Below are 111705 nucleotides of genomic sequence, written 5' to 3'. Positions count from 1 at the left end.
GAAATGGAAACCTAGTGGACAATGTTAGAATAAAATTTGTTAAGACATAGATGGAGGAAAGTGGATATGAATTTACTTTGCAGTTGACACATGTTCTAGAGCAGCTGTGAAGATTGTTTGGGAGATCACAGAAGAGAAACCTGTTCCATAAGTTTTCCGGCTTGATTCAACCTTCATTTGAGATGAATCTGGTTAAGGGTGCTCTGGAGAAAGGAAATAATAATTACCAATTCAGTTTCCTACTTCTGTTTCTTTTCCATATCCTCTTTCACTGTGAACCTGATATCACTACTTAGAAGAGAAACTAGCAGTTCTATTTTCAATATAACATCTGGTCAAGTATTTCTCTGCACACTGCACTGGGACTTAGCACCCAGCTGTGCCTTGGGTGAGTTCTGTGTTTACTGAGCAGATTAAAAAGATCATAATTTAGAACAGCCAGTGATGTGAATCCAGGAAGGGCTCTTATTCCCCACAGCATGGCATTGAGCCTGAGTACCATACCAAACCTGCTGTCGTCAAGATAAGTTTTGTGAGCTTGTAGGACAGAAATTCCACTCTTCTGTTAAGTATGTGAGGGCTGTAGGCACTGCTCTGGTGAGGAGGCACCTAAAATCTTCTGTAGGTTCAGTGTGTGAATATGTAGGATCCTTTAAAAATATAAGGAAAAGTTGGTATCTCCTTATTAAGTGCTTAAAAAAAGTTGTGTAGTGAATGTTAAACATTACTCTTGAACCATTAATTGCTAATGACAAGGAATTTGTCATTTGTCATGATTCCAGACAACAAAGCCAATAAGGCTTTGTAACCTGTCTCTTAATACACAATGCAGATTGTCAAAATAGACCCAGTGAGTGTACTTAGAACTTTCCACCACTTCAAAGGGCCAGTATTTCTTGGTTGGTGTATATTTTACCCTGCTTCTTAAAAGTAGTTACTATGTTAAATTAAATGCAACATGAAGCAGTAATAATCTAATAGTCTGCAGCTCCTAATGAAGGCATAGAAGAATGAATTGCTTGCTTGTGCTCTCTTGGTTGGTTAAAGGTGTTTGTCACCAATAACAGTGTACAGTGATAGGCATCAAGTATGTCAGATCATAGCTGAATCAAGCAAGCCATCAAGATCTTATAACATGTGTACAGTAGAAAATTTATAAAAATATGACTTCTGCTGCTTCTTGACTTTTAAAATACGCAGAAATTAATCAGACTGCAAGCATTACCTGCTGTCATAGTTGATCTTAGTAGAAAAAAAGCTTTCTGGGGCATGTTCCAGCCAAATACTGATATTCAAGCTTATGAATATGAACTCTGCTGCTTTAGAACCTGTGGTTCCCACTGATGGATCTATGTAGAAAGCCTGGCTTCAAAGATGGAGTTTGTTTTGTTTGAGTTTGGAGGATTTGGGGTGAAGTTCTTAATGTAGCCAAGATGTTGTGAGAAGCAGCCAAAATAATTACGAATCTTAGTCACACTAGTATGCCAAAATTGCCAAGGCAGTGATTTAATGCTTCCAGACTAATAAGAATAAGATAATAAGAGTGCTAACCATGCTCCCCTTCCATAGTTTCCATTGCTAATCTCTAGTTCACATAAGGTATGTTTATGTATCCTAGGAGAGTCTCTCTTTTGTGTTTGTCTTTTTATGAAGTGGAAGTTGGAATAACTTGCAGGTTAATGCAATGCACGATTCAGGCAACTAACTTCATCTACTCTTAAAACAGAGCTGCTCTTCATTGTCTTTGCACTGCAGAAATAGTAATGGCTGGCTGATGACCTTCTGGGCAAGAACTATGGCATTTTTATCACTAGGATCTTCCCAAATACAAGGTAATTTAAGTCATGTTTACCCATAGACCCATTTTGACTTAAGCTTTGAGCCTGCTTTTTTCAGATAAATTAATGTTTTTCACTGTTTCCACTGAATAGGTTACACTCTCAGTTGGCTAAATAAATGGTCAGTGAGGAACTCACTGTGTGAGAGTTCAGAAATGGAATTAAACCTTTCTTTGGTTTGCAAGAGAGTATTTTTCAGCTAGGACTTACAGTTTACTGTGAGATTTACAGGACTCACTGCCCCCTTCCCCACTTATTTGGGATGGGGGAGGAAGCTTGTTTAGAAGTAGGTTCCCTCTCCTTTCAGGCAATCAGCCTGCAGAGAAACATTTCATTTCATGACCCATCACATCAGATTTACAATTGGAACCATACAGATTTTTGTACTGTGGCCACCTCCAGCATGTAAAGAGGTGGTGTGGAGTGCTACATGCTAATTTAACATAATTTCCTAAGAAATTAACTGGATGGCAAATAGTGCTGACGGTATTTATAATAATATATTAATATGTTTTTTTGGAAGCAATGTGGCCCCTGCTTCTGTTTGGATTTGTAATTTAGCATGAATCATAATCAGAAGTCACAACTGTGCTGGTGAAAAGAATGGATATTAATATTGGAAGTGCCAGGGCAGATTTTGTATATCAAAAGCTGACAAAAAAGACAATTTGCAGAAGTTTCAGTAAGTGCATCATTAAGTCATCCTTGGCTCCTTCTCAGTTGTTTTTTTGTTTTTTTGTTTTTCTTTTTTAAACGATGCTTCTCTAAGCAAAAATATAAACATGTGAAGCACTGAAGGTGACTTTATTGGAAGAACTAGATTTTTTCCTCACTAAAGCAATATATTTTTTCTGAAGATGTCCAACTGATTAATGCCAGACTGCATGGAATTACTGAGTGAAATCCTCAAGCTGTTTTAGTTTTTGTAGCACAACTTGGTTGTCAATGTTTTTGTGTATATGAAAATATTTAGCAGCTTTGTTGACCAGATAGATGATGGTATGTGAATTTCACATTTTATATAAAGGCCCTTGGTTTCATATTTGCAGTTAGGTGTTTAACATTCAGTTGAAACAGCGGTCAAGTGATTGCCTTCATAATTTCTGTAATGTCATGAGAAGGGAGAGCCTTGTGTCATGCTCCACTCCACCAGCTCTGAATATTTGGTTTTCCTGAAGTCATTTTTGGACCAGGAAGCTGTCAAACCTGGAATTGCCTGTAGTCCTGCTGGCCTCAGCAGCTCCCCCCATGGCTCACAAAGGGACTTAGATCAGCTCTCCTGGTGACAAAAGCAAGTTCCATCCTCATAGTGAAACCCCCTTATTATGTTTGGCATGAGCAGCACTGAGAAATGTACATACTGTATAAGTTCCCTTCTTGAAGTACTACCAGTACTTTGGTTAAGCCACTGTAAAATTACTGGTATGCATTTGTTCATAGTTTAGAAAATACTGTTTCCATTACAGTAAACCAATATAAACATCAGCAATATTGCTATCAAACAAATTAGTTCTCATATGAAATGTATGGTAAGTAAATTTGTTGTGTAGCTGAATACAGTGTTATTTAATGGAACTTGGTTTGGTGCCAAGCAAACATATGGATCTTTAAATGCGTTTCCCTTGGGGCTGTGTTGAAATCATTCGCCAATAACATGGGCCGAATTCCCTTCCAGATTTGCAGGCTGGCTGCCCTTATTATTTGAGATTTGAAATCCAGTTAATGGTGCAACAATTTCTATTTTGTCAGTTTGGGGTGGTTTTTTTTAAGTTTGCTTCACTGAAGTTTTTCTTCTCTCACTCCCTCCCAACAACCTTCCTTTCACCGTGGAAAAGTTTTATTTTATCTTCAAAAGCCACAAAGGTTCTTGATTCCTTTGGGGATTCTTGTCTTCATTTCTCTTCTAGTTCTTTCCTTTTACCAGGGAAAATTGATATAAGGGGAGATAAAGAAAGACAGAGTAATACAGGTAAATATTCTTGTCTTTGCATCTTTACAATAATTAAAATTATTACTTTAGGAATATATGTATTTTGGAAAATTATTTTTTCAGAAAATACTGGCTTTTCTTTTTTTTAGTTGTGATAGTCTCTGTTCTTTAACAGGAAGTGGTATTGACAAAGCTGCTTCAGACATCATATTTTTAACCACAGGACTTTAATGGGCTGCCACAACAGGTTACATTACACTTGCAGCAGAAGTTATAGCATCGATCCTCGTCTATGATCTTGCTATTGTGTGTACTTCCTTTTCTTGCTGGATGTAGTAGTATTTGAAATCAGTGTCATTCCCTTCTTGTAGTGAAACTCGTGTCAAAACTTAGTACAGTGTTCCTCCATAGCAGTCACTATTAAAGTAGGTTTTAAAAATTACTGTAATTACCTCAAGTAATTTAAATTTCACTCACTGCACTTTCTTTAAAACCTTTCCTTTGTACTTAATCAAATGCTGAAGTGGTGCTAAGAAGGATGGGCTTCATTGACTTTGTCAAATTCCCTCCAGTGCTACAACCACAAGTGAGTGTGTTATAATGATTTACTTGGACATCTGCATGTGCCAATGTCACTTGTAGTCAAAACCATGTTTTGGCTTACTGAGACAACTAAATGCCACAAATTGTGTTCCTAGATTTGTGCCCAACATAATCTCCAGAGCTTTGAACACATTCAGCTTCTGGCTGGCCGGCCAGACCTGGTCAGGTTAACTGTCAGGTCTGCTGACACACAGAACTTTCAGGCATTCAAAAGCAGCTTAATTTCCGGCTCCAGGCACTGGATGGAGACCACCTTGGAAGGACTTGGTTTTAGGAGAGCAGCAGGAAAATAAAGTGCTCTTTCAATAAATAATTAGGAGGACATGTTAATGCTATACAGAACAGAGGAGAGTTGTCAGTGCCAGTTCCTTCTGTAAATTGATGGAGCTCATTTAGGACCAGTTGAACTGTGCCAAAATGCATCAGACAATGTCCTTACATGAGTGGAGTTACTGGGGGCTTGACCTCATGTCATCTGAGGATCTGCTTCTCCAGGATAGTACAGATGATGTCAAAAAGTTCAGTAGTATGCTTTTAATTATTATTTTCTTAGAAGCCTCAAAAAATGTAGGTGAAATGGTGACATAATGCTGACAGCTGGAGAGGGGGCACTTGTGTTCAAATTCATATAGCCACTACTGGCAAGCTAAAAGATGTTCTAACTCCCTCAAAAACAGTTAGGGGCTAATTATAGACCCCCTGATGTAATGAGAAAATTCTGACCCACCATTATAGTCCTAATCATAGTTGTAAGTCTGGTAAATCAAAGTCTGTTTTTCTTACTTTTTGCATACAGATTCCATTTCAGAATAACATTTTGCGTTATTTCAAGGAAGTTGCAGGGCTCTGAGAGTGATTAAAGTTAGTCATCAGCAGCATGACTTGCAACCCTCCCAAAGGCTGCTTATAATAGTATTGCTTCATTTTCTTACTTGTCTTGAAAATTCCTTAGCTGGAGGTGAGATGTGGTCTAGGGAACCTCAAATGTTAGACTGAAAAATCAGAGCTTTGTGCAGCTACTACAGCCTGCCATCTATTTTGTTAAAATCTTGGTGGGAAGGGGAAAATGAGGAGTGGGGGCAGCCTGGGGGCATTGAGTCCTGTGTGGAGCATGGAGCAGTGTCTGTACTACAGCACTGTGCTCTGTGGGGCACTGTCCAGAGCAGGATCCATAACAGAGGAATCTGTGCAGCTCTGTGACTTCACTGTGTAAATCCAAGCTCAGTCATCATGTGTTTGATGGCACATGGACTTTGTGCAGTGTTTTTATCAGGTAAATGCACCAAGTCTGGCACCTTACACTTAAGCCCATGTTTTTGCAAGAGTGCTTTGGTCTCAGACCAGTTGACTGAAACTGTTTCAAGGCAAACCCAAAGTTTCAGTGTAGTCTGTACCGGCAAAGATCATTTAAGCTGAATTATTCAGCTGCTCACCCTAGGTCAGTTTGGTCCTATCTGGGAAGAGTTATCTAGTCCCTTCCCAAAGTGTTTTCTGCTTGGAGCCCAGGTCTCTGCATGGCTGTTTTGTGTGAGCAGTGTTTTGGACTCAGAGTAGAACTAAGAGTGGAAGGGCAGGAGCCAAACATTCAAGGAGTTTCTTCTGCCTGAAGGGGCAGGATTGGCACATGGATGACCAGGGTATCACATGTGAGGTCAGCATCAGAGTAACGTTAGCCTGTTAACATACTTTGAGTTTGAGCGGCTGCAAGTAGGTGGTGATCTTGCCCATTCACTCAGAGATAAGCTGGGCTTTCCTTGCACAGCCCAGATGCAGAAACAAAACCTCTAGGTTTTGTGTTTGGATTGATGTTGCAACCTGAGACCTGAGGTACACTGAGAGGTAAGTTGTCATAGTAATATGCATGGATGAAAAACAGGATCCCAGAGGTTTTGACCTTCTTGGAAGACAAATGACATGTACTGTTGTTTTGTTTTGTGGGTTGGTTTGGGGGTTTTTGTTGTTTTGTTTGTTTGTTTGTTTGTTTTATAGGATCAAAAGCAATGAATAGTGTGGGGAGCCAGAATAGTGTTGGCAGTTTGAAGTTGGCAGTCAGTGTCTTGGGAATCATATATCAGACATACCAGGCATGATGGAATCTAATGAGACATGCTTGGAGGGAGTGAGGGAGGACAACTGAGATGGTGAATAACCTTCAGAGGAAAGGCTCTGGGGGACATAACCACATTTCAGAGAAGATGTAATACTTAAGGGGCAAGAGGGGCAATAGAAAATGTCAGAAGCTTTTGAGAGGGCCAGGAGGTTATGATCTTCTCCCCAGCCACCACTTGGAGATAAGCTTCTCTTTAGGAAAGAATCAGAAATATTTAAAATGTATGTGATGTGCATTAAATAAAGTGCATTTTCAGCTGATCCCTCAGCCAAATTTTAAACATGGTCAGAAGCTTTTCAAAGTTTTGTAATCTTTCAAATTATAAATCAGTGTTTTTACACTGTGTTAAACTCCCAGCCTTTGTGATAAAACACCAGACAAAAGATGAGAAGCCAACAAATATTTCTTGCTAATAATTTCAGAAGTTCTTCATTCTTTCCCAAAAGACTAAAAAAATTGATTCCCAAATTCCATTCAACTGGTATGGATAACTGCTGCTTTGGATATAGAGGGTATAATTCTTTGGGGAAAGGTTGGGAAGTTGCTGGTAAAAAGACACTTGAAAGTATGTTAGTTTAGCAAAGTGAAACAAAAGATACACTGTAAAAAAAAAAAGAAACTGCTCTGTTTAGTAGCTCTGTCCCAAATAAAATGCAGAAAGTAAGCCAGCTACATTATGGACTAAATGCAGAGCTAAAAACTTGTGTCATTCTATTGCAAATGTCATGATTTTGTGATGTATTTCATAAAGCTCATTTAAAGGCATGACTGTGAGAAGTTTTACTTATTGGCATTTCAAGTTTAGTCTGAATTGCATGAAAATTGAAAATATGCTCTAAAAACTCTAGAAATCCAAAGCAAAGGAAAAAAAAAAAAAGAAAAACACAAATTATCTTCAGTAGAAAAGATAATTTGGGAATTTTTTAATCTGGTCATAAAACCTTGGGGTATGTATCTGAGTGCTATATGTGAGTAACCTGTATTTGAGCGCTACATTTCTCCACCAACTTCAAAGTGATTATCCAGCCTCAAGAGGAATATTTGCTAAGTAATATGACGAGGTCAATATGAGGGTGGTTACACTGCATGACTTCACTGCCATGTGAACTTACCAATGTAACTTAAAACTTCATTCTTGCAGATAAACCTTTTTTTTCCTACACTTTTTGAGCTGAACCTGGAAAGCATGTTATCACCATCCTCCTTTCAATTTTTTTTTTCTGTTTTTCATATTAGACAAATGGTTGTCACTTATTCCTTGATATTCAGTTCCTAGATGAAATCTAATTTCTTCAGCCTTGCCTTATGTCATGTTTAGTAGGTCTATATAATTTTTATTGCTCAATGTTTAACTGGGTTAGAGTCCTCTGGATGCAATAGCAAAGTTGCACAGAATAACTACTGCCCACTTCTTAGGAATGTTGTTCACATTTTTAATGCAAACCAAAAAGAGTTTTGCCCTCTTGCAGCATATTGATTGTGAATTGTATGTGGTTTGTCATATAGTATAACTCCAAATCCCCCAAGATCATCTATAGTTTGTGATAGTACAAAAAGTAACAAAAAAGTGCCTTTTTTAAAGTGAGTTGGCTTAAAAATAACCAAATCCGATTTAACTCTCTACTAAAAAAAAAAAAAAAAAAAAAAAAAAAAAAAAAAGGGGGGACTGGGGGACAGGGAGGATAATTACTTTTTTTGGGTGGACAGCTTTTATTTCTAGCTTCATACCAAAGTAAATTTTTATGGCTGAGTTATAAACCCCTGAAAATTGCAGTTCATAATGGAAACATTGGCAGATGCTGAACCGCACTGCTGTAAAGTAGTATGAAGCTTGAAGTTTTTCCACTTTTAGACCTGGAATAAAACTAAATTACAACACTTTCCATACAGGCATTTGATTTTTCCCCCAGTAAATTCTGGTGGATCTGTCCAGTGTTTCCTGACTTCCTATGTTGCCACTGGACTTTTTCCTATTGAATCTGCAATTGGTTTCATTCATTTGGTAGATTTACCAATGGGGATGCTCAAAGTGTTGTTTTCTGTGGCAGAGGGTGTTGGGGAATGCTGGCTTGAGGAAAGTTACACTGAAGATTTATGGAAGAAATTTACAGCAAATGGGGTTGGAATGAGTGTTACGGGACTCACAAAACATGTGAAGTGATAAGGGTTCTTAGAATATTGTTCTGCGGAATAGAAATGTTCTGTCAAACTCCATCCAAATCCGTTGACCAAGTGGATGAAAAAGCACTTCAAGATGGGAATATCAGAAATAGGGGTTTTTTCCCAAGGCAGAAGAAACAGAGCAGCAATGTGATTTTTCACAGCATTGCAAAATGCTAGAGTATTCCAAAGAGGATGTGAAAGCAAAAGGCAGAATGGAAGTCAGCAAGTGGACAGGGATTTTTTCTGAAATTATTCCTGGAGCCATTTCTCATACTCGCACAGGCTGCAGGAAGCTGAATATCAACATGTGGGTTATTTATAGCCATTTGTAAATGATCTGTTTAGCTACTTAAGACTTGCAACATCACTCGTTTGGTCCCATAGTATTCCTGTTACAAATTATGGGGCCAGGGCATTAGCAAATAACGTAGACTTGCTTTTCTGGTTTGGGTCCTTCCTTGAAGATGAAATGTTTTGTTTATTACTATTGCTTTTACTGCATTCCAATGGATTTGTGGTGCTTTCTGGCATGAACAACTCAGGGACATGGTATATTCCTAGCTGGTTTGTATTTGGCTATTTTATATGGCCAGTTTTGCCTTCAACACTGTAACAACTCCCCAGGCTCTTAGGGCAGTTGGAACTTATGGAGTTCTCCTTGACTAGCAGGTAAACTTCCTTGGACTGTGATGGGAATAACTTTATATCAAGACGCAAGAGAGAGGTGCCTGAAAATTAGCCTTAAGGTCATAAAGACCCTTTTAAAAGGATCCAGATCAGGAGATAAACACTCCTGTACAGACGTGGCTGAAAGTTGTACCTACCTTTTGCCAGAAGTTCCAGTAGGTCTTTACTGGATGGAAGTGTAGGAGAGCTCCCTAATCATCTGCAGGGAAAGTTCTTTAGACCTCACTGAGGAGCTGAGCTATTCCAGCTGACTTTGTAGGTGAATTCCAGTAGCTGCATTTGAAAGGTTGTGTAGTGTTGAGACCCCAGTAAGGATGGACTGGAGCAAGCCAAAAAAGAGCTGTTACAATGGTTAGAAGGCTAGAGCATGAGAGGTTCTAGGAATTCCTGATGGAACCTGTTTCGCTTAGTTATAGGTGGTTGAGGGGATCCAGTTGCCATCTTCCATTATCCAAGGGAGTTTCTGGAGATTTTTTCAGACTCTCTGAAAGACACCACAGCAGACAGACAAGAGTCAATGTTCGTGATTTGTAACAAAGGAAATTTATTTGGATGCAAGGAATGTATTCTTCATCAAGAGAGTGGCAAAGCACGATGAAAAATCATTCCCTCCTTGGGGCTTTTCAAACCTCAACCAGACCAGACCTCACACTGAAGAAGGTATTGCTCTGAGGAAGCTGGAACAGGTGACCTCCTTAGGTCCTTTCCGACGTATTTTTTTCCTATGAACCTGAATTCATTTTACCAAAGGGGGCATCAGTATGGAAGAAAAAGAAGTAGCAGAAGGAGGATTTGTGAAACAGGCATGTATGTATATGACCAAATGAGAAAAACAGGCTTCTAACTATTTACTTTTAGCAGTTCAGTTTTCCTTTGGAAAATAAAATCAGGAATAGTCTGAAAGAGAGAAATACAGTTAAATCAGAAGAGCTTAATATTTTTAGCTCCTGTTTTTCAGAAGAGAACCATTATTTAGAAGAGTATATTTCCATTGCAAAGCAGAGAGTGATTTTAATGTTTTCTTAATATGCAGTGAAAACTACAAAGGCTACACTCTGCAAGCTTTTGTGTAAATGTGTATGGATTAAATATAAATAAAGTGATGTATGCATTTTCAGTCAATGAACATAATTTTACATTTTAAAAATTGTGAGCATGGAGATGTCAAATAGGATGTTTTGGTAAATAGAACTCTCAAAAGATTATATAGCATTATGAAAAGCTAAGGTCGATTTTTTTGTTTGCTTCAGCTGAAGGACAGTTGTGGAGGGCAAGAAACATGGAGATCTGGGCTTTTACTAATACCTCCTCACTACAGCAATCAGCCTTGTCACTTTGCATTGGTTTTACTCTAAAGGTTGCCAGAGAGATCACCTGTCCTATAAAACAGTCAGATTTGACCAGATTAATAAATAACCAAGGACACAGTAATAGTTGCTCAATTGTGCTCATGGTAGAGCCCATCTTGTACAGAAAGCCAGGAAGCATATTTGGGAGCAGAAACCAGGTCTTCTCTGGGCTGGTCCAACTCACTTTCCTCTGGCCTGCTCTGTGTATTTGTTGTTAATACAAAAAACCAAAATCAACAAAAAGCAGATGACCTTGTGTTATAGGATCCTGATTGTTTTTGAACACCAATAAAGACACTATGTAAGATTAGCTTTTGATTTGTAGCTGTTTAGATTTGGGAGAGACTGAGAGATGCTAATGTCCCTTCTGGCATTTGTAGATATTTTGTTTTCTGAAGATTTGTGGATTTTACATAGCATAAGACCAAGCAATTACAGAGCTGTGACAGGCAGAATTGCTGCTGAGGTACAGAATGAGCCTTTAGGCTCCAAGCAAATTTCTTACTTTGCAAATCAATGTCTGCTCTCTCCAGTGACTCCTTTTGCATAAAGGGTCATCACTTTAGATGGAAGATTCTGTAAAAATAGACACAGCAGGGTTGCATGTGTGAATGGATGAAAGAAGACTTCAAACTGGGATTTCTTTTCTGCTCAGGTAAGGCTTCTTTCTGCACCATAGATGTCCTCACAAGACAAGCAAACATAGTCTCTGTTACTGAGCCAAAAGGAGCAGATAAATCTGACAAATTTTGCTCTTCTGCTATTTTTCTCTTCTTGGTTTATGAAAGGTCACAGTGTGAACCGCTTCAGTGCCTTCCACTGTTTTCTTTTACATTTTACAGTGCTTGCATGATCTCAGTGAGGGAGCACATTTATTGTGCATACCATTTAGTTTAGATTCAACTGCAGCACATGATTACAGTGGCTTAGAGGAAAAAAACTGGAAAATAAGTCCCTGATGTAAAACTGGTAACTGAGCCAAAACAGTAGTGCCAGTTATTTCAATGCCTCACATAGTGATTTACGAATTCACTGCAAAAACGTTTAATGATTTATTGGGACAACTGTTCATATTAAGCAGCTCTGTCAAAACCTTGCATGCAAACTTCTTTTGATGTTAATTTTTCCTTTTAATATTTTACAGAGAGGCATTAGAAGGTGACAGTAGTGAAAGCTTATGTTTGCATCATACTTTTCAGTGCCACCCATGAATTTATCCCATTTACCCTGTCAGTCTCCACTGTATTATTTTATTTGGGAAAATATATGCAATGTCTCATGCAAGAATGGATACCTACAGGATTGATCTGAACCCTATAAATATTTAGTAGGCTGATCCGTAACCCTTTTTTTTTTTCACGCACGTATTGCACATGCATGCACCTACTGCCTACGTGGCTCTTTTAGGCTGCAGAGGACCGTGAGAAGTAGTTTGTAGCTGGCATCACTGCTTGTCTTTCAGCCTTTGCCTACTCTTTCCTAATTTGCACAGATTAAATCCATAGGATTTACAAAATTTACAAAAAGGCCATGGCTGAATGGAGGAGGATGGAGTGTTGCAAGTAAGGAAAAAGAAATTTATAGGAAATGTCTGTTAACCTCTTCACTTATGGCAGCTGTCACACAGGTAAGTTCATTTTATTTCAGGCAGGCACTCACTTAGACTTATAGTAGTTTCTATCACAAGCCTCTTGTCCACAAAAAGTACTTTCAAACAGTGCTTACCCTGATGGTAAATACAGAAGCCCTGTCAACCTTTCAAACTGTGTACAAGGCACCAAATACCTTTCCACAGGAGAACATTACAGCTGTTGTCTTCCTACTGAACTTGCAACAAGGAATGACTAGATGTCACCTGCAGGAAGTTTTAAAGGTAAACTGAATGAATGAAAGCCCCAGGTTATTTATTTATGTTCAGTTTAGAGCCTGAGAGAGTCAATAGGTCAGATTTTTTTTGATCAAATGAAGTCCCATCCCACAACCTTATCTATGTTCTGGCAAGGTGAAGCAGAGCAAAGTGCCAGCACAAAGCAGACTGTGAGAGCTGTCTAAGGGCTGTAGGAGAAAGTTGGAAGTAAAGACCTGTTCCTCAGACAGTGCAAAAGCTTGGTCTTTTTACTCCTTGCTGGCTGTTTATGAGCAATAAGCCAGATACCATTATAAATATTTTGGGAGATATTCTTATGTTTTTGTAAGTGTTCAGTGTGGTTTGGTTGGTAACAACTCTAGAAAAGTTCCTTTTATTCGCACTACTGCATGTGTCTAGGGCTCAAGTATCTCAGTCCTGTTGCATATCTATTTTGAAAAGCCATATTTTTTATAGCTTACATACAGAGTCTCCAATGCACATTTATGTGCTACAATGAGGTCATTTTTCTGGATAATTGGGAAAGTCAAGTAATTGCTAGCAAAAGTAAACATTTCTTTTCACATCCATGAAGCAAGTCTTAGAGCTGTTAGATACCTACACTTTTGAAATTAAACAGTGCTTTACATCAATGTGAAATCCATCTTGAGCTATGCTCTGATGTCATCTGGCAATACCAGGGCATGTGTAGGCCAATTCAATGCCCTTCGTTCATGATGGGGATCCTCATTGTGATTTCACTTTTCCCTTAGACAGCATAAGGTGATCTATAAAAGGTGATCTATAATCCCCTTTGTTGCATTTATTCCAGACCAAACAGAACAAACTTGGTGTGTGTCTAGGTTTCCTTATTTTATGTGGTGCCAGGTCATCATTTTCCATTTCAGCTCTGGTGGCCATTGCAGCTTCTCTACTGATACACCCAGCTTAGTCTGGGATCCTTTAGTACCTTCTTCCATTGAATTTCCCATACATTTTTTTCTTGGTTGATCAGTCTTGGGACAGGATGTAACTATAAGAGCAAGATTTGTACTTCCATGTCACAAATGTTAATTCTGAAATTACTGCTTCTAATGCAGCATCACAATCTTAGTCACTTTTCTGCTTCCACCTACTCTCTGCAGTTTTTGCTACCTTATGTCATTCACTAAACTCTTTGACTCAAGCTCCACCAGACAAGACTTATCTTTTGTTATCTCACAGTCTGGCGATCCAAACTCTGACTGGAATGTCAGTTAATTATTTTAGCTGTGATCATTCCCAGTAATTAGTAGTATGGATCCCATTCACTGAGAAAGGAATGAATTTAGGTAGCATACAGCCAAATGCCATTTTGATGAGGGAAGGACAAAGTTTATGATCTAAAAAAAGGATCGGATTTCAAATTTTGTTGCAATGAAGTGGGTGCACTACATAGGAGAAAGGGAAATAATATGGTTGTAGAGGTTGAGATGTTGCATACAGGGGAGCCCTCAGTTACAGCACGAAGACTAAGAACAAATAAAAATGGGGGGCTTTGACAGAGTGGAAAAATAAGAAACACAGGATGACTTACTGCAAAGGCCAGTGAAGAAGAACCATGGCAGCTGGGCTTGAGTTCATTCTTGACAACAGGGAGCAAAAATCAAGAGAAGAAACAGAAAACAAGTTCTGGAAGTGGATCCTCAGCAGTGGGCACTGATAAAATCTGCCCTCTGATGTGTGCTTAGATACCCTGAAAAGTTTCATAAGATACTTAATATGTCCATTAGCTCCTTAATTTCTTTCACTAGTTCTGAGTATTTCTTAGGTTAATATTCAGTGGATTTTACTTCATCCTGGATGTAATAGACAGTTGTTGATTTGTGTCCTTGATACAGCTTCAATTACTTAATCCAAAGGAAGAAAATTCTGGGAACCTCACAGAATTTTCAGTCTCTGTGGATCTCTCTACTGGTAATAGAAATCAGTCACTTTCATTTTGTCTTTCTGAAGTACCAGCAATACCTTCTCTAAACTAAATAAGCTTTTGTTGCCCTGGGAACCAGCTAGTTGCACACATTGCTTTCTAACTCCTTTGAAATCCATATGTTCCCTCAAAATCATTAATTAGATTTGCCACTGTACCTTACCATAATTCTGTAACTACTTGGTATGATGCCAAAAAAACCTTCTAGCACATTGGTTCTGCATGTTTTTGAAACAGACTTACATACAAGTGGTGCAAATTAAGGATAAGTTGAGCAAAAAATATTTCAAATAGGAACTAGAAAACATCATTATAAACACTTTTTTTTTTTTTTTTAAAGTTGTAGAAAAGCAGGGATTATAAATGCCTCGATTTTCCATGTAATTTTTCTTTCTCCCACATAGGGCACCCATCTGTACTGAATATTTTGTGTGCTCTCTCTAGCTGCATCATTTGCTTACTGCTGGAATCTCACTTTTTTAATTGCTTTGGGTCAGCATGAAGCAACTGTTTGTTCTCTTTGTCATTGGTCTTACAAATATAAGCTAGAGTCATGGTTTAAGCATAGGACTTCTCCAGCAATTAATTGCAATAGCCATGTAACCAAACAGATGTACATAGGTGAAATCTTTTACCAGCATTAAGCAAGAGTGGGGTAGTTCTCAGACTTGGGTGTTTTCTTTCATCTCTGCAAGTGCTGAAGGCCAGGTTGGTGGTTTTAAGCAACCTGGTCTAGTGGAAGGCTGATCCTGCCCATGGCAAGAGGGTTGGAACTATATGATATTTAAGGTCCCTTCAAAGCCAAACCATTCTACAATTCATTTCTTGGCCAAAACCAATTTTGATCTATTGATTACTGTGGAACAGTATTTTAAAACAAAAACACACTCATCCACTTACAACAACCCTTCAAAACATTAAGGTCTGTGGAACATCATCTTTCTTGATTAGGTTAAAGTAGTCACAGTCCCTTCTATCATTAAGCTCTGGTGCAACACAGACATTTAAAAGAAAGTATTGGCAACCACAGAAGCCTCACCATAAACTGTACAACAGTGTTGGTCCACAGATTGAATTTGCATCCCATTGTTTTCCCCTCATTCCAGAAGTGATCAGGACCTGTGCTTTAAAAATGGTGAGGGAGGATATAACTTTAATTTGTCATATGTCCTTTTACCTCATTTCACCAAGAGGCAAGCTTAGCCACATTTGATTTTGACTTTCATTTCTCTTCCATTTTTAAACTGTGATAGCCTGCTTTGTCTTAGAGTTTATGATTGAAAGTCTGTGCTTTGTGTTTCCCTCGAGGACCACAAAGGAATATTTAGCAGGTATTTCAACACCTTGGTTGAAGATGTGAAGTTTTGAAACTTAAGAAAACTTTTCTATATTGAAATGCCTCTCTCCAGGAAAATAATGGAGGTATAGAGTAGCTATACCATGGCTCCTGGCTCCATGGCTCCTGGGGTTTTTTTTTTTGCAGTAAATTCAGAAAGAGGGAGACAAAGGGCAAAATTCTTTTTTAAAAAAATTACAAATTATCAAGAAATATAATTCTATTTTTAAGCCTCATCTGAGATGGAGATTAACAAAGATGAAGATAAACCAAACCAAATAAGGATGATTTAAAACTCTTTTTCATAGTCACAATTGCAACTGCAAGTGAGTATTTTTGATTTCTACATGTGTAAAATTGTGTTCATTTTCGATTTGTTAATTGACACCTAATCAAACCTGACTTATACACTGACCGAGAAGTTTTCATAAAACCTGTGTTCATGAACACCAGAGAGCCAAATAGAAAACTTGGGGAGGTTTTTTGTTTGGGCTTTTTGTTTGTTTGTTTGTTTTTGTTTTTGTTTTGTTGTTTTTTTTCTGGTTACATGTTAGGGGTGTTTTTATCATACATCTATTAAAAGAATGTTAATAAAGGATTACAGGACTTGAGGGTGCATATTTAACTGAGGGACATTATGTGAATATTTTTCCAAAAGAAATGAGAGAATAGATTGTCTTCCAGATGCGGTTCTACCTAATTTCAGACCCCTCAAAATGTTTTTAAAGCCCTAGAATAAACCAAAAATTGAAATCTTGCTAGCTCTCTCATTATAGAGTAGAATTGGTCTCTCAATTACAGGCTTTGAAGAAAAGCCATATCCTGACTCAGAGCAGGCAGTTCACTGATCAGAACATGAGTGATTTTCCCATGTTCTCTGGGTAACCCCCAGCCATGCAGGCTGCCTGCAGAAGCAGCTGCCTCATGGGCTTTGTAACCACATTTGTGAACTTCTCCAGCTGCAGAGGTCTTCAAATGGCAGCAAAGTCAGTGCCTAATCAGGTAGTGTATTCCATGACCTTGAAGCTGGGTTCCATTTTCCTGCCCTCTTGATAGGTGAGCAGCTGTATTTTTTACACACAATTTAGACCCCAAAGAGGACAAGAATGATTGAGCTAACATCCAAGTACTTCACAATATCACAATGATAAATTTTCAAATGCAAGATTTTCTTTGAGAAATGCCCATTCCTGTCACTTTTTGAAATACTATGTATTTTTACATTCCATTTTACATTGCTACCCACATTTCATGACTAATTCATCAGCAAGGTTCAATTAAAATTTTATCTCAGCTTTTAGAGGAAAATAATGTCTCAAAAACTTAGCTAAAGAATGAAGCAACACGCATTGCTTCCTGTGTAGAGAAAAGGTAGAGGAACTTGGATTATTTATATGAATCTTATTTTTTACTTAATACCTTTCTTGATTGTTTTAATATCTTCTTGGAATATATTTGCCTTTTAACTAATTTTTTGTCCTTAATTTCACCTGCTAACCTAAGAGGAGAGCTGATGCAGAAGGGTTTTTTTAGTATTGCTGTGCAACTACCTTCAGATGAATCTCTGAACTTGTTCCAAACAATGCTGCTGTTGGAGCATTGCAGAATCAGGAGGCAAAACTTGCCTTCCAGCTTCTGACCCCCTAGCTAAATTACAGGTAAGACTGAAAAAAGGCATTAAATTGCCTATAATGGGAGTAGTTATTTAGCTAAATACAGGTCTGGTTAGGACTATGTCCCTTTCCTATACAATGTATTATCAAGAAAGTAGGGATTCATAATTCTAAAATTTCCTAGATTGTAAGGAGCTGGATGCTATTGATACCCTTGTTGATAAACTTTTCTGGAAAGTTTTCAACCTTATTTGCTTCACAAGATGCCAAAAATAGAAAAAGCACCACCACCACTGTGAAGGTTTCTGGTGAGTTGGCATCAATATTTCACTCCAGAGCTCTGGAAAGGTTAATTAAATTACAGCACACATGTTGTGGGAGGGGAGGGTAAACCCTGCTTTATCCAGCACAGAAAAATTAGAATGATGACTGATCTGTGTGAGACAGTCATGGGGATTAAGGGGAAAGGAAAGACTTACTTAGAGGATATTCCTGGCCCATGAACAAAGGAGCTTGAACAATTCATGAATAAACGAAGCTTTCGGAAGAAGCTTAAGTACAGGGTCTGGAACAGTCTTTTGGTCAGGAGAAATGGGTGAAACACTGACCTACTTTCAGTGGGAACATGGTTACTTAGAAAAGGAGCTCAGTTATTGAGTGGCCCAAAAGCCCAGGAGGTCCCTCCCCAGTCTGTGGTCGGTATTACAGAGAGCAGAACAACAGCAGTGTCAAAACAGGGGTGGTGCTGCCTACTGTATTCTTCAATGTTCTCATTGCTTTTCACATGTATCTTTATTCTTCGATTAAACAAACAAAAAACAAATTAACAAAATCACTGCACTTTATTATTTTACAGTCAAAACTATTGAACAGAAGTACAATGAACAAAACTATTTGTTGAAAGAAGGAAGAAAAAAGATAGGAAAGCTGTCTTTCTTTTCCCTGTGCATATTTGTTAACTTGCCAAGAGCCTGTGTTGTTGGCCAAGTGCTCTCAATTTTTAGTAAGCTGTAATTAGAAAAAAAAAGTCAAAGATATTTGCATGACCTATGTTTTTGTTTTTTGTTTTTTTTTTTTTTTTTGCAGAGTGTGAAATGAAAACTTTCTACACTATGATTAGTAAAATTGTATTTGCATTGTGAATGATGATCGTTTCCATCTAGTATTGCAGATGCATTCTGTCTGATGATCCTAATCCTCTTTCTCATTGGATAAAGAGCAAGGATCACAAACTCAGTTATCTGCAAAATGCTAATTTATACCCTTCAAAGCAGTTTTAGCCAAAACCAAGTATGATTTGGGCATAAACAAGGACTAATAAGCAGAGAGTTTTGTCTGTAGCAGTAAGGTCATTCAGGGGAGATCAGAAGTACAGTAGATTAGCGTCCCCATTGTGTGGCTGCCTCCTTCCTGGGAAAACCTCTGGTCAAGGCAATAAAGCAGCTTCAGTCCCATGGCTGTTCTGCTGAAGGCTGTGTCAGGGCACATATATCAGCTTTCCAAAGCAGCAACGACACATTAGCTCATTAGTAGCTTCACACAAAACAGATCTGCAGTCCCTCTGTAAATAGGACATAGCTGCCTTTGTGCAGGCGGGATTTTGACAAAGCACTGCAGTGTGTTGCTTAAGCTCCAAGGAGGAGTGAGACAGTGACAAAGAAGAGACAATAAAGCATGTCATAGATCCAGTTGGATTATTGCCATAAATCTTTTTCCCTGATTAAATCTTTCTAAAACATCCATAATGTCTCAAGACAGGCAGCCGTAAGTTTAATTCAATGATTTAAAGAAAAGAAATTTGAAGATACCACGTCTCACTTCTCTGATTCCCTTAGGTCCTAGAGGCTGAAATCACATAAGATTTATGTGAGGCTGAGGTTTCTGTCACTGTCTTTTTTTTCACAAAACAGAATTTTTATCCAGTCAATATAAAATGAAGATTAAAATATTTTTCAGCCCAAAATTTCACCCTGCTAGGTGAATTTCACAGAAGCTAGGAAATTTTGGTGGAGGAAGGGAACAGAATATTTTGTATCTCAAAATATTTTGAGATGTTTTATGTGGAGAGCCAGTTGATCCAAATTTCATGGATTAAATTTTATGTTCAATCACTAACAGAGACAGAGACAGAGAAAACTAACTGATGAAACTTTCTGTCAGAGAAATGATCTTATATGGTTAGACACTTTTGAAAAACCTGCTCCAACATGCCTGCATCCTTAAAAAAGCACCTTAAAACATTAAAATTTAATTCTAATATGTTCTTCTAATATGTTCAAAATCTAGTTCCCACAGACACTACATATATTTCCATGAAAATATAGCGTTGATTTTCTGTAGGATCAGAAAATTGCGACCTTCCATACAGAACGTGTTTTGTTTCAATGGGAGTACATTTGCTGCAAGCATGTATTTAATGCCTCACATAAATGTTGGAGCTGTTACAAAGTCTGATAAAAAAGGAAAGCAACATCACCTTCATGCAAATCTGACAGCCTTGGCAGGAGTTTAACTCTATAATGCTTGTGGTAAAAGAAAAATCCATTTAGGTAATACAGATTCTAAAACACCCACCTCATGGAGTACTCTCAAGAACTCTAAGAACTCTCAAAAAGTAAAGGCTGAAACTGTTTGGGTAATGCAGAGCTATGGATTTTCTTACAATGTAAAATTTTTAAAAAACAGCATTCATTTTCTTTGGTGGGTTCTCTCTTCTCAGCAGCACCTTTCAAGGACAGTGAATCAAAGGAATAGTTTACTGGGAGCAGGTACAATATTGACAAACAATGGATTAATGCAAAACAAAAACTGCATTCTTCCTACAGAAACTGCAATTTCATGTTCTTTCTGAAGACATTACAGAAAAATAGTGACATTTGAAAATTTTCAGCCCCCAACTAATGTGAATTAATTCCTAATCTCATGGGACTGGATTTAAGCATTAGAATGTACTGTAAAGGCTCTGAACCTAATTTTTTATTTATTTATTGCATGCCATGGGGTATTTTGAAAGTAAGTGGTGAGTGCAATGGAAAACAATGTGAAGTGACCACAGCCAGTCATCCAAACCCCAGAACCTTTGCCCATTGACTTCTATCCCTGTTGCCAGTTCCTGTGAGTAGGAATGTCCCACTTTAGTAATTTCCTGAGCATTTGTCTGGTCTGCAAGGCAAGCTCAGTGTCTCGGTTTAGCCACTCATTTCAGACCTTTCCATTCATTTAGAGATGATACATGAACTCTTTTTAACAAGACTTTCTCAGTTTGAACTCTTCATAGTGTCTTTGATTGTGAGAGGGGTCTATACTATTAAAACTTTAATGTGAATCATGTAGTACTAATGACAAAACATGATTAACACCTTCTACCTCACAAGTGGTAGCTTTCATCTCACCTTTACTCAAAATTGTTTTGCCTCATTTTTTATATCATCATTAATCTGCTGAATTTCAAAGCATTTGCATGAGGTAGGTGATAATATTAATAATTTGCAGACAAGGAAAATAAGGTACAGATGCATCTCCTCCTGGGAAATATCAGTAACTCAGCTACCAGAGCTGCTGTTATCAAGGGAGGTTTTACAAAATTTCCTGAGAGAATAAAAATATTGAGGGAGTTATCAGTGAGTCATAGGAGGAATCAGGTTTTTAAACCAGGAGCTTTGTTACAGCTCCATGTACTAACCTTAGGCAGAGCTACCACCATAATTTATTTGCTCAAATCAAATTATGATTCTTTTCCAAAATAAATATCATATGGCTTTTCTTCAAGTGCTGCAGTAATCATTTTACTTCTTCCTACACAGAAATGTTAAAAAAGTACACAATCACTTCTTATATGAAGCAAGATTTCATCCAAGAAACCATGTTTACTATTATTTTTTTTCTTTTTCTTTTGTAATTCAGATATTGATTTTCCAATGGTACAATAGCTAAACTGAAGCTTTCAAATATAGTTACAGTGAGTTGGGCAATAACAAACTCTTTGATTCTGCTGTTTTGGTTGGGGTTATATTTGTATGCTTTTAATAGCACATTACAAATTCTCTTTCAGAAAATAGCTGTAGAATTTTAAGTACATTTTTATGTTTATGTAGAAAATACTAATTTTTTTCAGATATTGTAGATCTCAGAACTAGTGATGAGTAATTCTCAGAGGATTTTTTTAATATGTGAATGTAAAAGATTTTTTAATCTTAAAAAATATTTTCATTTTTAATCTCTTATGCCTAACATGAAGTAGTCACTATGTCTGTCACCCCTTTAAATCTCCTTTTAAGTCAGATGCCCTTAAGCCAGGAACAGGTTTGTTAAGACTATATCTATAATTGAGGTAAAAAGAGACAGTATTTTTATTTTGTAATTTCCCTTGCCTAAAATACCTTTAAATTAATTTTACATGATGTAATAGCATCTTTGGTCCTGAACCTAGATAAAAACAAATTGTGAAAAATAACTTGAGGTTGCAGAAATTGTTAAAACAGGATCTGATCTGCCTCCCCTTATGTATCACCAGCATTCAGAATGGAACTGGAACATAATCATCACCTTATTATCATTGTCATGCCATAATTTCCTAGAGGTGTCTCAGGTGTTTTTACAGAAGTTGTTGCCAGTTGATTCAGAGTGATGTTGGACAATATGAGACAACGTACCCATGACTCTTTATTAAGATGTAATTACAGAGGAAAACCCTGATTCATCTTCTGGTGCAGACAGGAATAGTTCAGGAACAGGCAGACATGAGGAGTGAAAGTAACAGACTGGTGGGAACTTACAAAGGACAGAAGAAAAACCCCACAACTGAACTGTAGTGACTTCTCTTCATCCTACCATCCTACCATCCTACTCTTTCAAACAAATCTGAATGTAAGAGAAAAAGGTCCTCTCTTCGTCTTCTATTCCCCATTAAGAAAATGTTACCACTTTCAGGAAAGTACAAATTAATCCCTAAAAGCTCCTGCCTGAGCGCAGAAGTTGGAATATGTGCTGGGAGCTGTAATTTGTTCATCACAGCCCAGTTCCCTTCCATAAATCAGGATCTGCAACTGGATTATATCACCCATAAAGCCATTTGCCAGAGGTTCCAGGGTGAACCTCTCTCCCCTCATCCTGAGTGGTGACCTTGCCGAGAGCAGTCTGGTAGTAAATAAACACAGAACATGGGTTGTTCAGCTGACTGTCCAGCTTTCTGCTGAAAGGCAGGGACAAATGTCAAAGCTGGACACTGGAGAAAGGGAGGTCAGAACAAGAAGACAGAGGTAAGAGTTCAGTGTATTTTCACAGTAGTCAGGGAAGAGAATGAAGAAAGATTTAGAAAGCAAAAAAAGACTTGGTGTCTTCTCTGAAAACAGAGAAACACACTTAAAATGGGTTTTTGAGTGTTCACCATGATGTTGTCTGTACTGCTTGTTAGACTTACGGAGCTTCTTAAATCTTCCACATGATCATCCAAGGATTGTGGCAATAACAATCTGTTTCAAACATGTCCTAAAACTGAATTTTTATTTGCCTGATTGAGAAACTGTTTTGCCTCTGCCTGCTCCCACTGAGGTGCATACCAGACCTGCACAGCAACATAAGAAATGAGAGCTTGGTTTGAAGCCCAGGTCTCAAGCCCAAAGTCCATCTACAAAGAGCCTATAAAGATCATTAGTCATGGCTGACCTCTTCATTTAACACCACAGATCAGCAACTGATACAAAACCCGAACAATCATGTACTGGGAAATTGGAAGTGTGTCTCCTCAGTGCTGCCATGACAGGTTTTTGTTCCTGTGATCAGAATGATTTGAAGAAGGTTGATTGCAGTCCAAAGCAAGGCATTAAAAAAGCAGCTAATCATGACTGGCAGTAATGTGCAGAACCTTGGTGACAAAGGAAGCCCTGAAGAATAAAAAGTAAAGGACAAGGTGGCAAGTCATCCAGTAAAGTGCAGACTGCTATGACACCAGTGACACATCTCCCTCTCCCAGCAGTGACTGCAAAGGCAAGCCATTCTCCTCCCAGCAGTACAGTGTGTCTCGACCAGGGCAACCACAAGCCAGGAAAGTCATCCTCTGCAGGAAGAGTGTCTGTCTGGTCTCAGCAGGTCCCCTGTCATCTCTCTGAGGTGATGATTCTGTCTGAACTCTAATATGGGGGGGGGGGGGGGGGGCAAGTAAATAATTCTTAATTTTTCTTCTTAAACAATTTTTCACAAAATAGGTCAGGTTGGAAGGCATCACAGTGGGTCACTGAGTGGGTCACTGGGCCAACCTCCCTGCTCAAACAGGGTCATCCCAAAGCACATTGCACAGGATTTTGTCCAGACAGTTCCTGAATATGTCCAGTGAGGACTTGCCTATTGAATTAAATGTCTATGCATTTATGGTTTACTTCTTCTCCCTAGCTATATTATTTTGCTAAAATAATCTTCATCATGGCAATTATTCTTATGAAGACAATAGGAGGTTATTGTTATAATAAGTCCTAGATAGTGATGGTAGGTGTAGTTAGAGAGCTGGGAATTAAAAGATCACTATGTGAGAAAGTATTTCTTTTATTAAAGATTGTTTTTTTGATATGATTAGCAGGAGTTAAATAATCTGTTTATTTGACAGCATATTTTAAAAGACCTTAGAGAGCAGATCACTGAATGACTTGGATGGAGGCCACCTCTTGTGCCTGAGGCAGATGGATGGATGGGAGGAAATGCATTTAAGACAAGTTTCCTGCGCCTCCATTCAGGAGGGAGTAAGGACGCCCCCAATGGACACAGCTTTCAACCCCTGAAGCATACTTTTGCCTAAGCAGGACAAGGCTGAACACGAATCAGGAGGGTAATTTGAGATTCAGGTCTCTGAAACAAATGTATGAATAACTTTTCTTATTCATTGACCTCTTCTTTTTCCATAGTTTCAAATTCACTTTCTTTGTTTGTTTGCTTATTAAAAGGAGGTGGTATTTGAAATGAAAAGCAGTTTTGCTTATCAAATAATAAAACACTTTCATTCAAAAAATGCAGGAAAGTAATACATCAACTTCAGAAAAAAAAATCAGCAAGACAAATTTCATAAAGCCAAGACGAATTAGTGGAGCACCATCATATTCATCCTCTGCTTTTATTTCTCAAAGGAGCTCTCCCATAATTTGGCATCCAACACTAATGAAAAATTAAAGACTGTTTATTTCCCAACAGGAGCAAAGTGCCCTAATTTTTAAGCACCTAAAAATACAGGTAAAAAACCTTTCACTCAGTTTATTGTGTGTTCATTCCTTCCCATCTTCTGTTCCTTCAGAGAAGGGACCACAACTCCACCACAATCACTATGTGCTAGTCTAGAGGTGAATCCTGATTCCTGCCTAACCTCACTTACCAAGGATGGGTTTGCTTGGCCTCTGGAGATGAGTCCATCCATTTTCTGTATTTGAGTCCTCCACAGGGAATATCTGACCTCATCCAACTGTTTATTCTCCTTCTTTATAAACCAAATACTTCATTCCGTTGGTGGGGGTTTCTCCTGCTGCTTCTTGCTGCAGATAGTTGTCAACTATATGCCATAAAAACAGAGGCAACCCATATGCTACCAGTCACTGACCTGGAATTCCAAAAGGCACATATCCCTTTGAATGAAAGTCAGTCACTGGAAAACTGCCTGGTTTTTTTCATATCCGGGATTTCCTTTGCCACAGAAATCACTCGGTCTGGTAAGGAGTCCATCCAGGAAATCTTCACATGGTACTGCACAACCTGATACTCCTCACATGTGTGGCCTTCACAAGCACGTGCCTTTTCTTGCTTTATTAAGGGCAACCAATTTGGAATTTTCATTAATCAGTTCTTTGCTGCCTACCAGGGACTGTATTTTATTTAATACACCTTATGTAATATCCTATTTATTGGAAAAGGATTCCAGGTGTCTACTAATGCAGTCTACACAGTTATGTGCTAGCCAATAGCTGCTACTAAACTCTGGGTCAGAAGAAATTAAACTCTCTGGCACTCACTGGGGTTTGTCTCATTCACTATGTCATGGTCCTTCTTTGCATTGTTCTTAACTAGTTTTATATCCACCCCCCTGTTCTCCACTACTCCAAGTAACTGCAACTGCAAACCTGTGAGGGATCTGTTTACATATATCTTTTAAATGCTCCTCTTCAAAGTATCACAGAGTCATGTATTGTTGCAGTGCTTTTTGGAAATGCACACTAATGACCTGAGAAACCAAAACAACCCTCAAAACAGTTGAGGAGAATTCACAGGAATTCCTTCATGCAAAGCTGGGCACCCTAAAAGAAAAATGCTTTAGAGTTCAAGCCATTGTTTATTTTGGAGCATGTTTCTCTCTTTGCTCTCAGTGGTGACCTAGGAATGAGCTCACCATTGGAAGCAAATCTGTCTTCTGTTTCCACTCCTAAAGGATTACCTACTCTCTGAAGCTTATGGGGTTATTGATGGCCTTACACCAAAATTATGATTTGGAATTCTGTGAAAAAAATAAATACGCATAAATTCACATGTGCGTGACACTGACAGATTTAAAGGGAAAAAAACTATTGAAATATTACAATAAAAAAAAGATTAAATTTGTAATAAATACATGGCTTCCTATATTTGCAAATATTCTTCTTTGAGATTGAAAATGTCTGATCCAGCATGAGTGTGCAGGAGAACAGCAAAACCCTGTTGTTTTGTAATGTGCATATGATCTGTGTAGCACTTGGCGGCATCTCAGACAGATCCAACTAACAAACAGCCTCGTGCTGCCTTTGTGTGGGGTTGTTTTAAATGCTTTCCTGCAAGCTGGTCCTGCAAGCTGGTGCTGCTGTCAGCTGATCCGTGCTTCAGCTGCAAGGCTGCGGACAAACCAAGCACAAGTTGCTCTGCCCACTGCTCTGTGCCACTCTGCAGGAGATGATGAACATCAAACACCAGAATGCACTGACGCCACTTTTGATGACAGTTTGGGATACCGAAGGCAGCAGTGTCTGCCAGCAGGGCCAGCATTTGGAGGAGGCACATGTGAAGGCATATGACAGACACCTAAGGTGTCATTGCCAAAGATGCCCTCATTTTGATTTCATTCCAACACCTGTTGTTCTGATCTTGTGAGGGCACACTCCTTTGAATCTCATGACACCCAGGATCAGACAGGTCCAGAATCCTCTCTCCAAATGCATCAGGATCTTTGCATTTCAGCCCCTGCCCAGTGCCAGTGGTGGAGGGAGGAGTTCAAGAGCTGGTGACTGACAACTGTCCCATCAGCCTACAAAGTTGGAATCTTTTTTTAAGCTAAAAAGGGTTTGTTTTACTTTTCCTGTAGCAGCAGTTTACCTATCAAACTGAGTGCTGCCAGAAAGGCAGATACAGTAGTAACAGACATGGTATGACACCACAAGCAGAACCAACAGAGAACCCACAAAGAATAAGCTCTAGCGTCTCTATTTGGTGAAACGTCTTAGAATCTGCTTTGCAGTCATTTGTTCTGAAATTCCTGGGGAATTACCTGACAGCTGATTTCTTAAGCTTGCTTTGTTTTCTCCTCATATATACCTCTCCTTCTCCCTTTCCTGCCCTTTTGTCCATCCTTCACATGTTTCAGAGGGAAGGATTATAAAAAAGTCACCCTATACCCCAAATCTACAGATGCAGGAAAGACATCTCTTAAGTAATTCCTTCTCTTTTTTCACTGATGTATTCTCTCAAGAGTGATAATCATCTTTTTTGAAATGCAGGTCTAAGACGGAAGGAATTTTTATCTGGAAGAGTAATATAAATTAGCTTTGACTGCCAGTTTCCACTGATTATTACTTTCCAGGCGGAATTCCTACAAATTCTTGAGGCATGACCTCCGATGAAAAAATAAACCCCTTTAAAACTTGTTTGAGCAATTCCAGATAACTTTCACAAGAGATTTAATTTTAGAGCATTAACACAGTCTTGGTTGGAAAGATAAAACTACAATGCAGTTATTTGGTAGGAGTCATTACTGAACAGTGAAGTCATTTGAGCTTATTTTACTGTGCTTATCTTTTTGCTCTCTTTTTTCCCCTCTCAAACTAATTTTATTATGTATTACTCAGTGTACTCTGGATTCACCCTCATAAAAGGATAAAGTATCTCAGCAGATATCCAGGCTTAAGCAGTCAGTTTGAGAGTAAACTCACAAGCCTTAGTTATCTACACCAAAGAGCCAGTGAACAGGGTATCATCTATGTATTCTTAGTTAGTGTTCATTAGCTTGTAAATCTTGAATTTGTGAGGCTTAAGCAAAGATAAAGGCTGCCACAGACAGAAAAGAGCTGTTTGAAATATCACTGCCAAGCACTTACTAATGGCAAAAGCATCTTTAAATTAGATTTCACCTCTCCTAAGCAAATAAATTAAAGAAAATTTGCACTGTCTAATAGAGAAATCCACTCTTCTGCACATCTATTTGATCTGCAGATGCATGAAAAGGTGAAAAACACATTTTAGAAGACACTGTCTTATGCTGCAATCATTTCCATACCCATTTTGAAGTTTTAGGGCTAGGGCCCCTAGTTCTTTATTTGCAGTGTGCAGACACTGCAGGGAGGTGCCCTGAATTTTGGAACTAGATGATCTTTAAGGTCCCTTCCAGCCAAAACCATTCTCTGATTCTGTGACTCTGGAGTCAAGCACACTTCTGCTCAAAGAGCTGTTCATTGTCTGTGTGGTCCTGCAAAAGCACCTGCTCTGTACAGTGAGTCCCCTATTGGAACTTGAAATGAGCCTTGGAGTGCTGGAGCTGCCACCCTGCCCAAACAAGGGTTCCCAGTCCCAGCTGCTGCCAGGGCAGCACACCTGCCTCAGGGCCTAAGGGAGGAGGCAACACGAACCAAACAGGTTGGGGCTTCGAGGGAAACAATTTCTCTGTCCTCACCTGTGACTTCAACCCTGCCAACTGCATTACAGCTGGCTGGGACCTTCCATAGCACAGCAGAACGATCAGGCACAGCTTTCCACCCATCCTGAGCAGGAACAAGCAGCTAGCTCCACTCCCAGGGACAAGTCCAGCTGTGCACTCATCTGTACCTGAGGCAACGCCTTTTTTTTTTTTTTTTTTTTTATTTTTTTACTCAGGTTGTGTCTGCTGAAGTGCTTCTCTTCCCACACAAGCACTGAGAGCTGGTGCTCCCCAAGGCCTGCTGAGAGATCACCCTGGCTGCCTGCACACAAGCACTTGCCCAGTGTCAATGTGCTGCTCTGTCTCATGTCTCTGTGAGAGTAGGCACTGCCTGAGGAGAGGGAGCTTCATAGGTCACTAGAAGCTTCTTTTATGTGTGAGGACCAGCTTACAATAAAGCCTAACCATTCCTTCCTGACAGCTGCTTACAACACTCTACTTCAGAAATTCACTGCCCTGCATGAAAAAAAAATTATCATTTTTTGGCTAGAAAAATAACAAGTTTTTTTGGCAACTTGTTTTCATTTGGAAAAACTCCCTATTCTCCTGCAGAAACATCAAATTTAGTCCCCCTTCATCTCCTAAGTTTTGTTGTTTTCCAGTCCCTTCTTTTCCACTAGCTCACACTGTTCATCTCACTGACAAAAGAGAAGAACAGAGCAGGGGAGGAAGGCAGCCCAGAATCTAACAGCGAAAAAAATCCTTTCTCTATTTTTATGCAAATGTTTTTAGTCATCAATCTTACAGCTTTACTTTTCTGCTTCTATCTATGCCAGATCAGAAGCATTTTGCACCTTGATCTTCTCTTGTTGGTGCTTTCCTGTCAGCAAGTGTTGCATTATTTCTTTCCAAAACTCCATCTATATAAAGCTTCTTTTTTCTTTTCAGCACATCTCCAGCAGAAGGAATTCAGATAGTTGAACTGGTAGCAAGGTGATTGTGGCTGAACAAGAGGGAAGTGGATTTACACTCAATGATTACGTGGAGCAGTATTTGCATCCAGCAATATCTTGACATGCACAAAGGAGGGTGTCAGGTGATTATATCCGTACACTTTTTCCCAATCAAGGAGGCCCCAGCTGCCTTAGCCATATCAGCTGTTTTCTCCACAACTTAGCTTTATGGACCAGTTTATTTATCATGAGTAGCGTGCAAGTGCACGATTGATAGTGTTGTTAAACAAGACTCATGCATCTACCTGAAATAAATGCACTTAAAGAGCACAAATTTCAGGGGGCGAAAGCCAAAACTTTCTCAGCTGTTTCATGAGTATCTTCATATAGCACCCATTGGAATAGGTCCATACCTTGCTTGACCAGATTCGTTAACCAGAGCTGGACTAGAGCTCACTCCTCTGAGAAATGTAGGGTTTTGTTTTTAATAAAACATATGGGCCAAATTAGTATGTAAATAAATGAATGACTTTCAAGAATCCCAGATAACACTTGCTGAGCAATGGGTCAGGCCAGATTTAATCTAAAAATCTTTCTGCTGCGTATAAATGGTTATGTCATAGCATTTGTCTTTAATTACTAAACTGTTTCCAAAGGCTTGACTCATGACATGTTCCTCAGTTAACCACAAAAACTTGTACTACAAGATTTGCCATACAGATCCTTTTTTTTTTTTTTTTCCTACAGCATTGTTAAGCCCTGGCTTCTGAAAAAGGAATGTAACAATCTCCCAGAGATAGACACTTGATCTTTACAGTAGTGAGAGCTCTTTTTTTAAAATGAATTTTCCATATAAAGGAAACAAGGCACTTTTGACTCATAAGGAAAACTACAACATCGTTAATATGGACAGGAAAAAACCCCACAGGAGTGAAAGCCTTTAAAATACAACTATTTATATATCTCTGTATAAATCCATATAGGAAGGATCACTTTTATAAAATTATGTACAAAGTTTTCTGTAACAAATGGTACCATTTTCTAAATGCCATGATGACCAACCTTTGGCAACAGCAGATATTTTGAGAAAGGCTGTGTCTCTTTGTTCCTAGTTGTGTAAAATTTCTTGGTATCCATGAGCCATTTCCTATGTATGACCTAAGGATGAGGTCATTAGAATGAAGTGCACCAGCCATTCTGTGAATTGAAAGTCTAATCTGGGAACCTAAAGAGTGCTTGATAAAGGAAAAAAAGTGGGATTTTTGGTTTTGTTATAATGAAAGTGTTGATCTGATCACCCAGATGTAAAAAGGACATTTTATGACTGAGCTGGTGGCTTTATACTTCCCAGAATAAGTCAGAGGAGAAAGGTATAATCAGAACCAGTTTACACAGGTAAAATGCAAATTCAAAATAACGTTTACCTTCATCTCTAAGTCAAGTCTGAAATAGGGAAAAAGTGTGTACCAAGTTGATGCTATTCAGAGCAGAGGAGAAATAGGCTTCTTCCATCTTTCAAATGGAAATATAGGAGTTTAGAACCTGTTAGGAAAAAACACATTCTGCTGGTACATTGATATGGGGCTACAAGTTGCCACCACAGGAGCTGTTCAACTCCTGCACTTTAAATTTTGGAAAAGCTGCGGGTAGAAGTCCACCACCTGCTCAGCACCCTCAAGACCTTCTCCGTCTCTTCAGTTCCTTTGACTACTGGCCTTGCCTGCTCCCTCATGGGCACGAATTCCCACACAACACACATAATCCATGGCAACCAACTCTCTTGCCAGAACACACAAGAGGAGACATGCACTGAAATTCTTCAGTTCAAATCATTGAGTAGAAACATTGAGAGAAATGCAGGTTGAACTGACACCAAAACAAGTAACACCTTGTAGGTTGAGGGAGGTGATTTTCCCACTCTGCTCTGCACTGGTGCAGCCTCACCTTGAGTATGTGTGCAGTTTTGGGCACCACCATACAAGAAAGATATTAAACCATTAAAGAACATCCAAAGGTAATTCTTTTCACTTCTTAATCTTCCTGTTTCCAGAACACCTTTGGTTTCTTTTCCCCACCCCAGGGGACAGTTCACCATCTATAACTACTAGACCTTCCTGGGTGATATTCTTGCCTGGCCAGACATTCCTGGTTAAACTGGTTTTCTTTCTTTAAATTGCCTATCCCACCTCTTCTACTCCCAGTCAGTTATACCAATCTGTAACTGTCTCCTCAGTGTATCAGGCAATTCACTTCTGCTTGCAGGCTTATGGTGTTTCTCTAATGTGAGTCTCAATACCATCTTCTTACCGAAGTTCTGTGCGACTCCACACTGCGGTCACTGGAGCTGGGATGCGCTGGCTAGTTGCTGCTGGTGTGACTGCAGGGGGTCACAAGACGGGCCACTCCCAGGCTCTCTTTCCGAGAACACCTGGGTAGTGGTGTTGTCTGCGGCGTGGGTGACGCAGGCGGGTGTCAGTCACGAGGATCTAAAATAAAAGAGTGAGAGAGCGAACACTTGTACGCGAGCCAAGGAAGCTTTATTCCCCAACAGGATTGGGGTCAAGTGCCTCAGCGGGAGCAGGGACAAGTGTCAGGGAAAAAGGGGTCTGGCTAGCTCTTATAAAGGGAGTGGGTGTAGGAGGGTGGAGACGTGAGGGAACAAATAGATAAAAGCAAGGAGAGGACTATAAGAAACAATAGAAGAAATAAAGATTACACAGGGGAGGGAGGAAGCCTCTGGGACAAATCATAGTGGGTGTAGGGGATGTTTGACATAGAAGTTTCCCGAAAAAATGGGGGGTGGTTACAATGATGGACAGTAACAGTAGGCAGCACTTTGGGCATTGACACAACCATACAAGGAAATAGGGGGAGGAGCAAGGGATCACTCACTTTGAAGGGCAAGCCAGTGGCGGGAAAAGTACGGGGTAAATAACTTGGAAGGTACCATCATGAGGGAGTTACATAGGGGGAACCAAGGACTAAACCATTTTTCAAGCTAACAGAATATAACTGATTATCATAACAGAACTAACAACAATGACTTTAAAAATGCACAACGCCACAGTTCTGCTTTTTGAGATGTTGCTTTTATTTGTTTTTCTTGTATTCTTATGCTCCCACCACCTTCTCCTACATTTTGCATCTTTTAACTGAGCAGATGAGGGTGGATTTGTTTGCCAGCAGTGATAGCTCATATTCTGCTTGAATTTCTATTGTGTATTTGCTTTTCAACCAGCTTCTAATGATCCTAAAATGTAAATGGGAAGTTTGGCTTTTGAAAGATAAAGGCACAGCCTTTTGATATTGTAGTTTGTGGCGTAAAATATGGTTTGTGTAGAATATAAGGTAGTAATATACTTTCAATGTTAAGATCCTTGAGATGATGGTCAAATGTGAGTTGTAAGGTCCTGGGATCAGACTTTAAATTTTTGTGAAATGTCTGTAAATCATTCTAAGCCTACAGGCTAACAAACACGCCCTACCACAGCAGAGGATTCACATAATGCTTTCCTGACGCTCTGTCCTCTAACTGCCTTCCCACCTGGCAGACCCTGCCAAGGGAAGCACTGCCCTGTTTGAAAGTAAGTGTTTCTAATTGGTGTTGCAGTTCCTTTGGTGGGGCTCCCTGGGGAGTCCCCAGAGGGCCTCTTAGGCTATGAGATCGCTGGTAGCAGCCAGCCGACAAGGAGACTCCGCACGGCTTCTGAGGGTGCTAATTAGATGAGGGTTTATTGGGGGTCCCACCCCAAGAAGCGACATGGTTTCTGAGGGAGAAGGGGGGAAGGGAGGGGGAGAGAGGGAGAGCCTAGGGCGAAAGGGGCCATGAGAAGGTCTTGTCTCCCTTGCACAGTTTAAGAGGGAGATTCAAGGTGGGTGCAGAATAAGACTTGGGCCAATGGGATTACAGATACATGAGACTTCAGGGCAGGATCACAGGCTTGGAATAAACCGTACATTTTGGAGGGGTGAGACAGAGCATACCATTTAACTAAAATGTAACACCACAAGTTGGATTTTTAAAGATTAAGGACACTTACTATTAGGAGCATGTCTTACACTGTGAGAACTTTTTTTGCCTTCCTGGAAGCTTAAAAGGGCTCACACCCTCCAGCTAGAAAACTGTTCCTTCTTGAAGGTTAAAGCTTTCCCTGAGAGCATTCTCTAACTTTAATTGAAATTAAATTGCATTGCATGCTTTGCATGCTTTAATTATCTCTTTAACAAAAGCAAAGCAGAACAATTAATAGCTTCCATAGAAGGGGAGATTAACTGATTTGTTTGTTTGTTTGTTTGTTTGTTTAAAATTGTTACTGAAGCATATGAATGATCTTTCCCTACCTTGAACAGACTAAATAATAGAAAGTCCAGTGAGGAGAGTTTAAATATTTCACTCATTTTAATGCTCTCTAAAATTTGTTTTAGTGAAACTGCCAAGCACTCAACTTTATTTTTGTAATACTTTCTGGAGTCTTGCACCACTGTAACCTACAGAGAAAGGGACACTTCACAAACAATATTTATCTATTCGTTATGGAAAAGCACTTTCTACCTCTGGGTAGTAATGCAACTAAGTCATGCAATACTAGGAAAAATATGCTGTCTGCACTGAAGCTGTCTCTCCAGAAAAGGAGGGTTCCTTGGGCTGCCCTTCTCCAGCAGCAGAATGCTGCTGTACTTCAGAACTTGAGGATCAGGCTGTAAGAAAGATTTGGTTGGTATCAAATCTTGCCTTGGTTTTAATGAAATGCTTTGACTAAGTTGTGCTTCCTTATTCTTCATTCACTCTCAGGTGGTTGCAGAATAGAAGGGCAATATTCTGACCCTAATCTGAGATATAAATTAAATACATTTAGGTTGCTGAGCATCTACTGTAACTTGTGAACTGATTTTTTTTTATTCATTGTGTATGTGAGCTGAGCAAACCTGGCCCGGGTTCAAGTGAAATTTGGCAAGGGTCAGTGTCCTCCTGTCCTCTAGGATTTTCACAAGAATGTGATTCCACATTTTATGTGGCTATTTACTGGTGATTGGAATGTTTAAATAAATAACAAATTGAGTCACTTAGCCCTGAATCAACAAATGCAGTGTCCCAAAAGGAATTCCCCACAATTTATAGTCGTATCTTGCTGAAGATTCATACCCAACGGATTTAAAGATGTTCAAAGTTGAAGAGTGGTAAGATGGCAGGAAAAGTCCTCTCCCAGCAATTCATAGAGCAGCACATATCACTCCCATTGCCTGAAACCTTTAGAGGGGCTTTAACCCAGGGCAGCTCCACCTGGACTGGGAGACATATATGTGCTGGTAACAAGAACCTGAACTTGTGGCTGGGGTTTTCAGAAATTCGCTTGCCTCTCTCTTACTTTTGTCTAGTAAGAGGATGCATTTATAATTTTAAAAAAACAAACCCCAACAAAACAAAACAAAAATAAAATAAAACAAAAAAAAAAGCGCAAAAAATCTTCTCCTCTATGTAGCACACTGGCTCATTAGTAATAGGTTAGTCACAGGTTTAAAAAAAGTGTTACAAAACATTTGGTCTGTTTAAAAAAACCAAACAAACAAAAAAACAAACATTGGAGTGGTGGAACCCAGAAAGTTTAGGGGAGAAGCATATATCACAATTCTGCTAAAAAGTACACAACAACTAACAATTTAAAATATTGCTCAATCTTTGTTCTTCATATCATAACTGATCAACTTGTTCATCTTGGACAAGGATTCATAGGTTTCTTCCTCCGCTTACCTACTTTTTTGAAAAAGGACAAGCTGCTTCTGGCTGAGGTATATGAACCTTATCCCACTGGACTTTGGAAAGGTCATCTGCTTTTCTTTGAGTCTTAAAAAAAATAAAAATATAAAAGGTACTTTCATTTCTGTGATTTAAGTTCACGAGCATTTATCATCATGTCGAGTCAGTTTGTCTTTGAGAAGAAGCGTTCCAGAAAAAAAAAAAAAGGCTGACTTATGGATTAGGACACAATGAACTTTTCCTGCTGCCAGAGTTAGCCACAAGGCAGTTCAAATGCCATCCCTTCCATGGTGACTTGCCCAGCTGTCAGTCAGTATGTGGATATAATTGGAATCCACCAGAAAAATACATTTTCTGGAAAAACTGAGAATTTTTATAGGAATAAACAAATTCAAATATTTAAATTCAGTGTACTGCAGCTGAAACACTAGTTTGTATCCCTAGTTTGAACCTCAGGTCCCATGAAACACTGTCACTTCTAATGAAAAAACAAGATTGGAAAGAGGGTGTTAAGATCTCTCTCATGAAAACTGAGAATTTACATTGCAAAGCAAATTTGTCTACTGATCTGAAACGAAGGATGGTTAAAGTTTCCTCGGGTGTAACCTAGCTGGATTTTTAAGGTGGTAGTAGCTGCTTTGTGGCTGGAAGGACAATTCAAAAGCTTTGGCCTACAATACTGTAAATTAAAGCAGTAATTGCAGTGCAGCATCTGCTGAGCAGTCAAGGTAAACCTGCCTGAACTACAATGTGAGAGAAAGAAGAACACTTTGGTCACTTACAACCTTTTTGCTTCTATTGTAAAGCTTTCACAGCTCCCAGGAAAATGCATGCTATGTCTGTGACAAATCTTACCCTCACCATGATACTACCTCTGTGTTCAAGAAACATCTGTTCCATGGGTGCAATTCCTTATCATTGTCACTACTCTTTCCCTTTCTCTTTTAAAACCTCTTTACTCCTTCTTGTTATTTATACTCTCATACAACCTTCTATGTTGCCCTTCAATTTTTCTTTCTTATACTTGTGAAGCAATCCTCTGTAGTTTAAACTGAACTTGTTACCCCTTTCTGGCTGAAAGGATTTATTAAGAATTACTCTAGATTATGTCAACCAACTTTAATAAAAATGGCTTTTGATTTCATATCAGTTCAGATGCTGACTAGTCCTTGTGGTTTTCTGGCTTTTATTGGATGTGACATAAATATCTACACTGTGATCCTTGCCAGAATTTGTTTTCCCTTTTGTACAAAATGAAGAATACAATAACTTTGCCAGTAGATTTTGTGATCAGCAAAGTATTTGCACAGCCCAGTTTATTTTGCTAAACAAAAAAGGTGGGGCTTGAATGATTCAGGGAATGAATTGCACCCTCCTAGCTCTCCTGCAAGCCCAATCACAGTGAGCTGAATGGTATCAGTCTTACCTGGAGGGCCCATTGCAGAGGAGGGAAGGTTGCAAATGTACACAGCAAGATTTTCCTTGAAAATTTATTTCAAACACAGGACTTGAGGGTTCTCACTAGTGCTCATTAAAAAATCACCAGGCCTATGAGTCCCCTCCTAATACACAGTCATGAAATATGACTTTGGCAGAGACAGCACTTTCTTTTCCCACAGAAAAGGGGGGAAAAGATTTTTTTATTGCACTGCTGGGGCGCACGTCACTCTCCAGGGAAGCGCTCTGGAGCAAGAGGGGTGTGATGCAATGTTAATAAATGACCACCATGTTAATAAATGACAAGCAGCAAATGCTATGATGGAGTGAAATATCACAATTAGGCCAGAGTGCAAGTGAAGGGTCATGCTGTGCCTCTGGGCCCCGCCAGATCTGGATAAGCAGCTGTGGCGGCTGAGCAGGGGCAGTGTGAGATTTGCATTTTTAGCACCATCACAAAGATGGGCAGCTGCTGAGATGGCAGCACCCCTGGGGCTCACTATACCTGTTGCTGGTAGGTGTGAGGAGCCATGAAGGTGGGATGCTCATCACCTCTGACTTCCCTTGTTCTATGTGGGCTGTGTGGATGGCTGGTCGTGACCTAGCAGTTCTCTGGTTTGTGTTCTCAGGACTTTGAATGGGCCAAGCGGAGGGAAAGGAAACTGTGCCTTTCTGTCTCTTTCCTCTCTAGAAAAACCCTTGTAGAAAACCAAGTCATCCTCCTTGCTGTCTGTCTGCATTTGGCTTTGAGGTCACCTGTGGCTTGTAGGGTAGCCAAAAAGAGAAACTCCCCCAGGAAGACAAGGAAAAGGCTTCAGGTTCACCAACCAAAACATCATGCAGCTGGCCAGGTTTGGGGCAAATTACTCACCTTCCTGAGGAGGAAGGAAATATTGAGATACAAATTGGTCACTAGCCCCAAAACAGCCCAGTTTCGCTGCTCTTTTTCTGGGACATGTGGCAAGACCACAGTCTTGGCTCTGTTGGTCTTCCCTAGAGTGAAGGCCAAAGGCAGCTTTTTATTATGAGGACACTTGTTCAGGCTTTTGCAGTGGAAAATTTTGCAAACCAGTGCAGTGAGAAGATGGAGATCTGTCCTGCAAAGCAGTTATCACTGCCATCCTCATCTGACTGTTAAATAGCTGCAGCTTCTAACAGTTGCATTTGAAAATATCTATTGCTAATAATTGCAGTAAGTAATCTACTGCACTTCTTGCCAGAGTCGTGCATCTGGAACTAAAAATATTTTCTGTCCCAGCCTTTGAACCCAAGATGACAGCACATGGTAACCCAGCAGAACTAAAGTGACTCATCACCACACTGTTGAGGCTGACCCTTTTCCACCCACCCATGAAAACAGAATTAATCTATCTGGACCAAGTCACACAATTTTTTCTTTCATTTATAGAAAACAGAAACTGTGATTTTTATTTTTTTTTTCTCTGAAGATCATAACTGTTTTTCGTGGTTAAACTCTGTGAAACAGAGATAACCATGATCCTGTCTTGTATGTCACTTTAGAATTTAGCATCATGATTTCCCACTTCTAGCGCAATAGAATAGGTGATCAGATATGAAGAACTGTCATCCTGATATACAGTCAAAAAATGCAATGTAAAAAACCCTGGCTTCTCTTAACTTTTACCTCTGAAGTCTGGAGAAAAATGCTTTTTTACAGATTATCTAAAAAAGGTCATTTTCTCCCCCTGTGTAAAAAATGCAGTACTGTGGTATACTATTCATTGTATACAATAGACTTTTTTTATACACTCTTAAGCTTTTGTTTTGGACTGGGTTATTGTTGCAGGCCAAGTCTCAGGTCTCTTCAGCCCACCTTCTGATCCTGCTTCTTTGGAAAAGCAGCCCATTCTGTAGCTAGCACAACCAGCCATCCACCCTGAGGAGCCAAAGTTCACCAGGCTCTGGTGCCACTTCCCTGTTTCTAGAAGAATCACTGCAACCCCTGTTTGTGTTCAGCCTCTTCATCTGTCATCTCACAAACTCGAGCCACACGTGAAACAAGGTGGGCCATTACCAGCTGCTGCAGAGCCAAGCATGGAGAGTAAGCATTACACATGTTTTCCTTCAGGCTTTCTCAACAAATTTCAGAGGCACTTGAAAGGGTGTCCACTTGTGTGAGTTAAGAGACAGCAGGATGGGACTGGACACTGCCCACAAGCAGCTTGGGCACAGCTGTATCACAGAATGGTCACTCCTGAGCACTGCAACCCTTGAAGTCACGTGCTGAGGGTTTTGTTTATAAAGCGAATTCCGTAGGTACAAGTCATCAGAAGAAGAAAAAGCCCCATGGACAATATTATATAATCCAGACAAATATACTAATAGGGGATTTTCCAATGGAAGAAAACTTACATCATGCCTGAGGAAGTAAAAATAAACCTGGCTCTTGTATTTGTTCTAAACACAAGAAGAGCCTTGATGAACTACTAGTTACATTTCTCTGGCTAATTATTAGTCATGCAGAGCATTGTGATGTTGGTTTTAAATTTATTCCATAACTGCATTCTAACCTCAGTATTAAAGTACCCTAGGCTTTCAAAATCAGTTTCTTTCTAAGGCTCACTGTTTCCAGAGAACAGTACACTTTCCTAATTATTGCTGATGTTTTAGCCATTATTTAACCTCCTATGACCTTATTCAGTGAAGAAAATAGCACTGGGATTTGAAAATGAACAAGTTACTTGTGAAGTAAAATAAATCACAAAGTAAGGTTTATATAGCAACCTCCCCAAACGCCAGATACATTTAAAAAGATTTCTTATAATTGGAAAAACAATTACTTTCACTGTATTTTACATCTGAAGATCACGATTGAAAGAAGATGTGTTTTGTTGTCAATGGCCTGTTCCATTTAAACAGTGCACTAAGAGGAAAAGTTATGCACCATGTTTATGGCAGATGAAAAAATATATAAAAGAGGAAATGTGGAAAAGGAGATGAAGTGTGGCCAAAAAGACATACCGTGGCCTTAAGAACAAAGCAAATATGTAAGATACAAAACTAGGTCTGTTATCTGCAAACAAAGCCTTTCTTTTGGAGAAAAAAATAGAAGACCTGTATCACCATTTTGTATTACATTCAATAAAAATGAAATATTAAGCAGACCAGGGGATTCCAGTGATTCACAGCATGTCACTTTTTATCCATGAGACGCATGATGAGGTGTTCATGACTTTCCATTGCTGAACAGTAGAATTATCCAGGGAGGAAAGTGTGTTTGGTTTTGGCAAAACCTCACTGGCTACTTTTTTGCAGAACCTTACAATTAGGTTCATCTGAGCAGACTCAGGTTAGTGGCAGAGAGGTGTTACTTGGATGAAAATCAAGTCTTGTTGACTTATGAACCAGAGAGAGCCAAAACCAGGTTGGGTTCACTTTGGGTGCCAAGTTACAGCTTGTATGTGCTGATCTTACACCCAAGATAAGTCACAACAGCTTAGACCAATTGTCTATGAATCCCAGAGAGTGAGATAAGAATGAGGGAAGTGCAGATGTTCCTTCTCCTTCACACATCTTTTGCTGGGGCTGAGCAGTGGATCATTTAGAAATTGGCAGTCTTCATTGCAGCTGTCTAAGTTTTGCCATTCCCTTTCCCTCCACCCCCACCTCCTTCTCTTTCCAAGTAGCAAATGTAGCATATCAGGGAAACAGCTGACCTGCAAAGTCCACGTCAGGTACACGGGCTTTCTACTGGGGCTGCTCATTCCTCTGCCTCCTTCATCTTTGCCAAATGAAATAATTCCTGGCACATCTGAATTCCTCTTCCAGTGCTGAGTCTTGGCATTGCTCGCCTCTTAACCACTTCTTTCAGCTGTGAGAGAATCAGCCTAGCTTCTGAAATTCTCAGACTTGCCCCAGGTTTTTTTTATAAAGGGGCTGCTCTTGCAACTGCTATTTCCAGGCAAGCAGAGGTAGCAAAGCCTAATTCCCTGAGTTCACCCTAGGTCCTGGGCTAGCTTAGAAATGGAAGCAGAGAATTCAGTCCCATCGTGCTCATCTATTACCAGCGGGCAGCAAGAAGAAGTGAATGCAACTGTAGGGCTCCTCACAAACATTCCATCTCAGCAGCCCTGACCAGAAACCTGGAGAAGCCACCTCAGCTCTCAGGCTTCCTCAGAGGAAGACAGCCTCCGCAGGCTGAGCATGAGCCAACCACACAGCTTTAAGGAGACTGGCCTTCTGTGGAAGGAGATGGACAAAGAGGCAACTGCCAGAAAATCATTAATGCCCCTCAGCAGTTTCCTGGGCACATTTGTGTTGGGGCTCCCTTTCTCAGCTGCACTTTGCACGTGGCTTTACTTCCAGGTGACCTGGTCCACTGGAAGTAAAAAGCTGGAGGTCTCTGTACAGCTTACTTAGATTAGGCTGCTGGATAGAGAGGTGTCATCCCACTGGACTTCCTCTCAATGTGAATTCTGAACATCGTTTTTCTTTCCTTTCCTAGCAAAGGTGGTTCTGTTGGTACAGGTGGAGGCAGTGTGCATGCTCTGATGTAAAGGGAGAACAGTGTGGGCTGTAGCACCTGTCAGCTGACATTAAGCATAAGACAAGAAGTTTTCCATCTTCTTTAAACTTAGCCTGTACTCATTAGGCTACCTCTCCTCTTAGAAAAAAAATACATTAACATGGAAGGTTTTCAAATATCAAATGGAAACACTGATGTGGTAAACACTACGCCACTCACCACAGTTTTTTTCCAGAGCAGAACTGGCTGTTAATATCCCCATGCTTTGGCAGATTTTCAAAGCAAGCCGAAGAGAGAGTTAAGGGCCTTCCCTGGGACTCCTGACACCAAGTTGTGGACAGGTCGATTCCAAGCTGAAGGGAATCCCATCATGGGTCGTAATGCAAAAGTCAAATTTAAAAAGCAGCCACTTAGTAGGAAGGGGCTCAATGGGGACATTTGGTTTTGGAAGAGTGAACTGCAAAATTTAAAAAATAACCTTGCACTTTGGTGCTTAGAACTGACAACCCGTGTATAATATCCTACCAGCAGAATATGAAAGGAAAAATTCTTCTTTGGATGGAATGTGTGGGAAGTTTATGCCTCTGACTTTGCCTCTGAATCTTGAATATTCATTCCCCCTGACCTTTCTACATCATGCATGTTCCATAATCTGGAATCTGCTTCCACATCAATCTAACTTTGAACAAAAAATAATTTGATAATTTTTTTTTTAAGTAAGGCTATTAACTTACAGTTTGGATTTTCTTCATAAAAGAAGAATTCACGAGTTATTTTTTTCAGGTTGACCTTTGGCTCTGGGAAATGATGCCTATAACCTTCCTGCCAACTTACTGATGTAAAAGGGGAAAAAGTGTGGAGGGTGAGGGGGGTGGAGTGTAATACTACTGTCCTAGGAATTGCATCCAGCTGGCCTCCACGAACACAGTCAGCCATGGGGGTAGAGTGGAATGAAAATAAAAAAACAACCAAATTAAACATAAAATACTTAATTTAAGAAGGTGTTGTGCACCTACAGCTTTTCTGCATTTGAGCTGAGTATTCTACATATTTAGAAGTTAGTCCCAGGAGGGGAATTGTTCTGTGTCAATAATATTACAGGACAGCTATTTCTGATTCACTGGGTCATCCCCTCAAATTTTTCATGTCATTCTAAAATTCTTTTAGGTTGGACTATAAGGGTTGATTTCTTTAACCTTTCTTTCTTAATCATGTCTTCCCTATCACCTGTGTCAGAGGAGATTAAGATTGGGTATTAGGAAAAGGTACTTCACCCAGAGGGTTGGGCACTGGAACAGTCTCTCCAGGGAAGTGGTCATAGCACCAAGCCTGACAGAGTTCAAGTATTTGGGTAATTCTCTCAGGCACATGGTGCAATTATTGGGGTGTTCTGTGCAAGGCCAGGAGTGGGGTTTTATGATCCTTGTGTGTGCCTCCCAACACAGCAAATTCTGTGATTCTATAAAACCCCCTTTCTCTCTTCCCTTCTTGTTCTCCCCTTATTTGTTTCAGCTACTGGTCTGATACTTGTGGGGAAAGTAAAATCTCAAAGTCTTGGGGTCCTGATTTATAATTTATATATTGTCCTTCACAATATATAAATGAAACAACTCTGTGGCTTCAGCTCATTTTTTTTTATATGTGGTATATTGTGGTATATATTGTGGCAAAGGTCTGCATACAACCCATTATATCAATCCAGGCTGGAGAATGAGCAGATTGGAATCATTCAAATGAGCAGCCTTGGGGAGAAGGACTTGGGGGTGCAGGTGGATAAGAGGATGGACATCAGTGAGGAATGTGTGCTTGCAGCCCAGGAAACCAATTGTGTGCTGGGATGCTTTAAAGAATCATGGCCAGCAAGTCAAGGGAGGTAACTCTGCCCCTCCACTCCACTGTGGTGAGACCACAGCTCCAGTGCTGTTTCCAGCTTGGGGTCCTCACACAGCAAGGACACAGACCTATTGGAGAGTCCAGAGGAGGCCAACAAGAGGATCAGAGGGATGAAGCACTTTTCCTATGAGGCTGAGAGAAGTGGGACTGTTCAGCCTAGGAAAGAGAAAGGTTTAGGGTGGTCTAATTGCAGCCTTCCAGTCCCTGAAGAAAGCCTACAAGAAAGATGGACAGAGACCATTTATAAGGGCATGTAGTGACACAGGACAAGGGAGAATGGCTTCAAACTGAAAGAGACTAGATTAGGTAATAGGAAAAAATTCTTTACTGTGCGGGAGGTAAAGCACTGGAACAGGTTGCACAGAGAAGTTTTGGATGCCCCATCCCAGCTAGGATGCATGGGGCTCTGAGCCACCTGGTATAGTGGAAGGTGTCCCTGCTCAAGGCAGGGGGGCTGGAACAACATGAGTTTTAAGGTCCCTTCCAACCCAAACCATCCTATGATTCTATTATTAGCTCAGTTGAGGGCACCAAGTTCATTTCATATGTCCTACACTAGGACAGCCATCACTGGGAATTAAGTCTCTTTTTTTGAGCTGGTCATCTAGATGTGAAAACCGTTCTTGTCTAACTTCACTTACCAGAACTCCTCTCTGAAGTATCCAGCAGTATCATTTCTGCCTTGGCATCAGGTGGCAGGCACTGAGAGCCTAATCTGGGCAGAGAAAATCAAACAGCAGATGAGGCATGTTTCTGCTGACTCAGATCATAGCAGCAGGCAGCCCGGGAGTTTCCAGCCCTGCTTGCATGCCCTACAGCTCTGTTAGAGGTGGATTTGATTTTAAGAAGGAGCCAGGGGCATGCAAAGCTGGCTACTTTCAAAGGGGCTGGGTTTGCAGAAGGGAAAAGTGCACATGGATACCGTGTGCTTCTCAGTACAGCTGCAAGGCTGCCACCCTAAGGCCAGAGGGATGCACTAAAGCATTGTTTTCCTTCTACAGGCTCACACAATTTGCCAGCATGCCTTGATCTTAGCAGGATCATGGGTCTGACCAGCTTCTGCATTCATTCCCACAGCTGCCAGCCTTGCTGTTGCATTTTAGCAAAGAGAAAATGGCAGTAGCATTTGAAGGGGATCCAATGGCTGTAAGAAATATGCTCCAAGGATTTACTGACTACCCAAAGTTTGAGTTCACTAATATGACCCAACCCAAGCTTTAAAAAATTCTTGGATATGTATTGGTAGAGTTATGAGATTGAAATAAAATCATCAAATGTAAAGATAATGAGTGATTCTTTAATTTTATTTGCCTTCTGATATTGCTGCATCACAGCTGATTTCGCAGGTTTTATTTCACAGCTGTGTTTTCTCATCAGCTTTTCAGGACCCTTAAGAAAGAAACATGAAAATACTGAGCAACAGGAAAAAAAATCTGGACTCACAGACTCAAAGGACGTGAATCACATTGACCCTGATGACCTCAAAAAAGGCAAGAGCCAGAATGCTCGGCTGTTCCCTCTTCCAGATGCTCAGGTCTTGGTTGAAAACAAAGTATTTGTCATGTGAAAAATCACTGAGACCTGTGGGTGAGGAGTGGATTCTGAGCCTCACGTTCAGAATGAGATCCATCTGCCATTGCCCACTGCCTGTTGCAGCTGAGGGATGGATGCAGTGCCCAGTGGGATGTGCAGCTTGGGCAAAGCAGGACCTGCCCCTCTGGAAGGAACCAGGATCAGGTAAGCCATGGTAGATATCAGGATGCATGAACATGTCGCCTCTTACTTAGAGCTGGGTAGACATAGAGTCTGTTTGGTTGGAATGCTGGATATGTGTTTTGTCAAATCTCTGTTAAAGGAGAAAAATTTTTCCATAAGCTCTGATTTTAGGTCTCATTTGACATTTGCAGAAGGCAAAGGATGATCTCCCACGGACTTTGGCCCTAAAGCTTATTTGCTTCATAGCATGCTGTCCACTATATTTTATCAGTTTGCCCTGAGTAGGAATGAAAGGGCCTGTGCTAGATCCCATCTTAGTCCTTTTGGTGCTATTTTGTTCTGCACAAGTCTGACCAAAACTGAAATCTGAATTTTTAATGTTATATAAACTTTTATTAACTAAGCTCCTTTTGAGGGCCCTGCTTCCTAAAACAGCCCAGGAAGAATGAAGATAAAATTATTATTTCAGGAGTGAGATGAGAGGAGAGATTTTTCTCTTTCAAGTTTGGTTTCCTGGCATTCCGTGAAAGCATACCCTCACATCTTCAAGTTTTATTTAGCATATATTATTTTCCCTGAGGGGGTCTCATCAAACCATTATTTTGAATGACTGAAGTCTTTATTTTGCTTCTTAGACCAGAGATGTAATATTCTTTCTTATTTTGCTTTCTCTCATGCCAGCCCTTTAAGCAAAATGCTGAGCAGTTGGACTGTAACTGCAATTTAACCTAACACTTACCTGTGCTGCTGTTCACACTGTACGAGGTAATTTCCAAAGGTCAGAGCAGCTGGATTCCATTACAGAAATGCAGAGAACTCAAAATAGCTTGTGTAAATATATATTTTTTGAGGAATTCAAGCAGCTGCCTTTGACACCCCTGGGCCCTTATTGCTTCAGAATACTTTGGTATCAGCCTGGGGTCAAAAATTACTAAATTGCTCCTCCTCCTCCCCCACATAAGAAATTTCCTTTGGATAAACATTAAGAAATAGTCAAAAGCAGAGATATTTCTGCTTTTGCATTCTTAATCATAAGCTTTATTGCAATAAGCACTAAATCAAGAAAACTTTCTTCCATATGTGTTCAAGAACCATTTCCACTCTTTTTTTCTACACATATGACATTTGTTTTACAATGCTGCAGTTTACAAATCAAATAGTTTCTCACAGAGATAGTATGTTTTTATTCCTTTGTCCTTTTTCAAACAGTCCAAATGTCTGTGGTTTTGTCATTAAAAGTCCAATTGGCAGATATATATGGAAACTTTATGTTTTCCAGCTGGGCAACTACCACTTACACATGCTCATTATTATTCATATTATCATTATAGTAACCATGGACGATAATTCATGTGGCTTACTCAGTCAATATTCGGTAATCTACATCAGATACTGTCCTGAAACTGCTGGAACTGAATTCTTCTTTAGCTGTGAGGACATTTTGATATGCATCTGAGCCTCCTGACTTGACCTTTCCTTTAGAATAAAACTAGGGGTACCTCTGACCCTGAATTCTGGAATTTGCTAGTGGGTTTTGGAATATATTCTTGTTGAGAAGGAATGCCAGATGTTTGTTTCTCCCACAGTAGCTTTACCCACCTGTAATTTTACTGACTTGAAATAATTTTTGACCACCTTGTTGACAGAGGAAGGGTACGATCTCAACCCCAGTGTGAATGTTTTAAATCATGCTGGTTTTCCAGTGGAGTTTTCAATTGCTGTGAAAAATTCTAAGTCCCCAAAGCTTTATTTTCCCCTCTCTCTGTAGCTGTGAATGGCCACACAAAGAGTGCTTGCTCTTGGACAGACATGTTATGTGCCATGCCGTAAATCACTGAATGAATGAGTCTGTCAGAGAGGATGAGCAGACTCTAAGCCATAACCATCCTAGTGGGTGGTACCATTATCCTGGGCTAATTTATTGTAAAGCTTCAGCTGACAGGAGCAGATTTCTGTGGTCTGACATAGAATAGTTTATGAAGGATGCCAGAATTTTTCTATTTAGTTACTTCTGTAGTACTCATATCATGACCCTATGCTATATGAAAAACACGATCATGCAATTTGTGAGGCATAACAACCTTAAGGTTCTGGGATTTGTGGCTATTTTTACTTTTTTTATTTACCATTGTAGAAAGAAAGGAGATGGATGAATGGACACCTAGAGAGGGTTTTATTATTGGAATAGTAAAAGCAACACTAAGTGCCATGAGGCAACATGAAAGCAAACTCTTCTGTCCCATGTGTGCACAGATGTCTCCGTCTCTCTGGGAGCCTCTCAGGAACCCCAGCCAGCCCTGGCAGACGACGGGGGGAAGCCAAGAAGCGGCCAGCAGTGGGGGGACACTCTCTGGTGCCCCGAGGGTACTGAGGGCAGCTAGGCTAGTCACCTTTGCATCAGAAGAGACACTGGAGACATCGGTAGAGGATAAAAGGTCGACTCTGGGCAGGGGGCCAGTCCAAGGTTTATTCGGAGCTCCTGAGGGAGCCCCACACCTCAGTGATGCACCTTGCTCAGAGTAAAACAAAAGGAATTTCAAGGTTACATTTAAAGGGGGGGGGGAGGAAATCGAAGGTAGATACATTTGCTGACCAATAAAGACCCTTCAGAGATGAAACCTTAGGGAATAGACATTTGGGATAACATATAGGATAATACTTGGAAGGCTGACTCCTGGCCTCGGATTAATCACTTTATGACTTGGACCGAAAGTTCTAGATAGAGGGGATGGGATGCTGAGTGACTGACAGAGAGCCAGGGTGGGGATTTGGGGATGACCTCAACAAATGAAAATGATTACACGGGTAGAGGGAGGGGGGTACAAAAAGGGGTATGCCATTTGGGAAAAATAAAGGAATACAAAAACAAAACTATTACAAAGTATTACAAAGTAATATACAAAGTATAAAAGTATTACAAAGTATTACAAAGTATTACAAAGTATAAAAGTGTTGTACACTACAACACACAGGCCCCAGTTGCATTGGCTTTTGTAGAGATAAATACATTGGCTGGAATCAGCTGCTATGTAGGAGAAAATGGTGTGGATGCAGATGCATTTTTCCCTTGTTTGCAGTCTGGGAGGCAAGCATATACATTCAGCTGTTCTCCTGTTCCCCCCCAGGAACTAGGGTCATCCAAGCTGAGAATACTGCCTTTTTAGATATCTCAGGGCAAAAATAAACCCTGTGGAAACAGTGGGGAGTGAAGAGAGTCCATCTTCCATCAGCTCTGAGGGCCAGCAGCAGGGCTGTTCAAGGAGCTTTCCTGGGTGGTATTTGCATCCCATCTGCAGCCCACCTTGACTTTAAGGACAATGTTTTGAAGAATTCCTGGGGTTAACAATGAGGCTTGCATCTCTTTAAGCATTTTACTTCCAGTTCAATGTGTTACCCTCCGTTAGGTCAATCTACTGTGGATGGTGTTCTCAACTAAGAAAAATGTAAAAGGCATGATTTTGATGGAGTTCCTGGCAAATCCTTTGATTACATTCCCTGACACTCAGCAGATGTCTGCAACCCACATGGCAAACATCCATAGAGGCAGTAGCTCACTCTAGCCCTTGGTATGTAGAAGTGATATATGGTATCTAAAAGAAATAATCTATTATGTATGCAACATTCCCATTTTTTCTGGATAATTTTTCAGCCAATAATTGAAGAACTTAATTTACATTTTATTATAAATCTTACCCAAATGCTTTAAACTCATTACTGGGAACCTTTGGACTTTGAGGAACCATAAAATTAATAAGACATGACTTTTAAACTCGCGTTTAAAGATAAAATTGAAAATTAAACCATTGTTCATTGCAGTTGTGCATTTCAAGCCATGAATGTAACAGGGAAAGTAGAAAGGAAAAATAATTGGAAACATTTGAGTGTTTTCAGTAATTTGAATTCAAAACTGCATTTGCAAGCATTTTTGTTTCTTTTAAATGAGCATTGCCTGAAGTCCGATTTCTGTGCAGTATCCATTAAAAACTCCAGCTGCAAACATGATTATCAGATCTGCTCTGGACGTGTGTTCTTGTTGCTGTTGTGCCTCACAGGGAACCATAAGATAGCTGGCTGCTGGCAACTGCTGGCATTTTTACTGGTGCTCCAGTAATGTTCAAACCATAACTGTCACACAGCCAATTCCTAAAATTTGGCTCCCTCTCCCAGAGGAAAGCAACATCATCAGTGAAATGCATCTATATGTGTCTCTATTTACACCTGATAGTGAACAACAACAACTTCAGATATAGAGATTTCAGCCTCTGTTATCAGAAATAAACCTTATTATGTGTTAATGGCTTCGAGCTCTATGCTAATAAATAGCTCTTGATCATTATATATGATATCTGCTGCAAGCAGTGAGCAATGTTGTGGTAAGAGAAAAAAGATCAAGGATGAAAACTGAGTTGATATTCATTAATTCATATTTGAAGGTATTTTTGTTGTTCTCATTCTGAGGATGTAAAATATGGTGTGCCTAGCTAGAAATATACTCTTAGGAGAGACGTAGAGCCAAGCTGCTTGACTATGAATTGTGATCATTCTTTCTTCAATGTTGTACACATACAGTATCATGGCACTTTATTACTAGCGTTATTATTACTGTTATTCAGCAGATATAGTAATATTTTCCTTTCAGTGTGAGAGTGAGTACCCTTCGCTATGTAGTACCTTTTGGTTTTTCATTTGGATTCACACCAGAATTGCCCTAACATTATGGAAAGAATTCACAAGTGTTCCATTTACTCTGCATAACACCCAAAACTTTGAGATGCTTAAATGTTCATGTGTTAGGTTTAGAGACAAAATGTCAATTTTCTAAGTATACTTTTTGGTTTACTGCAGTTGAAAGGTATTTATACAAAATTATCAGGGTATTTACATTCATTGCATATAACATATCTTGGCCATACACTATCAGAAGTCCCCAGTATGTTAATCCATTACACTAAGTAAGACCTTGTTTAACAGCGAGGAGAAGAAGAGTGTTATGAGGTCCCATTTATGATGGTTATAGTTGTACATGAAGATCTGGGAATCAGTAATAGAAAAACAACTGTTTGTTCCCTCTCACATCTCACAGAGAGTGTTTCTAGTGCACTTTTTCTGCTGCTGACATGCAGAGACAGCTCTTCCTGATATGCAAAGGAATAAATCCAGCTTGTCACAAGAGTTGCCTGTTTTGTGGGTAACGTCTTGCTGCTGATTGTATTTATTAAAACCAGGTACTATGGAAATAAATTCATCACTCTGCCTGTCACAGCCTCATTGAAGAAAAATCTCTACTTTACACACATCTTGCTTCTTGATGATTTTTTCCCTTGAGTTTCAAAATGTTGTGAAAGTATTACACCAGATGTGTGAGGAGTTTGGTCACTACCAGCTGTTGCTCTTGATGAGCATTTGAAAATCATGTAGGCATTCTAATCTTTGCTGGAAGTCCACAAGGAATTCTTTATAATTCTTTGTTGCACAGTTTTTTTCAAAATTTAACAGATCCTCATGGAATAATATTTAGGCTTTTTTTGTTGTGTAATGTTGTAGCATTTGTTTTCATTCCCATATTAGAAAAACTCTAGCTTGACCTTTTATCCTAGAGTTATTTGTTGTACAACATTCTGCATCAGTTCAAAGTACAGTGGGATAAACTCATTTCAAGGGGGCAAATAGTTCACATGTGTTATTTGGATATGTAGCACATGCTGACACCCTATTCATTATTAACAGAGAACAGTAATTAGGTGCTTGACAGCATTGGCAAAGCCTCACAGAAGCATGGAAGTTGTATGTGAGAAAGACCACCATGCCCTTTTCATGTTCCTCATTAAACAGCAGTAATGAAAACTTCCCAAAAGGGATTGTTTCATCTCTCAACAGCAGAGCTCTGCACTGGTTGTATGGCACTAAATAACTGTCCTGGTCCTGCAATGCTGAAGTCAATGGCCAGTTGATTTCAGAGGAGGCAGAACAACAGATGATGGATTCCATGTTTTTCCATGCTCCTTTGGTTTAGTAAGCACTGAGTGAGATGGAGTCCTAGGAAGAAATCCCCAGATCTCTGTGCAGGATTCACCCCTGAATCTGACCCTGCAGAGAGATCTCTGCACCAGAGCTAGAGCACAAGTATGAGGTGGCTGGTCTTACTCTACAAATAGTAATGAAGCCACAATTTTGAACAGGGAAGCAGCCAGGCTCACTAGACTCTTTTGCAGGTGAATTCCTTACAAGAAAGAAAATGTATGAGGTCACTTGTTAGCAAGTACTTCCATTTCTACCTGCATTGCACCACAGACTTCTTACACCAGGAGCTGTGTTTCTGATTGTATTATTTGTGTGAATGGCTGCAATGTTTTCATTCACACACAGCCTGGTAGGTGTTATGAATTCTGGCACAGCTAATTGATAAAGCAAGTAAAGGTCATTGAGATTGCATCTTATAGATCTGCGATATGGCCAGCACCATATTGTTTTTTTCTTTTGCCTGTACCATCTTTATATCTTCCTTACCTTTTAGTATGGAACAAAGTTGCAAGTAGATTCCTGTTTTCTAGACATGAAAAACTCCAGATTTCCTCCTGGCACCTACTGAACCTAACATTTTAGTAAGAGCCTCAGACTGCTTTCTCTCCTCTTTGATTCCTGTAATTTGGAAGTTCTTCCAAGGCTGGAAGCTATTCTAATCCTAATATGTAAGCATGTGCTTATCCTGATAAAAACTGAGAAATAAGGATGCGGATCTCAGCCTGAATGACACTGCTGATGTTCCACTCCACCCCTGCATGTTACAGTGCACTTTTAAGTGGATCAAAGTAGATATAAAAACGCTGTAGGATGGGGTTTGGGCAGTTCAGAATCCAGTACAAAGGTCCTGGCAAAGACCCAGCAGCTTCAGCCACTTTGTCTTTGCTCACGTCCAGTGTAACAGCTGTGGTCTGCAAGACTGTTCAGTGAGTGCTAACAAGGGATCCCGGGGATCCCTGACTGTGGAGTTTGTACATGCTGGGAACAGGGATGACATTTTGTTAAGGTTCCAATATGAGAAACAGTGCTGTGGGACTTCCTACTGGAGATGAGCTCTCCAAGCAAAGCTCTCTTTGAGGCAGACCAGCTGGACCAGCATCTGTTATCCCTTTCCCTATGAGCTTCTCTAGTGGGAAAGAGTGAAGCCTGATGATGAATGAGGTAGATTGGGAATCAGGTCGCCTGAGGACTCTTCCAACAGCAGGATGGATGTGGCATGTGAGCTGTTAACAGGTGCTCTCTGAACTGGAGATACAGATGTGTTTATGAGGTCTCTGAGCTCTGCTTCTCTCTGACACATGTATTTAATTTCCTGTACAGTGCTCACCTTAAGCGTAAAGGTTGTATCTGTGTTGTTATGGGAAACACACTTGACAGCACCTGGCAGACCACATTCCCCCACCAACAGTGCTCTTGTGTCCTGGTAGCTCCCTACTCAGATGCGGCAGCCATGGCTTTTTCAAAATCCTAGGGACACACCACCTCTTCAGCTTCCCCTAATGCTGGGCTCTGTCTCTGCTGGCCCAGGAGTGCCACATGCAAGGACTCCCTTGCAACTCTCAGCACACAAGCTTGCTCCCATGAGCTGCTGCTTCTCCAAAAGCAGAGCCTGAGCATGGAAGTTGAGGCAGGCAAATAGCAGAAATCTGCCTAATAACTAGTCACATGTAAAACTTAGATAATGCTGGTCAACCTCAGTGTGATTTTTGCCCATCATTAATTATTTGAATATGGTATACTGGCTTTCACCTTCAGCTCCAGAAGAGGAGCTGTGGAGTGGAGAAAAGTGGAGGAGAGAGAATGGAGATACTATATAAGAGCTCTTGCTTTTGCATATGTCATCCTGCACCCACTCACTTCACTTGCCACTGTCTTTGTGTTTCTGAACCAAAACAAAAAGTGAGATGAAGGTAACTCCACAGAAGGAGGAAAATCGTGTTCTGGACTGCTCACAAGCAAGTGTATTTCTGAAAATAATTTCAAAATCACGTGGAGCTTCTTGAGTTCACATGGCTACTCCTCAGAAGAGCTGAATTCACGACAGCCACTCTGTACAACGATTTCCAGTAGCTTATAGAGACAAACTTACATCCTCATCACTGCTCAGTCCTTACATACAATTTCTGCCTGACCCAGAATCTACCTTTGTCATGGTTTGACCCGGAAGTAAGGTTTTGGGAAGTTATGGTCAAATTAACATCAGCTCTTCCCAGGACTAGACCTGGTCTGCTTTGCCCTTCATGTTTCAACACTGCAGAGGTTTTTCCCACATGGTTTCTTTATTCGCAGTTACGTGACAGACAGAGGTTATACCAAAAGAGCACCGTGGTGTCTAGTCAGAGCAACAGGCAGTGACCTGAGCTGCAGAGTCTGGATGACTTCAGTCAGATGACACCCTGCTCCTCAATATCTATTGTTTATCCATCCTTTTTTCAAGCTTTTCCTTACTTCAGCCTCACAGCTACTGAGGTCAGAAATCATAATCAAGAGGTTTCTGTAAGTGTCTGACAGCCCTAAATGACCTTGTGATATAAGTGGAAACCAAAATCTTTCTCTCCAGAAAACAATGAAAACTCAACTCAGGATCAGAGCAGCCCACCAGGCTTGCAGTTGTTATTGGAGGGTAAAACACAGAGGCAGAGTGGCTACATCCTTAAATGCAGGGATTGTGCCTCTACCACTGCATGTGCATCCCTGGTAGATGGACCAGTGAAGATTTGCTAGTTCTCCACCCTGAAAAAAAGGTAGTTTTTGCTTCTGAACACAGTAATATGGAAAAGTACTTATAAAATATTTTTAAATAATAATTTTTTATTCTCAAATTTACAATTCAGAATTGGCACATTTATCAAACAAAGTGAGTTCAGTGACATGGTTCAGTATGCAGAGACCGTTATGTCTTCCATCCAAATATCTTCTGAGCCACTTCAGTCTTTATCTTAATTGTTTGTGGAAAGACTGGAAAGTAGGTGAATTGCTTTGAAATGGAAATTTAAAAAAAAACAACTGGATTTGTTTTGTATAATTGAGCTTAACCTTTTTCTGCTTTTTCCAATACTGTCAGGAAAATCTGAAATGCCAGTCTTTTAAATAATTACATCATTGCCATAAAAATCATTCAAACCGTCTTCAATTTATTTGGTTGGCTTAGCTATGCTTCAATTCAGATATTGAAAACTGAAGCTCTACAAAAAGCAATGCCAGATAACAAACCACAGGCCTTTAGAATGACAATTGGCTTAAAACTAATTTTTTTTTAAATACCTTGCTGTATGATGTACTAACTCAACCCTGCTGAGGTCTTCAAATCTAAAATCTTTTCCAAAATCTAATACGGAGTACTAGGCCTGCAATGAGTTATTTGTATATTGAAAACATTATATCTAAAGGGAATCAGAAAGAAAATGACCAAGACAACACTAGAGGGGATAGAAAAAGAAAATGTGTCTTTCCTCACTGCTCAACATTAAAAAAAAAAAAAAAAAAAAAATACTGTTATTCAACCATGCCACTGGGAGTCTTATTTTTTTTTCTAGCTGGTATTATTTGGTGACCCCACACTGGTAATACGGCAGATAGAAAATAAGAGAACTCTTTAAAAAATACCTGGTCTATGCCCCTTAGGAAGCTAGCCCCTCTCTAACTGAATAAATGCTACTAGGCCAAGAAGTTAACTAATAAAAGTACATTTTTTATTCTAGAATTTCAAAGAAAAAAGACTGTATGGTGTCATATGGGTTCATATATGTTTACAGCAGAAGTAGCGGTTAGGTCATCCTCTCTAGCTTGCACATCACATATCCTATAATTTCTCTTTCTTTACAAAGCCAGGAGTTTGCATCTGACTGCAGGATGCCTTTCAAGAGAGCAATCAGTGCTGGTACAGAGAACACCAAAAGAGGGAGAAAACAGCCTGTCCCTTCTTCTTTGTTCTATTATTTAATCAGCTTCACTCTTAAAAACAAAAAATTTGTTTCATGTCTAATTCGGACTTACTTAGCTTTAATTTCCAGCATAGGTGCTTGCTAAACTTGTCTCTATTAGGTTAACAGAACTTTTAATGCTTTCTTGCCTTCTCTCTCTGTGAGAGTACTTACATTCTGTGATGAAATATTTTCTCATCAGTAGGCTCCTATTTTTTTTCTGGTTCTTTTTGCCACCAGACTTAGCCCCATTGCATGTCAAAGGATTTTAATATTCTTTTTATTGTATTTGTGGGGTGCCCAGATGAAGGAAGTAATGATGAATCTGACTCCATGTTCTCAGAAAGTTAATTTATTATTTTATTATACTATATTATATTAAAGAATACTAAATTATGCTATACTAAAGAATACAGAAAGGATACTTACAGAATGCTAAAAAGATAATAATGAAAACTTATGACTCTTTCCAGAGTCCCAACACAGCTTGGCCCAGTTTGGCCATTGAGTCAAAACAACCCACAGCAGTTTCATTGGTTTTCAACCAATGAAACAATCACCTGTTGGATAAGCAATCTCCAAGCACATTTCAAAGGAGCAAAACACAGGAGAAGCAAATGAGGTAATTATTGTTTTCTTTTTTTCTCTGAGGCTTCTCAGCATCCCAGGAGAAAAATCCAGGGCAAAGGGATTTTTCAGAAAATATGAATGTGACACCTTTTCACTAAAACAGTCTGTTACTAAAATGCACTCAGCTACATCGAAGGGCTGTCTAATTAAGGAATATTAATTACACACCAGTTACAATATAACATGCTCTGAATAAATCTGCTAGAGGATCTAAAACTTCATCTTTGCATTTTTGAAGGCAATGCTCTGCCACTTGAGTTAATGGAATATTTTGCTGGGTCAGCCTGGAGGAAGGGCTGTATACCTTTACCTCCATCTCATCTGTTGCTCTTCACTCCCTTGAAAGGGGAATTCTCAGTGGGACCTTCCTCGAAACACTAACAATCTCCAAAACCTTCTCGGGAACATGATACGACCATCACTCAACACCAGTCTAGAAGCTGCGCAATAAATGTTTGCAAGCCTGCAACAAACTCTGCTTCTAAAAGTGTGCTTCAGGCTGTTCTAGCACAGGGCAGAGGAGATGACAGGGGAGAGGGCTGTGCTCAGTCCTGGGGAGTGACCCCATCAGCACTGACTGCATGTACCTGCAGCACCCTGGTGCCCATGCAGGTCACCCTTGTCTCACTTTTCTCTACTGTCCCAGTCCTGAAGGGCTCACAGAGCACTGCCAGAACATTCTTCAGCTGAAGTGTGGAGGTACTCCAATTCTTTTCTTTTTTGTGATGAACTTTAAACAGAGTTTGTTTCAGAGGCATGAGTAAATGCTATGGATCCTAAGAGCCCATAGGAATCCTTCCAGGTTGCTTCCAAGGGTTCTTTTGAGTATATAGGATGTCTGTAATGAAGTCATCCTAAACACACTACTGGCCTGTGAGCTGACACTGCTCAAACTCAGCTGATGTCAGCAGCTCAGTAGAGGAATCTTTCTCTGAAGAGCTCTGGTAAGGCTCTTCATCAGCTTTAAGGTTTAGTTACATATTTCCCCTTGTAGAATCAGCATTTCTGTGATGACTGAGGCTCTTCTTACCATGAGTCAAAATTTAATATTTAGTTATTGGTAATTCACTATTTAGTTATCAGTGATATGCTGGTTCCGAAGCAAAAAGGTCTTATAAAAAAAAGAAAACTCTTAAATATTACAAAAAAAAAAAAAAAAAAGAAAAAAAACCCCAAAAAAAACCACAATAAATATCCAAAACCAAATACCACCCTTCCCAAACCAAAAGCCTGTAAATGAGTAGAGGTCTAGAGTTCTCTCACCACTTGCTCTCTCACCAGACCATTGTGGCCACCACAGCCTAAGTTTCTTTCCATACAAAAATCCCAACCTCAGCTGAACTCTGCCTTCCTCTCATATAGTGATATACAAAGATTTAAATAAGGCTGATTCATTTATAATACTTAAAATCCTGAATATTTCAAAGAAGCAGCCATTTAAGGGATCCTCTTGGGGTCCATTAAAATATGGAAATATTATGACTATTTTGTAAATGGGGATCTAAAGCACTATGAGTTAAAGTGATGACAACTGATGCTCATAGAGAAGTATTTTAGAGCAGATTTTGTTAATCCTAGTCTAGCATCTCAAGCAAGAGAGCATCATTCTTGACTTGCTGCTTGGTGCTGAGATCCAAGTTGGTCTTTTTCATAACCATGTTCACATCCTTAAAAAAGGCATAGCAATAAAATGTAGTTTCACAGTATTTATCCCTTATGCTGAGGCCAGCACATCTGAACTGATTTTAATTTGTTGAAAAATTAAAAATATAATCTTTCTTCTATTCAGAAAAATGAAGCTTTGAAACTGAGACAGAAACTTGATCTTTTGAGCACAGCTATAATGCTTAGAAAAACATACCATACATGACTCAGTACAGTTTATCTCTGTATTCAGAGGTATGCACCAGTCAAAGTCAAATGACTCTGCTTCACATTCATGCATGATAAGTTTCCCTTCAGTAACCATGCTAAATAAGTTTAAGAAATGAGACTGCTGAGCCTGGTTTTTAGTTTGCAAAAATACCCAAGAAGTCACTGAGTGTGCTTTTCAAGAAATTTAAAATAGAGTTCACCCAGAAATGGCAATATCATTTATCAATTAGTATTACTATAAGAGAATTTTTATGTTAAATGAGCAATAAAGATCTACAGAATTGCAAAGGCCAAAGTTCAATATATATTCTCTTTAGAACTAATAACATTCATGGAAATGTGCTTTCCAAGCAAAAGTATTTTGTTCTGAGTTTTTGGCAAATTTCTTTTTCTAATCATTACTGTGCCTACTAACAGCTGTAATCCTTTAACGTGTATCCTGAGACGTAAATTCTCGAAATGGATTTAGGCACATAAGCTTCCAACATGTCACTCAAAATGTAGATCTGCCCATTTCAATGGATTGTTTTTCTCAGTAAATATCCTAAATGTTTAATATGCTCCAAGTACACATATTGTAATGTAAGCCACCCCTAGGAGGTGGAAGCAGCAACCACATTGGTTTTCTGCCTTTTTCTGGGGGCTTGCTCATGACGTCCAGTGTCACCTTTACATTAGGTAGAGGATGAACCTGATCACCCATCCCAGGTAGGGACACAGTGCACTTGGCTTTTTGGGAAGCAGAAGACAATGGCAGGTACCCCTACCTTCACTCTGTCCAGTAGCCAGGTGCAGTGACAATCTGATACACCTCGATCTTTTTTTAGTGTTCATTTTCTTAAAGTTTTCTTAAGTTTTCTTAAGTTTTAGCATTCATTTTCTTAAATCCTGAGGAAAGAGAGACAACTAAATCCCAATGGAATACTGAGTTTCATTTCATAATTTTGTAAATCTTTATGTATTGTTAAAAAGTAAGACTGACTGTTATACCCTCCTTGTTGACTGCAGATGCTCTTTCCTCGCCATTTTTCCCATTTCAAACCATTATCATGGGAAAATTGCCTGTATCAATATTAAGCCAGCAAGAAGAGGTAAATTTTTATCTCAAAAAAGGCTTTGAAGTGGTTCATCAAGAGGTACCTTAACTGGTTTTGTCAACAGAGGGGAGGTGGTTATGGAGGAAAGGCAAATGTTATAGGGGGATTTTGGGGGTCTGATTGTGTACTTGGGAGCAAAGCTGCCAATTCAGGCAGTCAGTGCATCCAGGGAAGGGTGGTGTCAGTGGCACTTCACTTCTGAGCATTTGCTCAGAAGTGACAGAGGTTTCCTGATTTTTGCAGAGCTTGTGTTTACCTGTCTTAGGGTGTATCTGCATGAGTAAGTACAGACATTTATATGCTTATCCTGCCTAAGCTCCACAAAAGCTTGTGGAAGACACAGAGTCATTTCATGTGATCTTAAGACTTCCCCCACGTCTCAAAAGCCTGATTTTGGTGAAGGACAACTGGGTGTGTTTTCATTTGGTAGTAAGGGATGAGGAATGAGGTGCTCAGAGTATGCAATAGCCGATTTAAAATATATTACACAAACTTTCCTTCCCTTAGAGAAAACCTCTCATTTACTGTGACCACAGAGCTGACAAGGAGAGGGCTTGCAGCCTCATTTACCTTGTTGTAGGTTTTGTGTGCATTCCTATCCTGAGCCTCAGGGGTGGAAGTGGGCCTAGAATGCTTGTAATCCCTTCGCATCTTCCTCATAATGTCCTTGGTTGAAAGCCTCTTCTGTGCAGGAAGCCAGCATGGGTCTGTGCACAACTTAAATCCCACTTAAATTGCTATGGCTTAGAGTTCCACTAAAATAGCTCCTAGGTCTCCCCCACTCCATATGGGGATGAATTCCACACTTAAAGAATTCTTTAGCCTTTGCTCCCTTTAATACTATTTTGCTTGCTGGCAGGGTAAATTAGCCCCTTCTAAGGACAATAGGATGGCATTTAGCCAGCACTGGTACCCACGCTTGCTTCCCATTTTAACATTAAAAGCAATTTTAATTAAAATTTGTATGATTGAATGCAATAAAAACCTGCTATGCTCTCGAGAGGACAAATCAGTGCTGTGATTCACTTCACTTACCGTAAGATGAATTACACGTGACCATGACTACTAGGAAGAAGAACTTACCAGCAATTGAAGTGTTGCCTGTTACACTTTGGAAATAATTAATGCTGGAGGTAATTTGAGCTTGGCTGGATTCAGTGGAGAAGCTAAAGCATATTATTGTCAGAGCACACAGAGTTTCAATCTTGCCCTGTTGCTACCCTTGCACAGCGTCATGTAGCATATAGGAAATGTAAAACAAAAGCCTGCATTCACATGAATATTTGTGTGAATGAGTCAACTAAGTATCACTTGTTCATTATTTTTCTGATATACAGATGGTTAATGGTCATCGTCAGTTGTCCTTTCCTCATGAGATGATCTCTGCAATTAGTAGACCAATCAAACTAAGAACAGTAAGGATATGGATTTCTTTTTCCATAGGTAAATGAATCCAGGATTGTATTAATATATCTTTAATATTTGAGATTTCCTTGATAATACTTCTTTCTGTATGCATGGTAATTCACAAAAGTAGTTTGATTTTCTAATGCAAACACACTCTTTTGAGCGCCTGTATGAACAAATACTTCTTATATACGTTAGAACAGTCTCATTAGAAACATTGTTACAAATTGGTCTTCTTCTATAAACGTATTAGTAACTCAGTCACATACTGATGTCCTGTGGCTCAGCTGACCAGCATCAAACCACAGTTAATAAAAGTTAGAAACAGTTGGAAACAGTTGCCTAATCAGGTTCAAAAGTGTCTGGCAAAGCTCTGGAGATCGTACCAGGGAGCTTTACATGGTATAGGAAACACAGGAAGGAAGAGAAACTTTGGTGTGGGGGAGAACACATGAAAATCCCTCCATGCTGCTAGTCCTGCCTGAGCTTCAGCAGCTGGTCCCTGCGTAGCACTCCATCACTGGGGCAGCTCCACTTCCAAAACACCAACGAGCGCAGCACAAATGGAATAAAAGAGAGGAAACCCAGCTGTCACCATGAAGTGATCAGAGCACACCAGGCCTTTCACACACTTGACCTTCCCCAGTGTTATTTTTAATGTTGGTTGAGGTTTTTTGGGTTTTTTTTTTCCCCCTTCCCTTGGCCATTGAATATGTATTAACTGTTATACAACACTTACCAAGTTTGTTATGTAAAATTCTAGAGATAAAACCTCAATCCAGGGCCCCCCTCTAAAGAATTTTGAACTTCCTGAGGGCTCTGGGAGCATATCCAAGGATTTTTTTATTGTTCCCAGAAGTTATATAGAGATTATTTGTCATTTGGAGAATGTGTGTGAGTGTGTACTGGGGGGCCCTGCTGAGCACACTATTGTGTTGCTTTGCTGGGGAGAAGGTGGAATTCAAGGGTGACCTAAAACAGATATTGATAAAAGAGGGAAAGTAAAAAACCAAAAAAAGAAAAAAGAAAGGGAGAAAACCCTTGAGGTCAGCTAAGGATTACCAACATCATTATCTTTTTTATGAGGGTGCCTTCAATATTACTCATCTGCAATAAGCTCCCATAGACCTTATGGGATTTCTTTTATTTTTGGGTATTAAGAGTACAGCAGCAAGGAGCTGACACTTGTTTTCCATATCAAGCAAAGTTTTATAAGTAATTTTTTCTGGCTATCACCTCAGTTCACATTTTACACCAAACAGTAATTCTATTTTATCAACACTTTCAGATACTTTATAGAGTTCCTCCTTTTAAAAAAATCAGATATTTAAGGGTCTCTTGCTGACCAGCCTCATCTTGGACATTGAACCTATAGATTCACAGGTGCAGATATCTGCTGGAGCACTTAATGGCTCTAAAGAGTGAAATCTTGGCCACGCCAAAATCAGTGGGAGTTTTTGTAGTGTGACCAGCATTTCACCCTGTGCATTCTATATTTACCTCATTGTCAGGTGCACCCACTAGCACTCTGTGTTGACCCAAAAGGTCCACTGGCTTTCATAATCACCCCTGTCTGGTATTCCCAGAAGAGCTGGTAATTTAATAACATTTTCCTTTCTGGTGATTCTGCCTTTTTTTTTTTTTTTTTTTTTTTTTTTTTCATCTGGCAAACACTAATTTTTTATCTTATTGCTGGCCTGGATTGTGAGCAACTGAAGTGGAGCCAAGGTGTATAATTCTGAAATATCAGCATATTGTCACAACATCCCAGAGAACTCAGGCTTTCTAACCACCTCTTCGGATAATGGAATGACTATTTTGGGGACAACATGCTGAAATATTGCTGGAGTCAGTATAATAACAGACATTCCAAGGCTTTAATAACCACATTGGTAGCAAGTGGCAATTTGTATTTGCTGTGATATATTTAGAATCTGGAAGAGTATTATGAAACAAATTCCTATTTCAAGATATTTGGACAGAGCAGCCTGTTAAATCTTTAAATCTGCCACTGTTTCCTGAACTTACTGTGATTTATTGCTGCATATTTAAACAAAAGACATTCAGTTTTACTGAAAGTGAATCAGATCCTGGTTGCTGGACTAAAGTCAGCCGTCCCAGGGTGACTCTTGAGATGTTAGATAAGCAGCTTTTTGGAGGGCAAGAAGAAACAACGAGAAAATATTGGAGGTCAAAAAGTTATAAATGCTCATTTGAGGATATTTACACTTTTGTGTGTCTGCAGGAGGGCTGCTGTGTCACATCAGGACAAACATGACAAAACCTCTATCAGTTCAAGTCACAGCAGCATTTAGGGTGTTTTGAGGGATCTGTTTCATCTGAGGAGTGCTCTGAGAAACCATTGGCAACTGGGCACATGCAGAGTGATACTCAGGACATCTCATCAGGAACTCATCCATGATTTCTGGTTCAAATCGCATGTGGCCCTATTATCCAATGTGGTGTAGGACTGCAGTGGGGCTCACAGCAGCAGCCTGCCCTCCAAAAGTTGAGTAAAGAAGATGGTCTATGCTCCTCTTGTCATGGAAAAGTCCAGTTCCAGAGACAGCATGTCAAGACTCGCTTTGAGTTCTCAAAGGAGTAACATTGAAACTCTACTCTTGCAAATGGCAAAAGGCAATCATAGCAGTTATGGCACTCATTTGAAGTTCCACCTTTGTCTTCTACCAGCTTCTAATACAGATGATGAGAGTTTTTCACTTTTTACCTGAGAGTTTTTATTTTGTTTCACCACATTAATATTTTTAATATTTCTCATGTGAGACTATATGAAATGGTCCAAATACTCTTGCTAGAATATTCTTTTTTTCTGTAGTTGGTAGAACTTCCTCATCAGAGAACTGTCTTTTGATTTTTCTTCATCAGCTTTTAACTGATTCCCCCTTTTCTCATGTTTTTGGTGCACAGGTTGAAGTTACACGTGCTACAATACTTATCACAAGTTTTTGCGCAGTATGCTGGGGTAGCAAAACCACTTGCTTCTGGAGCTGATGTCTCACATGCCAGTTCTTTCAGTGCTCAGGGGAGGGGATTAGTCATCTGTCCTTATCCAAATGCATTAAGCTTTTGGCATTGTTTTTCCTCTACCTCAGCATGATCCTTCTCTATCCCCTTGTTTCTGGTAGCCATCTGGCAGTGCTCTACCCACCTCTTCTCTGTGAGTTTCCATATCCTGAAGTCACAAGCTCCAGAAAGTGTTGAGTTCCAGTGTGCTAAGCCTCCTCTGTGCTGATATTTGGGAATTCTGAAGCCCAGTTGACTTCATCCATTGGGTATATTAATGTCCTGAAGTTTCCCTTCCTGAAATAAAGAAATCTCGGTTATGAGTCTGTTTGTTTCACTGTGTAATTTAAGCTGACTCAACTTGTGATCAGTTTGATCCAGGGTTATTTTCTATGAACCATGCTTTCATAATGTCACAACTGCTTGCAAAAACAGAGTGGCTTTTGTGCTCATCTTTTGACTTATGCTGTATTTTCATAATAGCTCAAGCATTAGGGATGGAACCCGTGAGTCTCTCCTTTGCTGTGGTTCCTTGTAATGTATAGCTGGGGCTCATGCAATGCATTCTGCACAGCAGAGCAGGGGAGGTTCAACTCTCACAGCGGGCATCTGTCTGCTGCCTGGCAGGCACAGCCACAGAAAGAATGCTACTTCAGTTCTTCCCTGAAAGAGATAGCTTTCAAGTGGCAGCTAGATGCTTGTCTTGGCTACTTGATATCTAGGCTTTCACCCAACAGCTGACACCAGCTAGAGCATGGAAACTGCAGATTCAAATATCAATGCGTTCTTCCAAAAAGCTTGTTAGATCTGTCACTCACTTTTTCTCACTGGTCTGACAGAGCCTACTTGTTGACTCGGCAAGTCATAAAGAAAGGCCCACTTATTTTCTCTAACCATTATATACTGAATGCTTAATGTTGTTCAGTCATATTCGTGCAATTAAAAAAAAACCAAATTGGAATGGTCCTTCATCATGCCTGGCAGAGCATATTATCGCAGTAGGAGTCACCAACCAGTGCATGTAAATTGCCATTTTTGACTGAGCAGGAAAGTTTTCCAAATTTGAAGAAAATCTGCACCTAGTTTTTCTGTCCTCTGAATAAATCATTATATCCAAATTTTCTGTTTTGCTATACTTTGGCAAGTAACAAGTTCCTTTTTCTTATTGGGCCTCTATGATTGCATCTATGGCTAACAATTCAAGCAACAAGAGGCAAGGCTTCTGAATGCTGCTTTCCTGTATGAAAGGTTGTTATACTGCTCCATAGCACAATAGAGTCATCTCTAACCAGCTTTTTGGCCCAAGTTATTGAGCCATCTCCCCAAATGATATTTGGAGGGGTGCTTTTCTCCCTCCTATTTGCCCATCAGGACTAAAATATATTTTGGAATTTGGAATATGCCAGATTTATCCAGATTTGGTGACCAGTATGCCTTTTTGGCAACCAGTTCACAAATATGTACAGTTAGGATGCTGGGACCAGTGCTGGGAAGGAACTGGAGTGTAATTCTGAAAAACAAGGCTTAGGTATTCATTATATCCTACAAATATTATTGAAAATGTATAATTTGTAATAATTAAAGAGCTTATTACTATGAATATGAGCAACTCCATCACTTGAACCATTCATATTATGAACCTGAAGATGGACCTGAAGAAAGAGTAGATCTAGACATGTTTTGTATATGAAATATACAAAAAGTATATGAAATATACTTTTCAATGAGTTTTCAACATATAAGTGATCTATTTCAATTTCACAGCACTGTAAACTGCTTCATAACTTTGCCCTGTTATAAAATGATTTGTGAACTCAGGGTAACAATGGGGATCTCTGATTGGCTGGCAGTGATGTCATACGTGTGTCAATATTTCTCATTAAAAGCACAGGTATGACCTTTTTACCTTGGAGTTTCCATACCATAATAGCTATAAGGCACTCCTGGTTAATAGATTTCTGAGGGATTATTGCACTCTTTGAGTAGCTGAAGTCACTTGGCTTTTGGCTGGTGCCTCATGCTGCACCTGAGGTATGTGATAATCCCTGAGAAATGCACTGCTTGTGGAATCTCAGGGCTTAATTATAAACATTAACTGAAGTCAGCTACACATTAACTAGTTTACCCAGATGTTTCTGTACCTGATGGGTGGATGTTATGGCTGATGAAAAGAAATCATGCAAAAAAGAGTTCTCTTCTGATGGCTTCATCTGTCATGGAAAAAGGGAAGGAGAGCAAGGCAATAGCACTACTCACAAACAAGAAAATGGAGACTTCTTGACTGCAGGAGGATGCACAAGAAAATTAATTCTTATTTCTTTTATAGGGGAGAAAATCTCTGTTTGAAATCCTGAGGGTCACCACTGTTCTGTCCTCCACATTGCACTCCACCTGGAGCTCCCTTCAATGCAGACCATGGCCATGCAGCTGCCTTCTGTGCACTGCTAGGGCTGGGATGCTTTGGAAGCAACTTCTTGGCAATGATCTTCTGTGATCCAACAGAGACAATCTTTCCCCCATCAAGGAAAATACATCCCTTCAGAACTTAACCCTATTTTTCTGACTTGTTTTTTCTTCCCTCAGTGTTTTTAAGTACTAAAACTGCTCTAAGAGGTCTGTGATATATTTTTGATAGGTTGGCATTTATAAACGCTAATTTTCTTAACTGGTTCCTTTAATTCAAACAGTAATGAAGAACAATGGGAATAACCCTCCTCTTATGTGTTTTGGGGTTTTTTTACAATATTTTCCTTTACAATATTTACCCAGGCTGTAAAATTCAGGCTAATTTTAGTTTCTCCTAGAAATAAATAGAAATAAACTCCTAGAAAAAATATTCACAGCAGGGAACATCTTGGACAGGGAAGAAAACTTATAGTAGCCTTTCAACTCCAGTCCAAACACTTAGCTGAAGTTATTTGCAAACCCACTCTAAACTCCACACTAAGTAATTGATAGCTGCCCTAATGTAATGATATCTGCAGCAGTACAATAAGATTCATGCCCAAAAAGTACAGGCAAACATTAACCTAACATCTGCATCTCTTACAAATAACTTGCAAAAATTAGGAGTAAAGGTTTTGCAGATTTCCAAGAATCCCTTGACATTAAGGAAAACCTCAATGGCCCTACTAGGGCACTTTTCCAGATGTTTTGCCTGGGAAGCATGATACATCTGTGAGAGGAACTGAGGTGTAGTTATTTGGTTTCAATCAGTATTTGTTTTCATGCCTAATTGAATGTTAGTTATAGGGTTGTTATCAATGCTTCCATAATATTAATAAAGTCATAGTTAAATTGGCTGCATTTGAACATTTCTGAATAGTAAGTGTTTGTGCTTCTGAGTATAAGGCAAATTAATTTTTGCTTTTTTTTTAATTGAGCTTGAAAACAAGTATTCCCCTATAAGCATTTCAATGTATAATTGCCCTTACACTTTTGTAAACACACATAAAAGATTTGGAGGAAGATTTTTAATTCAATAAACCACTTGCTGAATTGTATTAAATTTTATTTCTATGGGTAAACCTTAAAGGTGATTTACAAATGACAGCTTTGATGTGATTTGCTCTGTGTCTCAGTCGTTCCAGCAAATTCATGCATATAAGGACAATGTAAAGCTGTGTATTTTAGTGGAGTTGTCCTGCTGATGCACTTTTACTTCTCAGTATAAGAAGATGTGCTGCGTGATATCAAGAGAGACCATGGTTTGCAGAGAAGATGCTGCAGAGCTTATTTCTTTCATACATGGAGAAAGTGCTGCATATGAAGGCAATCGTGCTAACTCCCTCCATCTTTGGCACTAGCTGCAGTGAGGGGAAGGAATGGATGGCACTAAAAAAGAATGAAAGAAAAGGCATCTTCCTATTTCTCAATCTGCCAGCAAACACAGGATTTCTAACCTCACCAACTGGATAGAGGTTACATGGACTGTGTAATTATCTTAATGGCAAGACATCACTTTTTTACTGCATATTCTTAGGTCCTTTTAGGCTACATCTGTGTATGGACCCCATGGGCAGGCAAATGAGTCTCCCCTTTCTGGTCTTTGTATTTGAACTTGGGCACTGACACATACTCGGAGAAATTGCTGTGCAGCAAGTTTTTCTCCCTCAGCTGTTCATCTCCCATCAAAATCTATTAGTGGGATGACCACATTTCCTTTTCTTCTGGACTTGCGGTTTTTGTGAGTTTTTTCGGTCTACTGTTCTACTGTGGTCTTCCTCTGAGGATTTGGCAAAAAAGGAACTGTTAAAGGAAGAATCAGGTATGTCTCTTTGATCCCAAACTCTCAGGTCCCATGTAGGACAGGTGAGGAGAGATAGGGTACATTCCTAGGGATGGGCAGGGTCTCTGCTTTGTTACTGAAGCCCTGGTTCTCCTTTTTCAAGCAGCACTACCTCACGTGGGCTGCATTAGCAAGCTTCCTACAATGTATCCTTTTAGCAGGAAATCACACTCAAGTACTCAAGTTCTTTTTAATTTTTACGGAACATAATGATCATAATTTGAAGGAAAAAGTCATGCCCTGTTTTGTTATCCATTCTGTGTCCTCTTTCCTCCTGCCCATGGAATACACTGCCAACATTCTGCACATAATAAGATGCTTTAGCTGTCTCAGGATCTCAGTGAAGAGCACTTGGCTGCAGCTGAATCCTGACAGGGATTGTGTATTGCTGGTGAGAAAAATCAATGCTTTAAAATACAACACTCAGCCTTCTCCATATTGTTCTAAACTTCCTGGTCTCCTGGCATGCCAGGGTACCAACAATAGTAAAAATAACTTCTTTCTTCTGTATGCAGTAGGACACCTCCTTTTTCCTTCCCAGCCAGGAGCACTGACTAAAGCAAATTACTCTTCCACTTTGCTGTTTTTTGTGGGTTTTTTTAATCTGTCAAGAACATAAGGAATGATGTGTCAGGCCAGCCCATGGGCCCAGCCAGCTCAATGTACTGTCTCCAAGAGTGATGGATAATAGGATGTTCAAGAAAAGGTCACAGAACAGGCAGGCATACCAGGACATCTATAATTCGTAGTGCCTCAGGACAATCTTTAAAAAATGTGTGGCTCAGGGACTTGCTGAGCTGTTTCTAACTTCACTGTAACTTTTTCACGAGGAGGACACAATAACCATGGTATTTACAATGGAGACGAAGCATGGATTTTTACAGTGGCATAATGTTGATTAATGTTTTCTATTCTTTTCTTAATTAGTCCTGACCTTTTATTTGTTTTTCATATTGTTCTGTTTGGGTTTTTTTTAACATCATATGTTGAGGTAGAGTTTTGTAGATTTTTTTAAGGAATTGTTTGTTCCAAGGAATACTTTTTCTATGTACTTTGCTTTACATTTCTCTAACCTGAATTTCATCTGCTTCTTTATCTGCTGGACACTGTTATTAATGCACTTTCAAAACTGTATCTTCCATACATTTCTATAAATATTATTGACTTAATCCTTGCAATGTTTATGTCAGTTAAATGTGTAGTAAGAAATCTGTAAAGAACTAGACTCTGTTTTACCAAAATTGTCCTTGAAGTCATGTTGTACATGGACAAGGCAGCAGTAAGACTTTTGGCAGGCATCACTGGAATATTTTTAGAATTCAAGTGATTATCTTACTTTTATAATTGGGAATCAGAGACAGAGCATTAGGCAGAATTTGAGCAATTGAATATTATCCTAGGAATTCATTCCTTTACTTTGATGTTTGGAAAAGGTCTTTTATGGGCCAGTTAGCAAAGTGTGATATTCTTACAGCAAGGCACTGAAGAAATCACTGTAAGGCTATAAGTGAACACTTGAACACACTGCCACTTTATAGTCTTCAGAATCTTCTCATTATTTGGAAAGAACAACTAAGTAAATAAGTAAATAAATAAATCAGCCAACACATCCATGAAATCATAGCAACAGTTTTTTTTTCAAATTAAGTTCTTTGTTCTATAATTCTGGTTTTGGCTTTCATTCATTTCCCAGCCAGCTGCAGCATTTCATCTTCTAAAGAGCACAACTGTCATCTGAGAGCTGAGTGCCATTGTGCTAATGACTCCATAAACAACCCCATCAAGTCCTGTATGATAAATTTCCCCCTGATTAGTTAAACAGAAATTGCATCATGCCAGTGGAAGGAGTTTTTGTTGACACAGCATCTCTGGAGACACTGGTATATTTTCTTTTACTCTGTGAATGCTCAGCAAGTGGAGTAGTAAGAATGACAGAAAATCAGTCGGTATTATTCAGTCCTCATGATCTTTCTTATCTTTAGTTTTTGTCATTTATATATATTTTTTCTTTTAAAAGAAAACTTCTATTACACAACCAGATTCTCTCTTGTAAAAATTAAATTGAGTTGAGTCTTTGAAGGGCAGAATGTGAAAATATTGTTAGATCCAATCACAATACGCTTTTTTTAGTCCATGATCCATTAGAGTTACTTCTCTGTTTCAAAAAAAAAAAAGAAAGAAAAATTGTGCTCATTTTATATATTGAGGCTATTTTATTTTTAGTTCTTGAGTTTTACAGTCAATGCACTGGTGAGTCACTTCTGTGCATTATTTTTATGCCTTTGTAGTAGTACTATTTCCATGAGCATATTCGTTTTATTGTGGAGTTTCCACTTAGGGCTGTTAACAAATCTTTCCACAGAAGCCAGTCTTTGATAGATTTCTATTGTTAAAGAAATATTACTGGCTATGATGGGCATGGCAATAAATGTAGGAGAGACCTGGCTTGTGGTTATTACTCCTGTATCCACTTTCCTGTCACAACCGGAGGACAGGGCTAATTGTGTCTTCCCTTCCCCGCAGCCTCCACGCTTCTCTTTGGCCATAGATTTTCAGGGAGACACAAGTGACACACAGAGGGGTGTAATCAGCTCAGACAGAAAATATGGACCCTTGGATAGACTGTCAGATAGGATGATGTGTTCCAGATAAACAGCAATTTACTGTAACGAGAATATGAATCCGGTGTGTGGCGTCTTGGGATCCAAAATAGTAATGGTTTTTCCATTACAAGTTTGGAACATTTCTGGTGTTACCTAACTGCTGCAAGGAAAGCCCACGTATGTGAGCATCTGATCAACTGGATTTTACAGTCCTGTGTCATAGAGGGCTCTAATTACCGTGCTTTGAATATTAGGGAACTCAACACACTTTTAATCAATCCCATGGGTTCTGCTATTTCCATTACTTAGTCTCAATTCCTGTTTGAAAATTGGTGCTGAGAATTTGTTTCACATACTCAGTGAATCCCTAAGTGCACTGCTCCTGAAAGCAGAAACTCACACTAAATCTCAGTAGTTTATATACATTCTAAATGAAAACAGCAGACCAGTGGGATGACTATGAGAAATTGTGACATAAAGCTGATTCAAAACCCATTCAGACTCTCACTTCAGCTGAGGGCTAAAGACCTTTTATTTATGTTCAAGTGTGTTATTTATGAAGAAGCAGACAGAGTCTATACATAACCCTCCACAAGGAGGAGTCAAGATGGTTTGAACATCTTCCAGTCCAACTCCCCTTCTGATCAATAGCCCTCTGTTATCATATGAAGCTATACTGTTAAAATATGTGCAAGCAGAGCTTAAATAATTGTAACTACTGTCTCCTAAGCAAAAGGAAAGCTTTGGTAACTGACAATTAAGCAATTGGAGATTAAAGCATAGGTAGAACTGCTAGAACACTGGCTATGACTTGAGAGGAGGAAAAGAAAAGGGAGGGATGCAAGAAGATTTGATGTCAGTGTGAAGCACCCTTGCATTTTCTGAACTGTTTACAATTAAATATGTTGAGTTTTTGTTCCCGTGTGATGATGATCCCCAGCTGCATCCAGGGACTTAGTCATTTTGGGAAATTGCAATAATACTACAAAGTGGGACAGCAGATTAGGGGTGGATTCAGCAAAGCAAATAACTTTTTGATATGGTCTTCCTTAATACAAAGTATGATTTGAGTTTTGGAATAACTGTTCTTGGGTGATGTGCTCATTATATGGTATAACATTTGGAGGTAGCTTTTTTCTTACTCCAACAGGAACAGGAAAGTTTTATTTCATATTTTTATTTTGTGCCAATTCTTGAAGTAGTTATTCCTCAGCAACTGGGAGTAGTTCATTAATTTTTGACTGCTTACTGACTCACGTAGAAAGTTCTAAGACCATCAGCCAGTTTCTAGAACCACTTCCAAAACTCAGGATATATTAGGAGAAAAATATCCAGGCATGTTCACGGCTTGTATGCTTGAAACCACATCTCAGCTGCTTAGAAGAAGGCTGTAAGATGTTTACCTCTGAGTGAAAAGATCTTAATGAAACAACACTAAAGGAGAAAACAAAGGGACATTGCTTTCAAATCCACAACCTCTCTGCTAAGGGTAACAGTTTTTACTAATGTCTTTCCATCTATTAAAACTTATCCATTAATACCCCCGCAAATCCCCACCAAACCTCTTCAGAGTGACTATTAGAAAGCAATCAGAGGCACATTGGGTTAACATTTCTTAGATTTGGCAAGTGAAAAAATGCATGGTGATGGAATTGTATGGGAATATTTGGGCAGTATACAAGCAGTTGCTGCTGCTGCCTTCCAAATTCTTCCATTCCAATGAGGGATTAGTTGACTTCTAGAATGGCAGATTTGATGATCAAAATCTTGTAGGACCAGATTCAAGAAAGAAGAAACCAGAAAGACCAGAAGCTTTCCTCTGGGTGATACTATTCCAATGCTCTGGTGGTCAGTCTGGATGAGGCTCTGAGGAAGCTGGCCTAGTTGAAGATGTCCCTGCTCATAACAGGGAGGTTGGACTAAAAGACTTTTAGCAGTCCCTTCCAACACAATATATTTTATGATTCTGTGACCCTATGACTCTGTGGTTCTATGATTCCAAGTTTGTCCCCCAGTCACAGTTTATACCTATTTGCCATTTCAGGCTGCAGAGAACAAGGGTGGATGTGTCAGCCCAAAGCAGTAACCTAAATTTTCCTCAGGGAGTTTAAAGTTAAATTTCCATTTGACTTCTCTGAAGTATGAATATCAAATGAAAGTGTGGGTGTCTTATTTGGAGAAAAGTTAGAAATTGTTGACCTGTTTGCAATAGATAAAGGTTTTTGGAGTAAATTACATGGAGAGAAGTGAACAAGATTCCTACTGTCAGAAGCCCTACATGTTTTGTTCTTATTGAGATGCTTTTATGTATGAAATAGAATTGATGGACAGTTTTATTACTGCTGGTGTGTTTTCTTTGGAGTACTTTTATATATGACTTGCAGAAGAGGCAAAGTACATTTAAATGCTGTCATCCATTTTAGAGCTTGCTGTCTCATTTCCTACTTCCTGAGTAAAAGCCTTAGTTGATTGACAGCAATTAAATTTGCAGAAGTTCTTATCTGAAATGAGTGTTTTGCGGTTGATTGCCATAAAATAAATAGATTATTTCTGGGAAGTATATGGTCTTGGGTATCTGGGCCTATTTCCTTCTGAAGGATGAATCCAGTACTGATATCTATCATTCTTGGCTCTGAAGTACTGTTCTTCCTTTATTTTATGAAGATGAATATTCTTCAGTGCACTCAATTTAGACACATAATATTTGTGAAGCCATAGCCACCAGTGGATCTATTTGCCAAAATTAAGGATAATGAAGAGTAACAAGATTAATTTGTAGAATTTCTGATTCAGAAATTTTCTCATTAAAACCATCTTTGATCATCCTTGGTTTTAAGTTCTAACTCACAGCTCATTAAAAGGAAAAGAAAGGATTTCACTGAGCTTTGTGCTTGGTATTTATTGGTCTTTAAGTGGGAAACAGAGGTCCTCAGGAAGCAAGTAACGAAGCCAGGGAAAACATCTCTGTTTATTTGTATTTATCAGCTGATCATTTTCACTTTCTCATTGCAATGCAGCTGATATTTTTCCTATGAATATCAAGAAGTTTGCTTTTGAAAAAGAAAATGCTGGAATATATTCCATAAACATAATGTAAGTTCTTGTCTAAAGTTACATTTTATAGGAAATTTTACTGGTCTTATATCCATTAGCCAAAAATCTCAGGTGCTTAAGTCTGTGGAAAAATAAGCTACTGTCTGTTGAAGTTTCAATAAAACAGTCAAAAACGTTGATGTTAAAGAAAAACTTACAAGCAAAACTAATATTTTAAAGACTCAAAGGATTTTTTCCTTTTTTTTTTTTTTTTTTTTGGTTTCTATTAGACACATTAGAATTCTTCAAGCATTTATTTCTTTCAAGATCCTAGATATTTTATATATTAATTCTCACTTTGAAGTTCAACAAAAACCTCGATTCAGAAATTTATCCTTTTTCTATTTGTTTTAAAGATAAGATTTTTTCCTTGTTTGTTTCTTTTTTCCCTAATATTGTCTCTAAATATGTGCGACATAAATGGTGGTACCCTAGCCCCCCCCCAAAAAGCCTATTGAGACAGATAGATAGATAGATAGATAGATAGATAGATAGATAAAACCAAAATAAAATCAAATACTTTCAGGGATTAAATAAGGAAAATATTACAGATCACTGCTTTGGTGTTTCTAGAACATGTAACTGCTGAATGTTGATATCTGATCACTGAGAACATCAAAAAATATCTTTAAAACTCCTTGTTTTATTTAATTACAGTTCAACTCACTTAAACCTAAGAATAGTAACAAAAATGGATACTGATACCAATAATTTAGGTATCATTCATGGGTTGTGGAGTCAGTTTTTAGGATGCTATAAATAACCACTGCTTGCAAAAGGCAGTCTACAAAAACAGCTGTAAAATGGCTAGCACATAAGCCTTCTGTATTATCATTCAGATCTCTTACACTGAAATTAGTAGAGAAAAATAAGAGTTTTGGCAAACTCTTCCCTCTTGTAACAGGAAAGTCTTGTTTTCTTCCAATGCCCTTGGCAGAAAACAGAAATCAAACAATAACACAGGTTCTCTTCCCAAGTAGCACATTCCTGCTGTGGCATTTCTGAGGGAGAGGGAGGGACAAAACACAAAAAAAAATCCATTTTTTTGTCATTGCTTTTCCATGACTTCACATCAGGCTGTCAGCACTCAAGGCTCAACAGCCCCGATGCCATTTTACAGAGATCTCCATCCTTGCCACGTATTGAGGGCACGTATTGGCCTTTACATGTTGTAACATGAGTTGTCTCAAGCCATTACACCATTACAGATACAACCTTTTCCTGTGTTCCCCAAAAACATTACTCCTAAGGCTGAGCATCTCTCCTCTTGCTTGGTGCCACAGATCTTTTGCACAAGGGTTTTGGACATATTTTGCCATGCTGGGATGTTGTCAGTTTTTGGTTTAATCAGGTAAAAACTTTTGCCTTTGACTGCTTTCCCCAGTAGATCTTGCTGAACCAATGTTTTACTAAACCATATTTATAACCTGCACCTAAAACGTGATGTTCACATTTGTGTTGCTAAAAGAGCATGAAAGTTAATATATGCATTTATCTTTTGCAAATAATGGAAGTTTTTAAAAGCTGATAGAACAAGACTTATTTATACCAGCAAACTTGGTTTTTTGTCCTGGTTCCCATATCACTACAACTCCCTTATCTTTATGTAACTTAGAGTCAAATATTTTCACTGGGAATTATAAAATCTAAAATTATTTAAATTACACATGTAAAATAAAGGAAACGTAATTTAATGAGTTCCATGTTTGGGACTTATAAATGTGTTTCTTCGTGTAAGAGCCGATCAAAAGACTACTGAAATTAATAGAAAGAGTCCCAGAGATTTCTATAGATTTCAGATCAGTCCCTTGTTAAGGTTTAATTCCACACAGTTTAACTCAGATAAATGACATGTGGAACTGGTTGAGAGTGGGTTTTATTCCCTATGAAAAATTTCAGGCAAGAAAACATATGAAAGAAATGTATTTCCATTTGCAGTGAAAGCACCTACTAGCCCCAAAGTTACTGTTTTTTCTGTGTCTTTGGCAGCAAGGAAAATAGTTCTGGTGTTTCTAGCTATCTATCATATAATGTTTGATTATAAAGCCATCTTAGAAAGTCCTAAAATTGTCATGATAAATTTGTTAACATACTTAGATGAAAATATTCAAGTATAGCATTTCTTCTTAAAATTACTATCTCAATTTTAGTGCTCCTAGGTGTTAATTTAAACGCAATACTTTTTTTCATGCTTTTCCTTCTTGTTTCCGTATGATTTCCATACTGATGCACTCTGTGTAAGTTCTGCCAGTTTTCCAGGTTAGTAGGCATGGTTCCTTATACCATGAATATGGTATTCATGGTATAATGAATTTCTTCCAGAATGAGAATGATGAGAATTTCTTCCAGATCTCAGTTGTGTAGCTCATGATGAGAATTTCTTCCAGATCTCAGTTGTGTAGCTCATGTTTTATTGCAAAATCAGAATAAACCCACAAATCTCTACCTTTTAAATTTCTTGTCTCTCTGATGATGTCAAAGATTTATAATTTCATTTGTAAGACCAAACACTGCATGTAAGTACAGGAAATTTCTGTAGGTAAGCAAGATAGATGACCAAGATGTTCTTTGGTGCTTCGTGTTTTTAGAACTTAATGGGGGAAAGTCCTATCAGCCACAGGACAGTGTTCAAGAGCAGTTCACCATTATAAAGTATTAATATAAAATTAATAAAATGAAGCACAGGATGCCTTATTTAGAAACACATGGGTATCTCTTGTTATTCATGCCTGTTTCAACTCAGCCAGGTCTGGATATTAAGCTGGGTTCTTCCCTTGTTACCTTCCAAAACACTTAAAATCATGGACCAAAGAACTCCTTCAGCTATGCCATCACTGACAGAAGTTCAGTGGCTGTGATGTAGATCTGACTCATAAATACAATGGTACAATAGATAAGGTACAAGGATTTGGAATGTAAAAAGCAGTAATATTATATTATGTTATATCACAGCAATATAACATAATTTAGCTCCTTGCTTCAGCTCTGAAAATAAGGAACATGTAGAAAATATTTCTCTGTTGGTTCTTAGTCTCAGGTACTGGTAAGCTTACTAATTATAATGGAAGAAAGGGAACCATTTTCTGGTAAGCAATTATCAAGTGTTGAGAGCCATTAATAAGGAGAAATATCTGAGCTCCGGATCTTTTACTGATATCTCAGACCAGAAAGGTGAAAGACATAGAATTAAATCCCGACTTTTAGTCATGCTTTAGTAGTGCTTGTCAGTGTTTTCTTAGAGGAAATGCCTGTGCAGTAACTAAGTGTGATACTCAGTGTTTTGGTGCTTTCCATCTTACTGATATCCCTCCTACTGCACTCAAACAAACAGGACTTCTGGTGGCTGTAGGAATAGACTCCATGATCCCAATGACATGATTTCAAATGCTCAGAGACACTGACGACTAAGTTTATGCTTAGGTTCTGATCTGGTTTTATATTACCACAAAACTGGCTTCCCTGAAGTTGTTTGGGAGGGAAAGTTGGGAGGGTTGAGAGGCTCGCCCAATTGAACCATTTGCAGACTGACCAATTTGTACCAAAACGAGGGTGTTCAAAGTTTTTGCTCGCATTTGCAAAGGGTTGTGTATGTTTCCACTGGGTCATGAAGGAGTCTGACTTTGGAGAGTCAGACTATTTTAAATTAAGGACAAGTATTCTAAAATACCGAGAATATTCAAAATTGAACTCCTCTACCTTCTAGACAAGAAGAAAAATAATGACATCCAATAGCATTTTACTTCCTCAAACAGTGCCCATGTTTGTTACATTCCTCAGCTTACCTGCCCAGGCAAAGCAGAAAATATTCAGGGTACAGACCACCACTCAGCATGGTTCAAACTGCAGATGTGTTCCATTTGCAAATGATTGAATTTTCATGTAAACACCTCCATTTGCATGTTCTGCCCACTAGGCTTGCTAACAGAAGGCTAGAGATCCCAGTTTCCTATCAAGAAGATCCGCATAGCTATTTGGGAGTTTGTTAAAAATATTGGTTAGAATATTTAATCAGAATATCAATAAGAAATGGCACTTATTTTCCAAACAGTATAAATGAATATTACATATATTTATAGGGCATACTTATGTATTTCTTTTTAAAAATGGGAAAGAATTCTTCAAGTCCTGTATCCTGTCTATAAATGCATATCTATATGGTATAAATGGGTATGTATATCTGCATTTTCAAACCCTTACTCTTATTTAGAATCATTTTTGATTCTTGGCAGGATAGAATTAATCATAAAAAGGTTGTGATGCATATGTTAATGAGCTTACTCTTTTAGTTCAGCCTTCAAAATCTATCTCTCTTTAGCTTAGATTCTGGTTACTTTCTGTAACTCCTTATTTCAAAATCAAAGCTTTCTTTATTTATTCTTTGTCTGGCATTTTTCTGACCCAGAAACGTCAGTATTTCCTTTCTGCTGTTCATACTCTCGAGGGTATTGCTGTTGCAGCAACACAAGGGAACCTGAGTGAGGGACTGACTTCCATCGTGCCAGGTACCTCCTGCACACAGAACAAAAGCTGGCTCCCCCTCCAGGTCTTTAAGCTTGTTAAGTGCTTTGGGCTAAAAAGATTTGAGTGGATATAAAATATTACAGCTCATTTACAAAATTTGTTTAAAAAGATAATCAGGTTCTAAAGGGAGCTGATTCAACAATTGTGCATAATAATATCTTAGATTTTACTGTGGTCCCCGGTGACTTTATAATGATATATGCAACGCTTAATCCTCACTTATACTAAAGCCAGTTTGCATTGATTTTACAATGAAAAGCTTAAAGTAAATGCAAAAATGGGCCCAGGGGATGCATTCTGTTACTGCTGCTATGGTCAATGATAGGGTTGAAAAGAGCTGGATGCTTGGAGCAATTAATTCTCCTCAGGCACAGGAAAGGGCCCAAAAGAGACCAAAGAATCCATCTCCTACTCATGATCCCTGCAAGTGTTGCCACCCTCTCTCTTCTTCTCACCATCTTTTCCTGTCTGCTGTGATGCTCTCTAACTGTCATTCTGTGCTTGCTTTAAAGTTTCCACATGGAAAGACATACTCATCTGTCTAAACTGAACTATATAGAATTATCCAATTTATGAAAATCTGGAGACTCCAGGAGATTTTCTGGAATTCTTTTCTAGCAAAGCTTTAATAGTTGCGCATGAAGTCATAGCCATCCAAGGGCTCTCAGGCTGGATTGTGCTTAGCTTAGTTGTTAATATCAAGAAGATAATAATTTAATACAATTATTAACCTAGTGGTTCATCTACTCTGCTCTCTCATTTCCTGAAGGAGCCTGTGGTTACATGGAGAAGTTGCCATGATTTTTCTCGAGTATATCATACTAACTTCCCTCACACTGGGGTTTATAAATTTTTGAGCCTGAGATTGTATGCTGGTGTTTTTCACTGTATTCAATGCTTCTTTGACTCAATAATTTGTCTAATGTTTTTTGAACTTATGTAAAATTTTGGTAGCTACAGCATTCTGTTGCAAAGAGTTTCATCACTTAACAGCCACGTGCAGAGTGCACAAATAATTGTGGCTTTTTACTTATTTCAGAACCTGCCATCTGACCAGTTCCTTGGGTTCCTTTAGCTCCTGTGCTCTGAGAGATGATGTACCACTGGCCCCTCCTCACTACCACCATGAAGATCCTCCTCATATCCCCCCATCCCACTAAACCCCTGTTGCTGCAGCCCAGCTCTCCAGCTGACAGTGAAGTTACTGAGACCAAACCATCTCACAGAGACATGACAACTTCTGTTAGGACTGAGTCACTTTGGCAGAAGCAAGATACATGACCAAGACAACTTTTGGTAATAACTTACAGTTATAACTTTTCATGTGTTTTACGTTTAAAGAAAATTTAGTGTACCAAAGCTATCAATCACATTAACTTAAGTAGGTAATTAGGGTTAAAATACCCAAACAAAACCAAACCAAACCAAACCTAACCAAACCAAACCAAACCAAAACAAACCAAACCAAAACAAAACAAAACAAAACAGAGCAAAACAAACCAAAAACTCTACATAACCATTAGTTTATCAATATTTTAAAGAGCATTTACATCATCAGCAAGGATTTGCAAGACTGCTGCTTAGGTTGAACCTCTGCTGCTGTTTCAAATCAAGTGAAACAGCTGTGGTTAGTGCCATGGCTTTCACAAGCAGGATCACAAGACACAGATGGAGCCTGGCCACTTAGCCACCCAAAATATTATCTGTTTGGGACTCTCCACCCCTAAGTGTAGAATAGCTTGAGCATTAGGTATTTTTAACTTGTTATAACTTGTGAGCAACTGGCTACACTGGCAACTGCAAAGAGCCTGGGATTGTATCACAGCCTAATAAAAGCCTCAATAAAAGTTTCAAACTAGTTCACACATCTGCAATCTGATGGGGGGCATTACCTAATGTGTGCTGTTTCTGTTGTGCTCCCCAGTATCCCCTTGGTTGTCACAGGGGAAAATGTGTCGCTATGATGTCCCCCAGGCAATTCATGGCTTTCTCTGAGCCATCACCACCATCTTCAGATAAACCTCATGAGAATTTATTAGAGGGATATAGGTAATTCTCTGAAGGGCCTATAATTCTCACTTCTCAAGGTTCTTTGAAAGTATTATAACCTACCTCCAGTCCATGGATACCTTCAAAGTGAGATAAAAATACATGTCTGGTATTTTTATAACATGCATAAAAGTAATCAAGGCAGTCCTTTGGGTCCATGCAGTGTTTTAAAATGTTTGTCCTTCCAAGTGCTATGGTTTCACCACACAATCTACAGAAATAAAGTCCATCGTTATTTTCCAGTATTTGAAATGGAGACATTTAAACCTGCTGACATCCAAGAGGGTGGGGAGCTCTTAGTAGCTCTGAATATCAGTATATAATGAAGTAGATTGAGCTAACAGTGTTGGCAACACTTTCTTCTCATATGTAAAGGTGTTCTATGTCCAGTGGGATTTATAGTGGGACTGCACAGCATTTTATGGAAAGATAAGGTGTGTCTTTAGTTTTTGCCCAACAGAGGCAGATTTTCAATGGTCAAAGGCTATAAGAGGGAATTCAAAGATGCAATTTTTTGTTTTAAATGTAGCGATACAGCTCCTTCACTCAGCCCTTAGGCTCACACCTCAACACATTGCAGGTGCTTCCCAGGCACCATATTTCCAGCATGGCAAAAGGACCATGAAAAGCTGCACTATAAAACCACCCTGATGCCGTTCATTTACAGAGATTCCTATATTTAGAGACACATTTTAAAGTGTGTACAAGCTGCCTTCCTTTCCATTTTCTTTCCACTCAAAGGAAGTCATTACAGTAAAATGCTGAGGGGCCAGGGGGAAGCAATGTCTGGCAGGGGCTGGTCGAAATTTCCTTTGAACTCTGATGAAGAACATTTCCACTCTGTTTATTACTAAATCCACTGGCCATAGATGATCCAAGGCTCATAAACTCAGGTATGATGGAATTTTCTAGGGAACTGTCAGAGAGAGAGAGAGAGAGAGGGAGAGAGAGAGAGAGAGAAAGAGGATCTGCATGTGGTGCAAGTGTATACATGCATGTTTGTGTGTGCTATTTCTCTTTCAGCCTGGCGATGAGAAAAATAGTGATCGAATGGACAATAATTGTTCTGTGCTCTCAGTAAAGTAATGGTACATGGTAGATATTCTCTCAATGAGGAGAAGAATGCTCATTAAAATATCAACATCACCTCTCTTTTCCCCTAGTTTTTCTGGTCTCTCTGGAAGTACCTCCTTTGTACTTTAAAGCCATTTTATGGATTACAACAGACTTTTCAGCAAATGTATTTCAGACAGAAAATTTGTCTGGCATCACAAAGTAAACCCAACCTGCCAAATTCAGGAGGAGGGAGAAGCCCTAATGCTTTTCTCTTTTCTTTTCTTTCTCTCTTCAGCTGCTTTAATTCACTACCTCGCGTATGAATTCTGTTTATCTTCTCTTGAGTTCCCGGGCCATGTAAGTTTCAATCCTATGTGAAAATTATTATTTTCAGTCCATCTTTATGTCAGTGGGAACTGAAAGATCCAATTGAGCAGGACTGAAAGAAATGGCTGATGGTAATCCAAAACTCTGATCCTGAAAACTCCTGCTCAGTTGCTACTTCTATGTAGAGATCTTTTAGCTTCAGTAGCACAACATTTTCTATGAAAAGCCTCTGACATCAGTCCAAAGAGGGAAATGTCAAGCTACTGGTAATGCCACTCCCTGTGGCAGGAGAGAAATCACAGTTCCCAAGGGGGTTTTGATGATATTTTATCCCCTGGCTGCTAAAAGCAAAGCAAACTATGAAGCAGAAATTGGCACCTGGGTCTCTTTTTCCCACTGAGTATCACAGAGAAGCAGATACAGGAGAATCTCTCCAGCCTCACAGGAGCAGGGACCCAGTAGCCTCAAGGTGCTGGTAGATGCCAACTGCAGTAACTTCAGACAAAAGTGGGAGCTGAGTGCAGCTCTCCTGTATTCCCGGGAATACTGTAGCTCCTGGATATTATTTTAAGAACAAAGCAAGACTCTACTTTGCCTTGGAAAGGGCAAACAGCATTCCTTTCAGAAAAGGACACAGTTAATCCCCCGTTGACACAAAAGCTTCAGAGAAAAGCTGAGTTCAGTCCAGGTCCTCTCCTCAGTGTCTTATTTGTACAAATAAGAAGGAAATTTCCTGGTCAACATGCAGATTGTTTTGGAGTGTTTCTTTGGAGCAGAATGGAATGGTCACTGAAGGGCAAGGCACAATCAAAACCTCCTGGAAGTTACTCACTGACAAGAATTTGAAGCTGATGCTCCAGGAAATGTTATTTAGATCTGCTTGGTACAAACACTTAAGAAAAAAAGGGTCATTTAAAGGGACTTAAATACATGTCTTTGCTTAAAATCTAGCTAAGGGCTGCTGAACCAAAACCTAAACCCTCTGGTCATCAAAAGTCCATACTTAATGTGACTGAAAAATAAAAATGCTTGTCAATTGCTTTGTTTGTAAGCCTCAACCACTGCAGAGTAAATACCAGCAAAAGTTTGACAAGCTTTTTTGTCAGCTTTGATGTCAGTTTACAAAAGAAAATTTATGAAAAAATAAAAGATAAACTCTTATCTGCTTTGTTAAGTCTTTATAATCCCCTGTTTGTGCTTACATGGTCTCTTGAAAATAGAAGAACCATTCAGAAAAGTGATTTACTCAAGCAGCTCTTTCCAAAGGTAAAGAAATAATAAATTAACACAAACCAAATAAGTTTAACACTTGCAGTTGCTCTTGTCAACAGAACAGACTACAAAGAAACAGGGAGAGTTTATTCACAATAGTGCTTTTGCTTAGATGTGTATTTCCCTATTGTTTGTATGTTAAATCCTTTTCTTTGTTTTTTGTGGAATAAAACAGCATATAACATGGCTGAACACAAGATTTTATTATTACTGTAATTATGTCATCTATTACCATCATCTTAGCATCCAGTTAGGATTGGGACGTGCTTGGCATGGTTCAAACATAAACTAATGAACAAGTCTCTCATTTAAACAACATATGCTGTCCACATATTGGTAAGATACAGGAGACAGGACTGGAACTCAGCTGAGATGACAGAGAGGGAAAGAGTGACGGCTGAAGGAATAGCCAAATATAATAAATACCTATTAAAATCAATAACAGCTTTTCCATCGGCTTAAGTAACTTTTGGACCAAATCCTAAGTGTACCATTTGAAGGATTTATAGGTTTCTTTTAATAGACATGAACAAAAGTCTTTTTTATTAAATTATGTCTTTGCTGCTGTGGCTTATGGAAACGGCATGCATATCTCCTAGCAGTGTAACAGACCTCAGCTCTGACAACACTTGTGCATTTGTTCAGCTCCACATGGTGAATAGGCTTAGTGTATGAAATTAAGCATGTGCACAGGGCTGAGGCTTTTCTTAATTGTACGATAATTTTATCTGGAGATGTACCAAATTCAGACCCTCTTTGCTCTGACATTTGTTTTAATTTTCAATCCTAAATCTCTCTTTCTGGTCCCTTGAACTTTCATTTGTGTGTGGAGAACACCGTGGGGAGCTGCACCCACACAGATCAGCAAGATGGAGTCTCACAGTGAAGCAGCGCAGTGTGGGGGCCTCTTGTTCTTAGGCCTCACAACTGTATGGATGATGAAGGACCACCAAAAAAAGAAAGCTGAGTCTGCTGAGTGCTTTGGAAGAATGGCTATGCTCTGGAGAGTTTTGTCAACCTTGAATCTCAAGTAAGCAGACACATTCCTTGAGAAGCTTAAACTTGAGATAAAAATCATTTTTCAAAACCAGTTCAATTGTGTTCCCCTATTGGACAGGTTTAGATCACTGTGCACCCATCGTGTGGATTTTCCAACTTTCCTTTTCAGTCACCAGACTCAGTGGGCTGAATGGACAATCTGTGTGCAGGGTCATGTACACAACATGCAGGTGATAAAGTACTTCAAAATACTGTTTTGTGGTACAGTGAAGTTCATCTGTCACTGCTCTCTCAAAGGGATGGTGTTCCCCCAGCACCACCTCCTGCTCCAGCATTTGCCGTAAACGACAATCTATTTATTTTATAAAAAATATTCTCTGAATATTTTTGCTCTTCAGAAACAAGAGATTTAGCTGAAAAGGTTCCTGAAGCTGCTGAAGGAAAGACTCAGGTTTTGTTCTACAAAGCTGATATCACCAGATCCTACAGCTATTTTATTTCTGTTTGCCACCTTAGCTCTAGAATGTCTACAAGCTCTGTGAAGTAATGCTTCTTCCATGTTAATCTAAAAGATAAACCCAGAAGATATTGCAGACTCACTGACAATCAGCATATTCAGAAATCTTAATTCTCTATGCATTGCTGTCCTTTGCATTCACCTGGCTTCCTCCTTTAAGTTATTCACATCTTCAAGTGTAAGGCCTCCCTGTGAAAAGCAAGGATTGTTCCAGATGAATTTAAATTAATAGAAGGAAGTAGGACAACAGAATAGAGGTGTAATGTGCCTTGTGGGGAGAAAAACAAGCAAATAAAATAAAAAAGAAAAAGAAGGGATCTGGTGTAGAGTGTTCTTGTTAACCTCTGCCAGAAAATTGAAGACACTACAATTTAGAAGAAGACTAGAAAACAATCCAATAGTGAAATTCTTTCAGGGCTCACAAGCATGTAGTTATGTCCTTATTTTTTCAAATTTCAAATTATTGTACATATCTAAAGTCCAGCCAGGAATAAATGTAGGTGTGCCAAAATACTGTGAGGAAGATTCATTTCAAATGTTTCTGGACTTAACAGAAGCTGGAGGTGGAAAGAAACTCACAAGAAATCCATATTGCTTGAGGTTTATTGACAAATTTGTAAATCCCAGATGTTTAAATGATTTATGTAAGCTGCAAATATTTGAAGGCTTATCCAAAATCAATTCCAAGATTTTAAAAATTTTTCTCTCACTTGGCTTAATGGACCACTGAACATGAAGTGATTAATTAAGCCTGTTTGCCCTTTAAATATAGAACAGCTGATGAGGACAGTGGGAGAGCCAGGCAGGGATGGGATGCTTGCTCAGATCTGCTCTTCGACTGGAGACCCACACAACCCATGCAGTACAGAAACACAAATCTGGGCATAGGTGGGACACCTACATCCCCAGCTTCCACTGATTTTATTCTCAAAATGGGAACCTGCGTTGAAGTTGAGCTCCAGGGTGGCAGCTGGGTCTGTAACCTTCCTGCTCTCTTATCCTTTGCCCACAGTCAGGAGCCATGGCACAGATCCTACAGCCACAGTAGCTGTTCTCTGGGTGATACTCTCAAAGTGGTAGCGCAGCAGGAGAAAAAATCAAGTATGCTTTAAAAATTACTATCAAGTTTACCTCTTTCAAATGTGGAAAACCTTATTCTTCTGGCATTAAGATGGAACAATTTAAAGAACAAAATGCACTCAATATTTTCACGGAGTACTTCCATCAGACCTTGAGGGAAGTTTATAAATCAACAGGAACCACTTAAGTGCAGCATTTTCATGGATCCAGAGGAATTCTAAGCAAATAGCAGATTTGTAAGAATGAAAAGTCACTTCTATTATACACAAAACCTAATGTCCAAAGGAGTGTAAAAGATGCTTAAGTTTTAATATTTTATGCAGCCTTAGCTCTCAGTAGTAATTGCAAGCCATTAAAAAGAATGTTAAGCCATAGCTGTTAGCACTGGCACAGCCCCAAGTAAACACTGAACCCTCATGGAAGGGGGTTAATTGGTACAAGAAGAGGTAATTTACTAAGGAACACTGAAACCCTGTATACACCCAAAGATCAGAATGAACTGCAAATGTCCTGTGCGAATATTGAGTCTGATAATCAGATTTTTTCCTACACTACACTTTAGAGTCTCAACCTTTGCAGAAAACTGAAAAACTGACTTTTTTTTTTCTATGTGGCTCCAATAAACCTTTACCTGGTGCCCATCAGTCTGCCCCTTTCCCACCCCAATCTCCCCTAAAAAGTCTGTCACTTGCTGGGAAGAAAAGCCAATATGACAACCAGACCAAGGCTGTGGGACTCATGTTACTGTCTTTCACTAAGTTTGGCACAATGTAAGTAAGGCTAGAGCCTTACTAGTCTTGCATAGGTCCATTTAACTTTTTCAGGATTGATAAGCTCATCTTCTTCTGAATCTTCTGAAAAAAAGACTTCTCTCCACAAGTTTTCTGACCCCTTAAGGCACAGTAAGGCAAATGGAAGTGGATAGCAGTCAGTTCTTCTCACCCCACTGTCTCATGAACTCCTATTTTTTAAATGGTGGCTCAAAAACCCCACAGTTTAGTTGTTTAGAGATCAGGAGTAGAGTTCTCCCTTTCAGATCTCTATGTGCCACTGTAAATCTGGGGTGCATCCTCCTTCCAACAAGCCTGGGAAACATTGTGCATGTTACCAGTGATCCTTTAAGAAAAGTCTGCAGACCTGGAAAGTCTGCAGACTCCAAAGCCAGACCCAGTCTCCCAGCTGAAAGAAATGGCATCAACTTCTTATGTTTCCCTCTCCCTGACACAACCTCTTCCTTGGTCTGCAGTGCAGATGTCTCCTGCATATTTGCTGTTTCAGTTTTACAAGAAAGGTGCACAGAGCACATGGCAGACAAGCGCTATGGAAAGGCCAAACTTTATTATTTACTATTTAGAAATTTTGTATGTAAAGTCAAATTCAAAGCCTATTGAAGTCACTGGGAATTCTCCTGCTGTGCTCGGCAGGGTTTGGATCAGGACCATGAACTAGAATATCTTGAAATCAGTGATTACAAGCCTAGACAAAATGAAAACAGATTTGTGAAACCCTACCCCCTTCCATTCTATGTTTTGCCTCCCATGGAAAGGTAGCACAAATGCAGGAAATGAGGAATCTGATGGCTGCAAGGTTTTATAGCTCTGATCCCCAAATTTTCCTCTTGATCTCTAAATGAAGCAAGTATGGTTACTTCTGCTCAAGTCATTTTATTAATCTAAAATAAAAGGGAAGACACTTCTCTGACACACAAAAGCAATTTGTAATTTTATCTGTTTTGACACAGTTAATTTTGCATTTTAAAGGCCATTATTTGAGATGAGGACCTTATTTCTCATGCTCACAATTATTTGCATCGGAAGTTGCGCTTAAACTTGTATCTTACATTTTCATAGATTTAACTTAAAGAAGAATTAATTTCACTCTGTGTAGATATCACCCCCGTAGCTTTTTACTGTTGTCATGTACTTTTGATGACATATGACACTACTATAAAATTGGTGTCAATGACAGAAAAAGAAAATCATACTTTAGTGATTATGAGGACTTCAAATTTTCTGATTTTTGATTCTCATATAGTAGGTCCAGGCCAAGCCTTAGTCTCAAGAGAAAAGCTTTGGGAGTCTTTACATAGTACTTTTTTCACTTCTAATTGCTCATTCATAGGCCCTAGCAAGGATTTTTTTTATGTACAAGGGAAGCAGCTTAAAATGATGTTCAAATTAAAATACAATTTTGAAAAACAGTCCTCATCATTTTAGATTTCTTTTGCTAATTCAGCTGTTCTCTTAATTTATTTTCTAAATTTCTTGTTTATTTATCATTTTTACTGTTTAGCTATAAGCCCTTGAGACTTTCAAAGCATTGTTCAAGTATTTGTCACTCTTTATTTTACATTAAAATGTCATCCACGACCATATCAACTAATTCCAGTCTCTATTTTTTCACTTCTCATATAAGCAGAACTGCCAAGTTCTGAATTGGAAGTAAAAGCAAGTAGTTTATTTGAAAAAAAAAAGGCTATTAGATAGTATCTAGAGGATCCCTACACACACAGAGATCTAAGTCAGAAAGTTGTTAAGAATAGTTGTAATAACATATATTAAAAATATTATTCTCCCAAATAAAAACCTATTATACATTAATTCAAGGTCACTAATGGAAATTCTAGAATTTGCAATATTTCTCTGATTTTTTTTTTTACAAAACACTGAAAAATGAGAAGTCTTGATTTCAGTGTTCTGGGGTTTTTTTGTTTGTTTGTGGTTTTTTCTTGGGTAGGAGGAGAGATCAGAGGATTCAACAATGGTTCACTAGTACAAGGCAGCACTAATAAAGGTTATTCTGTTCTGTCTGGTCCTTGCTAGGTAGGTTTTCTCCTAGGATATCTCTCATAGCATTCCATTGTGTGCAATTCCCACTCGACCTACTGTGTAATTTGCTAGGTGACTAAAGAAGTACATTGTGGAAGACGTAACTCATCCAAGGAGGAGCTCAGCCGCACAATCTTTGCGCCTTTTTGTTGTTGTTGTTGTTGTTGTTGTATGCAACTAACAACAGGTAGGTATGGATTAAAAGATAAGTTACACAGAAAGTTTCATTTCAGCACAACAAAATATCAACATTCACATTAAGCACAAGCAAGTCTGAGAGAAGTCTTTCCCTAAATATCATGACATTTCTTCAAGACAATTATTTATTGAGATAAAGTCCAAGTTTATACAAAACCATTTTGGACTTCTAAAATTCCCCAGGTATCAGGAAATTCTCATTCAAGTTGCCTGTGTCTTGTAGCATCTTCTGGGACACATATACAGCAAGGTGGGACTGAGCAGGTGTATGCAACAAAAATTAGCATTTAATATTTTTACAGTACTGCAGGATAGCAGATACCTTGCAGAGTAGTACAACAACAAATATATAATGTACTGTACATACAAGATCTAAGGGACAAGAAAGAAGTAACTTCACACAAGGGTTTTACCATGAGTTTGAATTTCCATTGAAGGAGGTGTTCAGAGCTGCATTTGGATTCAAAACACAATGAACCTCCCATGACAGGTCATTTTTGCCTTGTTGTTAATAAACCTACAAGCTGGAGACATCTTTAGGAATTAAAACTGAACCTCACATTCACGACCTGAAGACAATAAGGTACTTTTTATTAAGACAAATATATTGAGGATAAAACTTACTCAGTTTACTACTATCATTCCTAATGTTATTGCTTTAACAGCCAACAAAAATACATTTTCATCAGAACTATTCTTCAATGCATTACTTAGATTTGTTTTTATTTCAGCCCTTTTGTAGGCTGAAGTAGAAACAATATTTTACTAGGAACAGTATATCATGATATACAATGTTATCAAGAGCAGTATATGCCTTTCAAAACATATATAATGTTCCACTTGCATTCACCATATGAGTTCACTTTTGAAAATAAGTCTTCAGATAACCCACAAACAGGGAAGCAAAGCCAGGAAGAAGGCAGAGGCAGCAGAGTTGATGGATATAAAGTGGGCTCTGGGGAAAGTTCTTCTAATGTTACTTACACGTGCATATATCATGCACTTCTGCTGAAACATAAAGATTTATCCCTTTTATATGCACATATGGCACAAACCATATGAATGAAAATATGGGATTAGTTCATACAGAAGAAATAAATAAAAAGATGATTCCTAAATTTCTAATTCAGATGTTCAAGAGGTAAGAGACCCTCTTAATGACCTACCGTGCTCTGGTTTTACTCTCTTCTGGTCTTCTACCTCCTGGAACTCCCTGTATACATCTGAGTCTTTAGTTACATGATCACATGCTGTCCTACACAAAATCTTTTTTCAGTCCATGTACATTTGAGAAAGAAATGATGGCAAAATGCTGTTGAACTACCTTCTGCATCATCTGTTTTATATAAATCTAAGATTTAAAAAAAACAAATCAAAATCAAAATCAAAATCTGATCAAAATTGATCCAAAAAAAGGATCTACATTGACTTAAAAATTTTGCTTAAATATGATCATCCAGCTATGCAGCATGAATGCATGAGGAGAGACAGAAGATATAAAGATTTATTGGCACTCATTTGGGATGATGTACATAATTCTCTCATGTTTTCACCACTTATAATACAATCATCCCAAAATGACGCCACTAAAACCTGCATTTCAGATCATATCATCATGTGCATAGACTGTATGATTCACTCAGTAATTTACAGAAGAATACAGCTTAAGATCTCCATTATACAAGATATGTTCAGATTTTACACATTTCAGACCTTTTCCTTATATATAGTCTATGCTTAAGAGATCAGGTGCTTTAGCTACTGGCTCCAGCTGACTGGGACTCAGCAAAAGACATTAAAACTTCAGATAGGAATCTCAAATCACTTTCCTCTACATAAAAATGCCATGATTTTAAGGCCTTTTCTTCCATGACTCTTCTGAACTAAGAGTAGGTCGGGTGGGAAGCCTGGGAAAGATTGGTTTCCAAATCCTGCATTTTTAGTCTGACAAGCAGTAAGATAAATATCTGAAGTACATCATTTATCTAAAATGAAATACTGTCCATTTTGTCCATAATACTGTGATGAGAACTTCCAGATTCTAAAAAGATGGGAAGTGATGGTATACATATAGGATGCTTCAGATTCCTTAATGGCACATGTTAAAATAGGGTAATAGTGCAGGGTGTTGCATATAATTTCATTAAATACTAATTTAGAAGTAATCTTTTAATGGAGAAAACTGAATATGATTTTTATTCCATCACTAATTCTCATAGATTAAGTGGGAGATTTCCACTGCTATGGTTCTGGACAGGAATTCAAGATCCCAGTTTTTGCCCTTATCACCATTTCAGGTTTTTTTCTTGTTACCTTGCTGAAGGATGTGACTCAGAAGTAAATCTTGTTCCAGCATGGATCAGTGAGAATTCTTGAGCTGGAGCAGAATCATTTTGTGTCATGTCTAAAGTGAACACTTGAGGAAAATGCCCTTGTGATATCTCTTTTTTAAAGTAACAAATGCTTTGGTGTGTTCATGCTTGCTATTTGGAGAGGAAAGAATTTTCAACCACTAATAAAATATGGTTGCCCCACCTCCTTAGAATCCCACTTGCTGATCCAATTTGCATGGACAGAATATCTCAAATGAAATCTCTAGAATTGTAGACGACATTAAGTATATGAAGCATTAAAAGTATGACTTTTGTAAGGCATCTCAATTTTCACCTGGTAAAAAAGTTTCATACACATTTTCCTGTAAGCAGTAATGTATTTTACTTCTACTTTTTTTTTTCCTTTTTTTTTTCTTTTTTTGCCAGAAGGTACTTAAATGTAGGTAAATATTCCTACCTCCTGATCTCTTTATCCATCAAATTCCTTGATAGTCATGGCAACAGTAAGGAGACATGCTCTAATAGAAAGGAAAGACAACAGTCTGCCTAAAATTCTTTAATCTGGATGATGCTGTAAAGGGTGGAAGGCCATGCTCTGGGACTACTTGGATTAGAATATTAGAATATAGCTAATGTTCTAAAGTGCGGGGAGCGGGGGCGGGGGGGTGGGGGGGAGTGCATAAAACCACTTTTTCTTTAACATGCTAACATCTGACTTTCTTGTTTGGACAACCTTTGGCATACACCATAGTGTCTTCTGGGAAGAGCTCAAATCTATTTGGTTTTTAAATAGCAGTTAAGTTACAGAGTCCACACTAGATAGTCAAACCTATTTGCTTGAGTATCTTTAGGGTGTTTCAGCCCAGCAGAAAGATTTGTCTGGAAAGATTTTGCAAGAGCAGAGGTCTTGAAGGTGCAGTATCATCTCAGTCAGACCCAATGCAGCCTGCTGTTGAAAACATCTGAGCGCTGCCAGGTTCATGTGCCTTTGGTGAGAAAACACATGTCTATCCCTCCCCTCTTGGACACTGAATCTGTAGATGGGAAACACACTCTTCTCACTGTAGAGACATTTTTCTCAAGGCTATTTTCCAGCTTCTATAAGGAATCATTGGACAGTCACAATAAGGATGTGGTTGATAAAATGGAAAACTTCCTGTTTCAAGAACTGAGGAGCTATGCTCTTTATTTTTGGTGACATTTTCTCAACTAAACTAGGGAAAATAAAATATTTGATTCTTCCTTCTTCACCAGATGTGCAAACCCCAGATTTTCTGGATATAAAGGTATAATATGAGCTCCAGATCAGTGAAGCATGCCTTTGTATGAACTCAGAATTCCCAGCAGGCTTCAGGAAGACTTATTTTTCTTTCAGGCAATACCATTTGTTTCCCATTATAACCACCTTCTGTTAACATTTTTCTGAGATGAGACTTTGTATTTAATTGTATTCATCTATAGTTCAGCCCATGACTGACTTTCCTGGCACCACATGTCTGTTTTTGTCCTGACTCCAGATACTCCAGGAACTCCGTGACTGTCTATGGTCATTTCCTTCCCACCTATCCAAAAAAAGGACCCATCTGAGAAGATATAATTGAATTCCCTCCTAGCTGTAAACCAGTAATAACTTCATATGGTACCACTGAATGATCTTAGGCACTTGTAAAGAAAAATATCTTCAAAATTAAGAGGGACATCTCTCGGTTTTTTGTGCAACGCTTTTCTTAAAATGAATTGTTTCATGTCTCTAAATTTACCCTTTCTGAGGGAAAACTGAAGATGGGAAAGGATTGTCCAGTTTAGTCTTTTCAGCTTTATCCATTTCTGCTTCATATTTTCCCATATTGGATATTGGTGTAGTTTGCAAGTGTCTTTTTAGAGCAACTGCTTGAAACAATTGCCATCTCTCCCGCAGCTTCTGTATTCTTTGTTTGTTGTTCTTTTCTTGTTCACTTACCATTGTGAGAATATGAAACTCAAATATTTAATAAACACTTTCTTTCAAATCACATTTCTCTTCTAAGCTCTCTGTCGGTTCCTCCCTACTGGTCAGTATTGTGTGTAAAATAGCTACTGCTATAGTAGCTCTCTTCTGTTTTTGAGAGAAAACATTTTCAGTATATTTGTCATAATGATTTCAGCTCCCACCTCACCCACTAGCTTTAGTAGTGTTCTGCTTTTTCTCTTTTTCTTCTTAAATATGTTCACACTTACAGGCACACAGAAAATTAATTCCTCAGGTTTTTCCAAAAACACAATTTGGTTTGTCCAATCCAGTCCTCACAGTCACAGGGAACAACAAAAAAATACAACTCTTTCAGCAGTCCACAAAACATATTATGAGATTCAGACTACACCACAGGTAATGTGTGTATAGACGTATATGTGCAAATATGCATATATGGACTAGAACAAATACCACTAGTAAATGCTCAGCTGTGTTTCATAGAACATGAGCAAGAGACTAAAAAGACAACTTGGTAATGGCAGCTTCTTGATAATCATAGCAAATATACACATCCTTGAACCAAAATACACACATAGAATTTTTATTCTTGGTCCTTCCAAAATGACCTAATCCCTTCTAGAGATAATGTTTTACTGTGATTTGTCTCTAAGCTTTGATTATGTGATAAAACTCTTTGTCCATTTTGTTTCCTCACTCCCCTACTCATCTCTATTTTTTTTAAGTTGCTGTCCAGATATGTTCTTTCCCTTGTAAGAACACACAACCCTTATCTAATCCGTGGCATTCTGAAATATTAAGAAAGGACTGATTTGCAGAAAAATATTCACTGTTCCAGCAGGAGCAATACTAGTTCTTGACAAATTCTGTGTCTATAAATAGGATGAGCATCTGAAATTAATGGCAGTTTTCTTGCTGTGTTATCTTTCTGCATGGAGGCTGAATTAAGGAATTCATGCTTGAAAAGCTTGAAAGTTCCCATTCTGAACAAGATGCCAAAACTTTATCTGATCAAAGCAGTTTATAGGCCACTTTCCTGGGAACAGAAAGGGATGGATGTGAATTGGAAGTCTAACTTCAGAGAGTTCCATCAGCAGGACTTGAAGAGAGTGCTGAGAGGACAGAGCCAAAATTAATCAAACAATCCTCACTCATTTTGAAAGAAATAGTTTTCCTCCTGGTGGACTTCAAGAACTGTTCCACTTTATCCTGCAATGTGTATTTTGCTGCCTGTCACAACCTAGGAAACACTGTCGTCTGCTCTTTTTTAAAGTTTATCCATTATATCAGTGTGACAGCAGGGAGATTGCTTGCCTGAGAGGCAAATCTGAAGGCTTGATGAGTGCTGCCTGAACAAATCAGGCCCATTTTCCCTCTCATGTCTCAGGGCCCTGAAACTGAAGTGCTGAGGCTGAGCAGAACCACACCCGGCATGCTGGCCTTCGATATCTGCACTCATATGCCAGAGAACTCCATTTGTTTACCTCCTACTGCAGTGAATAGCACCTCCACAAGTTTGGAGATCCCCTCCTATCTGAGACTGAAGGATCCTGGGTCAATAAATTGCAAATAGCCTGATATTCATTTTATCTTATCTGTGCATCCTAACTGCTTGAAAAGGAAATATTTTTCTTCCCAAGGAGTTTCCAGGATAATTCATCACTGTTTGCTTAATGTTCAGATTTTGCTGTAATATGCACTACATAAATATGTAGACAGCTTAGTTTCATTACATAGGTATCACTACCCATATGTTATTAAAAATAGATTGAAGGAGAGGCCATATTCTTTGAAATACACTGCAGTTTCATCTGTCAGTTACTGAAGAAAGGTAAATTTACCTTCTATTGATAATTTTCTACTGACTAAGAGAAAATTCTGAAAAAAGGGATGAGGATTATTAGAAGGATTTACCAAATTTGACCCTGGTTTGCAAAATCAATGGAAACTCACCATGCTTTAAAAGGTAAGCAAAGAAAAGTAGAAAACAAAAACAAACAAAAAAAAATAAAGATGTTAAAAATAAATTGGTAAAAGAGAAAAGTTCCTGTAATTTTAGGTTTAAAATATGAGCCTGAGTAATCAAGGAAAGTATTTTTACTGCCCTGTCAATATTTTTGCTGGAAGGTCTGGTAAATAGACTTTCTTTAGATCTGTAGTGTGCGTGCCTAATGGTCTTAGGTGTCTCTTACCACAGAAAACTTTATCCTTAAGAAATACAGTAAACAGGAACTCTGTGGTTACGTAGTTCCTGAAAGAAAAAAAAAAAAGAAACATGTTCACTGCCATGACACACAGACAATTTATACTGATTTAAGAAGAAGCTGTTCGCTTCTATTTTGAATCTTTCATGTCAGCCTTTGTTTCCATTGCATTAAAAACTTCTGTTTTTAAAACCTATCAGTCAACTGGATCATGTTTTCTCAGTCATTTGAATTAACATCCCCACAACCCCAGGAGTCCCGCGGAAGTGCTGGAAAGCAGAAGGGAGCTTTTTTTCCTGCCTTTCTAAAGCTCTATTTATTTACTTTGCTGGAGAAAAAGATCAGCCATCTTCTATTCTGAATCAGAAGCGTGTAGAAGCTGCGACCCATCCGAGATTGAACAAAGATAAAAAAATTGTCTCAAGCCCACTCAGACACATAACTCTCCCAGATTCTGTGTCATCTCAGTCCCTTCTTTTTTTTCTACCATGCTCTTTTCTTCAAAAGCTGCCACTTAAAGAAATGAATTAACAAAATATCTTCTTAGCTCTGCACATCTCCTGGTCAGCTGCAACTCAGCCCTGCAACCTGGTTCCCTGAGTAATACTGACTCTACATTCACAATGAAGTTAATTTTTCCACTCTCCCTAAAGGATGCACAGTTCAGCTGGCTAACAAAGGTGCTGGCTGGCATTGCAAAGGGTATGTTAACAGGGGAACAAACCTCAGCACTCAGTGTTGCTGCTCTGAGACACAGAGCAAGTGCCCTGTCATCATGCCTCATTGCTGTGAGCTTGGGCCATTCTTCACCAGACAGCTGATCAGGATAGTCAGGAAGAGTAAATCCTTCTCATCACTCCTGTTGAAAGTAACAGTAATGTTAGGTAGAACTATAAAAAATGTGACTGCAGCATTGCACAGAGATACAGATGCATTACGATAATATTACCTGGAAACCTAACAAGATCAAGACAATAATCAAAAGAGCAAAATTCCATTTAGATTCTGATATCCTTTTCTCTAATGACAAAATCCCATTGTGTTAAACTCACTGTTTTAAAATTAAAAAATCACTTCATTTTTTTTGATGATCATTCATTTTGCCATCCCTGCTGTTGGTGTAAGGTGAATCCTAGGGAGTAGGAATCATGTGAATGCAGGGTAGGCACAGCCTCAGGCCTTTCAGGCTGCATTCTGGTGAAGAAGACTAAATTTGGACAAATACCACATTTTCTGTCATGCAGTAGAGGTGACTGCTATGTTGATGGGATGGATGGGATAGATAGGTGGGATCTGTGAAATGTCAAAGTACCAGTGTAAGGCATCAGCATGTCCTGCTGCTCACATCACCCCAGCGCCAGGGCTGCTTCTCCAGGGAGAGAGGTGGCCACCATGTGCTCAGATAGACCTCAACTCAGGCTCAGGTTGCCTCTGCTCATCAGTAACATCAACACTGGCTTAGGCATTTTTTAAAAGATAACTTTTATGTAACTAGGAAGTTGAAGAAAACCACTAAATGCTTAGCATGAGAAGCACTGCAAAGGCTGGACTTGTGTTGCTGCAGCTTTGTGCCATCACACTACTGGCATATAAAGCAAGAAATTGTTAAGATACTGATAGACCAAACCAGTCCTTTGTCATCACAATGAATGTAGGGTTTCCTGCAGGTTTGCTGTCTTTTAGTCTGTTTTATGCCAATGATCTTTGTACTCGTATCTTGCCCAAGAGCCTTGTATTTTTTTGGCTCAGGTACTGCATTGTTGTTACTGCAATTTCTCTCTGTATCTCTTGTTCAGGCGATTTAAGTATTGTGCACAGAAGCTGAAGATGTTGAAAGACATCTATTACAGTATTGGACTGATATCTATGGCTTTATAGCCTCTTAGCTGATTTCATTTTTCCCAAGCACAGCTCTCATTTTTCTCAATCTATTTCCCTGAACACTGCAAAAGACAATCTTTTCAGTCTGTGTAGTCAGTGAAAAATATTTTCAGTGGAAAATACTGATTTTTTTGTACCACATATAAGGTCATGGGAATTGTTTCACTAAAAAAATTTGCCAGGTTGCCAAAAATTGGAGTCAAAAGAAGGGGAGGAGTCAGGTTTAATGAATTTTCACTTATGAAAAAGTTGAGGAGAAAAATTTTTTAAGTAAAACTTTTCAAAATAGCCTGTCACTTTCAAAGTAATTTTTTTTAATTGTACTTTGAAACAATCTAATTCCAACACCAGAACAAACACTGAGAAAATGGAGAGAAAAAAAATTTAAAACATTAAAAAGAAACAAATCATACAAGAATTGATGAACATTTTTCAGAAGAATTTCTAAAATTTTTCATCTCTAGCCAGATTTTGTGTAAGTGGCAGATGCACAATCTAAAGCTTCTCTTCTGAATCCAAAACAAAAGTACCTTCTACCACTTCCAATCCAGTGTTATAGTTAGATTACTGAGCTAGACCCCATGGCCGCTTTCAGTGACCTAAGATAAATGAGAAAAAAACACTTTTCTTAGATGGTCCAATGAAAAAAGGGCAGAACTTTTGTGGAAGAGAGTGTTTTACAATGTGCATTGTATTTTCTATGCTTCCTAGGGGTTCTGTAGCCGATGAATTCAGATCCCTTCAAAGAAAAAAGAAGGATCCACAAATCTAGCACCTTCAAGGTGTAGTGTATCAATAATTAATGGGCCTCCTATTTTCATAATTCTCTCTAAGTAATTAATATCTCCATTTCAGCTCAAATGTAATTAAGTCTCATTCTCGACTGACAACAGCCCAGTCATTTATATTGCAAATGAAGATATTTTAGAGCAATTATGAATGAAAAGTTGATGTCTTAGCAGTTATTTCTGGCACAGTTAAAGGTATCACAGAATGGTTAAGGTTGGGAGGTACCACTGGGGCTCATCTAGTCCAGCATCTCTGCTCAAGCTGTGTCTTAAAACACATTACTCAGGATTGTGTCCGGGCAGCTGATCTATTACCTCCCCATGATATCCTTCATGGGAATAGTTGATAAACTCTGAACTTATCACAGAACTGAACTACAGTGCTTTAGGCATAGAATAACACCTATGAGGTCAGGAATCACTCTTGTTTAATGGGGTTGTGATCAGTGACACAGTATCAACACAGTTTTAGGGACACCTCTTTCGGAGTGGTAGGAGGTCAGTTCAGATCTCTCCAAAAACTGCAGCCTGTCCTGAAAATTTCCAGGGAATCTTCTAAACCACAAGTAAGATCTCAGGAGCAATATTACAGCATCTTTTTCCAGCTTTCCTTTAAAAACTTCATGGGTGATGATGTTTATGGAAGGGAAGCAGAGGTGGAGGCATGAGTGGATGGAATGCTCCTCTGGAATTCAAAATATGACACGAATGCCCACATGGTGTTCATCTTTCCCCATAAGCCATCCAGGACAAGAGCCCTACAGCCACCCTCCTGCCCATGGTGACTCTGCTTTGCCTTTCTGCGGTTTGCAGTATGAGTGGGTCCAGGTGAGCTTTCCCTGGGTTTGTGCACAGCAATCCCACTGATGCCCAAATGCTGGTGCACAGCTGCTGTGCCTCCCTGAGCTCCACTCCTACCTCTCCATGGATGTCTCCCTGAGAACTGGCATGGCCCCCTCAGTAATAGCTGCGCCTTTCCAGCATGCAGCAGCAGTGCTCTGATCCACCCACCAGCACGAGATCAGCTCCTATGAGCGAGGTTGTGCAATAAACAAAATGTTCACTGTATCCGAAAAGCTTTTCTTCACTCAGCTTTCAGGTCTGTACTGTTTATTTTTATTCAACAACAAAAACAGATGTTTTGTGGTGTTTTTGCTTCTCCAGATGTACCACTGAAAGCACTGTCAGCTGTTCAAACTCGCTGCTGATTTTTGGAGAGCAGAAAGAGCTGTAGGAAGTTAGCTATCTGGCAGTCAAAACTGAATTTTCTAGGTGCACAGTCTGCTTTTTTTCCAGTGGACACACCATGATTAAGGATTCACTTCGGACTTCTTCGAAGGGTCCCAGTGTGGCTTAGGCCCTCAGTGCAAACTGCACACAGCTCAGCAAATTGGACCTTGGCGCGAGCAGAACATGTATTCACATACGGATCACAGCTGCCAAGACACACAAATTCTCTGTGTGATTGCTTGAATTTCTGGTCTCTCTCTCGTTGGGGAGGAAATGTCATGATCACATGGAGACTTAGCATGAGAGGCCACTGCAAAAAACAAATAAAATGGAACCATATTTTCTGACTGGCAACAGAAACACAGTTTACTCCCAGATTTTTACTGCAATAGTGTTATTTCAAATTATAAGTAATGTTATCTTTTTCATACAAAGAAATAAGCAATGGTGTTTTGTTTGGTTTTTTTTTTTTTTTCCTGATTTGGTTTTGTCCAATAAAAACAAAGGTCAAAAGGGTCTGACTAAATTCTGCATTTGGATTTGGAGAGCAGTTTCCTCAAGTGAGCGCATGTTGTTATGATTCCATATTTAGCTCCATCTTAAATCCCACTAATGTGTTAGACTGCATATGTTCATCAAGGTGGAGGATACTTGTCTTAATTTGTAGCTGGTGTGAATCCATCATATCTTAAATATATATATTTGGCTTTTCAACTTTCAGCATGGGAGAGAGTTCTGTAAGCCAAAAGATGACAGTCCTGATAACTTGAAAAAAACAGTGTAGTTCCATCTCTTGCCTGAGGATTTGAAATCAATAGTGTGGTTTTTTAATTCAATTTACATGTATGTGTATTTAGACTCTTCCACTGAAACTTAGCAGTCTCCTATGTCTTGTAAAGAACTGCTCTAGAGAGGAAATTCACATCAGTTATTCAATTCATATCTACACTGAAATACAGACTGAAAACTTCCCTAATTCTAAAGCAAATAAGACCATTTCTGTTCTGCAGGGTGGATTTCTATTACATTTTCTGTATCACCATGGTCACCATGTAAAACCCATGTAAGTCAATATAGCCTCACAATTTCAGATTAATGTTTTCTTGGCTTCTATATTAGCTGTATCAGTCATACCACTAATATAATTGCTTAAATTAATTCATTATTTTTGGCCATACTGCTTTGAGGAAAGAGAGCTTCAACTTGCAGGCTCAGCCCCTGACAGGCTCCCTAGAAGTCTTCCTAGGTCAGGAGTCAGGTATACACAGCCAGAGTAGCCCCATACCTGACTTCAAAAAAGTTCACAAGGCAGATTGACTGGACTTCCATTAATTCTACAGAAATGTGAAAACAGTTTTGTCTTCTTCTGAACAAGAATAAAACAATCCAGATGAAATGTCAAAGAAATACAAAATGGAAAAATACAGCATCATGAGTTTAGAGGTTGACCTAGGACTTCTTTCTGACTCTTTCTCTTTTAATCCTAAAAGGGGGCCATGGATGGCTTGATGCAGTGATGAACTTGATTGAAAAGGAACAAATGTAAAACTAAATAAGCAAATACTGTCTTTATGAGTGTTTTCTCCTAGAAAACACATCACCACAAATCATCATGGAGGCCAGAAGTTCCTAGGATTATGAAAGGCTATTTGCCTGGGTAGTGAAACCATTCAGAGTTACAAGCAGAGGTTAAGAAACTGGTGGGAGAGAAACTTGCTTCCAGAAACAAGCAGTTTCAGAGTGCTGGAAGACATATTCCTCCTGAGATCAACCTAGATGTGCCTTGCATGCTTAGCTGCAGGCCCCTGATTGACTCTTGGCTGCTGTCACACAGTCTTATCAAACTGTAAACTCTAGGTTTTGTTCAAGCTTTACAGTTGTGATAGGAGAATTAAGTGTTTGTAAAGAAACACTCAGGACACAGTTCAGTCTTGATCTGATCTGTATCTCTTGTCACAGTAAACAAAGAGCATTCTTACTGAAGAATGTGTGTGCCAGCAGAACACAGTCAGATATGCTCATCATTTCTTAAAAACTTTTGTCTAGACTATTTTCAAAAATCTTCAGTAACAATCAATGTTAACAAGCAGTCTAAAACATATCTGCTCTGTCCTTACACTGATGAGCCTTTTCATAACATGTAAGTGAGCATCTCTGCTGCTACACCATAAGTACATTTCAGTATGTAAGAGTTTCAGTTATTATTCTCTTTACAGGAGGCTATTCTGTATTTGAATATTGCTCCTGTGTTGTTCCTACCTTCAACCTACCCTTAACTATTCTGTTCAGTCTCTTCTCCTGGGCTATGCAAAACAGAGAGCTTCTCACGATGTTCCTCATTAATCAGTTCATATGGCTTATTTATACAGTGCTTGTCTCTTCATGAAGCCTCTGCAATCACTCTGAGATTTTTCAAGTCCAAAACCAAAACCTGCTTGTTTCATCTCACAAAACTTCAACATGACAAGCGATTAGCCTGTAAATAAGATTTGGTGCAAACCTGACTTAAACCAAAGAATTTCTTTACCATCTCTTTCTTTTGAATCAAGGACACACCATGGAAATAATTTAGCAGAAACAGCATAATTTTTTTAAGGAAAAACACTCCACCAGCTCTTTCCTTTACCCTCTTATTCCCCATCTCCATTCCAAATATGTTCTCAACTTGATCATGTTGTTACTACAAAGATTTCAGTATGTTTATTTTTGTCATTTTAAGGGATATGTTATCTAAAGGTTTTAATTTACTGGAGAAGCTGAGTTCTTTTAAAACTCTTTTTCGATAAATGATCATCTTATCAACATTGGCCCATTATAATGACATTTACTACATTTCATTACAATAAAACTTTCAAAGAGTGGAGAAAGCAAGGGTTGATGGATGCTAAGCTAAGTAATAACATTCCTGTATTTTATCAGAATACAGCAAACACAAACCAGTATTTTCTGTTGTTCCTTTCCTGGTGAAAGAGCCAGTGGAAAAGTGAATTTCAAAATGTGATTCTTTCCACATGCAGTGAAAATATTTAAATCATGAGAAATTAAACAAACTTAAAACCTCATTTTCCCAATGCAATTTCTTTTCTTAAGATAATTTTTGCAGTGGTTGTAGTATTCACATTATGCCTCTTTCACAGCTAGGGACAGGTGCCATCTGGATAACAGGATAATCATAGAATCAAAAAATCATAAGATCTTACAGATCATCTCATTCCAACCCCCTGCCATGGGCAGGAACACCTTTCTCTAGATCAGGTTGTCCAGAGCTCCAGCCAACCTAGCCTTGAACACGTCCAGGGATGGGGCATCCACAACTTCTCTGAGCAACCAGTTCCAGTGCCTCACCACCTTCACAATCAAGAATTTCTTCCAAATAATCTAATCTAAACCTCTCCTCTTTTAGATTAATACTGTCCCTCTCATTCTATCAGTATCTGTCTGGGTAAAAGTTCCTTTCCTTCTTTTATATAAGCCCCTGTTATGTACTCAAAGACTGCAAAGATCAGGAATGAAGCAAGGCTTCTCTTTACAAGGTAGGTGTTAGCAAATATAATAGCAGTAGTGAGTATGATGATGATGATGATGATGATGATAATTATAATAATCATCATCATCATCATCATCATCACCCCAGGAATAAGATACCAGACAAAGATCCAGTTTGGGATCCAATATGACATTCTGTGCAGGCAGCACACTAAGAACATCAAGTGAGCACATGCTACACCACAGTGTGTTGTGCTGGTCTGTGCACTGGTCAGATGTACAGAGGTGGGGGAAAGCAAGAACAGGAGGAAACCCATCAGCCCTTTGACCATTCTTGTCTGCTGAAATGACTTGGAATCCTTTTTGCTGCTTCTTTCTGATCAACAGCTCCAAACAAAAGAAAAAAAATTCAAACAGTAAATGTACAACTATAATAATTAATGAGTTAATCACTATTTGGAAAAATCCATTTTCCCTAAAGCCCTAGAAAGCAGATAGAAACACCTATTATGAAGCCATTCTTTGATATCTTAGCTGGGTTTTTTTCCACTCCAAGTTTGCCTTACTCTCTGAGAAATGGTCATTTATTCAAGTGACTAGCCAGTTGTGAGAGAGTCAGACTTTAAGTGTGCTTCAGCTAAATACCTAAAGATTTAAGTATTACTCAAAGCTTGTCCAAATAATTTGAATCTATTCAGTCAGCAACCTGGATGGAGATCTCACAAGAATAGAGGTTGTCTTGTAAGATGTCCAGTACTTCCTGTTTCTGGCTAATATTTTGGCCTTTGTCTGTTCCAGTCTCGGTATTTTGGTTTTTTTCTGTTCCTGTCTAGGTATTTTGGCTTCCCTTGGTTTCTTGTTCTTGCTGGAAACCAAAAGTGCAGATGCATGTTAAAATGAGAAATAGTGAATAATACAGTGAATAAATAGTGAATAAATGGAATATTTCATATTCTAAATGTTTAACTAATGTCATAATTTAGTTACCTCTTGGGTTTGGGCTTTTTTTTTTCTTTTTTTCAAAACTCTTATGTTTCTGCCTGCCTTAAAGGCTCCCAGTGTATTATTTATTGCTAATTTGTGGCAGCTATGCTACATGACTTATCATAGCTTACTGTACATTTTTTGGTGATTAAACCTCCCAAAAGATGACATTGAAATCAGCTGAATTTTTCTAAGAAAGCAATTGATCCATGTCTTCAAGGGGAAAAAAAAAAGGAGCAGGGGAAAAAAATGGGTCAAGAAAGTTCCTACATGAATTTTTTTTGATAATTAGTGGGCTAGAGTTTCCTTGCAACAAGTGGGTATTTTCCAGCTGGCCATGGGCAGCAGTTATTTCAGATCCATCATGTCTGATAAGTTTCTAATGAAATACAAACAATGTCTACCCTGGCTCTTTTAAAATAGAGAATTCTGTGTTTAAACCCTGGAAAGCTCTAAGACATGAACTCTCTTGTGTCAGCTTGGAGATCTGCAAAGGTTTGCAAGAAAAGAATTTCTCAATGGGTCCAATATAATGGCCCTCGGAAGTGCTTGTTCTCATTACACTTGGACATATATTCTGCAAAAATGCCCAATTCAGCTCACAGTGAAGATTTGCTCATAGGCTCTCACATCAAAGATCCAAAAGTTGGTGAATCCTAGTGATTCTCAAAAGGTTCTTGGGAGCATCAAAGCACAGGCCATCTCAGATCTTAGGAGCTCCCTTCAGTGAGGGATGACCAAATAAATAAGCAAAGAGATTAGGGGTTTAGAAATTAATCGTACTTCAGTGAAAAGGTTGCAAGAGCCTGTAGTTAGTTTTTTCTAATATTTATAACAGCATTTCCATAAATTTAAAGACCAGCTGCAAAGCTTTGGGAATGGACAAGTAAACCAATAAAATGAGCCCAAGTACTAATGCAAGGCCACCCAAGTTCATTCCTTCAGAACTTACCAAAGTAAACGTGGGATGCAGGAGGAGGTGTGCATTCCCAGAACTGTGTCCTGTCTCAAACAAGGATTTCAGGCACCCTTCAACGCCAGCTGTATGTCTTGGAAGCTCTGGGCAGAGTGTTGAATGAGTTGGAAGGAACAACTGTGCTTCTGAATGTGGAAGAAGCAGCTGTTACGGTCAGGAGCAGGAGAGCAAGGCCATACGCAGGCAAACAAGTCCAGCCTGTGGTGGCACCTTATTTCCATGATGGCAGCAGATTCCAACTCATTCCAAATCACCGTAGGCCATGGAAACCCCTCCTTTCATGGTGGTGCTTGGCAAGGCAGAAACTCTCATGCCCCCAGAGCTAGCCCAGTGCACCCCGAGTACTGTTCCATGTGAACACCGTTCCTCTGCTGAGTCACTCTTCAAGGGCCAACAACATCAGATTCTCAGAAAATTTGCTAAAGTCTGGAGGTAAGACTACTCCAGCACAAGGTATGGTTGTTTTCCTAGAGAAAAATGGCCAGAGGTTGAAAAATTTGTAGTTTTTCTAACTTCTTTTTTTTTTTTTTTCAGCAAGGATGAAAAACAGTGTGACAATCAAAATGTAAGAGCTTTGCTCTGGCTACACAGTAAGTAGCTAGTTACCTGTGAGTTGTCTAGTATTCTGAAAAATAATATTAATATAGTGAAAGGCAGTCAATTACTACAAAATGGGAATCTGGCTTCCAGTGAATGGATCTGTTCTGGCTGCCAGCAAGTCAGGACACCGCTGCAAAACCTGGTGGTGTAAAACTTGCTGCAGGGGGAATGCATACTGATATTTAGTTATTATGACCTCCTTATTGGAGGACTGAGGTTTTGGAAATGAAAAATAATTTTCTGGAAGGAATGAAATCCCTCTTGGGAATTAGTCTGCCCTGTGCAATTATATATGTACTCACATGCTACTGGTGTCAGTGAAGGAGAGAAATTAACTGCTGACTGAAAGTTGTCTGGATTCTTCTTTGTAATGATTCATCATCTCCTAAAGTGATAGGTATTTGATGCATTTTCCATCCTTCTCCTTTAAAGGTTTTCACATATATGAAGAAAAAAAAAAAAAAAGGAGAAAAAAGATAATCATTCAAGTGAAAATCTGAGTAGGCAAATGCATTTGGCTCTCACATGCATGGAAAGTTTATTCTGGAGGTGGTTACTGTGACTATAATTTTACACAGACAGTTACAAGCAGTTATCTTGGTGGGTTCATACCATTTTAATGTGAAGTACTTCAGTGTTTTACTTTTTATCATTTTTCAATAAATAAAGCAGAATGAACTCCAATTGTACATGCTGCCAACTACTTTCCCAAGCACTGCTCTTTACAGAGGATAATTTATAATGATCAAAGATAAACTAAAGTATTAGGCTTGAAGAAATATGACTTCAGGTTTAAAAGTTCATTTTATGAGGTAGATAATATATATATTTTTTTTTTTTCAGGCCTCGTAAATTTGATTGCTTTTTCCTTAGTTCTTTAATTGTTAGAAAGGCAGAAAGTTCAGAAACACAGAGGGTTTTTATTCCCAGGAGTTTCTGGTCATTGCTCCACTTAGTTGCAAGAGCACAGACCAGTCTTTGTAGACACTGAGGACATATGGCTGACCATCGCATTTGTATTGATAAATACCTATTTAACACTTCTTTGCCAATAGAGAATCAGAGCACCTGGTAAATTGTCCTCCCTTTTTAGGAAAAGCAGGGTGTCTAATCCACTTGATAATGGTTGCTAAAAACTAGCAGAACGTGAAAGATGGGAACAGTTATTGTTTTTACAAAGGCAAGGCCTATGTTAACCTGGTGCCAGGCACAAAGCAAAGGAAGCTCTTGAGTGACAGCAGGAAGGCAAGGGACAAAAGCCAGAGCTCATATTCTCACATACAACTCCCCACCAACTTCCCACAATGGATATTTGGGATGATGTGTGCTCATGCACACACCCTCACATTTGGTTTCTGTTCACTGCTCCTGAGTGATCACATCAGTATTTGGAAAGGCAAAATACTCCTCTCTGCATGCAAACGGTGAAGATTTCACTTATGCACCCTCTTGTGTGCGACACATTCCTTTAAGACACATAGGTTCAAAATACAGAATTCCAAATCTCTCCATCTTTGCATGTTTTAATTTATTATTCATAAAATACAGTTGTATCAAAAGACATTTTCCTAACCTCTTCTTGAGTGAACTCATGTGTTTTTAATGCCCTCTTAAATGATGCATTAGTACAAGGAGGGCATGAAGAGTTCAACATTTTTTTTTTCTGATGAAGAAGACACAGCAAAAAAATTAAAAGCTCAGATAGTTCAGATTTTTGGTCCAGTTTGCATCATATTTAATACTAAAATGCAATATAAAACATACAAGCCTTATATTTTAACAGAATTGAATGTCAGGGCTCAAGACACACAGTATGGGGACAGTGGTTGCTAAATGGAGCACGTCTATGTCCTTCTGGGGACTACAGAATAAAAGCTGCAAAAATAAACTGCTTAACCTTACACATTTCTGTGCGTATCCTGATAATTTTGTGGGTATATAAGAAGATATTACCTCGTAGTTAGTAACTCAAGACTGAGATGGAAATAATAAAAGAAGGGAAAAACAAACTACCACTTCACTCCTTACACATGAATAAAAAAGAAATTAAATCCTGGAAAGCGTCAATGAAACGTAAATTCAGCCTTGTTGCAAACTCTTTAGACTGTGAGTTGGAAAGTTGTGTTCACAGGAGGTGTATTAGTCACAATTTTTAGCAAACCAGATTTGCTGAATTTTGTGCATCTCTGTGCTGTGCATGAGGTGATGGAATGAGAAAATCACCTCTCCCTGCAGGAGTGTGGATGCAGGAAGAGGCATGAAGGTGAGATTAGTTCTGTCCAAGACCCTAACTTCTAAACACTCCAGGGGGTGCATTTTTTCTGCTGCTGTTTCAGTACAACACTTCTAATCTTTCACTTTTATTGCATGATGTCTTTGGAATCTGCATGTTAATTAGCAGCTCAAACTTCAGTCTAACAGCACCTTAACAGTGAGCTCATTAGTGACCAAGTAGCTGTGAAACAGCATCTACACCATGCAAGATCAGAAAACATCACAGCATCCTCTGAGGCTGACTGCTTCTAGAAATTATTCCTAAAATTGGAACCAAGACTCACACCTTTGAGACGTGAAGGATCTGGTATTGTACTGTGAGAGGTAATACGATCCAGAAGACTTTCCCCACACCAAGAGGACAATAATTTAAAAATTCTTGTATGTCTAACTGGCTACAAAATAAGGAAACAAGAAAAAAGTTGGCATTTTTCTGATTAACATAATATAGTTCTACATTGTCACAACCTGATTCCACAAAATATTCACAAGTTTGTGTTGATGGCATCAAGCCAATGGAGCTTTCCATTGTCATTATTCCCACCGTCTCTTTAGGCAGCTGTGGAGAATGTTGAGTTGTTGAAATAGCATTCAAAGTAAACGTAATATCTCCACTTTCCTAGGAGTTTAATATGAGGTCTGTGTGTGTGTGTGTGTGTGTATGTGTGTGTGCCTGTGTGTGTGTGCCCCCTCATATGTTTGCGTGAACACAGGAGCCAGGGAGGACAGCAGGGGGAATGTGAAAGAAAGGGAGTGAGCTTATGAGGTTAGTTAGATCAACAATTAGTGACAAGCACTCTTGTGGCACCTGTGACAACCAAGATTGATCAGGTATTTCAGAGCACAGAATTGCAAGGCATTCGGCAACCTCTGATCTCCTAATTCAATTGATTCTTTTCCAAGAGTTTTACAAACTGATGACCTTTCCAAACCTAATTAGATGGTAGGAATCATAAAGAGGACACTGGAGAATTTTAATAAAATGAATCGAAATGTTTCTCATCTTCACAACCTGGGATTTATGAGGGAATTGCACTGGCTTTGTAGCAATCTAAAATAAATAGACATTAGATGATGACAGGGAAAATAGAATTGCTGCCAAAGCTAAAAAGAGCTTGGCAAAAGAAGAAAGAACCACTACATAGTCAGTCATTCTTTACTGTACAAACTTTTTCATAAGGCACAGAAAAGAGATATACAGAAATAATGGACCCTTACTAAAAGATGAAAAGGACTTTCTGTGGCTTAAATTTTTCACCAGTGAGGGCTAACATGCATCACAGCTGCTACAAAATCTTACTGTTCTCTTTCGCCATTCAGAAAACTGATTACAGCTCTCAAGGAGCATTTGCTGCCTGAACTTTTAACATCAGAAATAAATAACAGAAACAAGAGGTCAGGAAGAGAAGAGAGTGTTATGAGCATAAATATATTAAAGATGTATCAGTCAAACTCCATCCTCATATATTTTCTTTTTAACTGTGCCTTGCTGAACTAGGCAGAGTGATTTATCATTAAACTGTGAAGTTCTTGTAAAATGGTGTTTCCATTCATACCCAAAAACCTTCAATATTTCAGAACTGAAAGAAATTGGAGTTGGAAGAAGCCCCCCTTCTTCATGGTCTAAGATATTTCAAACACAATTTCATCTTTTCTTCATCCAGATATAATATAGGAACTATCCTATATAATTATCAGCAAAGAAAGAAAATCACTAGAAATTACTTCATCCAACCTTTTACTTCCTTCTTCTGGCTTATATCATAAGACAAGGTGTCCAAATGTTAGTAAGCATCACAGGAAAGACAGCTCATACACAGCTTGTCCTTCTTGCTTTAATGGGGGCTTTAATGGGAGAGATACGTTGAAAGCAGGTGATGTATTTATCACTCTGAATCTATTCCACACACCAGTCAATTCCAAACAAAATTTAAAATGTGATACAAGACTTAAAGATAACTGAAAACCTACAGTTTTAGTGAAAACTGTCAATTTAGTAGAGGAGATACCAAGTCTGTACTGTGTCTCACTGGTGGAGAGATGATCAGGCATTCATCAGCTGTTGGATTTTCTGCCCAAGCAAAGCTGGAGGGGGTGGTCACTGCCTGCAGACTTCAGGACTAACTTCAGTGTCCTTGTCTTATGGCCAGAGATGCATCACAGTCATTCAGAGCAGTGCTTGAGTCACTGGAATGTGACACTATTTAAAGAAAAAAATACTGCAAAAAAATCTTTCCACTCAATTTGTCTTTCTCCACTGTCTCTCGTGGAAATAATTTGAGGCAGTAACATTTCAGTCATTGCCAACACTCATTGCATTTTAGCAACATATATAAAAAAACATAAAGGAAGGTTTAAGACAGAGAGAAGAGTCTTCTTTTCTGAGGTGGGAAATGGCAAGTACAATAAAAGAATGTGACCCTACAAGGTGTGGGAACACAGATCATTATATTAATTGCGTGGGTAACATCTAAGTCTACCGAAGTAATGGATTTTGCCATGAACTAAAGTATATATGGGATTTTGTCTGATGTAAAGACCACAAAGCTGAAAACAAATCTCAATGGATGAGAAGGGTATAGTTTTGAATATTAACCATCCTCTCTCAAGTTCTTGGAAACAACCCATTTAATCATTTCAGGAGTTGTACTCTGATTGTCCTTTCTTAAGAATTACCTGCTCCTTTCCATTATTTATCTTTTAAAAGAAAAAAGATCCTCCTGAAAACAATAAAAGCTTTTCTCACAGAAAGCCAGAAAAATATATATGACCTGGGTTTGGAAACAAGGACAAACGCCCAGAGCAGAGCCCAGCCGCTGTTAATATAGAGTTGTTAAGGGGGATCTCATGGTATTACACTGCGAGTTGTCATTTTCTGTAGTAGTGGAGGGATCCATTGATGTAATGGTCTCAGGAGACAGGGGGTGCTTAAGTGGTTTTTTGAGATGTGGGGGTATTGACCTGACCTACTCACAGCAGTTAAATTGTTGGGAATGTTGATTCATGCTTTTACAAAGAACTCACTATTCTTATTCTCCAGAGTGATTATACACCTGACAAATGGCAAAAGCAACATTACTGGACCTCAGAGAGTTATTTTACTTTTAATGCATGCCATTATTAAGCCTGATAGCCTTTCTTATTGCTGTTTTAATAGCTGCCTGCTGTTTAAATGAAAGCACCACATTTCCTGACAGCCCATGCACAGGTGGCCCTAGCCTCATTCTAAACAAGTTGAGGAGAAATCAGTCTTGGTCAGGATGGGGGGAGAAGAGAGGTGTCAGTCCATGTCATCTCAAGTCTGAACAGAGAATTTCACCTGGTCACAGGAAGAATGAAGGAAAAGGGCCCAAGAGAGGATGCTGCCAGGCACTTCCATGTTACTGGTGTACTTGTTATGGGACCATCTCCACTGAGCCTTGTGCTGTCAAGACAACTCAGACCTATTGTAGCCTTCTGTAACATCCTATAGGTGCAGGGATTTAATGTGAAAAGCACTGACACCATTATTTATGATGTCATTATGCAAGCCATGAACAGAAAAAGAGACTATTGCCATAGCTGAGTTACTCTTCCCAACTATGTCAGGAAGCTCATCTCATGTGTCCATGTCACTGCAAAAATTAATGGTGACTAGAAGTGACCAGTGCTAGAGGATAGGCCCTATTCATGTCTACTTCATTGCAAACGTAATGAAGGTTTGGCAATGAAAAGGAAGAATTGTCCCTTGATTTGTAAATAAGTACATACACAGTTTTAAATGTTTGGTTTTAAGTTCAATGTCTCTCTGGGCTCCACTAAATAACAGCAAAGCAAGCTTTGACCTTTTGAGGACTCTTGGGTTAGGCAGTGTTTCGAAGAGAGTTGTGAGGCTTTGGCTGGAAGAGTCAATAGAAACTGCTTCCTGCTGAAGATACTCTGCCCTCGGGAGTCCCATCCCCACTTCAATTCTGAAGAACGAGCTCTCCATTGACAGGTATTTATTGCCTACCAAATTCTCAACAGTAGGAAAAATGCAACCCAGCAGCAATCTGAGCTCCAGGGAGAAAAAACACCCTTCTCTAGCAGTTTTCTCTTCTGGGAAACATTTACTATTTGCCATTGGGTTCACACTTCAGTGATACCAAGGATTCCCTACTGAATCTCTAGGAAGCTTGGGCCCCCACCTCTTCTACTCTGAGTTGCTGTGCTGATCCAGCTGATTGTTTTAGCATTGCGGCATTTAAGCTAAGGATATTCCAGTGGGCAGATTGTTCCCTATGAGCCTCAGACAAAGATTTTTGTGTGGGATAGAGAGCGTCTGAATCCTCTCTGGACACTTGCAGACTTATGCCCCTGACAACCTGGACCTGAGATACTGATCCCATGAGGAGAGTGGTGGTGCCATCCCCCATAAGTGCAACCATAAATGCATCCCCCATAAATGCATAAATGGGCTCTAGTGCTTGCCTTGTTAATCCTCACTTCCTCAAAACTGTGGGAATGAACAGACCTGAACAGGTCCATGGGGAACAGGGAAAGATTCTTTTTCAGGTGTTTATTTAGCTTCTCCCCAGCACTGTCCCACCACAAAAACAGCTCTGACCTTTCCTTATTTTACAAAGCAAAGTCTTACTAAACCTCTTACAGCCCCCACACAGCAGTGAAGTTTAAGGGTGTGTCTTTGGCCACAACTCTTAATTAGAGTTAATGGCTTAGGGTTGTATTAGTTCATTATTTGCTACAGCTTTCTGCTTTTCTGGCTTAGATGAGAGCAAAAGTGGCAAAAACCACTGGAAAGAAGTTCATCCTCAGAGGACTTTTGTCCCAGAGAGAAACAGTACTAGAAAGCCTGTGAGTAAACCTGGAGAGGCTTGCTACCAGCCTTTGTAACAAGTCTGTGAATATTTTTTTACCTTATTTAGAATGGCTACAAATTTTGAGAAACTTTCCTGAATTCATATACTCAACTTTGGCTCAAGGTTTTGTAAAAAGCAAAAATGTTTTTCCTGAAATATGTATTTCGTAGTTGGTAGGACCAGCTGTGTAATCTGTTTGGCCATTCCCAACTTCTCTCATAAGGAGGCAATTGTACGTTGATAGGTTGCTTCTATGTAAAAAACTGATTTAAAAAAAACAGTCTCAAAAACCCCTTAACACCCTGTTAGCAAAAGGTGAGAGGTCACTTTCAAAAAGGAAGAGTAAGGTAGCATTTATAAAAAAACTTTTCTACAATGACTTATTTCTGTTCTTGGCGAAGATTGACATAAAATTGCTAATGCCTTCAAAGTGTGCAAGATTAGAATATCACTTAACGTCTTTGATAATCCTACCCCAAACATATTCCTCCTGGATAACAGCTGTACACGCATAAGCTCCACGTCAAAAACTTTGGAAAAAATAGATGGATGAAAGAGGCTTTTTACTTTAGCACTTGCACCTCTCAGCTGAAGCCAAAATGCCTCGGCAGGAGATGGAAGGAAGAATGATATTTCCTGCTCTGAGAGCTTGCATTTTAAGCAGTCAAGACCAACAACTAGCAAGAAGATGGTTCATTCATGGCCATTTGGCAGGCCGGTGCTGATACTGAATCAAAATTCAAAGCCCCTCAGGTATCAAGTCCACAGACTTGTCAGTGGCCAGCTCAGGGAAGTCACCTCACT

General features: G+C 39.0%; 1 long non-coding RNA gene across 1 annotated transcript; it reads left to right on the top strand.

Moving 5' to 3' along the window:
* Positions 1–6068: 6068 nt before the first annotated feature.
* Positions 6069–78788, top strand: LOC121358742. Its single transcript, XR_005955940.1, has 3 exons — positions 6069–6210; positions 44192–44551; positions 78052–78788. It is a non-coding gene; the product is annotated as an uncharacterized LOC121358742 (long non-coding RNA).
* Positions 78789–111705: the final 32917 nt, after the last annotated feature.

The sequence above is a fragment of the Pyrgilauda ruficollis genome, unplaced genomic scaffold (genome assembly GCF_017590135.1).
Source record: "Pyrgilauda ruficollis isolate IOZ18807 unplaced genomic scaffold, ASM1759013v1 scaffold4, whole genome shotgun sequence".
Lineage (NCBI taxonomy): Eukaryota > Metazoa > Chordata > Aves > Passeriformes > Passeridae > Pyrgilauda > Pyrgilauda ruficollis.
The sequence above is the reverse complement of the archived record's forward strand: the minus strand, read 5'-3'. Positions and strand labels throughout refer to the sequence as shown.